The following is a 123,081-nucleotide window of genomic DNA, read 5'->3' as shown; positions in this document are numbered from 1 at the left end:
TTTTTTATTTCAACACTGTTAAATAGACCGCCTGATGGTAAATTGTCACCGCCGCTTGGTGGTAGGGCTTTGTGCAAGCCCGTCTGGGTAGGTACCACCCACTCATCAGATATTCTACCGCCAAATAACAGTACACTGTATTGTTGTGTTCCGGTTAGAAGGGTGAGTAAGCCAGTGTAATCACAGGCACAAGGGACATAACATCTTAGTTCCCGAGGTTGGTGGCGCATAGGTGATGTAAGGAATGGTTAATATTTCTTACAGCGCCTCTGTCTATGGGCGGTGGTGACCACTTACCATCAGGTGGCCCATATGCTCGTCCGCCAACCAATGCCATAAAATAAAAAAAAAATGCTCATATGTTGATACCGTAATAATTATTACCCATCCCTTATATCCGCCATGCGCCACAAAATATTGTGATCTATACATGTGTCTGTGTACGTGTGCCTGTCGTTACACGTAAAATCAAAATATATTTAATTCAAATAGGCTTTTACAAGACACTTTTGAGTCGTCATTTACATATCTATCTACCAAGAAGAACCAACAGGAAACTCAGCTGTAACTCTTTTCCAATTTAAAATAAAAAGTTACTTTTATTTCATGTTTTAAATTATTATTTTTCAATTTATTTTTATATTTTTATTAATAATAAAAGATTATTGACTGTCGGTAATTATATTTTGTGAATGGCAATAAAATGTGTGCGGGGAAGGAGGATACGGCAATTTGATTCATTCGGTTTTGAGCGTTGAAGTAAAAACAAAAGAAATTAAAAAAAAAAGAAAAATGTAAAGTCAAGGGAAACATAAAGAAAGTGATTTTGATATTTACGGAGTTTTATTTTGGACATATATTGTTAAGTTTACACAGGTAAACATTGTATTAAATGCTTTATTTATGTATGTATGTATTTATGTATTTTTTAACAAATGGTTTTAATTTTGTGAATTGTCAAAGTTACAAATATCTGCAGAATTATATCATGGAAACCTTGCCCCAAGAAACTTGGCTTTATAAGCTTATGCCGGTTATCACAAATGCTATCAAAGAGATCAACGTTACTGTGAATATACATAACATTGTTGTAAATATACTGTGACTCCAAGATTGTAATTAGACTCATTTGTATAATAAAAACAGATTTGTTATCTGTAGCGTTACCCTAAAATAATATGCCATTTACACATAATACTATAAAAATAATTAAAATGTACTAGACGACGATATCAATATTAGTTAGTTGTCTAACTATTCTAACCGCGTATTCTGCGGAAGTGAATCTTCCTGTTAAGAACAATAAATGAAGACTCCGCTGAAGATTAGAATCCAATGCTATTCCTAAAACACCGTAGTATCGGGCACATAAAGACAGCTACCGTTTAATGATATATTATAACTTTGCTTTCAAACATTTGGTAGGTTAAAAACTACATATTTTGTTTATTGAACATTCAAAATAAAATTATTTGCCATAAAAAAATCGTCTATCTGTAACAAAGCACTATTTACATCGAATATTTTCCTATCGATGTTAAAAAATTAATGAAGTATCGTCAGCAAACAACACAATATCACAAATACCTTTACCATAGGAAGAAAAAAATCATTTATAAAGACTAGAAATAGAAAAGGACCCAAAATTGATCTTTATGGAACAACCATTTATAAGTTATATCTAGAAGATTTTATTTCATTTATGAAAACTTGTAGGATTCTTTGACATAGGAATGAAGCGACGAGATTAGGAGCTTTACCTTTAACACTAATATTTTAGCTTACATAAAAGAGGTTCATGTTGTACACTATCTAATGCTGTAGAAAAATCACACAATACTTCAATATCTTCTGTGATTTTTCTCAAGCATCGTTACGTTTGAGAAGTTATTCCCGCATCGGTCGTCGAGCTACCTCTCATAAAACCAGTAATTACGTCGTCGACATAATCACATGCTGTGGCGTGTTTACATCCCACGATTTGAAAAATTAACAAAGATAACAAGAAAACAAATTATTTACATTGGCAATGTTTAGATTGATGAGAATATCGTCACAATGAATTAATACCAGCAATTGGTTAGCCGCTTGCAAAGGCTTGATTTGTTTATCGTATACTTTATCTTTTAAAAGCATACTCTACAGACAAAGAATTTTATCAAAATGAATTACACCGTCGTTGGACGCGTTGAGTTTCGCACATTGCTATTAATCTCTCGTGTCTCGCATCTGGGATAAGACTTTTCAGTACTTCTTGTCAGTACAGACAAAGATAGTGCTGATGCGTGAAAAAGCTACTTATTTTATCGTATCTAAACAGTTAAACAGCCTCCTTATTTCACAAATATTTGCAATAGCCAAATTAAGTGAATGAGCATTACAATGCTAGTGGAAATTTTCTTCGTATTCCGGCTTGAGCACTGCAGAAACTTCCACTCATCGCTGACGCGCCATCATAATCTTGACCAGCAACACCTGTTACACCTGTATCTATTTCAATAAAAATGGAAATTAATCCAGCCGGTTGACTATGCATAATCAATGAATAATGGCGAATTGATCCCTTCTTCAGTAAGATCAGAAATAGGGGAAAAATCTAAAAAGTCCTCACACAAAACATTTTTGGCTATTATCTGATCTGGAAGATCTATGTTTGTATCTGAGATATTCGTTCAGTTCTAGAAATGTCTATTATTTCGTCAATCGGTACTGAGAAAACTTACTCTCCCCATTCATTTCCGCGTCGACTCTAAATCTCTAGAGGATACGAAATGTACCATCATCTACCTGTCTTTCGTCCCAAACATTTCCGTGGTCGGATGTGCCGCGCAGTTCGATTGCACGCGAACCAACAAACGTGGAATGCAATTATCTATACTAATATTACAAATGCAAAAGTAACTGTGTCTGTTACCACTTCACGCTTAAACTGCTTAATGCTCAACCGATTTAGAGGAAATTTGTACGGTCATAGTTTGAGGCCTGGGGAAGGACATATGCTACTATTTTTAATTCAACCCTCGTGGAGAGTGAAATTGGGGGAGACAGTTTGTTTACTATAGGTACAGTTTTATAAATTTCGCGAGGGTAAAGATGCAGGTTCAAGTAGTCATAAGATAAATCCGAATTCCGAACCTCCAAAATCTCGCCCCTGCCAACGTCTATGCTGCCGATTGCTATTATTAATAAACATTCGTCACCCGTAGGGAGACTCTGTGCCGATCTCTCATGTTAAGTTTGTATAATATATGTCATAATAAAAATGGTAAAGATGGAAACAAACAATGTGATGGAAAATAATAAAAGGCCGGTTGTCGTTCTAAACTTTATTAAACATCTTTGGTTTAAGAATTTTCACATTCAATAAATATAAAGTTTATCATACAAAGCATACAATTACAAAACAGATTAAATATAAGCTGACAATTGACTTTCGAAAAACCAAAAAATTTGGACAATTTTAAGTTTCTCAGCGATATACCCACATATAAGTATTTTTTGGCTTATGACTTCGTAAACAACTATTTGAATAATTGTTTCAAAGTGAAATTAAAGATGATTTTGATAAAAAAACAAAGAAACGTCGAAATAATTTCGTATTTTCAAGTGATTTTTTGTAATGATATCCTACGAGTGATCCAGTACATTTATACGGGTCCTAGCAACTCAGATAGCAGTACGAGTTTACGAATGTCAAGTTCGAAAGTAAATCATCTGTCAAGCGATTTATTTTTATTGAAAATAATGGTTATTACGACGTTTCTCTTTTATATTGTACATTTGGATTGTTTAACAAAAATATTTACGAATCGGACGATTTTTTTATCAATGCATGTTATCGAACCGATTTTAATGACTTCTTCGATACAATACACGCAATATGACTTCGTCGGCCAGAAGTTAGTCACTAATGGTTGTATAGACATCGTTTGTTGGCAACAAAAGCAGATATTGCTATTAGTTTCGCTAGAAATTCGACCACGTATATACAAACAATACTTTTAAATGATTCACGAGTTATTTTTCATTGTTTTAAGCGCATGTCTATCTGCGAGTCTAGCTTCAGGCTGGATAATTTAGATTACGAGTATTGTAAGTAGCGAGTGTAATATTTACAAGATTCATTTCGATTAAAGTATGTTTTATTAATCAGGAAAAGAATATTCTTGTAGAATTATTATATTAGATACAATTGTGCACGAGACATTGTAAAGCAGATTATAAAAACTATCTACAAGTGTCATTGGAACTTTGAATGAATGAATGAAAATGTAGCTCATGAACTAGAATATATTTAAAGAGATCTTTGATTTTATGGTTGGCAAGATGAGTTATAAAAGCTTTTTACTGTGCCACTGCTTGATAAACCTCTCCTCTTAAGAGGTTTGCTTCAACGCGGCAGATTTTTATTCGATAAAAGCAGGTTCGCGCATTGAATACGTTCAACGTGAAATTTCAATGGACCTCCACCAACCACTGGCTCATACACGACGTGATAAAGAATAGTTTTTATTGTTATAATATATTTTGCTGAAAGTGCTTGATTTCGAGTGCTTTTTTTTTCATTATACAATAAATCTTGTATCGTGTTAGTCATTTATAATTATAAACTAAAATGATTTATTAAGTTCCGATTGAATGATTAACTTCATTCATCCATTCACTGAATGTATTTGACGAAACGCTTTAGTGTCAGAATTCAGAATGCTATCGAAAACAGAGTTTGAGTTAAGCTTTTAAGTTAGCGATACTAAGTTTAATCAATATAACGCCTTACCTGTTAAAAGATTTTGATATTTTAAATATTAATATGTAAATAAATTATATTTGTAAAGTGTAGACTTAATTTATTTCAAAAACTAACTTATTATTAGAAATGCAATTCACAAAACCATAGAATCAAGAGTCAAATTAAAAATAAGAGTTTTAAAGAATTAAAGCAGGCTGGCTGACTGGACGGATTTACGTGCAATAAAATCAAAATGACTGTATATTATATCGAATAACGGTATTATTGCTACCGGCGAGGATGTAAGGGTAGAAACACAACCGAGATATACAATACTGCAAGGGTAGATCACATAGTACAATCGAATAAAGATTTTTAAATCCGTATTAAAGAAATAAACTAAAATTTATTCAAATTTCATTATCGAGTATTGTTTTGTTAACCGTACCTCAAGTTCGTAGATAGAAAGTAGATCAACTTATAATGTCTATCTAATCTAGTCTCAATTACCGAGACTCTACTGCAGATGCAAGTGTAGTGCTCACAAATGGATACTATAAGGGATATTTAGCTTAAGCTTATGTAATTAGAGGTTCAAAACCGGATACATTACAAGACGCCTTCATTAGAGTTTTTGTCTCTAAGGTTATTTAACTCAGAGCATATATTTTTAACATAAAAACAACACAAAGAACACATAAGATTCATCCACAAAACGACAGACACTATTAGACACTGAGATCCAAATTTATTGAACTGGTTAAATACTTGAAGCTCATTGGTCGCAAATGTTGACGTCAGCTGCCGTCGACCAATCACCGTTCAATAAAAGCAAATTACATAATTTCAAGTTCAAATCGTACATTAATATATTTTACTAAAATGGGGAGTAGTACATTATTTACGTAACTATCTCTTATTCCGAGTAACGAAAAATATATAAATATGTCATAATTTCAACATCACAGATATAAAAATATTTAAGTGTAGTACAGTAAACATAGAGACAAATTATTTATATGAAAATTATAATTAGAACAAATGAAATTGTTTTTAGATAACTTTGGAGATGTGTCCAAACAGAATGCTTGATAATTTTGTCGGTTTAATCTTGAACACGTTCATACCTGATGATAAGTATGATACAGACCCGCAGTCTGAGACGGAGCGCGTGTGTCTGGAACATGCCTAATGACTTTGACAATCCAGTTCCGTAGAATGATCTAGAACTATAACCAAACAACACAAAACGCTTCGCACTCGTTTAGACGGCTCGTGTATCGTATGCAGCTGTAACGGTTTTTTTGTAATTACTATATTTATAATAGTTAAATAAATTAGTCTTTTGGCTAAACAGTCCATTCAAACTCATCACAATACTTAAATTGAAAATCAGACTTATGTTTTAAAATTTAACAAAAAGTATACAAATATATCCAGCCCCCATCCAAACATGGATTACAGGGGACTGCAGGGGACCGCAGGGGGCCTGTAGACCCTACGTCGCCGTAAGCTTCGCTTCGCTTCCTGACGTTTCTTTTTTTTTACAATTTCGAGTACAAAGGTATAATTATCGCCTCACTACTAGGTGTCGGTTAGTATATCGCCTACCTAGACCCGCTCACCTAGGAGAGGTATGACCGAGTCCAACGGCAGGACGGGTAAGACAAACAAACAACTTTAACCTTGAATCGACAAGACATTGGTCGAGATCTAAATAACCTCTCATTATGGAGTCGTGGAAAATGTCGCGAAAGTCGTCGCTTGTGTTATTTTGGAAGTCAAACGAAAGTGCATATAACATGGCTGAGCTGTAATCGCATAGAACATGTAACTCTAAGGTTCGTTCTTACTCCTCCTGCCATTGGAACGTACAAAATGTATTCCTGCGCCATTCATCCGCCATTACAGATGGCAACCTTCTATAAAACGCAAACCGCAAAACGTTCACACGTTTTAGACCTTACCTGAAAGCAAATATATATATGTTTTGGCCGTTTTTTATTACAAATATAATAAATTCGAAAAAACGACGCTCCAAACATCCGCATTCGTGACATCGTCCCAGACTTCGCAGCCCTGCGCGAGCCGACCCGCGACGCGCGAGGCGGCTAGTCCGGCAGCCAGTGCTGTGCGTTCCAGAGCAAGCAGTAGAAGCCGGAGTAAGTCGTCGTGTTGTTCGACTGGAAGGAAAATTACGACATATTGAGACTTGCTCGACTGCCTCGTTGGCTGGTGGTTGTTGGTCGGGCCGATAATGATGGGGAGGGGGTTAGGTATGTTCATGCTAGGCGGTATGTACGGCTATGTACCTGCGCTGGTGCGTATCTCTGCAGCAGCGGGCGGTACCCGGCGCCGAAGGTGACGAGCTGCGTCTGCCGGCGGTCGCCGCACGGCGGCAGCGGGACGATCGCGCGCACCTGACGCCGCACGCATTGTTACAGATTAGGCATCCGAATCGAGAGGCATATCACCCTAACGCCACGATCGAGGTCATCCGCCCGGGCGCGGACAGAGAATATCTCAATTGTTGTTGATACACAATACACGTGATGCGCAAGGGGGTGTCACTCGCCTCCTCCTCGTAGGGGCGGAACACGGTGAGCGGCCGCAGCGAGGCGGCGTGCGCGACCACCACGCAGCCCCACGCCGTGCCCACCAGCGCCTGCTCGCCCAGCGCCGCCAGCGCCGTCACCTGCGGCACATCGCTGTGAGTAGCCGGCTCCCCCGGGCGCCCCCAGTGCGTCTGTGCGTGTGACTGCTCACCATGCAGCGCTCCGCTCCGAGGTGCTCGTCGATGGCGATGGACTGCAGGCTCTCGGAGCAGGGCACCAGCTTGCTGCAGTCGAGGCGCGCCGTGGGGCTCCGCGTGCGCGCGCACCACGCGTACACGAACACGTCTGCGGTCGCGTACACATCGTTAGCGACGCAATAACTTTCTCATAGATAATTAATTATTCCAAGTACAAGGATACGCCTCACCAACGACGTCCCGATAAGAGTCGTAAAGGACAAAAAAATATGCCTTAAAAAAATTATGTATTAATTACTATACTCGCTGTTCGGTGCTGATATTTTGCGGTCAATTGACCAGAACTCGTTTAGTCGAAAGCGAGTCGAGACCGAGAGGAGCTGTCATTTGTGGAAAGCAGCAATTTATTTGTTTTTTTTAATGTTTTTCTCTCATAACGTACGATACGCGTACTACGCATGAGCGGACGGTACAAGACGAGAGGGAGATAAGGCGGAGGCTACCGGCGCGCGCGGCGGCGAGCACGGTGCGCGCGAGCGGCGCGGCGCAGAGCAGCGCCAGGCGCGCCGGCGCGCGCAGCTGCTCGGCCGCGCTCACGCCCTCCGCGCGCACGGCGTACGCGTGCAGCTCGGGGCCCCCCGCCCACACCTCCACGCTGCGGGCAATCGCACGCTTCACAGACATATCGTTCCTACATATCGACCGTGGCCAGGCGTCGGTACCCGGAAGGAGGGTGCGCTGCCTTACCCGTCCTCGGCCGGCACCGCGGCCAGGCAGCTCAGCTCGGTGGCCGCGCCGAGCTCTGTCAGCACGAAGCTGCCCTCTTCCTCCGGCCGCTCCGACGTCACCAGAAACAGTCTGTGGAGAGGACGACACACGAAATGGAGTTCACAAAACAATCTTTCAGACGAAAACAAAACAGTCGTGCACGGCGAAAAGTACTTATGGTAGTATGGACAACGAAATAATTCTGAATTTAATAAATTTTTGATCAAACTGGATATTTGAAGCGATGGGCGGTACCTGCCACACGCGAGCGCGACGGCGACCTTAGGTAGCGGTGCGAGCAGCTGCAAGTCCGCGACGGCACTGGGCGCTCCGCCCACCACGTCCTGCAGGCGGACGCTCCACGACAGCGCGCACGTCGATATGCTGCGGGCGGACGGTTAGTTACTCACGACGGCCACCGCAATCTCGTTCATCGATTTTAACTTCACTCGGACGACAGAATCCTCCTCGCTTAATCTTATCGAATTAAAGATTAACTTGGAAACCTACCCCTTAAAACGAGGGGCGGATTTCGATGGTGGAGTGATTTCTTGTTGTTTCGATTTTAACTCCGGGGAGAGTCGGGCATTACAAGTACTTACGTGTAGACGAATATTCTGCCGACGGAGTCTCCGAGCCACATGTCGGCGCCCACGCGACACATGGCCGTCACCAGCACCGGCTCCGCATTGTCTGACGGTGACAGAACTTAGTATTGGTCGATAGGCAGAGTCAGACTTAAATCAGGAGTACTGGTTTTTTTTTATTTGTTTTAAATCAAAATGAAAATTACGAGGAAGCGTTTTTATGTTCGCGGAATCCTTTTCAATATTTAATAATTATAATTTCAGATCTTTAAATTAATTCATTTATACCCTCGTAAAAAAAATACTTCAAAATACGCCGAAACTGTATCCTTGACTTCATCTACGGTGGCAAATTTCTTACCCGGTAGCTCCTTTTTCATTTTTGGAAATAGGCAGTCGTCACTCGGGGCCAGGTCTGGCCTGTGGGGAGGGTGATTCAAAATATCGAAGCACACCTTATGCAGGGCAGCCAAAGCAACGCGGCTCTTATAGACGAGCGCGTTGTCGTGCAGGAGCAGCACACCTATTGTCAATTTTCCCCGTCTTTTCTCTTTAATGGCTTTTTTAAATCGCTCTAATATTGGAGCGTAGTATGCCCCGGTTATAGCAACACCTTTATCTTTATAATCGATAATATTCCTTCAGAGTCCCAAAAAACCGTTGCCATGAGTTTCCCAGGTGACTGTGACACCTTAAGCTTCTTGGGAGGTGCTGTGCCCTTTTAATGCCACTGCATGAAGTCTTGATTCGACTCGGGTTTAAAATGATGAACCCAATTTTGGTCTCCAGTAACAATTCGCCTCAATACACCGTCCTTGTCTTCGTTGCAGAGGTCTAATAATGCAATTGAACACTCTATGCACTGTTGTTTTTGCGGCGGCGTAAGCATTTTCGGCACCCATCTTGCGCTGACCTAGTCATGCCAAGATGATCAGATGATGATTCAGGATTTGAAAAAGGGTTGTATCGAATACTCCAAGTATTTCTACGAGATCGGCGAGTACAATTTTCTTAACTTTTTGGATAAATTCTGGCGCGGTCACCTCGATGCTTCGGCCCGGCCTCGATTCGTCTTCAAGTGATTTCCTTCCTTTTGTACACCTGGTTTTTCGTGGGCAAGAGTCGCCGTAAACCGATGACATCTCATTTAGTATGGTCGAAACAGATTTTCCTTGTTCGGTAAGGAACTTTATAACGGCACGATATTCGATACTTTCCTTATTTCACTTTTCACTCCCGATGATGTTGCTTGGTTGCCTTTCAAAGAATAATTGCCTCATAACACTGAAACCTCGTATTTATACAAAATATGAGTCACCGAAGAACACGTCACAATCAACAAGAGCTTAATCAGCAACAACAACGAAACAAAAACGCTCCCTTGTACGTTTCGGAATGTTTTTCGTCTTATGTAACTCAGTTAACTGAACTTCAATCTTCGTTCGGATGATTATAGATTATAAAATATATAGGTTTAATAGCAGACCCGAGGAGCAATCATACGGAGGGGGGGGGCGCTCACCGGGCGGCACGCGCAGCGTGTGGTGGTGCGCGAAGGCGGCGGCGGTGGCGGTGAGCGAGTGCGCGCGCTCGGGCTCGGCGCCGGCGTACCACACGTCGGCGGCGGCGGCGGCGGGCGCGCCGGGCAGGCGCAGCGCGGCGGCGGCGGCGGCGCGCGCGGGCCTGGCGGCGGCGGCGTCCTGCAGCGCGCGCCACTCGGGCGCCGCGCACACGGCCGTGAGCGCCGCCGCCGACGGCCGCAGCTCGGGCGCGCCGCTCCAGCAGCGCCGCATGGTCTCCAGCATGCTGCACGGGTACTCCAGGTCCTGCGGGCGGGCGAGCCGTCGGGTCAGCGCGTCGCGACGCCGCGAATACCTCGCGAGTTGAGTTGGCACACTGCGCTCACCCTGGGCGACAGCGGCGGCCGGGCTCCTTCGAGCACGGCCTCCTTGACCGCCTCGTGGCCCTCGAACGGCTGTCGCAGCGTGAAGATCTCGTAGAGCAGCATCCCGTACGAGAAGCAGTCGACCTTCGGGGTTAGTAAAGTATTCGTATTATCATTATACTGTTTCAAAATCATTCAAAATATGTACGATTGAAAATGTAAAAACATTGTACACGTAACTCAGAGGTTATTTCTCTCATAAATAAAATATTAATCAAAAATCTAAAATTATTTATCAAAGTTTCGTAAACAATAATAACACAGACACAAAGTGAGAGTACTTCGACAACTCCTTATTTATATGATCCCTTTGGAAATTCGCGAGAGATAAAGCAGCACCTTCTCGTGTATGCCGAGGCCCTCCTAACTCAACAGCCCGGAGCTTCAAAATGTATTGATAGAACACGCGGCACCGGATGACCCGAGAGGAGCGGACTGATAAAATTTGTTATGAACCTTCTCGGTATATTCCTCCTCTCCGTTGTACCTCATGATCTCGGGCGCCATGAAGCCCTCCGTACCGCCGAAGCCCTTAGTCCCAGACGGTGGGGCGAGACGGGATATACCTGGTATGGAATTACGCTTTAAATAAACTGTTAAAAGCAATTACTCTTTAAAAGTTCGCCGCAGCGACTCACCGTAGTCTCCCAGCTTGACGTGCACGTCGATGGGGTCGGGCCCGAACTCCGCCTCCTCGGCCTCCTGCGGCGACGGCAGCGACCACACCAGCACGTTCTCCGACTGAACAGACGTTCGTTTCGTGAATGGACCGTCGGCGGTGCCGGCAGACGCGCAGCCGTCGGGCGTCGGGCGTCGGGCGTACCTTGAGGTCGCGGTAGAGCACCCGCTGCGCGTGCAGGTACTCCAGCGCGCGCGCCACCTGCAGCGCCAGCGCGCCGGCCGCCCGCACGCCCACGCGCGCGCCGCAGCCGCGGTAGCGCCGCAGCGCGCCCTCCAGCGAGCCCCGCGGCGCCTCGGCCAGCAGCAGCGCCAGCGGCGCGGCGCACGCGGCCAGCAGCGGCAGCACGTGCGGGTGGCGCAGGCGCGACAGGATGCCCAGCTCCTGGCGCAGCCCGCAGTACGCGCGGCACGCGCCGCCCTGCGCGTCGCGCTCCCAGCGGGACACGGCCGCCTGCGCGCACGATTACTTTGGTACCTGGTTTTAATACCTGACACGTTTTCTGACGCCGTGCTCGGTGACGGACGATACATTATAACGTCACCTTATACGCCTGCATAGCCGCCAAGTCGTGAGCGGAGGGCGGGGCCACGGGCTGGAGCGCCTTCACTGCGACGGGGCAGGGCTTCGCCCCGGGACGCCGCCACGTCCCAGTGAGGACGGTACCGAAGGCTCCGCGACCGGCGACGGCCGTGCGAGTGATGTGCTCCCAGCGGGCACGTTTTTCCTCCTCCACGTCCAGAAGGAGCTGAACGAAATAATTTTAGATTGAATCCCATTATATTCGTATGCGGAAGTTTCGGCGATCGTCTCTCACCGTGTCGGGTGCCACGTCGGCCAGCTGCACGTCGGGGTGATGCGGACAGCGCAGGGGGGCGGACGTGCAGGCGGCCAGCACGCACTCCTCCAGCGTCCAGCACGTGGCCACGAGCGCCGGACTGCTGCAGACGCCCTCGGACGAGCCCATGCGAGACGACGCTGAAGTCACAGTATGATATTATAGCTTTTTATATTACATTACACCACACATGTGAAAGACTTGCCTCGGAAGATCAGATGGAATTTAACATGTTCGGCTTGTTGTACTTTAGAGCTTTGAGCGAATTATAAATATTGACAACGTTCTCACTGTTGGACTCTGCTCCTACTCCACTGTCGCCATCCGACGCTCGCGACTCTTCGGAGAGCCGCAGACGCCGCGGCTCGACGCTACCGAGCTCTAACCTTTTGAAAACCTAGAACGACACATACGATTTGGTTTAACTTACCGATACGAGCTGGTAGCAGCGACGGGAACCGACACGATACAGCCTTTGGGCCAACTAACCTGTGCGAAGTGTTTGTCGTGCTCGTGTTGGTGCGCGTGGTGCGAGTCGTGCGCCTCGTTCTGTGCGTCGGTGAGGCACGCGGGGCAGGGCGCCACGCGGGTGATCAGGCAGCGCCCCTCCGACGTGTGCACAAAGCGGGTACCTGCAGGTTATGGGAGCCGCTCGGCGCTATTAGAGGGGGACGATTGCCTTGAGTTTAATAAGTGTGGTTTGAATTCTCACGCACCAAGGGATGGGTACCAATCTTCGAGCAACAAGTCCACATGGTCGGACACCAAAGCTAGCACCTTCGTCAACACTTCGGGGTTCGGTTCCAGACTGAGACTCTGTTGGATAAAAAGGGGCCGTCGAATTGATCCAGATACTAAAATATTACTAGAATATTGATGTAGTCATCGTCAAGTGACCTGACAGCCGGCGAGCGGCAGGCCGTCGTCCCGTCGCACCACGCAAACCTGCGCGGGCAGCAGCAGCTCCACGCACGCCGAGGACTGCACGTCCAGCTCGCTCCACGTGCCCTCCGCGCGCACGCGGAACCTGATCGAGTGGTAGAGCTCGTCGGGCTCGTCCTCGTCCCCGACGGCCCCCAGGAGGGGGTCGTACCGCGGCGGCAGCTCGCGCAGCGCCAGCAGCACCAGCTCCCCGCACACCAGCTTGAGGCCGGTCTTCCAGAGCTTCCACGACCAGTTGAAATCGAGAGCCTTCGCCACGCTCTCGTCGATATCCATCTGAGCGCGTAAGGTAAATACGTCATGTCACACAAGCCGGATGAGGACTTAAGTCGAGCCAAGGCGGGGCGCCTCACCTCGCGGGGCGCGCAGTACAGCGCGGGGGCGTGCTGCGCCAGCGCGGGGTCGGCCAGCACGCGCGCACACAGGCGCGCCCAGAAGCCGCGCGGCACGTAGGACAGCAGCAGCAGGCGCCGCACGCCGCGCCCCCCCGCGCGCGCCGACACCGCCACGCCGCCGCCGTCCTCTGCGAAGGGGCTCGTCAGTACGGGAGGCACTCACGTATGAGTCACCCGGGAGGCACTCACGTATGAGCAGCGGCGAGTCGGTCCCGCGGGGCGCGGAGAGGGCGGCGGGGGGCGCGGCGCGGCGCGGCGTGCCGGGCCAGGCGCGCGACTTGAGCGCCAGCTGCGGGCAGCGCGGCTCCCGCTCGGGCAGCAGCGGCGGCACGAGCAGCGAGCGCGCGTCCCAGCAGAGCGCCAGCTCGAACTTGTTGAGCAGCGAGGCGCCCAGCGAGCGCGCCTCCTCGCCCGCCCCCAGCGCCGGCGACGCCTTGAACACGTGGCACAGGTCCTCGACGCGCATGATGCCGTTGCTGGCGAAGGGGTTGACCTCCCGCACGGTCACCACGTGCGCCAGCACGTCGCACAGCCACTGCGGCCGCACGAAGTACAGCTCCTTGAGCGTGGCGTCGTCGTAGTGCAGCAGCACGCCTGGCATCCACGAGCAGGAGGACCATCCGGTCAAAATATAATTTGAACCTTCTCAACGCCCTTTGGATCGTCCTAGACTACGGCTTACCGTTTTCATGGAGGAACATGGTCGCCTGGTGCAGCTCGGCCGCGTCGCGGAACATTCGGAGGTTCTTCTGCTGCATGTACTGAGTCACCTGCAGCACGGAAGTTGGATCGGTCACCGTCAGCACCCGCACACACGCGCGCGCACGGTGCACACGTGACATGTAACAGTTATCGTTAGTCGTGTCCCGTGCGAGCCGATTGACGTATAGAGGCCGGCACTGACCAGGCGCTTGTACTGCTCGTGGCGCAGCACGGGCTCCTTGAGGTCGGCAGCCAGCGCGTGCACGCACTCCTCCAGCGCGAGGTACGTGGCCGGCACGCGCTGCTCCAGCAGCGGCTCCTTGCTGCCTGCAACGCCACAGGGGACACTCACATAGCACTCGAGTAGAGTTCGGTGACTCGATTATCGACTAGCGTGTCTGCTCACCGGGAGGTTTGACGCTGAAGGCCACGGAGTAGATGATGTCAGCGAGGAGTTTGATATTGTGGCGCGTGCTGCACGACACCTGCGACAAGTGAACTCGTTAGTGCCTAGACGAGGACACACCGGCCGGAACACCCCCCGCCCGCAGGCCGCACCTCGACGGAGTCGAGCACGCGCGGCAGGCCCAGCTTGTCGGCGTCGGGCGCCGCCATGACCGCCCCGCGGATGAGGCGCTGCAGCGCCATCGGACTCTCGCTCTCGCTCATCTTGCTCTGCGGAACATCGGCATCGTTACAAGTCACGTTCACGTGGGCTCTTAGATCGCGGACAAAATGTAATAGAAAAGATTATGACGTATGCCTAAGGATGGTTCAAAAACACGGAAATACAGAGTGAGGAGGCAGAAAGACAGCCAGGTGGATCACATATTCCTCCGCATAGCAGTGGGGGAAAGGGAAATTTATGACGTGCAAGTCCAAAAAGAACCAAGGTTATACGCGATATAGACGCCATCGACAGAGAAGTACAAATACGACTACGATAATACGACACAGGATATAAGCGAATGCCCGCGATGCCGATACAACACAAGACTCACATTGTTGACCTGGTCGTAGTGCGTGCCCACCATGATGACGGGCGAGCCCGGCGCGCGCGCCTGGATCGACCTGCGCGAGAACCACTCATCAGACGGTGACGCTAAGGCCCCATATAAGTAATATTAAATGTGTGTGTTTGTGAATTTATGAATTTATTGGTCGCTAAGCGTGCGGTACCTCAGCCATTGCAAGGCGCTTGCGAGTCCTTTCCTCCCGTCGGTGACCTTCCATACGACCAGGTAGAGGGAGCGCTTCGATAGGAAGTACTGGTGGGTTGCGTAATACCTGCTCAGAAATCTTTTGTTAAAACAGCTTTTTTTTAATTATTACTATACGAATTATTTTTCCAATTCTAGTGACCACCTTAAGATCTGCACAGAGCTGTCGAAAGTTAACGAATGCTTCACGGTTAAACGATTGTGATCACGTTGATAGAAACTGCCAGCAAAGAATAGTGATCGACTCACTCCTGCTGCCCCCCGAAGTCCCAGGTGCGGAAGGTGAGCGGGCCGCGCTGCGAGCGCTGCGATTCGTACACCCACGCGCCGATGTCCACGCCCACGGTCGACATGCCGCGACGGGATGACTTGTTGCCCATGCGCTTCGCCCAGTGCTGGGAGCAGTTGGAAAAGTTACAGTGACATTTATTTTAATACAAAATAACATTTATTGTGTTATATCCAGTTATCTGAGATTACTCACTTCCGTCGGTTTTCTCCGGTGATGAATGGCGGACTCCTGCCTCAAGCACTCCAGCAGACTAGTTTTGCCGATCCCCTGCAATGTAGAAGAGTGTATGGGGTCGAAGGGATCTAGGTTCGGGACACGAAAATATATGCGTAATATATGTACTAGCGTGTATACCTGCACTCCGACCACCATAAGCTTCATGCGCGCGTAGGGCTTGGCCTCCTGCAGCACGGAGCGCAGGTAGCCCACCACGTCCACACTGCGACACCGTCCGCCGCGCACGACGGAGCGCAGCGGCTCCTGCAGCGAGCAGCCCACCGTGTTCAGGTTCCAAAGGCGGGTCAGCAGGCCCATCTGGGGCGGCAAGTCGGTGATGTCTGTCAGGGAGAAAACTTCGTAAGTTACAACCCGGTAGCGATAGATGGCGCTGATTGAAATACCTGAATGCGCTGTCTAGATATTCTCTACTTGGTGTAAATACAGGGTTATTGGTAATTCGATGTATTCCCTAAAATTTCTTACAGAGCCATTGTCTTTGGGTGGTGGTGACCACTTTACCTTCAGGACATTCGCTCGTTACCTATATCATATAAAATACCTTCCATATGTACAATAATGCTCTCAAAAATGAATAAATCATTAAAACAAATGCAATTGAGCCGACCTTTATTCCCGCTGAGGTTGAGCACGGCGAGGTTGGTCAGCAGGTGCAGCGCGGGCGGCACGGCGCGCAGCAGGTTGCTCGACACGTCCAGCATCGACAGCAGCGGGAACAGCAGCCGCGCCTTCAGGGAGCCGCGACTGCTCTGCTCACACGACACGGGTTAGTGAAATACCGATTTTTTTAAACAGAAACCCCAAATCCCAGTATTTAGAGCCAGATCCTCAGTCTTATGGACAAACTAGTCTACCCAGGGTAAATAGACAGTAATTTCCAATAACACATTAGCAAGGCTCACCCATTCGTCGTCGTTTTCGTCACTGCTGGGTTCCGCCGCCGGCACGAGTCCGTCGTCGTCCGTCGTCAGCTGGATACGTGTTAGCATGTTGTTGGCTAAAATCTGAATACAAAAGAGTGTTTCATAAATATCTAGAAGTGTGTGGCAAAGTTGTATCCTACGCGTTAATTTGTTATCTTATACCGGCAAAGATTTTCATGGAGGTATAGAGAAGAAGCCGTAGCTTTAATACGTTCTTTCAACCCCGACGCGAGAACGCCCACGCATCGAAATATATTATTAAATATGCAGATGTCCTTATGGTGTTTGTAGGTAGTCGTCGGCTTCGTTAAGCAGAACGGTGGATTATTCTCATGGTCTTATCAGATCCATTTTTAAAAACGTTCTAAATATATTTTTATTTATATTTTAACAACACACAACAAACACAGTTCCCCTGTAATGTTCGACACAATGTTTGCAACGCACCAGCGTGCGCAGCCCCTCGAGGCGCAGGTGGCGGCGCGCGGCGCAGGCGGCGCTGAGCAGCTGCGCGCGCACGGAGCCCGACGAGCGCGGGCGCGCGCGGGCGGCGCGGCGCGCGCAGTAGCAGCGCAGCGGGTCCGCGCCGCCCGAGCCGAAGCTCTCCACCTGAGGCAGGCTCGGCCAGCACGTGATCTCGTTGTGGCTCAGGTCCAGCTGGCGCAGGCTGGTCGGGTACGACGTCACGTACGACATGGATCTGCGGGAGCGGGCGGACGCTTTCTACACTCGGACTCGGAGAGAGCTGCCGTGTTGAACGTGTGTAAACATGCATAATGTTCAAATACAGTCTGTCCACTTGCGATTTACAAAACAATTTCAGTTACGAATGAAACATTGTTCATTACGCGTGTCCCATTCGAAGACAATTCAACCTTATCGCTCAAAGTGTGGGATGCAGGTTATTGTGATCAAAATATTGGGCATGTTTGCAAATAGTAGGAGGAGGAGGCTGGTACGGAACGCCTCACCTGAGATTATTGTAGGCCATGTTGAGCCTCGTCAGCGCCGGCGCTCGACATGCGAGGGAGGCCGGCACACACGAGAACTGGTTGTGAGCCAAGTTGAGGGACGTGAGGCAGCTGCCCTCGGAGGGGGGCTCCGCACTGCGGGCGGGGGACGCCGCCCGAGCCCCGCGCCACGCGTGCGCGCGCCGCGCCTCCGACCATCTAGAGACATGGACGGAATAGAGCCGGTCCCTCAGGATTCGTTAACTGAACATGCAAGATCAAGGCATCACCAAAGTAGAGGATAGAATCATTGACGAAAGAAGAATAACGATGGCATTGTATTAATTTAAGAAATGATTTAGCTAAGCAATGCAACGGTATACTAACGATGTAAGTCTCATAAAACATCACTTTGTCTTGTTCTTCTTTTAAGAAGTCCAAATATCACTTCTGGATCGTTATTTTACAAGATTTTATTGAATTTGCGTTCCCGCCGTTTCTATAAAGTTTCCAATGTTGATGGCCAACTATGCTCACACGTCATATTCGTACTCACACGGCATTTCCGGCGCGGTTACCGAGCACGGGGATGTCGTCTTCGTCGGGAGAGGACTCGCTCACGTCCAGAGATGGACTTCGGGAAGATGAATTCTGCGAGACCAGTCGTTAGTTTTGTTGAACATTATTATTGAAAAATATTTCCTAACACTGAACTGTATCATTGGATGAAGTAAATTAGCAATAGTTAGTGAGGCTCGGTGGTACAACTCACTGATTGGTCGAAAGCGAACGGTGCGGAGTGGACGGAGGGGGAGGCGCTGGGCGACGAGGACTCCGAGGGGGAGGCTTGCTGCTGCGCCTCCGGTACGCCCTGGACACGTCACAACTACTCCTCAAGCTGGGGCTTTCGATAGTACTACTGCGGTACTATACATTCGGATTAAGTCATTCTACTCTATGGTTATTATACAGATAACAATTATTATTGGTTGCGGGTTGAGAAGGATCTATAGAGTTAATTGTATTGTTTTGTAAATTTACATTCGAAACAAAGATTCCACTGAGATGAAACAGTAGTTAGCAAAAAATAAATCACAAAGAAATATTTATTGCGCACTTTTTCTTGTCTATGTTTTTAGTTAAATATTTAAGCCTTTTCGTGTAGAATCAGACAAATATGTTGATCTATTTTGGATAAACCAACTGAGCTTACAATAAAGTCATTCAACACTGTGTATCCGTTCAAATGCTAATAGCATGCGACCTTCCTATGACGTCAATTGAAGCTTATATTATAGGTACCATTGGCAAAACCATAGTGAAAATTAACTGGTGTACCATTTGAAAAAACAAAAAGAGACAAATGATTTTCTTCTGATTGTGTCTGATAAAGTAAAACCGATTACTTTAACAGGTACTTCAATTTACTATTACTTTTATTAACTAAAGCAATTATTTTTCTATCAATATATATGCAACGTAGTATTAAAGGTATTCTAACAGTATTTTGAACAGTTAGTTATCTGTTAAGCCACAATTTAACTGGAGAATCATTATTGCTACTTTTGTTAATTAAATCCCATTCTAAGTAAATCGTTTCTAGATAAGACCTGGAGGTGACCATTTCCGTGTGTTACCTCATCTCCTGTGGGCAGGTCTTTGAGGTGGTTGAGGGCGGCATTGAGGTCTCTCAGCGCTGGGGCTTGCCACATCTGTGGTGGTAACGCGCGTAGCTTGTTGTTGGAAACGTCCAGGCTTGTTAGCGAGGGGAGGGAAAAGAGTTCCGGCGGAAGTTCTTCCAGACGATTGTCCTGGAAAATTTTAAATATACCAAATGTATATAAGATTTAATCATGAGCTAGAAATTCCAATACACTTATGCACACTACACTACACCACCTACCACCACACCACACATATGAAACTAAAGTTAAAAAAAATGTATTGCATTGTTGTCATTTCCTTATGTAAATTATAACACTCTAGTTTAGCCGCAAGTGTGTGTACAAAAATCATCGGCTCTACCATGATCGGTTGAGTAGTTAAGTCACTATCGTGTTTACATTATCAGTAAAGATCACAGGGAACGTCCGTCACTCCCCAGTACCGGTACCTGCAAGTACAGCTCCTGCAGCACGGGCGCGGTGTACACGTCGCTGCTGCGCTTCGGCTGCTTCTTCCCGCGCCGCCGGCCCTCCACCTCGTCCTCGAACGGGTCCTCCGCCGTCGGCAGACGTTCCAGCTTGTTCTGCGCCACGTTGAGATATCTGCGCATTATGTGCGGTTAGGTGTTCAGTAATCAACGGTTAGATACATTAGCTCACGACTACTCGGACCGTGCGGCCTCACCTCAGACTGAGCAGCGAGAACAGCTCGCGGGGCAGCAGGCGCAGCTCGTTGTTGGCCAGCTCGAGGCGGGTGACGGCCAGCGCGGCGCTGCCGGCGGCGCCCAGGCGCGGGTTGACGCGCAGCGCGGCGCTCGCCAGCCAGCTCATGCTGCAACGACACTCGGGTCACGCTCGCGCCTAAAGACGCACCAGCCCCGCCCCCGCCCCCCCGCCGCACTCACCGCAGGCGCGCCAGCTGGCAGCGCAGCTCCCGCCAGTTGACCATGACGGGCGTGGTGGGGCAGCGCGCGCTGTACGACAGCGCGGGGTCCGCGTCCCGCGCGCTCAGCACGCTCTGCGACACGCGCGACTTGTCCAGCTTGTAGTCGGGGTCGGGGTAGGCCTGCGGACGGCGCTCGGTCAGTCTCGTGGCTCGGGATCCCGGGGACGTGGGGGCGTGCGGGGCGGCGACCCACCTTGGTGGCGAGCAGCGCGGCCAGCAGCTCCGACAGGCCGTGGCGGGCGCACTCGCGCAGCGCCCTGCCGCCGGGGTCGGTGGCGCCGGCCGCCAGCAGCATCTCCACCACCTGCACGTGCTTCGCTCGCGCCGCTACCGCCAGGGCGGTCCACGGGCCGTCTCCTGCGGGAGGTTAGTGATTATTAAGATGAGTTAGAGTGAGATGAGTAATTTTTGGATACGGACAAGGGGGCATATATAAGTAGCGAACCATCGTTAAGTATGAAAATAAAGTTTATGCATACAGCTATCTCGTTCGTACACCAAGGTGTTCGTTAAATAAAGTACCCGCTCAGACAGTCACATGGCAAAGAAGACCTCAGAAGACTAGTGGGCTGTTTATCACAAATTAATAGTTAGTTTTTAATCATTATTGTTAATTAATTATTTTATCTGTCGTGTTATATCAAAACAAAGTTACATGGACCGAATAAGAGCAAACTTGCAAAACTGTTTAATAATTATTATTGTAAGGCGGTCGGGGCCACTCACGGTCGTCGCTGTAGGCGGAGCGGGCGGGGGAGGGCGAGGGCGAGGGGGAGGCGCGCGAGCGCGTGACGGACGCGCTGCGCGAGCGCCGCCGCGCCTCGCGACCCTCCGACTCCTGCGCACGCACTCTCTGCGTCAGTTATAACAATAACAAGGTTCCCTACGACTGACAATGGTCAGGTGGTCAACCTGAACACTTGTATTCACACGGAGATGTTTTTTTATTTCTTTATTTTTATCGAGTTGGCAATCCGAAACGACCAGAGTGGCGAGTGTCGACGATTTAGCGTGGCACGGAAACGACATAGTTTTTGGACAGATTCAAACGATAAATTTTCATTGGCTGACTCGGAGTTAAAATCCAGGATCTCGAGACCAATGTTACAAGCTAGTCACCAGATCGGGAGATTCGAATGAGCTACCACCAGAAAGATATTTACACTGGGAACAAGTATTCGTTTGTAGCTGCTCCTCCCCGATCACACGGGGTTAGCAACTCTTTCAAAAACATTAAATCGTAAAAGTTAAACGAATCCTTAGAATGTTTGTGACTTGCGTGCGTACCGGCGGCGGCGGCGCGGCGGCGGCGTCGGGGCGCGCGCCGGCGGCCAGCAGGCGGCGCAGCACGCGCGCGTGGTTGAGGCGCGCCGCGCACGCCACGCAGCTGTCGGCGCCGCGCGCCGCCTCCACGCGCACGGCGCGCACGCGCTGCGCGTCCGGCCCCGCCCCCGCGCCCGCGCCCCCTCCCGGCGCCGCGCTCGCCTTGTTCGCGGCGCCGGTGAGCTTGCTGACGATGGCGTGTATCCCGAGCGAGATGCCCGCTCGTTGCGGACTCTGCACCGCCGGCGCCTGCACCGGGACCGGGACCGGGATCGGGACCGGTTCTGCGCTCGTCGTTTGAGGCTACGCAAACGATTATACAAATAAATTCATAACTGAGTAAAAAATATCATTTATTTTTTGGGTAATTCAAAATACAACTTCACAAAAAATCGGTTGAGTTTCAAAGGTGATAAAAAATGTAAAGTGAAAGTATAGATCTTTAATCATTCTTTAAGTGGGTGCTTATAATCGCTAAAAGCAGTTTTCAACACAGGGCAAGGTAGGGCACCTGGTGCACGGGCACGGTGTGCGCCAGCAGCGCGTCGACGACGGCGGCGTTGCCGAGCGTGCACGCCACGTACAGCGCCGTCTGGCCGCTCGCGTCGCGCGCGTTCACGTCGAACGCGAACCGGTACTGCCACTTGCCGCTCGCGTCTCTGCGAACGTATACATTTAAGTCTACATTTGTACACAACCAGCCCCGTTTTAATCCAGAGTAAACGCGGGCATCATGCTTTGGAGGTCTCTCCGATAATGATCAAGACGAAAATTTCTTAAAAATGTTTGGGGGGAGGGGGTGTAAGTTCATCAGAACCTTACTTGCTCGTGACGGTGCTGTACACCATTAAAATTATAAGCGTCAAAATTGAAGATGGCTAAGGAACTCAAATCTTAACCTCTTCATAACAGTGACTAACTATAGTATAAGTTTTTCAGCTCTGGATACGAGCACTTCAGGACCAGTTATTGGACTTTTAATATCGATTAATAAATATTGCACAAATATTATGAAACACTACGAGGCGTTTTTTACACTCATATTGTCACGTTTGCTTAACTCAAAAAAAAAATCATCTTTAATACGAATTGCAGTTGATATGTTATCTATAATTTTTCTAGTCGTTTTAGGTCGCAGATATTCGCTTGTCAGTAATTTTGTATATATTTTAAAGTGCCCGTGAAAGCGAGCGTGTAACCAATTTTGTAAAGCTTGTTCTCTCAATTCTCTAATACCGCTGTTGTTTATATTTCATGTCGTACGAAAGTGCTGCCACTGTATTAAGTATTGTTGCTTGGCGGTAGAATATATGATGTATGGGTGGTCCCTACCCAGCCGGACTTGCACTAAGACCAAGTAAAATATTTAAGTTATAGTACATTTTTAGACTAAAAATATAGTTATAAGTTACGCTTCTATCAAGAAATAGACAATATTTAAAAAGTTAAAAAACAGCTGATAAATCTTAATCCCATTAATTCGTTATGAAATAATTGAAAGTGCGTATTATTGCGACAGGGGAGCTGGTTTATTCTTCGCCCAGAGCATCGAATTTGCGATCCAACGGACAACCGCCGCCGGCATTCTTGCGACCACTCAACGCAGTCATGATTTATACAATCTTTTTTCAATTTGATTTGTATATCTAAGTGTTTACTAGCACGCAGCGATCCACGCGTGCTGTTTAGGGAAGTGAGGAATATTTTATGTCGTGATAAAGTAATTTTTGAGATAAAGGCCCCTGTGACTGCGACGCGACCCGCGCGGGAGGGTCAGCGCGGTGCTCTTACATCACCGATATTAAATATCACAACGAACTATTAAAACACATTCCAAACTTGAAACCATTTTTTTTTCAGTTAGCGAGAAATAATAAAAAGTCACACAACATTTTTTTTTCTCTAGAAAACCAGCTCCTGAACACGATACGTGCAGGTTGGTCAAAAAATTGTACAAAATAGATTTTGCCAAGAGGGGGGGAACGGTCACGGCTAGAGGTTAACGGCAAAAGCATAAATTCCATCGTCACTCACGTATATGTGTTGAGCAAGTGCTCGGGATAGGGATACTCCAGCAGCAGCGTGACGAGCGAGGGGTGACCGCCGATACAGGCTGCGTGGAGCGGCAGCCACTTCTCCACGGTCTCTTGCTGAGGACAATACAAGCACCACTTAAATCACACATTAGACATACGCGATGCACATACTTATGGATAGATCGTGTCTTTCTGACTGATTTCTGCCGTCTCGGAGACCAGCACGGAATCATATGATGATAGTAAAATTATGTACTGCAAACACGTATATACCGACAAGACCGAAAATTATTCAGGAGCGAGAACTGCAGCTTAAGATGCTTTTCGAGACACTGGAGTGTAAACGGAGCTAATTTTCCAACTTCGGGTTTATACTGAGAAGTCATCTACAGGTAAAACCTATAACAGCTTTTCATTGGCTCGACTCTGAATTCAAATCACGTGGGCTTAAATGCTACCTACTAGAGCAAGAAGTATTGGTATTTGTAGGATACCTGTATCGCTTCTGGGAAGTGATGGAGCAACAGCTGCGCGATGTCCAGATGTCCATGGTAACAGGCGATGTAGAGAGGTCCGTAGCGTGTGACGGGGTGCGCGCGGCCGTCGGCGCCGGCCTCCACCAGCGCCGCAGCGGCCGCGGTCGCTCCCAGCTCGGAAGCGCTACAAACAAACGCCGTAAGCTTTATAATGTCCTGATACTTTGGCTTAAAAATAAATAATACTAATAAGACGGCTGGCAAGAGCTGGATGCGAGTTGCCGAAGAAAGACCACAGTGGCGTGCATTTGGAGAGGCCTGTGTCCAGCAGTGGACGAATGTGGCCTGATGATGATGATGACGATGATGGAGCATGAATACTTTGTTTTAGTTATGTATATTTCGCGCAACAGTCCTTAAAATATATCGAATGTCAAGATAATCCGAGTACGGATATCGGTCTTACCTACCCTGGTACCCGTCTGCTTGCATTTGACCTAAAATCACGACGTTATATCGGCCCCGTGGTTGTCTTTTGTTAGTAACTGAAATTTGTTCCAATTCCGACCACAGAGGCCACGAGCTGATGCTCGTTCATTTATTATATATTGTTAAATCTCCACCGACTAAGCGTACGCGCCTTTGTTTGTCTTAATAAACAATGGCAATTGAAATTTGAAAACATTGAAAATATAAATAAACTACATTATACTCGTATCGCTTGCAATTAAGTTCTCAAGGCTCATTATCGATGTGGTGCTGATCGCTGTGGATGCGACAGCGTTACTTAGGGAACTTCGTGGTTTATTTCTCGCAGCTCCAGGAATTCTTCCAGCAAGGTCATGTTCTGGTACAAATTGCCATTGACACCAATTATTTTAAAAATATATCTAGAATCCAATCGCCGTGGACACTGGCACTAGATATGTACCAAATCCTCTATGTGATCTAAGATGTTTCGCCCCTTTGCATTTAATAACACTCGCGCTTACTATCCAAACTCAAACATAACAATAGAAAGTCTTTGAAGAACAAAATTTAACTCACACATATAAGAGCGTATTCGCGCCCCCGGGAGTGAGGTTGGCCACAATGCCCGCGGCTGATCCAAGTTCCGTCAGTCTGGTCTGGAGCGCCGTCGCATCCCCATGCACCACCAGCTCACGCAGCTGAGCGTGCTGCGACACGCGCTCCCTTTCCAATGCATCTGTGGATCAGAAGTTTCAATTTTAAAAATAAACCCAAAATCATAATCATCTTTATTCAAGTAGGCTCATAAAAGTACTTTTGAATTGTATTATTACAGTGTTGAAATTAATGCAACGTTACCACCGGCTCGGAAAGTAGATTCTACCGAGAAGAACCGGCAAGAAACTCAGTAGTTACACTTCTCGACAATTGTAATTACAGGGTATGTCAGTAAAGTACAATTAAATTTATATATATTTTTTTTTTTTTTAGCATTAGCAGCCCGTAAATGTCCCACTGCTGGGATAAAGGCCTCCTCTCCCTTGAGGAGAAGGTTTGGAGCATATTCCACCACGCTGCTCCAATGCGGGTTGGCAGAATACACATGTGGCAGAATTTCGTTGAAATTAGACACATACAGGTTTCCTCACGATGTTTTCCTTCACCGCCGAGCACGAGATGAATTATAAACACAAATTAAGCACATGAAATTTCAGTGGTGCCTGCCTGGGTTTGAACCCGAAATCATCGGTTAAGATGCACGCGTTCTAACCACTGGGCCATCTCGGCTCAATTTATATATATCCTGCCTGGTAATCAACAAAAACTCCACCCTTTTTTATCTTAATGTATTTTGTATTGAGTAAAATGCCTTATTTATCAATGTTTTTTAAACATGTCTTTTAAATTCTTTTAATAAAGTCATAACCTCAACTAAGCTAGCTCAATAATATGAGTATAACAATCAAAGTACATCCCTTATTCTTGAATTATTTATCTCTCCGCATACGAACCATTTTCGGGCTTTGTGCAAGTTCGTCTGGGTACCAGCCATTCATCATTAATTATTAGCCAGTAATTAGTATTATTGCGTTCCACAGGCACAAGGGACACAACATCTTAGCTCCCAAGGTTGGTGGCGCATCGGAAGGATTGGTTAATATTTCAGACCTCTAACCATCAGGTGGCCCATTTGCCTGTCCTACCTATGACATAAAGAAATAGTAAGATTTTCTTTCATTGCGAAACCAAAACCACCAGTAAGGAATATAATTACGATAGTTATAACTTAAAACATGATGATGTTTTAAGTTACGGCCGCTACCGAACTCAGTCAAGCTTTACTTTCTTTAAATTACAGACTTTCACTTAAATGTTTTATAGTGAATACAATACTCGCTATTTGTTTCACCGAATCTACTTTTACCACCTGTGGGGGGGGGGGCGATCTGCAAGCTCGTCTGGGTTCCCACCCATTAAATATTCAAACGCTATTGTTCTGGTTTGAATAGTGATTAATTCAGTTTAAATACAGTCATTTGCTTTTTACTTCCCATTGTTGGTACTGCATTGGCGATGTATGGAATGGTTCAAATCAAATCAAAATATACTTTATCCAAATAGACTATGGTAGGTAAAGCTACCGGTTCGAAATAAAATTAATTAAACTGTTTTTTAACATTTGAAATACATGGGTATGTTAATTAAATACAATTATATATATCCTGTCTAAAAGTAATTAGCTCCACGCTTTTTTGTCATCTACATAATCTTGTGTTGAATAATATGCTTGTCTTATTCGTGTTCTTTTCATAAATTATTTGAATATATGAATCAACAAAATTAAAATATCTGCGAAATATTTTATAACAGTTTCAATGTCAACAGTCAATGGTGACAACCTACCATCTGATGACCAGTTTAACAGTCCGCCTGTCAATCCAAATGTAAGTAAAAAATACGAAAAAGACCTTTAACTTCTTATGTACCAATCGTTAAATAATAAGGTCTTGAATGTATCGAATGTCTTCCAATGTTAAATGTAGTTAGATAATTCTGCACAGACTTCCGTCGATTCGCATTATCAAGGAGTTAAATGGACTGAAGGTCAGTCTTGGACCAACACGGAAACGTGACTTGGGCGATTGTCAACTGACACACTGACACACATCATAAAAAGGAGTTTGTTCACATAAGGGTTTATACATTTACTTTAAAGTTAATAATTAAAAAAGACGTTTTACCGATTCATAAATTCGAATCATTTGTATTTTTTAATGTTGAATAAGAGTAACTACTGAGTTTCTCACTGGTTCTTCTCGGTAAAATCTATATTCAACCGGTGATAGCTTCACTTAATATATTTTGTTAAATGACGATTCAAAAGATCTTTTGCTTTATCCGTATGCATAACTAGCATGCTAGCTGTGCTGTATTGTCGTGCTAGCTATAAGCATGCTAGTTTAAGGCGATCAATTGGAATATACTCGTAATGAGCATGCGATATACCAATTGTCGTGATCAGTTGAATGCTTTACTACACAGCAGTGAATATGGTCTAGCAGCTGATCTTACACGGGTCAACGAGTATAAAATAATATTAAACAACCAAAGTTCGAAAACAAAATGGTTCAATTTTTGCAGGCACGAATAAAGTTTGTCATTTTGTAAAACATATTTAAGTTACCTTAAATGTGAAAATAGTAAATTTTTCGTCACTTTTCAGTTTTGTGTGATAATTTAAGCGTTTTAAAGATTTATTTTTATCTTCCACTCGGAGATCGTTAAAGGTCAATCCGACTGATAAAATCTTTACGACACCAAATATCAATATGAGTAATGCAAAATTTTAACGTATAGATTTCGGCAGGCCCGTCTGCGTGGTATTTCACCAACCCTCGCTATTTATTCTACTGCTAGAGAGCAAAAATTTCTTTGCTGTATTTTAGCCCTTTGAGTACCCCAAAACAGGTCAGGAGTCAGGGTCAGACATTTCAGGAAAAAGGGGCATAACTCTTTGGATATCATAGGTAAACGATTTGAAGGTGTAAGGAATAGATTATATTCCTTCAAACATATCTATGGACGTAGGAGAGCATTTACCATCTAACTTCCTACAATACATTAAAAAGACCCTTTCTACAAAACTGGTCAATACTTTCACCAAGCTCATTGACCTAGCAATTAAGGGACGTAATAACTCCAGCACCTTTGTGCCACTACCCACCTGCTTGCCACGGATCCTTGACGTCATCTATGAAGTACTGCGCAGCATCGTAAGCATCGTCCATTTTATCGCAGTTGTCTTGAGGCTTGCTCCGGGTCGGCGAATTTGTTGGCGGAACTATGATGTGATTGGATGAGCGTAACCGACGTAACATTTTGAATGACCAATAGAAATTTGCGATCCACACTTATGATTGGTTATTTTAAACTTTTGATATTATTACTGATTATATTTTGAACACTTTTTTTTAAGCCATTTTTTAGTTTCACTTAGTTATTTTGAACTCTAATTAAAATTTTTTTTTTTATTTATTTTATGTTATTGAGTATAAACTCTGTTAACTTTTGTATTTTTGCAACTGGAAAAATAAATCGATGTTTGTTTTTTATGTACTTTAAGTTGGGAATATTTACATCATTAAGTTTAAGTAAATAGTTAATTAATAGTTCGTGTTACTTTCAATTTTATTAAAGTTTTACGAGTAATTGTAAGTACGACGAATTAAAATCAATCATAATTTAATTCTAGAATCGTCTCCAACGGCAGGAGGAGCAAAGGTTAATGAAGGAGGACAAATAAACAATTTAGACCTTGAACCAATATGACATCATCGGACGATTTTTAGATAATCTGTCGCATTTGTTATGGATTCTTGAAAAATTCTTATCAGAACATTGGAATTATATTTAAAGTGGATATAGTTGAGATAAACATTGTTTTCAAATCGCATAAATGTAAATTTATGGTTTGGTAATTTGTACTACCCCTGCCATTGGATATTATAATTCAATCGACCATTTACTGAACCTTTAAAATGAATACCGAGTACCGACGGACACACATTAATCAAAAATTAAGTTATATGCCTGAAAAACATTATGAAACTCTTCAAGGACGCAACCGACAGTTCAATTTATAGGTATGCCACCGTGGCCACCTAAGCTGCCCTTTTCTGTTACTACACCACTAAGGTGACGTCACTTCCTCGACCACGTCACTCAGCTTCGGCTATATTATAAAAAAGTGTATGTTCGCTGATTACTAGAGCTGTTTTATACAAAACCTGGCTTTCATAGATAGGGGATAAGTATCGATGGTCTCATACAGCTATCTCATTTAAACTTATTTAGTACCGATATCATTGATTTATTTCTTATTGCTATATTTTCTAACTTATAACATTCTAAGTTACAACGTCCTGCGTTTAATACGTTATTGGTTTTTTTTTAAATCACGTTTGGTGGTAGGGTTTTTGCAGGCGTATCTGGGTAAGTACCTTCCATCACATCACAAGTTTAGTTTGATGTAAGGGATGGTTAATATTTCTGGATTCGGCATCTAAAATTCAGTTACTTAATTTCCATGTAAAGCGGTGAGGCTACCGTCAGATCATCTCAGAGTCTTAACGATGATGCTTCCAGATTGTTCGTAGTTCAATCGTGGACGGTGTCACGTCACCAGCAGCTAAATATACTCCAGATATAAATCCGTGCTAGTATTAGACTGATACACTTACGCCTTGTCTTGTAAGGAAGACCTACAACACGTGTCCAATTAGCCTTTTAAAATAAAAATATTCCTTTATTGTCTTTGTGTATAATATAACATAAAAGTTTAACTATACATGTTTCGTTTTAGGATTCCGTACCCAAAGGGTAAAACGAGACCCTATAACTAAGACTTCGCGTGTTCGTCTGTCCGTCACCAGGCTATATCTCATGAACCGTGATAGTTAGACACTTGAAAATTTTCCGGATGATATATTTCTGTTGCCGCTACAACAAATACTAAAAACAAAGTAAAATAAATATATAAGTGGGGCTCCTATACAACAGAAATGATCTTTTTGTCGTTTTTTAACTTTATTATAAAGCCAGCAGAGTCGAGATGACTTAAAGGGAAGACCATGCAAGTTTTAGCGCTACCACACGTAGCACGTTTCGATACCGTGTCGCCGTGACGTGTCACGGTGCGCAATGCGACGCCGTTTGTACTATGCGGTATGCCGCGTCAATTGCCGCAGTCACGTCTCGTGACACGTCAAGACTAAGAGCAAACTCAGTGATAATTATCTGAGTTTAGTACCAAACGAGACAACTATCACCTATTTTTCAAGTAATAAGTAATCTTTATAATAAATCCCGTACTTGTAAAAAGGAACCATGGTGGAATTAACTTCGAACTGTATGAGGAGAGGAAGCCGTTCGGGATGCTCAACATCGTTGCCGATTGTGAGATGATTCATTTACTTGGAATGAGTCTCGCATTGAATTTGCAACTCAGTGAGGCTTACCGGGAAATAGAACTCATAAATTTCGGCTAATACTCAAAATACTCGTGGACCTGGTGAATTTTTATCAGACCTGGTGATAAAAATTCGCATCAGAAGCAAATATAATTACGAAATATTTATAAAACATTCTTTAAGATTTTTTCCCACGCGTAATAATAAGCTGAGATCCCGTTTGACAAAGCATCCGTCACTTCCGGTCTATCGTTCTGTATTACCATTCAAATGTAGTCACAATGACCTCTACAGACATACTGAATTACAATTCTTTAAATCAAGATCGAAATTCAAACTAAATATTGATACACTAGCGTCTCACCCCGGCTTCGCTATTAATTTTCTATTATTAATAAATAAACTGTTATGATATAAATATTCTGCATATAGCATATCATTTAGAAATAGATAGCACTTAAAAATGTAGTTTTTTACATACAAACACACAAATTTGATCTATTTATAATATTAGTATAGATAATGTCTTCCTCACCGATCACAGGAGAGACCAGCCGACTGCGAAGGACATATTTGAGTGCACCAGAATATACACAAACACAGGTGCGCTCTCTTTTTTTATGATATCGGTAGCCGAACGAGCAAATGGTAAGTGGTCACCACTGCCCATAGACAATAGCGTTGCAAGAAATATTAACCATTCCTTACATCACCAATGCGCCACCGACCTCAGGAACTAAGATGCTACGTCCCTTGTGCCTGTAGTTACACTGGCTCACTCACCCTTCAAAAAAAAAACACAACAATACTGAGTACTGCTATTTGGCGGTAGAATATCTGATGAGTGGGTGGTACCTACTCAGACGGGCTTTCACAAAGCCCTACCCTACCAAGTAAATCTCTATTCCCTCACCCTCATAATCTGATGGGCTGGCAAATCCGACACGACCAAAAGGAGTTTTATACTTAGGACCAATGACTTTCCGTGTATTCCGAGGGAAGGGAGTGCGCACTTCGAACTTCCAGACTCCGAGCTGTTACTGAATAATTTTCGCCAAAAACCCCAATATTTCCATTTCGGACTCACCTGGATTTGAACCCAGGACCTGACGATCTGTGGCCTTATATCTAGTCACTAGACCAACGAAAATATATCTATAAAAGAAAAGCTTAACCGAATACGATTACAAAATCAAATAAGAATAATCTACTATATAAAGTACTTATATGATCAAAAGCGCTCAGTTACGTAATATGTGACATGTCGCAGCGCATAACCGATATACCGAGGTGTTACCTAATTGCGTAATGATAAGCTTAACCTGAAGACAGTTTTCACGAGGACAATGGCAGGTGTTAGGTACCCTATATTCCCCAGGCCCAATGTAATCATGAATCAAATCAAATTAAATCAAAATCAATTTATTCAAGTAAACTTCACAATGAAGCGTTCTTGAATCGTCGATATTTAAATACTACTACCGTTTGGGAAAGCAGCCTCCAGCGAGAAGAAACGGCAAGAAACTCGCATAGTTGCTCTTTTCAAATAAACAGATTTACAATGATGTTTTTTACAATAATTACTGTCCTGTGATGGAGCCCGAACCTAAATCCTGGCTTTTTTTTCTAAAAAATATTATTTTAATGAATAATAAGATTCATTTATTAATTTAGTCTTAATAAACTTTTTATATTTACTGCATGGTAAACTAGGTAGGTATTACATTTCCCGGTATCTTATTATATATGCGTATACCATTGCCCAAAAACGGAAAGTAGGGGTTTCAAGTTTATTCTTATTCCCTGAGAGTGTGTATGGTAAAGTTCACGATGATCGGTTGAGAAATGAAGAGTCGTAAGCATAACGAATAGACACAGCGAGTATTTTATTAGTAAGGATTCCACGACGCGTCGAGGTAATTAGGGAAACCACAACGCGCTCGGAAGCCTCGTCGCGACCGCAATACGGTGACCACTACTGGGGCTGTAGCTTGGCAACGACGCACTGCTACCGTAATCAACAACCAACAAGTACCTTATTCATAAATACTATTGCAAACATTTTTGAATCGTTATTTCGAAAATGAAATCAAAGCTTTCTTTATTCAAGTAGACTCATAAAAGCACCTTTGACCAGCTACCACCCGTTCGGAATGTAGATTCTACCGAGAATGACCGGCAAGAAACTCAATAGTTACTCGTTTCAATCATTCAAAGTACAGAGTATGTCAGTAAAGTACATACAATTAAATGTATTTATATAATTACAAGTTAAATTTATTTTAAATCTGTCACCGATTCGAAAAGTACATTCTAGCGAGTTTAACCGACAAGCAACTCAGTAGATATTCTCTTTGAGAAAAAGAACCGAAATGGCCCAGTGGATAGAACGCGTTCATTTTAACCGATGATCGCGGGTTCACCCACGCAAACGACACTGATTTTTCATGTGCTTAATTTGTGTTTATAATTCATCAACATCATCGTGAGAAAACCTGCATGCGTCTAAATTCAATTAAACTCTGACACGTGTGTATCCATCAACCCGCATCGGAGCAGCGTGGTGTTTCCTTAAAGGGAGAGGAGGCTATAGCCCAGTGGGACAATTACAGGCTAGAAAATACTGATTAAATTTACAAAACAGCAAACAGGTATTATTGTAGAAGCGAATACCTTTCCCGCAAAGGTGTCTACGAGTGGCGTATGTATTTCTTTATGTACACGCTATTGCACAACAAATTGAAATTGCACGACAGGTGAACTTCACGTCGTTATCGGGCAGCCGACCTCAAAGCATACGAGACTCGCGCTGTGGAAAATCTTTTACTGCGGTACTATTTATGAAATGTTGTTTTTTACGATTACTGAACAGTTTCGATATTTTCATTTAGTTTAATTCCAAAAGTTTGCATAGTTATCAAAAATATTAAATCGAATGTAATCATGAACTTTGATGCAGTTTAAGAGTCTGTCAGTGTATTTGATACATTTATATATATACTAAACCAATAAAGTAAAACCTAAGATTTACCGACATGAGTTGGTAAATGTATGTATTTATTATAAAGGGACGACTATTTCGGACTTTTTTAAAATTTTATTTTCTTTCCAACCTAACCTAACCTAACATGTAAATCCTAAGATCTACCAAGTGAATGATGGTAAAAGTTCGAATCCCAAAGTTTTATGGACATTTACCATTCATAATCGGTAAATCTTAGGTTTTACGGGAAAATCTTAAGATTTACCGCAGTTCGAGCTTTTACAGTAACATATATATAACTTATACCAGGAGATGCGACGCGTTTCGTATGGCAGCTGCACTTTGCAGTTGCACTCGTTTTCAAGTCGTTTACGTGATAAGCGTTAGAGAATTTATAATTTAATTAAAAATCAAATGTTATATTCTACAGTATTATACGGTTCACAATATTTCGAAAGATTACAATCTCACGAGATAAATTAAAACCTAACAGTAAGTTAGGTATGTGTCAATATACACCACGCATTTACCTTCACGCCTTTAATTGAACTTACCACCGTAAAGAGACCATTTATAAAATACAGCATTCCTAATGAAGGCATTTTCTTGTCCAAACGTTAACGCGGTGATATAATCTCGAGCAACTAATTCGTGTCACTCCCGGCCGACGCAACGCGAAACTCGTTTGTACTGCGTTGGCTATAAATACCTACGAATCTTATAACGAAACGCAAAACACTATTATCCAGAACGTCGGTGAATCTCTTAAGGCATCGCGTACTTTTTGTTAACGCGCTTTATAAAAACGTTAAAAGGTCGCACCGGATTATACTTTTTCTATCCGTCAATGCGACCTCGTCTGGTAATTATACCGTAATCAAACGTGGCTCAGTGATGAGCACCGAGTCTGAACCGAATACGAACGAAAATTCCACCGATATTTTTTTTTTCCCAATTCATAAATTCAAATCATTTTATAACAAAATACAAGATTATATACGTCAAAAATACTAAAACTAATATGTTAACTTTCAGGCAGGATATATCACATATAATATGCTGTTTGACTGGTTTTTTTTCATTTTATATTATTTAGTAGAGGTTACGGAACCCAGTAAAAGTTGTTTTCAATTCTAGTATATATTTGCTGAAAAATATCTAATTAAAAATTCCATATTTAAATAGCGCGCGAAAACGCTACTCTGACAATATGTCGCTGCAATGGGGTCGGTGACGTCACTTGCCTGTATTGTAATCTGTGGCACATATAATCCATATACAGTAGGCAAACGAGGTCAACAAGCAAGTGATGTCATCATAAGCCCGACCAATCAGGATCGTTTTGTCTCACGTAACAAAACTTTTAAAATAATACATTTTGATTTATGGATTTTTTCAACATTCATTAATAAGTAACCATTTTTAAGCTTATAATATATACTGATTACAATAATTGACACTTTATTTTTCGCATTGTCAAATAGCCTATTGTACTAACATAACTTTTTATTTTAAATTTTGGAAAAGAGTAACAACAGAGTTTCTTGCCGGTTCTTATCAGCTGGATCTAAACTCCGAACCGGCGGTAGCTTCACTTAATATAGTTCTGTTAAATGACGATTCAAAAGTGCTCGTAAAAGCCTACTCGAATAAAGTACATTTTGATTTCGATTTAGACGGATAGCGAGTAATATCAAATGAATCTGGATCATCTCGATTTCCACGATACAAATTAATGATTTTATAAAAGACGATCGAGCAATTCAACCACAAAATCTGATATATATTACAATGTTACAGATGAGATCGTTTCGCGTAACGCGATCGCGAGGGCACGTGCCCTATATGTATAGTCATGAGAAATTACTGACTAAAAGCCGCTGAGCTATTGAACTCGCTCGAAACTCACTGCGGAACTCGGAAATGCATGCTTGTAAATCGGGAGGAGCGTGAACAGTGAATCTTCTCAAGTGACCATGGAATATTCACGTAAGCAATCTCCAAGCGATGTGTACTTGAAGTTATGTTGCAATATATGATATAATATGTAATTGTATACAATAATATATCTATATTAATTGTTCCTTATTTTTAAATAGCTGGCAGCGATTAATCAAATATTTTTTAGCATTAGCATTAGCAGCCCGTAAATGTCCCACTGCTGGGATAAAGGCCTCCTCTCCCTTTGAGGAGTAGGTTTGGAACATATTCCACCACGCTGTTCCAATGCGGGTTGGCGGAATACACATGTGGCAGAATATCGTTGAAATTAGACACATGCAGGTTTCCTCACGATGTTTTCCTTCACCGCCGAGCACGAGATGAATTATAAACACAAGTTAAGCACATGAAATTTCAGTGGTGCCTGCCTGGGTTTGAACCCGAAATCATCGGTTAAGATGCACGCGTTCTAGCCACTGGGCCATCTCGGCTCAATCAAATATGACAATGTATAAATAGTAATTAATTGTCAACCGTTAAACGTTGATATTCTCCTGAGCGATTTCAGACACGGCGATCATTCTTAACAGATACGGGACAATTACGAGGGCATTTTATAGAACATAAGTGTGTCCGCAAAAACAAGAACCCTCTCTACTCCCTCACACTCATTACAAAGACGGTAAAGACCTCCGGCTTTATGTGCTCTCCGAGGCACGAGATTGTAAGCAATACCGACTTCATACTCCGGACTTCTTGACAGAAAAATTCAAGGAACACATCATTCCTCGCCTTAACAATAGATGGTAAACAATGAGTGCGCGAGTAGACTGAGCTCTTAGAATTAGATTGTTGACCGATGCGTATGACCTCTACAGCGTAATGTCCTACGGCACTCTGCCCTGGGGGGTGATGCAGCCGTAACATGAGCTTTGAAGTATCGCTGAGTAGTTTACACATTTAAATATGACTATTGCTTCTCAGTACATATTTGTGGTGATGGTTTTCCTAGTTTTAGGGGTGAATCGTCAGTCGTTCGAAAGCAGCCAATGTCCATCCTTGAAGTTTAAACTTCCTTCATATCGAATTTCGTCAAATTCGGTTCAGTGACTCGACCGAAAAAGATTGACAGGCAGACAGACAGAGTTACTTTCGCATTTATAATATTGATAAAAAGTAAATTACCTTATTAAGATTTACTTTCATCAATCGAGACACGGATTACATATATAATTATACAAGTTTAACGCAACCGGAAATGTTATTTAATATACGAGTGTAACGCTAAAAAAACATTGCGCTGGGAGTCGCCTCAAGGAAACAATCGTCGCGTTGTTTCGGCAACATTCTCTTCCGGTGGAAGAGATTCGCCATCGATGGAGTCGAAAACAAACTTACAAATGGTTATTTCACGAGTAAATGGCTCGGGATGTGACAGCGACGTCACGGTACAACGCCTCGTCGATGTTGTTGAAGTGTATATTTCCTTGTGTTGTCGCCACTGTGACGTCGTAGCTGTCAATATCTACCGGTTTGGTGTGGCGAACAGAACAGACGTTGAAAAAGAAATATATTTTCTTGGAAAATTATATACATAGAAACCTATAAGATAGTGTAGGTAAAGTAATATCCTATCAACGTCACACAGCTGAGCGGAGACCTCCCTTTTGAGCAGAAGGAAGTTTATCCCACCATACTGCTAGATTCTCATCCATCACACAGAGGTTTCTTCACGACTTTTTTCGTTCACCTCTGAGCGCGAGATGAATTATAAGCACAAATTACGCACATTAAGATTCAGTAGTGCACACGTTCTAACCACTAGGCTCCTATTCTACTGCAATGTACCCTTCGATGACCACTCTCACCAAAGATAACAATCGCAACGCGTCTGTGTTCAACGTCCAAAGAGAAAACCTGTACCGAGAGGTTTTTTCAAAAATCATTTTTATAATTAATAAATCTCGTTAAACGAGTTTCGGTGATTAATTAAATTCTCAGCGTAAGAACATACAACATAACGCTACGTCCATATCGGACTTAAGTTCGACTTTGTGAAAGTTCCGCGTCTATCGGACCGGCGCGGCGTCCTATTCGATATCCACCCAAAAAACACGGACTAATTTGTACCACGAGTCTAATTACGATTTATGTGATGAAGTATTGCCAATTTACTGTCCCGAAATCGGAGATTAACGACGAACAAGGATTAATTCATTTATTAATACTAGATGGTAAGGCTCTGTGCAAACCTGTCCGTGTAGTTACCACACATCAAACATTCTACCAGCCATAACCATGCCAATAAGCAGCATTAGACTATTTCTGCATACATTTTTATTTTTATCATATTCCATTATTCATTTTGCACTGCGTAAAGTACCCTATTGGTTCCCAAGGTTGGTGGGATGACTTTCCATCAGCCCCATTTGCCAGGCTACCTACCTATTATTATTTATATATTAAATATATATTGGACAACATCACATACATTACTCTGATCCCAAAGTAAGTAGCTAAAGAACTTGTGATATGGAAAATAGAAGTAACGACGGCACCATAAACACCCAGACCCAAGACAACATAAAAAATTAATGAACTTTATCTACACCGACTCGGCCGGGAATCGAACCCGAGAGCTCAGAGTAGCGTGCCCCTGAAAACCGGTGTACACACTACTCGACCACGGAGGTCGTCAAAATTAAAAAAAACCTTTTATAAATGTAAAAAAGATCATTATTATATCGGAACTGCGACACTGCTTGAGTTTGATATTGTCCAAAAACGTATCTCTAAAATAAAATTCGCAATGAGGAGCAGCTCGCTACTTTTATGTCAATTTAGAGCATTCTTCAAACATTTATATATTTTGCATAATTACTATTCTCTAAATTACATGAATTTGAAAGTATATGTTCAGGACTGCTGAGATTATTGGTTACAAGACGAGCGTCTTAACCTGGACAGCACAGGAATGCACTGAGGCATGGTGGAACCTTATTCACGTATAGAGGCCTTCGACCGGTAATAGACTGTTACTTGATATAACTCGAGGAAACTTTAAACACAAAAAAAACAAAGCAGACTAGAGTTGTCGCACGGGACGAGAGGACGTTCAAGTTAGGACGACTGATAACGCCACGTCGTAAACAAAACGTCAAACCGGTATAAAGCCGAGTGCACACTATACACATATTGAGAAAGATAGAGAGTAGTTTACACAGATCTATAATGACACAATCTGTGTACTTATGCATCTGTCACCTTGAGTGAGTGAGTGAGTGTCAATTGTGAAGTGTGTGTGGATAGAGAGCTGATATTTAAATATAATATCGATTTAACGTAGTTTGTAAATCGACCTTATATCGGAACATTATATGGACAATTATTTAATTAAGACGCAGAAATTCGAAGTATAAATGGTCGACGGATTTTTTCATGAGGACATGGATCCTGCACTGTATAATCTTTATAAGACATTAACAGCCGGTCGTTTTTGAGTTACGACTAACGACCCGTTAAAGTCGTTCTTGTAAGTCTTTACGAGATAGACATGCGACTTAAATAAATACGCGCGTTTTATTTACCGGGACGATTCTGATATTGTACGCATTGCAAATAATAATACATCACACTGTACGATCGTAGTATTGTTCAATTGTTTTAATTCATTTGTCAATATACCGACGAATATATTTAATCAATAAATAAACGAAGTCCTCAATGTGCATACAGACTTACACTTCGAGTCAAGTTCAAGGTTCTGGCAACGCTAACCGGCACTCAAAGGTCTCGAAGATTCTTACTAAATTGCATAAATTATACAAAACTATTTATATCCGCGCGACAACTCCCCGTGAACAGAGAATGCCTAGACGTACTTCAACGTCAAAATCTTCATACAACGCCGAAGCGTTACTTACTTACTGTAAAAAATCTATCGCCGATAAGACGAACCACTCGAGAAGAACTGGCGAACAGAATACGGCAGGTTTTCTTTGCTATGCGATTTCTGATGACCAGATCAGATTTAAATGGTAAATAATTAATCAGTAGTTCCATAAACAATAGCTCCAGTAGAATCCGCCTACAGTGACCAACCGTTTATAATGACGTAATTACACTATGAATTTTGGTTTTCTGAGCCGAGATGGCCCAGTGGTTAGAACGCGTGCATCTTAACCGATGATTTCGGGTTCAAACCCAGGCAGGCAGCGCTGAATTTTCACGTGCTTAATTTGTGTTTATAATTCATCTCGTGCTCGGCGGTGAAAGAAAACATCGTGAGGAAACCTGCATGTGTCTAATTTCACCGAAATTCTGCCACATGTATATTCTACCGACCCGCATTGGAGCAGCGTGGTGGAATATGCTCAAAACCTTCTCCTAAAAGGGAGAGGAGGCCTTAGCCCAGTAGTGGGAAATTTACAGGCTGCTAATAGTAGTAGTAGTTTGGTTTTCATATAAAATTCTTTGTAAAAACGTCGGATATAATGACATCCCTTATAGTGGCAGTTCGCTTATTATGACCCATTTTTAATAAATGATATCCGGTTATAATGACCGACATGATACTTTACACCTTCGGCAATGTTCGTTGGTTCCCGGCGACGTTCGGCACCCGGCTCGTTTTTGTTTTTAATCTGAGTAAGTTATTGACACTCGAAGGCCACGCATCACATACGGGGAAAAGAAATCGAGGAAGAACCATTACCTACCGCAAAAGAGGCATTAAAGGCTGCAGATTTGCTTATAGCAATATTGAAAATGATAATTTGACCACGGCTGTATCTTCTGTCCGTCTGTCTCCCTGCAAAATCGACTTTCAGAACAGGTGGTAGCTTTAAATTTAATTATACTGTGATATGATGATTCAAAAGCCAAAGCAAAGCTTTTATGAGCCTACTCGAATAAAGAATATTTTTATTTTGATTTGATAAAAAACAATCAATCAAAAGTGTTAATTTTGACGGGTTCTCAGACTTTTTGATAAATATTTCAATTGTAACAGCTGTTCCTCAGTGGTAGAGCATGCACTGACCTATCTGGGTACCAACTCCTCCCTGGTTTTCTTACTAGCAAACTACAATATTATATTAAATTCTAGTTTGAATGGTGAGTTAAGCTTGTTTAAATACAGTCACAAGGGACGTCACAACTCAGATCACGGGATCTATCCATAACTAGATGGCAGGCGCATTGATGGTAAGTGATACAGCATCAGAACATTCTAAATTAATAATTCCTTACATCTCCAATGCGCCACCAACCTTGGGAACTAAGATGTTATCCTTGTGCCTGTACACTGGCATTCAGCCTTCAAACCGGCACACAACAGCACTGCTGATTGGCGGTTGAATATCTGATGAGTGGGTGGTACCTACCCAGACAGGCTAGCACAAAGCTCTATCACTAAGTAAAAATTAGAGCAGTGTGACAAATTTGTCACTAATCAAGCACATTTTTTAAAACCTGCGTGGGAGTCACGCCCACCTGTCGGCCCTTAAACCGTGTAAATGTGAAGGCAACAACCTTCAAAGTTTCAAGGAAAACGATATGTTAAGATAGAGAATATAAAGTTACAACTAAATTACTTTTGACAACGATTTCGATCTAAGACAATGCAACGCTTTGTCGGCCAAAGCACTCCCTTTTTTTATCTCGCTGGAAAAACAAGTCAGACGTTACCCCCAAGTGGAAGTAGGGAAGTTTGTGGGACTCGCCGATGCCCTGGACGCCGAGTGCGCCTCGGTACACCGGAATACCCACTAAAAAACCAGCGGTAGCCTCTCCGTCTCTCCGACGGGCGCTACAAGATCGCTTATATCGCCCACGACACATGTTTCTCTGAAGCGTACGTTCAGGCAAATTGAATCAGTTTTTATGATTAAAGGCTCTTTCCAATTATCTTTTGGTTGATAGTGTTTCGTTAAACATATGCTTCGTGTAATTTCATATAAAACCGTTACGCACAAATCCGATTACCGACACGCGACACGCGTACGGCTTTACCGAGCCGGGACCGACACATGGGGCACGGCGTGACAGTTACCTCACCTTGAGACGTCTTCGCATACGCACAAACTGACAGTTCAAACGTAAAGTGCGCCCCGCGGGTTTATACGAGTTTTTGAACATTAAGTTACTATTTTTCAAATTAACTGAAAACTCTTTTTCAGTCGACTGATTTTATTATTAAAATAAATCTTAACACTTGTCGGAATTGAGATGATTTTTTGTTTAAGAATTATCTATTGTGAGGGAGGATCTCTAGAGCGGAGACCGGCCCAGGTCACGTGGTAGACCAATGTGGTACAAAGCTCCTCTCCGAGAGTCCTTGGCTTCTCAGACATTTAGAATAGTATGTTGCCGAGTTGACCCAGTGGTTAGAACACGTACGCCTTAACCGATGATTGCGGATTCACCCTGGCAAGCACCAACGAAATGTGCTTAAATTTTCATGTGCTTAATTTGTGTTTATAATTCATGTCGCGTTCGGTGAAGGAATATATCGTTAGGAAGTCTCCACCTCTAATTTCAATGAACTTCTGTCACACGTGTGTCGACCGATCCGCACTAGAGCAGCGTGGTGGATTTAGCCGAGCCTACTCAAAGGGAGAGTAGACCCAGCCCAGCAAATGTCAAATGCCTCACACGTTTACTGTTATTGTACAGCAGTTATACATAGACACGAGTATTCATACAAACATATATCGGCTTTTCGCTGCAAAGGACGTGTGAAGGAGAAAAAATATCGAGTGCTTACAAATCAATACGCTGACGACGTAATTACTAGAACATGTCTAAAGCCGCTTTCGCTTTTCATATCTGATCGCCCGTTTGAGATGTGAACGCGGAATTATGTATATGGTCCGATTGTTTATTCGATGTCAGAGACTACCGGTTGAATCTCAAAAACCTTTTCATCGCTCACTTAGGTTATAGAGACACATTACAAACATTTACAACAACCTCTGTGGTCGAGTAGTGAGTACATCGGTTTTCATGGGTACGCCACTCCGAGGTCCCCGGTTCGATTGCCGGCAAAATCGATATAGAAAAAGTTCATTAGTTTTCTATGTTGTCTCGGGTCTGGGTGTTTGTGGTACCGTCGTTACTTCTGATTTTCCATAACACAAGTGCTTTAGCTACTTACATTGGGATCAGAGTTATGTATGTGATGTTGTCCAATATTTATTTTATTTATTTATTTAGTTCTGTCTTAACCTTAATCTGCGGAACCAGCTTTCGCCGGCGGTTTTTCCGAACCGAAACGACTTCAAGAAAAGATCGTACTCCTTCCTTAAAGGCCGGCAACGCACCTGCAAGCTTCCCGGTGTTGCAGATTTCCATGGGCGGTGGTAGTCACTTTCCATCAGGTGAGCGTCCTGCTCGTTTGCCAACTATGACATAAAAAACCCAGTGCGCAGTGCGAAACCTAGGTGCCAAAACTTGCTCATGATGGTCAAGTCTGTACTCTATTCCAACAAAAGCCAAATAAACAACATTTGATGTCGAATTAACGCGATGTTATTCATGTCATGTCATTGATATTCACTGTGGATTTGAAAAAAACATGGCGTTTTGAACGTCGACGAAACTGTTATCGGTATTTTGGAAATAAAATTAAAGTGGATGGTAATGGATGCGTAAATCTAAAGTTTGTTTATCTTTATTCCTTCTTCGATTGGAATACATTATACCATTACAATATTTTTGGAAGGGAGGTCAAGTCGCCTGATCCCTGCTTGCACTATTTGCATTCGTGAATGACGCGCGGATCGATAGTTTTTCCATTGGCAACGTGAACAATAAAATATGCAACACGACGTGTAGACTATGTCATTGATAGGACTGGCAAATGGGGCACCTGATGGTAAGTGGCCACTGGTACCATAAGGAATATTAACCATTCCTCATAACCAATCACCAATCTTGAGAATTAAGATTGAAAAACGACGACCTCCGTGGTCGAGTAGTGTGTACACCGGTTTTCATGGGTACGCCACTCCGAGGTCCCGGGTTCGATTCCCGGCCGAGTCGATGTAGAAAAAGTTCATTAGTTTTCTATGTTGCCTTGGGTCTGGCTGTTTGTGGTACCGACGTTACTTCTGATTTTCCATAACACAAGTGCTTTAGCTACTTACATTGGGATCAGAGTAATGTATGTGATGTTGTCCAATATTTATAAAAAAAGATTATAAATGCCTTGTACCTATAGTTATTTGAATATCTCGTAATAATTCTAAAAATACATCCGATTGCAAAGTTTAAATGCATATATTAATAAAGGTGACACGTTCAAAATTAACAATTTATTTATTCCGACTCCGCAAAGTCAATAATCTTTCTTGGAGCAAGGTATTCGATTCTATAATAAAATTCCGAAGATATTTTTAGCTTTGTCGATTCATAAATTCAATTTTTTTGTTAAAAAACATTAATAGCATATCATTAAATACATGATTTTATAGATGATAAAAAAGCGCGGCGCTAATACCTGTCGACGTTCGGGCAGGACGTGTTACATATAATTGTATGACATAACTTTGTATTTTAAATATTGGAAGAGAATAACTAAATTCCTCAGACATTTTTAACTTTGCTGTTTCATAGATTCAAGTCATTTGTAAAAAATACATCGGTAAAGAAGGCATATTATTCGATATAAGGTTATATAGATGTAAAAAAGCGTGGAGTTAATGCTTGTCAACTTCCAGGCAGGAGACACAACATATTTACATATATAATTGTATTTTGCCGGTTCTTCTCGGTAGAATCTACATTCCGAACGGGTGGTAGCTTTACTTTAAACAGTTTGTTAAATGACGATTCAAAAGTGCTTGTAAAAGTCTACTGGAATAAAGTATATTTTGATTTTGATTTTACAGAGTTTCTCGACGGTTCTTCTCGGTAGAATCTACATTGCAAACCTGTGGTAGCTTAACGTTTATTTGTATTTTGATTTTTGACTTATTTTGATAAGGATGAATATTTTGTGTCAATTTATTTATGGTCGTCGTTAGTTTTTTACAATCAATCATGAACTAGCTAACGATTAAGACACGTCTCTTCACCATTACTACTCGACGCGTACTTCGTTTCTTTGGCCATGTGGCTAGGCAGGAGGACAGCCTGGAAAAACTTATAATGGTTGGCCACGTGGAGGGGAAGAGAGGTAGAGGAAGAGCGCCGTCCCGGTGGATAGACACAGTAAAGGCGTCTACAGGATCCAGTACCCAGGCTTGCCTACGAATGGCACAGAATAGGAATGCCTGGAGGAAGGTGGTGCGAAGTGTACAGGAGGGCCACACACATGGTGGTCACGACCCTCAGTAATGAGGAAACGACTAGGAAGAAGAAGAAGAAATATTAACGTAGTAATACTTATTGTGGGTTCTCTAATAAGCTGTTGCCCAAATGCTTGTAGACATATTGGTAACAGTCTACCTGCCTGGGTTAGATCTATCTGCTTTTTACTGAACCGAATTTAATTAAGCTTGGTACAAAGCAAGCTTGAACTCCATGGAAGGACATAGGCTACTTTTTACCCCAAACATCTGAAGACCAACTCCTAAGACGCGAGCGAAGCGGCGCTCAACAACTTGTATAAACTATAGAAAGTAAGTTTAATATCAACGGGATCAGTAGTTTTTACGTGTCGCGAAAACACACGCGAAACTGGCTTCTTAATGATACGAATAAAATGATTAACTATAGTGCGAATCGTGTAATAATGAAAGTACGTAACACGATGGAGGTCACGTTACATAGGATGGACACAAGGTGGAGTCGTTTCCTGTGGACACGGCTAGCGATTCCTGACGTACAAACAAAAGATTTTCGTTACCAATTAAATTAATCTTAATTTATACAGTACATAAAAGCGAAATACCACTCACTGGTTAATCACGAAATCTCAGAAACGATATCACCTACAAACTTGAAAGTTGGCAGGTAACTTCTTTATAGGCGGTTGACATTCGCTAAGAATTTTACGAAACTCTACCCCTAAGGGGTTAAAAGGGGTATGGAAGTTTGTGTTTTATAAATGTCGCGCGGTTAAAGCCGCATGTTCAGCCAGTAATATTATAAATGCGAAAGCTTGGGTACTTACGATCTGATAGAATCTGTCACAGAGATAGATTAGAAGTAGTAAGGAACAACACATAGGTCACTAATAATGAATGTTTAATACTGTTCTGTTATCCTAACTTCTGAATCGTATCGTTAGAAGCGTCTGGAACATCCACTGGTTATAATGTGTTTCCATCATTGGCTTGTATGTGTGGAAAGGGGAAAAAAAGCGGAAGGGGAAGTCAGAGAAGTTCAGAGATTAATCCGAAACGATCGCGCGGATGTTGCGCAACAGTTTTTATATTTTTCTGTAGCTTAGGCCTACAATCATCGGTTGAGATGGACGCGTTCTAACCACCGGCCCATCTCGGCTCTTTCTCGGGTGTTCACTTCGCGCATTCTAAATTACCCGTAACGAGGCTCGTAATTAGCGTTTGGTCGTTTCATTGACTCTCGCTGGTTGGTCGAACTACAATCGCAATTCTGTCATCGGGTATAATCATCCCAAATTTAAGACAAGTAAACTACTACTAAACTAGTATTAATGCAAAAGTAACTCCTGTCTGCTACGCTTTCAGGGCTGAATGATTGAACCGATTTTGATGAAATTCAGGAAATAGGCTACTTTTTTTAAGCAAGGGTGTACAATTAGGGGTAAGGTTTGGTTGCAATTAAGTTGTATTCATTTCAGCCGTAAATCCCCGGTTTCAGCTAGTATTTTATTCATAATAAATCATTTTTTTTATATAGAAACAGTAACACTAAGTCTATCTCTATGTTGCGGGTGTGTAATTTCGGAACCGGATACGGATACATGGATAATATTTAACCGCTTTCAGATCTGGTTACCGATACGAAATTAATTCGGATTATCCGATTGTTTCGGATAATTTCAGCTGTTAAATCGTTCACCCAAGAGTGTGAAATAGGGGATGAAAGTTTGTATAGGTTCGTCATTTTTCGGAAATAATAAAATTCATTGTATGAAATATTGGAATCGGTGATTAAGGTTGTGTTTAAAAGTAGAAGACTAATATTACAGTATTTCAAACGGGACGAGACGAGTCTCGTGAACAAGACATTCGTAGATAATGTCGAAATATCGAGCTCTACCAAATAAAAATATTAATCATGGTAAATATTCCGTTTTAAATACTGTTAGTAATAAAAATAACCATGTTAATTTAAAATCGTATATAACATTACAGTGTTTTCCGATAGGGATATGGGATACCGATCAGAAAACAGGTACACAGATAGTAAAGTATACCATCGTTTTACAGTAGAAACTAAAACTTTAGCTTATTGTCGACAGATTGTCGTACTTGGTGGTGGGGATTTAAGCAAAACCGTCTGAATAGGTACCATCCACTCATCAGATATTCTACCGCCAAGCAACAGTACTCAGTAATGCTGTGTTCCGGTTTCGACGGTCAGTGAGCCAGTGTAGGTAAAGACAAGGTTGGTGGCGCATTGGCGATGCAAGTAATGGTTAATATTTCTTACAGCGTCCACCATCAGGTGGCCTATTTGCTCGTCCATACCTACATATATTATAATGATATGCAACATTTACTGTAATAAATATTAAATGGATAGGATATAATATCAAAATGGCGCATCACCGTACGTCGATCGTAAATGATTCACGAGTGAGGTACGAAGTTAGTTCTTACAGAATCGCACTGCGGAACTCAATCGGTCGGCTCTTTATAGGGTTTCAGTTAACATCGTTACATGTGTTTATTCCTGCAGCGGTGTTTGAACCGAACTCTGAACCATTACGAGGTTAGCAATAGAATTATTATAGATTGTCAAGTAATGATGTCGGTGTTGCTGACCATTCTTTATTCACTTTTCACATTACATTACCAGCCTGTAAATTTCCCACTGCTGGGCTAAGGCCTCTCCCTTTGAGGAGAAGGTTTGGAGCACATTCCACCATGCTGCTCCAATGCGGTTGGTGGAATACACATGTGGCAGAATTTCGTTGAAATTAGACACATGCAGGTTTCCGCACGATGTTCTCCTTCACCGCCGAGCACGAGATGAATTATAAACACAAGTTAAGCACATGAAAATTCAGTGGTACCTGCCTGGGTTTGAACCCGAAATCATCGGTTAAGATGCACGCGTTCTAACCACTGGGCCATCTCGGCTGTCTTCTTTATTCAATCTATTCCAAGAGGACAAAAGTCAAATAATCAACATTTGACATCGGATTGACGCGATGTCATTGGTCGAGAGCTTGGATAATCTATGATATTCACTATGGATTTGCGAAAAAGTTGCGTTTTGAACGTCGACGAATAGTGTTGTGATACAAATAAAGATATCTTAGTCAAGAACTGCTGAGTGTACAACATAGCTGAGCTGTTGGAAACTCTCAACCATTGAAACCAGCACCCCGGCCCGGCTTTATGAAATAGCCACTACACTTGTGACTAGGTCATTGTGCAAGTACGTGCGAGTACTATTGAACCGACTTAGAAAGTTTTTTACGCGTTTGTTTCAATTATGTACGATCACCGAATACTCTGTTATTGCTGGTTCTCGAAATGATTATGGAAGTCGGTGTCAGTGATAATGAACCCAATTCGAGTGATGATAACAAGTGATAACCGAAATTAAACGAATCCTACATCATTTTGACCTTTCTCATAGTATGCCATTTAATTGGTGGTAGAGTTTTGTGGTAACCCGTCTGGCTATGTACCACCCACTCATCAGATATTCTACACCCAAGCAGTAGTACTTAGTATTACTGTGTTCCGGTTTGAAGGGTGAATGAGCAAGTGGAACTACAGGTACAAGGGACATAGCACCTTAGCTCCCAAGGTTACTGGCGCTGTGGGGAATGTTTTTAATATTTCTTACAGCGCTAATGTCTACGCACGGTGGTGACCACTTGGCATCGGGTGTTCCATATACAGACTATAGAAATATCACTCAACGAAAAATATATACGGAATCAACACGAGTGCGACTCGTTCTTAACCACGATTTAAACTTTAGTTATCACGAACGAATCTACGAAACCACCTCGATACAGACAGAACCACGTGTTCTACACATAAATTATTTATCAAAACAAAAATCTTTGAATAATTCAGACTTTAAATGTATTTTGAAGTCTGTATATAATCGTCCATTAATAAACCCCATATTAAAATAAACACCTTCTCACGGAGAGTAAATTATTCTGAATGATTTAACTTACGGTTTTATTATTTACATATTATTATCATTAACAAATTTTTACACAATATTTTTAACCGGACACGTTCAGGAATTCATTCGTTTTTGCACAGACACTAATAGCTACACGACACTCTACGCGAAACATTTTAATAGAGGTTTTGTTCATTGTATGTTATTGTTGTATCGTATTGCGTTTACTGTTTGGAGACGGTAACACGACCGTTCCGTATCGAGAACGCGTTGTCACTGGTGGTCCAGCGTGAGCCGGTGTCGCGGTGTCGGCCGCGACCGACACGCGGTGATTAACGACCGAGTATATGACAAAATTATTTAAATTATATATTTATGTAAGACTGCTTCGGTTTGGTGACTTGCTTATAGGAATAACACTGGTTTGGTGAGGTGACTGTCCTCGTGGTTGTTATGCGATGTTTTTGACGTGTATTCATTAGATTTTTCAAAGTTACTGACGTGAAAAAAAAAAACAAAAGTACATCGCAGTACGATCCCGTGATTGAATGCATGTAAAGCCACCGGCGCCGGCGGTTAATCTCTCTCCGGTCGAATGATATTTTGTAAATTGGTGGAAATATTAACTACAGAATCTTGGCGGTCGTTATGTGTACGTCGCGCTTACGAGTCGATGGTAGTTTCACATTAAATTTAATACTATAACATGATTTAAAAGTGCTTATAAGACCCTACAGGAATAAGATGTCTTTTGAGTTTTGAAAGTGAGAGGTTTGACAGTAAATATTGATTTTTGGCTGGAATAGTAAGATTTTCTATTTTAGCTACATTTCGTCTCAGGGCTCGCATACATTACGCGACAGTCGACATGTCGATGTTTAAAAAATTGTGCGTGAAAATATTGAGGCATATACGTGGTTGTCCTACTTAGTTCTATGAGTTCGTAACACTCTCGACCTTGAAGGCCCTCGATTCATAAGCCCATTATTAGATAAAACTGTCAACCCTCACCGCGTGACCCACCTGTCAACTTAACGGGATGTAATATACTTGGAAAAGTAAACTTGTATTAAAAAATAAATTAAAATTTTTTATTTTTTATTTTTTTTGTCTTCAGTAGAGCAAAAGGGGGTAACGAACGACTAAAGATGTCTCCTGTGAATTCTCGCATCTGGCCTAGTACGTTATGAAAATGGAGGCTCTAAGCCAGTGATTCCCAAAGTGGTCCAGGAGGACCCCCAGGGGTCCACAGGTGAATAAAAAATGGGGGTCCATAAGATGTTAATGGGGGTCCACGAAAATTTATCTGCTTTTGATAGTAAAGAGCAAAAATGTAAGCATAGTTTTTATAAGAGCCTGCCTACATTGTTTTAAGTACCTAACTAAGCAGATAATATTTTAATAAGGCAAGCGACTGTTACTTGTCCAAACTTGCGTATTCGATATTACGTACAATTCCGTGTACAGACTTGCAAAGCGCTATCCGCCCATGACACATCCGACAATGCTTAATGCTCGTTCAGACATGAGCTTGATCACCACTATAAATACTTGATGCCAACGTATCTACCTTTTTTTTCTTCATCGGTTTGAGAGAATCACTAACAAATTCAGAGATTTTAATTGCTGAAATACTCGTCGGGTTACTAAGGATAGAATTAAAAGCACCAAGATTAAACAAATTTAAATTTAGTTCATATTTTAGTGTTTCTCCCAAACTGTGGTTACGGACACATGCCAATAGGTGGTCCACGACAAAAATAAGTTTGGGAACTACTGCTCAAGCGAAGCGCGTGCAATAATTTCAAGCTATAGGTACAGCCCGCGGGCGTCGACGCCACATACACATGTGTGGAGTTTGTATAATCTCGTCCTTGCAAAGGGAGCATTGCCTATTTTAATACTGTCAAAGTATTGGCCGATGCAACCAGTGAGTGAGTGAGAGTGAGTGAGAGAGTGAGTTAAGATAAATATTAAATCACATTTTATTAAAATTAATTATAGACCCAACTTTTTTTTTTTAGCTAACACTTAGTTTAACTTAAAGCTATTCGCTGGGGGTTGGTACAGATGTATTTAAAGTAACCTACAGCTTTCTTTTCGATGTTTCCATAAAGCACATGAAAGTGCTTGAATATATTCGAGTCTACATACAACACTAGGCCGTATTGATAATTAAAAAAGTATTTCCGCTTTTACATTTTTATGAAGGCCACACATAAGATTAAATACAGATAGTATATTTAAAAATACGGCGACGTAACTGGGCTCATGAATTGGAAAGGTGTAGAGCGTCCTTGAAACGCCAGGCGCGCGGCGGGCGGGGGTGTCGACGCCGTGGAAAGATCGCACGTTTAATACACTAACATAAGCCACAAGCAGATCAGTTGGAAATGAGTCACGAGTGGTTGCAGCAGAGGTGGATTCGGGGGAGGGGGATACCAAGGTGCTCAAGCCGAGGCACTACCACTATAGTGGTGGTATACTGTTCGATTCAAAATTTAGTATCCTGACTTCTTGTTTGTCTTCTGACAAAGTTGACTGGCATCTAACTTCTAATCATCTTAGAGCAGAACTGTCGTTTTTGCGCTAATTTAAATCGTCTTAAGTAATGGTCTACATTCGTATTTTTTTTAAATAAACTTTTATTGGAAAAAAGAGGCGTGTTTCGTAACGTCCGTTATGCTACGGGTAAGAAGGCCCCACATCCGAAGGCTGTAGATAGACAGGGCTGACCCGCATCGAAACAGCGACGGGATGAGGGGTGCCCTAACGAACTCTTCTATTCGTCCATGACGTCACTTGCCACAAGAGCTCGGGATCGTAATCCAAGCGCGTTCTATGAATAAACTGGAAGCTCGTAAGCAGTAGCTTAAACGCCGCGCCATCCCCGCCTCCATAATAGCACACAGAGAACATTTAAAGTACGTTAATATTTAGTAGCTTTAGTTAGCACCTGGAGGCTGACGCAGGAGCTCGATCTATCGGAGCCAGGACAGTCCTCGGGGCTGGTGGCTTCTGAGGCAAGTTGCATGTTTTTATACAGGGGCATCTCAAGCTAACGTTTACTCACCCTTCGCCTCTCTCAGCGCCAACGCGGCGTGTCGATGTCTCCCCCGTTCGGCGAGTGCGAGCGCTGTGTCCCCGCTGGCCGTCACCGCGCTGAGATCAGCGCCAGCGCTCAGCAGCGCTTTGACGTTTTCGACGTGTCCGCGCTCGGCGGCCGTGTGGAGCGCTGTCTGGAACAATCATTCCACTGTCAATATAAGAGCTCCAGTCGAGTCGATATATATCGCAGTTTTTATCATAATTTAATCCTAGTAAAGTTTACCTTGCGGAACCACCAGGCAGACTTGCAGACATAAAATTAAAGTACTTTTTGCACTTGTTCTTTAAAAAAATTAAAGCTCATGTCAAAAAAACGTTGATAAATAAGGCGTATCGCTCAATACAAGATTGTATTAAATGTAAAAAGCCTGAACTTTTGTTGATTTCAAGGCAGAATATATTATATACATTTAATCGTACTTTACTGATATACTCTGTAATTAAAATGGTGGTAGAGGAACCACTAAGATTCTTTCCGGTTCTTCCTGTGATAGCTTTAAATTCAACATGCTTTTATGAGCCTAATTTTGAGGATTTTGTAACACTATGTTTTTGTCTTAAGTTGAGGATACATTTTTATAAAATAGTATAGTCTATCACACGACGCTGAAAATGGATCGATTTATAAAATCTCCAGATTTAGACGGACTACATGTGCCACAAAGCATTAATAAATTCGGCTTTTTTGGAAGTTCTAGCAACTCGTAAGTTGACCCTAAGCAATGAGGTAGTCTCATTTCTAATTTAGATCACGAACCATGCCCCCCGTCTCGTGGTCGGAGCGAGCGTCGACGTCAGCACCGGCCGCACACAGCGCGGGCAGGCAGCGGCTCCGCTCCGCGAGCGCGGCCGCGTGCAGCGCGCTGCGCATGTGGGCGTCACGCGCGTTCACCTCCGCGCCGCCCGCCAGCAGCTCCTCCAGTAGCTCCAGGTTGTCCCATAACGCCGCCTTGAGGAGTTCAATGACAAAATAAACTAACACAACACGAGTTTCCCGCCTGCATACAGTACAGAGAATATTTTTGGGCAATGTTAAACACATATATAATAAGATACTGGAATATATATTCCTTTTAACATTTCACAAATTCGAAAGTTTATAATGACTAAATTAATAAATAAATCTAATTATTCATTAAAAGAATACTTTTTGAAAACAAGTGCCTGGATTTAGGATCGAGTTCCACCACATGATTGATTGAACAATAATTGTGAAGAACATCATTGTAAATCTGTTTTTTTTTTATTATTAAGATTCAAATCCACAACATTCAGTTTTGTCCAAGATTTGACAGAGTTTTATAAAAACAATACATAATTGTAAATTAAAAAAGAAATAAAACATCATATGTTTTATACAATCTTGTAAAATTATTTAGTAGTCCTTTTAGAATCAAGTTTACACAGCTAGGGATAAGCATGGCTCAATGCAGTCTTAAGAGTTATGAGTCTGACATAAATAATTATTTTTGCAGTAGGTCCTTTATCGATTTTATATACCATATAATATCACTCTATGAACAAAAACTGGAGCTATCACATACATAAAAGATAAGTGTCAGTGTATTACACTGTATGAAACTGGAAAGTAAATTTCAACTCAGCTACAGAGCCCCACTAATATAATAAATAATTAAATATTATTAACATTAAAGCCTTAATTAAATACAAATTGAGTTATTGCCCAGAGGATTGGAATTGCGATGCAATAAGGAATTGCTGCTAGCATTTTTGTCACCATTCTACACAGTCATGATTTGTTCAGTGACTATTTTCCATTTCAATGTGTGCTATCAAGTATTTGATTGTTTAGTTCAATTAATCAGAAAAAAAAACATAAAAATCACAAATAGGTCTCAACATGTTTTAAGAAAAATGATGAAGGAATAAAATTTTGAAAAGTATTAAAGATCCATGTATATTAAAAGATAAGAAGGATATTACGTTAATCCATATCATAAGATAATAACAAAATGACTTATCAATGAATACAATATATAGGACACATACAAAATTCTAATTAGACTATCACTATAGTCCCAATTATATTTATAAATAATATGTAATCAAGCAATTTGTCAACTATTCCGTGTTATTGCAAAACCTACACGGCCTCACACGTAAATGTGTTATAATTGCGACATTCTATCATGATGAAAAATTTTATCTCAAGTCGCGAAAACAAGTGCCTACCTGATGCAGGAGCCGGCCTTGGAAGTGTTCCTCGTCTGGCGACAGATCCATTGTAATACTTTAACACAATTTCACTCAATTCACTTGCATTTCCGCATCAAACAATCGCTCAAGCGTTACAAATTCATTGCGGTTAGCCAAATTCATTTTATCTTTGAAAAATTCAATGAAGCCAACATTCAAATGGAAGATAGTCTAACACTTGTGTGTTTCAACTAAATAGAAACTTTTAGAATGGTCTTTAAACGTAGAAATGGTAGAAAATTTCACATATTTTGGATATATTGATTTTAAATGATCGTCATTTAGAAATGACAGCTTACAGATGATTTTGTTTGGATACTTGCACTTGCAAAACAGATTATGAATGACAGTTATATTAATGATATAATTCAATGTTATGAGCTGATTTCACTGTTATCAGATATATTTAAAATTATTATTTTATTTGGCCCTTTGTATATACTGAAAGTAACCATTTATACGAAATTAAATTTAATTTAATTTAATAATATATTGTGTCACCCACAAATAAAAACTACCTTCAATATAACTTTAATATTACATAATGTGTTGTAAAGAAGTTTGTTTATACATAGTAAAGAAAAGCAAGTACAGTGGCCAAAATGTGGCGAAGTTCGAAAGAAGAATGGGAGAGGCGAAAAACTTACTTGATACGAAGTTTATTTGAGGATTTACCTAGTAAGCTGTAATATAATAATTCCTGTACAAAATTTAGACATAATCAGTTAAAGCTTTTTTCTTTTAATTTTAGCATTGTCCCCTATAAATGAAAGCCAAGAGCCAACATCACTATCGCAAAGCGATGAGATTTATAGACCAGAGAGTCCTTTGCCAGAACTTATAATAGAAAAAGAGCCTCGAAAATGTATACAAGATGAAACTGAAGAATTCTATAACAAATTAGCGAAAGAAATGAGAAGGCTTTATAAAAAAGACTTCCTAAACATCGACTACGATACAAGCAGTTGTGGTAGTAGATATTTTGAAAGCGGAGAAGATAATCTAATACAACAAGGTACTTTTGTTAGCGAAAACAGAACTTTAGTGCTCGATAAATCAATTCGAGAAGCTAAACTGTGTGAAGGGGAATATTCTCAAATAACCAGCGATGAAACCAACCAAGAGGTGGCTAGATCGACGAGCTCTTACACGGTGAGTACTGAATCAGAAGAGAGTATAGGACATGAAGAAATAGTAACAAAAGCTGATGTCCATACAGCTGTTGTCAAAATGTCGAAACGATTGTTGCATGAAAGGTATTCAAGCAAGGAATGGGATAACAGCAGCCGAAGTTACTTGACAAAACAATCGGATGTATCCTCTACAACGACAAGCCAACAAAGTTACGACACAGAAGTAAATGAAACGGAAGCTGGACAAGAAGTTATGAAGGAACTTGCAAAAACTACAGGTCAATATTATATAATAATACCGAATTAAATCGAAAAATTGAGATCGTAGTGTTAACACTCCAGTGTCTCGAAGAACACAAAAAGCCATGGTGCTGGTGGTGTTTCCTTCTATGGTTGATATATATTTAATAAAATAATTCTAATAAACTTATACTTACATATTTATTAATACAAGGTTCAAAAGGAAAAATTAGTAAAACTACAAAATATATTATTTTAATTTTGAACACAATAGCTAAAACGATATAATATTATAAAATGACTAATGATGTTATATAAAATGTTACAGAAGCAAGTCCAGGGAGTAGCAGTCCGAGACAAGATAAAAATGATCAGTGCACACCAGAAATTATAAGACGGCGTCAAACAATACGCTCTGAATATTCTTTATCGCATGAACTGCCCATTTGGGAAAGTAACGATAAAGACATTGACGAGAGTTTTGGAATCGACATTGCACACACGATAGCTTCAGGCAGTGAAATGGAAATAGCCGATTCTTCTCCCTCTGATTTCAATATGTATTGTACGGTAACATCTACACCGAAGTCATTAAAGAAAGTCAGTAGTCCTCGGGCGAGGATAATTAAAAGATACAGAAAACGTTTGGTTTCGTACTCGACCTCGTCAAGCGGAAGTACAAATGGAAAGCGCCAGGCAGCACTCCAAACATCATTCTCTGATGATGAGTTGACTTGGAAAGATCTTTGGAAAACCTTTTTTGTAGGCGTACCCGCCGTTTATAATATTTGCTCTTGTAGCAATCATGTTTGTTCGTAAAGTATGATATTTTGATTGACTGATTTATTACTAATTTACATTTTCTACTCAATGTAGACCTTTTTCGTTTTGTTAATGTTTTAATAAAAATGTACTATTTCGTATTCGCATTTTTTTTATTTTTCTCTTAATATATTTTAAAATACCCAAAGAAAGTTTTTTAAAGAAATATTGGTGAATTTTCTCACCATAAACTACTGTAAATTAAAAATGTAATGTATACATAACTTCTTCTATTAGACTTAAATTCTTTAAAAATTAATATTTTAATTAAATATTAACCAATCTTAATACACAATAGAATATTATACTTTGATTAAAACGACGAATTTATAAACTAACATTATACATATAAAGCATATTGTTATAATTTATTATCGTAACGCAAAGTGTAAACGACAACATGTCAGGTAGCTGACAAAAGCAAAACGTCATAACATGAGCACTGGAGGTTAGAACTGTAACAATTCTCAGTTATTATTCGTAAATACTAATATAACATTAATAAAATAAACAATGGCACCTTCTGAAGGTAATCTAAAGGATTTAGATGAGAAAACTTCAGACATTATTGTAAAATTCGTCTCTGATGTAAGAAATGGGTAAGTGAAGTCAATTTTAACTTATAATCCGATTGTACTTGTTGCTCGCATAAGAATAATTACAGAAATTATTTTTAACTTGCTATTTTAAATTAAAAATTTAACAAAATACTAATCACTAATAAACAAGCCATTGCCTGCTTCTGTCTATAATAGATTATATTTTGACACTGTTATAGCAATGACAGTCTCGTTAATTTTAAGTTTACTTGTTATGTTAAATTCTTATTGAGTTTTTCTATCAAGAAACTTTTAGTAGCAGCCTGCAGAGGGCTGTGTAAACACTCCCAAAGCTTGGTAAACATGTAAAGCCCATTAGTTTTGCACTTGAACCATCTATTCGAGTCATATTGCTGCCCTATGGGGTTATAGAAGTGATGAAATATAGACTGCACTTGTTTTATTCTACACACTCAAGCACTATATTAGCTCGTGGGTAGTTGACTGTTTTCCTCTGATGGCCGACAAGTGAAAACAATCAAGACAACATCATCAGCTGAGCTCTATTTGCGTCATTTTTAAGTCACATAACCTTTTCTTTTTTACAGAAAAATTCAGGGATCTAAGAACATTGCCGTGGCAACAGTTGACATACTCGAACAGATCATCAGTGAGTCTGAAAGCACTAATGCACTGTAAGAATTCATTTATTAATCATTTACTATTGATAGTAGAAAGATAATTCTGAGTCATCTGACTTAATCTCAATCTCTGAGAGTCAATGTATCTAAATGCCACTTTCCGAGATTGTCTCTTATGAAGGTGCCATTGAATGTCAGAGTGACTACAGGCACGAGGGACTCAACATCTCAGTTCACAAGGCTGATGATGCATTGGTTATGTAAGGGTTGTTTAAAATCGCATACAGCACTAATGTCTATGAATGGTATGGTACACTAAATTATAATGTATCTTTAAGAAGTACCAACAAGTAAGTCAGTAGATGCTCTTTACCACACTTTACAATATAGAGGCATGCTTATAGAAAAAAAATTAATCTACAAATTCTTTATTTATAAGGTTTTTTTAATATGAATGTAAGTATGTATGTTTATATTAGAGAAATCTTGCCACAGAAAAGATCTATTGACCTCTGTATTCAATAAGTGTGTTTTTTTGACGAGTTTATAATATAATGGACAGTAATTTATCTGCATTAGAAATTGTAATGCCCGTGTCTATTTTTCAAAGTGAATACTCAGTATCAGAATACCTAAGCATAATTTCTAAGCTAAAAATGTTTATCTTTTCCAGGTCACTATGCAATTTAGTTCGTGCAGTAGGACGTAACATAGTGCAGGCGCTGCCCACGGAGCTGGCGGCCGGCAACATGGTGCGGCGCGTGCTGCGAGCGATACGAGACGAACAGAGAGCTCATGCGAACCAGGTGAAACTATACTACACATCAGCTCATGTTTTATCTAAGCAAATCTGGGATCCTACTGTGGAATATATCTGAGCTCCAAACTTACTGGTGTTGTATTCCAGAGTGTTGAAGGAGCTGGTGACTCTCTGCAACGCTTGGTGCTGGCTGCTCCGAGCCGACGCGCGACGCTCGGGCCCGCCGCCAGGGACTTGAAGGAGCCCATTAGGGATCACATTGCTGAGGTTTGTATAAAACAAGACTTCAGGTTATGAATAATATGCTATTTTTTATGTCTGTTACATATATGTGTGTGATTACAGCTGCGCGCCGAGCTGGACGCCAGCGCTTCGTCGCTGAGTGCGCAGGCGCGCGAGCACGTGCACGCGGACGAGCTGCTGCTCACGTACGGCGCCAGCGCGCTCGTGGAGCGCTTCCTGCGCGCCTCCACCACCAAGCGCTTCCGCCTGCTGCTCGCCGAGGGGCCGGACGTCGCCGAGGTGCCCGGTCCACTGTACCCATTGCGACCCTGCTCCTTCACACACAGAGCTTTGGGTTTTAACCAAAACACTTACAGATTGTGCAAAAACGATGTCTACAACTATTATGTTTTTCTCTCGCTCTCAATGCGAAAAAAACTGTTTCTAAAATAAGCTTTTGTGGATAACCTTAACTGACAATGTCCACCTACAGAGCCACGCGATGGCGGCGCGGCTGTCGGCGGCGGGCGTGTCGGTGACGGTGGTGGGGGGGGCGGCCGTCGGCGCGCTCATGCCCCGGGTCAACAAGGTGAGTCCGTCAATCTCACAAATATTATGCACCGCTTCGCCAGACGACATATTCGTTCATTATTTACATATTATAATTATATTATGCTATTCGCAGGTGGTGGTAGGCGCTGCGGGCGCGCTGGCAGGTGGTGCGGCGTTGGTAGCAGCCGGCACACTCGCCGTCACCGCCGCCGCCGCGCACCACTCCGTCACCGTCAGTACACTACGCACTCGCGTTACTAACATCGTTGCACATTTACAACAATGTTATATTTTTTTTATATATATAAATATGTAAAAGACCGCAAATGGGCCACTCGATACTGAGCGGTCAACATCTCCGGTAAACGTGGACCCCTTAAGAAATATTAATTATTCCTTAAAAAACGAATGCGCCTCCAACCGTGAGAGCTGAGATGTGACGTCTCCCCCCACAACCCGGAACACAACAGTACCGAGTAATGCTGTTCGATAAGTATGGTGACAACTAATTGGTACAATATTAGAGTTAAATTAATTTAATGTAACTCTAATCATGTAACATTTTGGTGACTTAACACCTGGGATGTTATGGAGATCCGCAACTGTATGTGACCATCCATCCGTCCATTCGCACGGTGTAGTGGTGTCTCCTCGCCGCAGGTGATCGTGCTGTCGCCGCTGTACCTGCTGTCGGCGCTGCACGCGTGCGGCGGCCAGCTGTTCGAGGCGCTGGCGCCGGCGCACCGCGCGCTGCCCTACTCGTCAGTACCGGCCGCGCCTTACTTCTAGAAGCTTCACTTGCTGCTTATTCCTTGTCAAATAATCCGTAAACGACATTTAAGAGGTTGAAAGATTTTGCATGATGGCTCACGAGACTGGAGTATTGTAACCAGTATATACTATGAGTTTAAAAATGGTTATTTATTAACGAAAGTTGAAAATAATAATTAATTTATTCAAAAATCCATAAATAAAAATGCATTTTTTTAAACGTTCATCACGTGCAACAAAACGCTCCCGATTGGTCGGGATTATGATGACGTCACTTGCTTGTTAACTTTGCCTAATGTATGTGGATATATTGTAAAAGTATATATGTGGATATATTGTAAAAGTATAGAGCCGAGATGGCCCAGTATAGAGCCGAGATGGCCCAGTGGTTGGAACGCGTGCATCTTAACCGATGATTTCGGGTTCAAACCCAGGCAGGCACCACTGAAATTTCAAGTGCTTAATTTGTGTTTATAATTCATCTCGTGCTCGGCGGTGAAGGAAAACATCGTGAGGAAACCTGCATGTGTCTAATTTCAACGAAATTCAGCCACATGTGTATTCCGCCAACCCGCATTGGAGCAGCGTGGTGGAATATGCTCCAAACCTTCTCCTCAAAGGGAGAGGAGGCCTTTATCCCAGCAGTGGGACATTTACGGGCTGCTTATGTTATGTTATGTATGTATATTGTAAAAGTAGCGTTTTCGCGCGCTTTTTAAATACGGAATTTTTAAATTGATATTTTTCAGCAAATATGTATGTAGAATATTAAAAAAAAACAACGTTTACTGGGTTCATTAACCTCTACTAAATAATATAAGATGACTTTAAAAATAAGTCAAATAGCCTATTGTTATAAAGAGTTCGACCAGCGAAAAATTAAATACCTTTAATTTGAGTACAGACAGAACCAATAAGTTTCAAGTATTTATAAGTGTTTCAAGTTTGTGCACACATATATTTACTTGAAGTAGAGCTACAAGTAGAGCTTATTTCACTTATGTTATATCGTTTGCTTCAGAGGCTTGGAGAGCGCGTACGTGCGCGTGGAAGCGCCGCTATACGATGTGGTACCACCTGACCACATCACACTGTTCATTACCAATCTGTAAGTTTATTAACATTCCGTCATGTCGTATTAATTGCATTACGTACATTTTTAATATATCGTATAGATTTATCTCTAACCTATATATTTAATTTTAACAAAGAGCGATTACTGCCTTCTATGGCGGTCATTCTCGGTAGCATCTTCTGTAACGTATTTTTAGTTAAATCTCATCTTTAACATAACAATTCAAACTTCCTTTAAGACCGAACTTGAGTAAAGTTTATTTTGATTAAACAATTGACATGTAAAATTATTTTCCGACGTTTCGAGACCCGCCGCCATTTGTTATTTTTTTATATTAATTACCACGTGTAAATGTACAAACAGTGTTTCATGATGTTTCCAGCGGAGGCAGCTCTCCTTCCTACATCTACCGTCTGCTGTCGGAACTCTACGATCCAAACGATCATCAACTGTAAAACTGTTCAATAAATGTATATATTCGTCTCTAATAAAATGTTCATGAAAATGTATTTATTTTACTGATGTGATCGGAACATTTAATTTGATAAATTCTGTTGTAAAAGTTGTTTTATTTTCAAAATTCGAATGTTTGTTTTTAAATTAAAATGGAAACCATACGAAAGTCTGTTTATGCTGAGATCCCCTTAACGTTGAAGTCAAGCTGTTTACAGATCCTCAATTTTTAGGTCAAAATGACAAAATTCAAACTACCAATGTTTTGGTAACAGAAAATGATAAAACGGAGTATAATATCATTTTAAGGTACTGTAAGTGAGTCGTCGCCATACGTACAACAGCCGCCGGTGAAATGTTTATGATCGCAATTCGCAGTACGTTTATTTATTTCTAGTTAATAGTTAAGTTTGCGAGTCTTAAGTTGCAATAATTCAAGTCATGTCATGAATTCAACTTCTAAATTCGGAACTAAATCATCTTCTACGTGTAATAGTTTTTACTATTTACGTCACATTGTCACTGACAATTTTAGACAAACGAAAGCAAAAACACCATAACGAAAAAAATAAATATTTTGGAATCGAGTCCAACATTTTCTTAATTCTTTTACCAGATTTTTCTTTTTTACCTAGAGTAAACTTATGAGAAAATTATAGAAATGATCATATTTTAACAATAATAAATGAAAAATATATCACTTACTAAAATAAATATTTTTAAGTACATATTGAATATTTTAAAATAAAATCAAGTCATATTTTATTTTGTGCATTGTACCTAAATTGTAAGATAATTTCTTGTTATATTATACGCCAAACACCAGTTGCGACACAAAAAGGAATACCATTAGTTTGCTATTTCGAGGCTATATCAATAAATTTAGATTAGGACATAAGGCTTGTTTAGTGTGGTAATTTTGTTTTTATATCATATCAACTGATTCGACCAACTTGATAATTAATATGTTATTGTAGAAATTAGAATCAGTTAAAATATTAGCCGAATAAGTAACTGTAACGAGCATATTATTATTATACTAGAATTAACTTTGATTGAACTAAGAAAGTTTCTTAAAATTAGGACCACTGGCAACCCTATGCCAGTATAAAAAAAAAACACATAAAATATTAGGTGAAGTAAAAATAATACACTAGTGAGTTTAATTATATTGCCGATCAATGATAGTTCTTATTTTATAAATAAAACGGATTAGACAGCGTTCTCACACTTGAACGACCATTTTACTCAAAATATTGATGCTGCAGCCAATGCACATAACTAGTATTGATCAATAATGCCTGATATTTAAATGACAATGTCATACTCAATCTAAAAATTTGAACCTCTTTAATTTAATATTCTGTATTTGTACGGATTATTAATGTTTTAATAATTTTTAATTTTTTTTTTTAATATGAGGAAATATTTTTTTTTAATATAAGAAAATAATAGGGGAGAAGTGTTCAATGTTTGACGTCATATTATATATGACTTGCATAATAGTATAAATACATTTTATTTGTGTAAATTGATGACACAATTAGACTTATTGAACCTGGTATTTGTTTGACATGTTATTCACGATATATATTGTAATCAAAATGAGCCCTACAAGGATAATTCAAAATAAATAAGTTACATAACATTTGTTAAAAAACGTGTTTTTCTAGCTATATTATTATAATCACGTTTTTTAATGAACTGCCTGCAACTATAATGCTTTACATCTATTGCTGTCTTTTTCATATCCACTACTGAGAGTGAGAAAACAACAATATGACATTTTTAGTATAGCTATCTTCACACTAAACTTTGTGCGTCATGTTGGCTGCATTATAATAACAATGGGTGGGGCATTGGACATATAAAGCGCTTAAGCGCTACAGGATAAAATAGGTCTACGATTATTACAATTTTATCAAATAATTTAAGCGCTGACAGAGCTAGAAGAGTATAGGAAGACTAGTTGTGTAAAGTTTTTTATAAAGCTTACGTATTGTGTAGTCCAAATGAGGCACAGCGTTTCTTTTTATTATATAAAATTTAAGTGTTTCCTACGTTTTGGGTACTGTAAGAATAAACCTGGTGATGTTTCAAAAGTTCAGATAAATAGATCAAGTGAAATTAAAGAAAAGTAAAAATGCTCGGTAGTGCGTAACAGTCGCAGCATGATAATCGCTGATTCACATTAATTATGTGAACATTTGAAGTGCGCGATAACACGCCCAGCCTTTGTACCGTGTAACCTTTGGCTAATTCGTGTCGAGCTGTGAAATATAAATGAGAACGTACTTGTGTCTAATATAAAATCAATACTCGGAGCGACTGAAGCCTAAAACGGATTATTTTGTGTTGGTTGTCGTTGTCCTGATTTTCCGAACATTATTTTATCGCCAGAAGCTCATTACTTTAAATAGCTGTGAGGTAATCGTAAAATGATTTTCATTAGTAATTTAACTAAGTTTGGCGGTCGTTTTTGAAATCGACTCTTGAAGGTTCCGCTAGGGCGCGCTTCCTCTATCCGTGACGTTGGCGCGCTTGCGTGTGCTCGCTCAGTCTGCGCGAGCTTCGCGCTGTTGCAGTCGTCTCCAAAACAATAACGTAGGGGCTCCGTAGGAGTCCTTAAATATTTTTTTGAGTATTTATCGCGAAGTGACAGTGACGCAGTGCAGTGTGTTTGTGGTTTTGTGGTGCAGTAAAGGTGTAAAGAAGCGGGCGATACAGCCCGCAGCGGCGGCGCGGATCGATACGGTGTGGTATGGCGCAGCAGGTATGAGCCAAGGGGGCTCGAGACGGCCCTATTCGCGCGGGGGCCCGCGCTGGCACCCGCGTTACAAGGACTACTGGGATTACGAACAAAACTACAGGTTCGTGCGTCAGTCAGATTTTTAAATATTTTCCAGATGACGTGCATAAACGTGACTTACTGGCTTTTGAAGTCAGTCATCATTATACAAGTTATTTTCCGACAACATCGCTTGCAGCATCGTTAATCCGTTCCATCGCGTATAGAAAACTGTCCATCGTGCATACGTGATCGTACATATCATCGTCAAAGTCGCCCATATGTATTCTACCTCTATAGTCAAGTAATTTCCGCCCGTCGGATGGTCGACGTGTTTTATCTATCTTTTCACGCCTACCGACACTATCTCGAGAGCCAGCGAATAACACAATAGATGTGTAGAAATGTTTACATGCCGTGTGTCATACATATCGTTATTATAGCAGTCATTTAGCATTTTCACATAATGTGCTATTAATTATGATAATAAATTACATGGCATTATATGTCTTTGAAGTGTAATAATGCTGCGTTACTTGTCGTCTTGACATCAAATTAGTTATTTAAATTATTAATCCTGCCTGAGTAACGTACTTGGTGAAGAAGAGCAACTTCTGAGTTTTTTATCGGCCTAGGAACTGCAGGTAGTTTTACAGTTAGTAAATTTTAGTGATATGTTAAACAAAAGTACTTGTTTGTGCCTATTCGAATTAAGTAAATTTTGATTAACTTAGTAAAGTAGTTTGTGTATAAATAAAGCATTCATGACAAACGTCTCGTAACACCCGTTAAATACTCATTACCGTACATCAACTAGTTCCGTAGCTGCGTTAGCACATAGCTCAATCATAAATGTGATGTTTCTGTAACTATTAAATTAGTTTTAGTAAAGCAACACTTGTGTAGAAACAGCAGTCACTAAATTAGTACCAGTATATATGTAACTCTATTCTATGCTTAAAATTCCTATGAGTAACGCATGCAATTTTCATGTTGTAGTTTCCTATATCAATATTTTACTCGCACTCGACGGTGGCTGGGGGAGATATCTTATGTGTAACACAATTTTGTAAAAAAACCAGATATTGTATTTATTTGAGAAATAAAACAGATCATAAAGAAAATACAGTTCTTTAAAGTAAACAAGACAAGACCTGATTCCTTCAACATTTCTCATAAACATAATATTGATGAAGTAATTAAATTCTGCTAATAGGTGCCGACCATAAAAAGCAATGTGTAGATGTCATGCACAAAAAACACAAAACTATTCATTACATAGCAAATATGAAAGTATGTCTTTTAATGGTCAGAACTGCTAGTGGAAGTTTTTTTTCTTTTGATTTATTTGTAGATAAATTTTTTTATATATCTATGGTATGTTGTCTTTTAAAAAGTAATATCAAATGTGTTGATGTTACAAAATATTAACAAATGTTTTTACAGTTGATATAAGTATTATGTAATATAATTTCTTACACATTTTAGCAATTTAATGAATGTCCAAAATTATAGTTAAGGAATATTTGTATTTTTTATTGTTTTTCAACAATGGATACTTTGAAATATTGACTAGGTCTGTAGTTGGAAGGGGATTGATTCATTGTTAAATATAGATTACCTAACTTTCTTATTTTATTGCTTTGCTTACTTAATATAGACACATTTAAAAAAACTTCTTGTGTTCAAGGATCCCTTACTGTAATTAATATATTTCTGCTTATTCAACGAGCTATATAGCAGTTTTGTTTGAGTGACACTTTGTAACATGACCCATAGCCAAAGAAGCCTAAAGGTGCTTCTCAACCTAGCTGATTGGCCTCAATAGTCTAAGCCAATGTTTCTGTAAGGCATATCAATCAGCATTGTAAGCCATGACTTCTAACCTGATACACCAAACATAAATATTGGTTATATTTAAAAGCAGAACAGTATCTGTCTGGTTTTCCTAGTGAAACATATATTACAGTATTATGTCTATTGTGTGAGGTAGCAAATGCATTCATGTTGGATTATTATTTATAACTACCCACTAAATTGTTATTTATCTAAAAGTATACAATAGTGGCAATTCTGTATAACATTAAATAGCAGATTTAATAATAATGTTTTAATCCATCTTGTGGTTATATATGTATTCATTGTTGTACACAATAAGTCATTACTTGTGTCTGTTACAGGAAAAAGTAATTCAGTGACTAAATATTAATAATTGTGTTAGTTAGGATTTACAATGTAACTCAATTATGTACTGGACGGGTTTTTAATAATTTCCATAGAGTTGACAAACAATGATCACTGCAATGAGTTATGTATTTGTTTGTGTGTTCGTTTGTTCCCGCGTTGTTCCCTGATTACTCATACTTTAGCAATGAAGTGCACGTTTCGCCTGTAACAGTCTATGTGACGTCATATTAAATCCAACATGGCGGATACCACATGCGATACGCTGAACTGTCCGTTAGAGTGTAATTTTTATGTAAAAATGATTTGAATTCGTATAAGTTAATGTGTAGCGTTTTCCCGGCTTTAGTTTATTCTATGTATGTCTATTGTGTTGTTGATATGCACTAAAATGCATAATGAGCGAATATCAAGCAGCTAATTCTATCAGGCATATCATGACGCTAGGGCCGTCGGCGGTCGCTCCGTCGTCCACACATCCGCGTGCCACTATATTTAGGACGGGCCGTTGAACCCAAAGGTCGGCGTTACCTGCGCCCGCGCAGACCAGAACGTTACTCGACTTGGAAAAAATGTATACCTGAGTCACCGCGTCCAATACACTTTTGTACTGTACACGGTTATAAGGGTTTTTTTTATTTTTACAAATGTAACTTGACGCTCTCTCGGAGTATGATAAAAAATGACGAGGTGGTTTGCGCCCGGTACGTAGATATTCAGTCGGAATATTTATATACATTAAGGATCAATACGACCTATCTATCAATTCAAAAATAAGGAGTATTTGAAACATCTATGTATAATTTTTTTACTGTATAAATTCATTTTAAATAAATTAATTTTTATTTTGGCAAGACTATGATAGATTCGTTCTGTGGTACGAATAATATTAACGAAATAGTCTGTTCTCAGTTGGCACAGCTACAAGCTAAACAAATGATTGAAATATTATTAACAATTAAGTACACGTGCATGCTCTAAGTTCTGTACCCTTGGTGTGTGCGGGTCTGAATCACAAACAGGTACAGGCAAGAGGTTCCCTTTGTCTGTATGTATATATGAAAGTATCAGCTTCGTCTGTAGTATTTTATTGCCAGGGTATTCAATTTAGAACAATTGATAAGTATTGTCCACGAAATCCAATATGCGGAACAAAAGATTAGATGTTTACGAATATAGAAAAGCTGTAAAATAATTTTTATTCGTTGAAACCATTTGTCAGAAAGAGATGGCACATTCTTTAGCCCTTAAACTCAGTTTGATTATGATGACGATTTAAATTGACTGATCCTAAGGTGGGCATGGCGTTCAAGCACATGAAACGAGAAGATTAACGATAATCTACTATTTACTCGTATGTGTAATTGCGTCCCGCGAAACCGTCTGTAGTTTAACTGCCTTTTTTAGAAACGATGTTCAAAGTCAGGTTAAGTAATTCGAATTCGATGTGAACGCGCGTCGGTCGCCTATGACGTCATCAGCTGCCACCGAGCAATGCCTCTTCAGATCAAAACTAAATTCTTTACTTGACTTTGATACGCGTTTCGGACACGGGAAGTAAGTTACTGCATGTATACCGCAAAAGCGGGTCGTCTATCTAAATAATTCAAATGTTTATTTGTTTGACCTCTTGGCGTTCCTTAAACATTAATCCGATTGCGAAGAAAAATTGATAGGTTTCTGTACACTGTCAAGAAGGTACCTGGTCCTAATGAACAAGAAATATTCTCTGTATGTTAGTCACGTATAAACGTTTTATGTAGTCCGGTCTGTGCGTGCAAAGCAAGGACGGGTAGCTAGTATATTTCTAAATATTATGTCTGCGCCCCGCCTAGCCACATCGCACTGTACAAAATCGTTCTCTATTCAAGTAGGCTCACAAAAACTTTTGAATCTTCATGTGTTGTTTCACTGTGTTGAATTAAATGTAAAGTTACCACCGGCTCGGAAAGTAGATTCTACCGAGAAGAACCGGCACGAAACTCAATAGTTACACTTTTCCACCACTATGCTATGTATGTTAAACAGTATGTTAGTACAGTACAATTAAATTTTTATATATCCTTTGAAAAATATAAGCATTACAGTATTTACACCAAGTCGCTTATATCTATACTAATTACTTAACAATTTTAAGGTGAACAAAATAAGCTTAAATCCTATTTAGGATTTACAAAATTAATCTTTAAAATTCTGAAATATATAGTTTTGTTTGAATCTAGTATAAAAGGGATCACAAAAAATGTCTACATATCGACAACAAAGTTGGAAGCTATTTAAAAGTTTAACAGCCCTAGCAGTGGGGTTGTTGCTAGCTTGGGGAGAATGCCACATAAGTGGGTAACCAAACAATCTATGTTGCCGTCTCCAACAAACAAATATATCAAAAATAATAAAACATATCTTCAATATAATCTTGTACTGAGCGATACGTCTTATTTAGCACACGAAGAGTAATCTTAGTATATGTAATTAAACTAGACTTACGAGTACTTTAAGATAATTGTTCCTTAGTTGAGTCAACTCGAATAAAACTTTGACTTTAGTCAAAAAAAGTAATCCATATTCATGTGACGTGGGAACCGTTGAACAATATACCCGGTATGGTAATGCGTTTATAATGTCGAGGTATAATGGCCACGCTCAATCTGCCAGGTGCGTCGCCTCGCCAGCCGCCCGGGGTGAAGACACGCAGCCCTGGTTCATCGACCAGCTCTAAGTTTTTTATAATTGACCAGATGTCCTCATACGACGAGTCGGCTCGGGTTATTTCTGCAGTATCGTGTTTACTATGATTCATAAGTTTCGCGTTTTGTTTGTAAACTTGTTTTTGTGTTTGTTTTATGTTTCTATGCGAACGTTAATAGCCTGACGATACTCGGGCTGCCGAGTGATGTGATGTCACCCCTGGAGCCGTGGTCGCAGTTTATAAAGCAACTTTTTTGTTTATCTCTTAATTTTTAATAAAGAATATAAAAAAGTCTCTTGTTAAGAAATTCCTGCTAATATCATTACTCGTTTTATCCGTTCAAAGTTATTAAAAAAATGCAAAGCATAAATCAATACGAAAATAATCTTCATTACAGTAGACACTTTTCGTTATCTCCCACAATTGATAGTAATTAAGATTTGGGTGTATTCCTGTAAATATACCACTGGTCGGACGCGACTCTTTCCTCTTGGGAAGGTGAGATGGTAATTCCACCACGCGTCTCTATTGGGGGTCGATAGACACTTGTGACGGATTTTCAACCATCAACAGGGTTACCTTACGATGCCTTTTGTCCTTCACCACCGAATACGAGGTGAATGTGTTGCTACCCAGATTCGATCTTGCATCCTTCTGTAGTGCCAGATTCATGCGTTTTATCATCCTCGACGAGCTTTATAATATAATGAATACTAAGGACTAATTTTATTAACAGGCAGGCGACCTCTCCGCCGGAGGTTAATTTGTAATTCATAGGGGTTTGACAAATGACAACTAGTGACCGGTCTAGCGGTAACGGCGCGCTTGCACCGGCTACGTGCCCCTTCCGGCTGTGTCCGCGATCGCATTAATATCTGATGTATTTTTATCTATTTCGGAACTAAGATTCATACACCATAAGTAGACTATAGAGTAACATGGCTAATACAATCGTGACTTAACTAAATTTAGACAGTTATGCGGAGGGTAACGTCGTTTTTCTCCCGTTAAATTCTCTGTAGCACCAAGTCTGGAAGTCAGCAGAGCTCCGTGCTTCGGAAAATACGTAGTCGTTGGTCCTGTGCTTAAACGTTTCCGGTTGTGTTGGATTTGCTGTCTCTTTTTTATGTCATATAGGAAGGCGGACTGACAAATAGGCTACCTGATGGTAGGTGGTCGGCACTGTCCATAAACATTAGTATTGTTAGATATTTTAATAGATTCTCATATTACCAATGCGTCACCTTGGCAACTAAGATGTTATGACTCTTGTGCCTGTAATTACACTGGCTCACTTACCTTTCAAACTGGAACACAACAGTACCTACCTACATACGTCCCGTGCAGTCTGCCTAGAAAATGGTCGTCGTGGTCGCAGTCGACAGGCGGACATATTTGTATTTATGACATTTTTAATAACCATAGAACATGTACATTAAAATAAGATAGCTTTACAATTACTCATGTACAGCTCGGCGTTTCAGTGCCTCTTCGCTCACCATTTATCCGTACAGTTAATCTATTCAATTGTATAATTGGACGGAGAATGTCACTTCATAATTATAGTGACGGTAATATCAGGCGAAAGCTAATAAATGAATCGTACACAGGGGTGGCAATAGCTGACCACCTGTGTCGGACAGCTGGTGCGCTAGGCCGACGATTCGTTTATATAACTCGTCGACTTGGAAGGTATCCTATCCTTGTATAGGTAGGTATATCCTATAATACAATACCACGAGCGGTTTCCTACAGTAATGAACGTCGTGTCGTGTTCGTTGTTAAGTTTTAATGAAACTTGAATCTCAGGGTGTTCTTTCTCCTCCATCGGAGCTGAAGTTCGAGGTGGGTTAGGGTTGCTCCCTCTCGTTTAAATGTAAATTTCCAAAAATCCTTTCCGTTTGTGCCTCTACGTTACGAGGGTCTCATCCGAATTCTAAGCTCGTATGCGTACATTACTCTATAACCACTCAAGGCTCGGGATATTGCCTTTTATATAACAATTACATACTGCTCGGCATGCGTTGCGTTGTAAGTCTGTTTGTAAACTAGTTTGGCAGTATTTAGTTGATGTGGTGCATGATCTAGCTGCGATTTACAACAAAGCAGATGGCATAAAATGTTCATAACACAAATGAAGTCGTCCTGATCGATTTCGGTCACGGCGGCCAATCTCAGGGGAGACCAGCCAACTAAGCAGGACATGACAAGACAGGTGCACAAATTTGTGCACCAACATACATAGATGCACTCTAACCGAGTAATCCGATGGGACTACCAATCCAACACAACCAGAATGAGTTCAGACGCAGGAACAACGGTTTTACGTATTTACCGTGCGTATTTTAAATGGCTTTTACTGAGAAATTCTTTAGAAAAACCCAATAACTTATTATCGGCCCGACTTGAAGTCCGAACTCGGGACTTTCGGATTTGCGATCTAGGTCCACTAGACCAACGACGCAAGAACAATATATATGTGTTTCAACATTTATGTTGGTTGGTCAAACGACGTCGAAGTCTATTAATCGCATACGAACATACCTTCATTTTTATATATATATATGTTAGACAGACACGAGCAAATGGCCGCCCAATAGTCGGTTGTCACGTCTGCTCGAAGTAAGTGGCGACGCGGCAAAATCTATTATCCGATTCGTGTTAATAAAAGGTACGGAATTGTGAAAACTCGGACGAATTCAGTCGCATTTTGAATTTACACCATTCAGACATTTTTTGTGAGACAGATGTGTTTCCGCTGTAATGTCCCTTGCGCAATTATTGGTCCTTAAGGTGAGGCGCCTAGGTCGAAATTTGATCAACAGGGCTTTTCCTTGTACTTTCTCACAGGTTTCATTTTCAAAACTGACGTGATACGCTCTTTTGATGCGAGTATCCTTTAAATGTTATGATTTTATTACAGTCCATGTCGCAGACAATTCCTGACATTTCACGATCGTGTTGTGCTTCGAGTTCTGTTCTTATAGCGAAGTTCTACTAAAGCGGCGATAAGTGACTCAACGACAATATAATTAAACGCTATTAATAATACATCGTGTAGCCGATGAGGTACCCTATAGGCAAAGCTATGCATAATCCCACCGAGTTTTCTCGGTTTTAGAGTATTTTATTAGCCTTTATGGCATATAGATCAATTTTCATATTTGGAATTTCAAATATTAAAAACATTCTTACAAAGTTTAAACCCCTATTAGCCGCGTGTGGGATGTATTATCATAAACGATGAATGTATTTTAATCATAAGCAAAAGGCTACAAACAGAATTCCAAATTTCTAACTTTCAAGAATGCTATTACAGATATTAAAACACAAAATTACTATGTAAACTGGCATCCTGAATTTTACCCACCTAGGCGATGACTCATCTACGCTGCACAAGGAATATCTGTGCAAAGTTTATCCAGTATTTTCCCCCATTTCAAATTGGATGAAGGATATTCACGATACCAACGTAAAGATTAAAAAACATCACGATTAGTTCAATGAATACTTTGTTTACAAGATATTGTTTGGCGTGCCATAGTTGCAATGCAAGAAACAGAGCCGAGGCGGCCCAGTGAGCACCGCTGAGCTCTTAAGTGCTTAATTGTGTGTTTATTCATCCAGTTCTCTGTGTTAAAGGAAAACACCTTCTCAAAAACAATTTCCTTACGTCTGACGGCTTTGTCCAGCAGTGCCAACGTAAAATATTCATTATTCAAGTAGGATTAAATTGAATGTTAAACTACTACGGTTTCGTAACATTATAATTCTACTTAGAAGAACCGTCTATAGACGTAGTTTGTACTCTGTTCTCAAATTAAATAGACATCAACTACTGCACCATAGAGCTATTATTTATGTCTTCACCCCATAATTAGTACTGAGTTTACTGAACATAGTGTTCCATGCATTACCTAATCAAATAACGCGGACGCCACTAATATCGTCGTTAGGCGAGCTTCGTCAAAGTAATGTTCGTCTCAGATGCGTTGAACAGTTTAGTGGTATTTATAGAGGCAAGGGATTTTTTTAGACCCCCTGCATCTGTGTCGTCTTGATTCTTGACACCCTATTTGAATTATTCGTGACTCCCACGGAAATACTGAAATATTTTCAAAATATACAAGTAATTTTAATCCTTATGTGACGAGCCATAGGGGCGATATTATCATAAAAACACATTAACGCCGCAATACGACAAAAACTTAAAGAAACGGTGCAAAAACCCGATCTCATGCTGTGGACCGTGCTACCTTCACCGTCTAACCTGCCCTCGTATCATTTTAAACTCGAACACGTTGGAATAGAGTCGTTTTTTCTTTGAAGTAGTTGTATCTGTGAAGCGTCGGTAGCTGCATCTCGCTCGCACAGCAGGTAACGCAAGCTTCACACGTCCCGACGTGGAGTGGGCTGTGATTGTTGTGCTCGAGACAGAATCCACACTTCGGGGCCAAGTTTGCCATTTAGAACTCGGATCGGCGAGATTTCATTTCGGACTTGTTTGAGATAAGACCTATACGAAGAAATGAAATCAATAAACATCGCCATATAATATTTAATCTCTATAAAATGCTAATTGACAATCTGCTTTACATTTCATTTAGTTAATAAATTAAAAAAAAAAAAACAGTCAACAGATCTACAAATAGCTTTTAATAACACTATTTTATTCTTGGACTAATTTAAATTTAAAATAATGTTGTGTAAGGCTTTGATACTTGTGTCATATTGAATTCATCAGAATATTTAACACGATATACTTAAAAGATGATACTTGGTTCAAACCTCTCAAGTACTTCTGGGTTTATATGTAATAAATCTATGTTTACGAGTTATCTCCGTGGTGGAGGAAAGCATCGCGGGGAATCTGATGAAATTGTGCCACACTAACTCGATTTCGAACAACGTGGTGGAAATAGCTGGGACTTTGTACAGAAGGGCATGCAGGTTACTTTTAAGATTAAATATCACAAGTATCTGTTTCACCAGATTCAATTGGTGAAGGTCAAGTGGTCAAGTTCTTTATAGTGATAATCACTGAAAATGACTAAACAACGTACTTTCCCGTGCCTGTCATACTGAGGGTTTTAAGAGTAGTTAACATATCTCAGTCGTGTAATTATACTAACAATGCCACGCGATATTTAAAAACCGGCTATATTATCCAATTTCATCAGTGTGCGTCAACGAGATTATTATTTCAAAGTCAAATTTTACGTTAAATATTTGGGGTTGGATTTAAAGGAACGAAGAACTCGCTACGGCTGACCGTTACCTGCGTCCGAAATTCTGAGAAGTGCATTAACTCAGTCAGCGTTTCGTACTGGTTTTTCGAAACTGGCTCCGTTCGCCTCCCGAAAAAGTTCGCTCCAAATGCAATATTATAACCGTAGCGAAGAATCGGATAAACATTTGTCGACATCGTTAAAGCAGAACGACTCGCACGAATATTTCGCCATGTGGATGTAAATCTTTGTCTTATATACTGCGACGTGTAATTGAGCGATTGAACAAAGATTTAACGGGTTAAACTAATATTGGAAGTAAGCTATTGTTCGATTGGTGCAGATGTGTGTCTGATGTTAGCACTTTATTTCCTCACACTCTTAATGCCGATGGATGATGTGTAAGCAATTCCGTACGAACGGAAAAATAGTCAGACGTAGAACTTTCCGTGCTTCTTGTTATTCGAGATTGTGGTACTGTCAACTTCTTAACTCCTGGCTATTGCTGACCTGGAGTAGGTATTGTGACCAAAATATTGTCGTTTCGGTAGAATCCACTTTCCGAACCGGTCGTAACGTAACGGTTGACGATACAAAAGTACTTTTAAAGTCCATTTGAATAAAAATATCATGATTGTGAAATGTTTTCGTATTTCGTCAAACGGTTCCGTCGTAACATTATTTTTAATTTGTCGTTTATTTTCTTAATTACACAATAATGATTGTATGAGAATTTTTATGTGAAACAGCGGGCACGTGGGTTGTTGTGCGTGAAATTCCAGATACAGATAAAAACTTGTATTGTTTATTGTTCCTCGGTTACATTGTGATCGGCTTTTTACCGCGCAATTTATTACTGGCCCCAGTCTATAAGAGCTACTGAGTTCCTCGTTGTTTCTTGTCAACAAAATTCACATTCCCTATCGATAGGAGTTTAAGAAAGATATATTAAACTAGCGACCCGCCCCGGCCTCGCGCGGGTGTAATGCTAACACTAAATGTCCCACAGAATGTCTTTGTATACAACGCTAAAGCCGTACTGCTTAAAATAGCTTCGTAAAAAATACATTATTTCTTGTCAAAAGTAAAGGATAAAAAATGGTTATTATAGGTTATCCCTAAGAGATAGACATATACCGTCACGGACTTTTTGGTAGACCTTTTTAAGTCGTACAATATTGTAGTACATTATTTTGATCTATCTCGTAAGGTTCAGCGAGCGTTTGCGATGTAAGCCCAAAATAATGTGTTTATTTACGACATCGCATTAGCAACCTCTAAAGTTATCAGTGTTTCTCTACTATATTATGCATGTATTATACATATAAACCTTCCTCTTGGTTTCATTAAAAAAACGCATCAGAATCCGTTGCGTAATTTTAAAAACCTAAGCATACACAGGGAAAAACAGACAGCGGGAAGCGACTTTGTTTTATACTATGTAGTTGTATTAAAAATAAAAATTAAAAAAAATGTGTTTGTAATTTCCGCATTCGATGATTTTCTATCGTGTTAGTTATTGATTTTTAAGTGGTCACCACTGCCTAATCACATTGGTGCTGTGTAAGGTTAATCATTCCTTACAGCGCCGATGCACTACCAACCTTGGGTACTAAGATGTTATGTCCCTTGTGATTGTAGTTACACTGGCTCACTCAATTGTTCAACCGCAACCGGAACACAATAATACTAATCACTGCTATTTAGCCGTAGAATTTATCACGAGTGGTTGGGACGTACCCAGACAAGTAAACGTATCATCAATACCAGCTACGTATTGCGACTTCAAGTAATGTGCTTATAAATCAATGAGCTGCATTTTTTCCTATCCGCCGTTATTCGTACACGTCACGCGTTCTCATTTTTTATATCGACTGAAACAACCTTTCCCCTTTCAAACGATTTCAAGAGAGCCGCAAATTTGAAAGTTACGACCTATAGTGAAAGTATCAATACGCGATGTCGTCATGGGTGTGACGGTGAGCTAACACCGGTACGGTTGGCGCTGATATATATTCTAAGGAAATACGTTTAAGTTATTCACGTTTCAAATAAATATACTGAAGTGCTTGGATTAGAAAAACGATCTCAATTGCTTTCGAGTGCAAAGGGTAGGCTTCACCAGTGATGAAGACAAATTGGTATTTTCAATTTCAAAGTTACTTCTAATTGGATTTACTCAGCGTGGTTTCACAGACATTAAGTCAATAAATCCAACGCATAATGTTATGTCTTTCAAATCCCATCGGTAAATCTTGTGATTAGCGATTCATTTTTACTTGGTAGTAGGGCAGTGCAGGACACGTCTCGGCACGTACCAACCGATCGTCATATATACTACCGCCAAACAAGAATACTTAATATCGTTTTCTTAAAATTGTTGTTTGAAGGTCGAGTCAGCCCGCGTCACAAGGGACATAACATCTTAGCTCCCAAGGTTGGTGGCGCATTGGTACAGCGCGTCTTGTCTATGATGGCCAATTACCAACTGTTGGGCCACAAGCCGGTCCGCTTATAAATATATATTTTTTTAAATAAATAATTGCGGCACATTTAAATAGTTGAATTCTGCCAACGCTTTTTATTTATACTTAAGTTTATTTGTTTGTATGGTTTTATATACAACTAAGACCCGATCGTTTTCTAGACGTTGCTTATACTCCTTTCCCAATCCCAGGGCTAAGCAGTCGGTTCAGCTATTACGGCCACTAACACTGCCATTGCGTTGCCAAACATGGGTACTAAACGGCCGTTCATGTCAGACCGGTAATTACAGTAAATACTCACTATTTATACCGAAACACGGAGTAGGGTCGTCGCTGTTGGTCGGTGGATTCAATAAACAAAATAATCGACGTTATACAAGATTAGAAAAACTAGGTACGAGGTTAAGTGTTCAATTGTGTGAGTCAAACACACGTGTGTGAGTCAATTGCGTGTGTAAACACACTCTAAACAAGGAGACAAAGTACTAAAGACATTCGTGCAGAGAGGAGTTTTCTTTAGCACTGCCCATTTCCAAACATCTCCCAAGAACTTGTAGGTCCGAGCCTGTTCCAGATCTGCAGCTATGTATGACTACAAATAGTTATATATATTTTTACAATATGAAATAGTAACTCTGAATGTCATATCAGCTGGGCCGGTATAATTTGATGATTAATCTTCGAGTTTGTAATTATAACGCGGAAGCGACAATGCCGCGACCGCGAATGTAATTCCGCGAATATAAAACAATTAAATTACGTTTAAAGTTCTTATGTATTAGTTTTATCTTATCGAGATTAAAGCAATCGTTCTTTGAATTAAATTTCTTTATTTGATAAAGTAGTAGCGTTGTACTTGGTGATCGTTTGATTAGAAAACTAGCACAGGTTCGGAACCGAATGTTATATTAACCTGAGAGGAATCGGCGAAGTTCAGCTGTTTTTTTGGGATATTTGACGACGTTTTCTATCCTCGTTAGTAAATCCACTTGTAAGCCGATAAATTATTTTACTCAACAGATATGTAAATAATCACTAGAGGTTGTTACTGTAAGCTATTGAGTTAAATTCAATCATAGAGTATAAATGCAGTGCAGGCTTTTTGGTTCAAAAGACTTATAAATAAAAATAAAAAAGGATATTTTGAATTCGATATTGGAGGAGAGATTTTGGTTGTTGAACGAGAAGGTATGTTGTGATTTCTGATGGAAAATGTGCAAAATTTAAACACTAGTCACCCTAGGCATTAGAATAAATGATATTGCCTAGTAACGACGCGTTACGTACGTGTATTATTAAAGTTGCAATGATAACTTTGTTATCAATATCAGTGCCAGCAACATTGTCTATCTGTGACCGGAGTATGCGTCAAACTTGATTTATTCAAATGAGACTTGGCTGGGTCGATGTGTATCCTGGATCAACTATACCGAGAGATTAATGAATGGATTCCTCGGCTGCAGCCAAAACTCTCCGAGTTCAATGTCCCGTTCGGTGCACGCAGTGCGTCGTGGACCGAGTACCCAGTAGGTAGATAAGGGAATAATTCGTTAGTAAGGATTTCGAGTGATGTCGTGAATACTCGTAAAGTTTTCTATATCTTCTTAGCCGTAGGACGCGTTGGAACATTCACCATGACACATTGCGTGTTGGTGGGTGACACGCTTCTGCAGACAAAGCGCCGGCCTTGTAACACTTGCGGCTTCAACTGCCTGCGCCCGTCGACACGGTTAACCGCAGACCACCATCGCCCAAACGCCGATCTTAACCAATACTAATACAATACAATACGAAGTTATTACAAACTACTACATGAATTGTTTGATCTACATCGTATGAGGAAATACGTCGCGGACGTCACGATCGTCGTCGCTGAAGCAAATGTTCGTCAGTTGACTTATATAATTAACTTTGATGCCAACCTTAGTCATTTTCGCTGGAATTGCAGAATCGTGATCTGTTTCCGTACAATAAATGTGTCGCATTTGCTATTTACACGCCGATATAGCTACGCTATTGTTGCTTCGAACGTAATTAAAACAAATATTTCTCAAGCACGGAAACGTCTATCTGGTACTGCAGTCGAATACGTCAGTACTTTTGTAACGTGGACGGAGCTTCCTGCTGGGCCAATGCTAACGATTCAAAGGTTCCTCGGTAGCGTTTCGCGAGCAAAAACTATAATTGTTGCGCAGAGGCCGATTGTGAAACCAACCTTCACCGACTTGTACACCCTTGACCGTGCCGTTTCTTCATTGTGACGCGCAACTCGGTGCCGATTCTGATAACTCTGTGTGTCGACCTCAATCGTTCCATTGTGCCCAAATAATCTTTATTGTATTAAGGGCAACGCGTGTAACTACTTCTCAACGAGAATCAAAAATTTGTTTTAAGAATAGAAGCGTTACCTATTCTCAAATACGAACAAAGAAGCTCAACTGTTTTTGTATCCATTTCAGTGTGTTTTCAAAATTTCCATTATTTTTATACGGTCTAATTGTCTCTAAAAACCCTGGGTCGGTGTTCCACGTGTTATTTCTCTATAAATGTGTAAGTGTTCGTCAGGGCACGGCGGCCTAATTGTGTGTCATTATAATTTCCTCATTCTTCACATCAGAAGCGAACAATGGCCGCCATTGTTGCTCAACGTAGGACATACGATTGAATGGATTCGCTTGTCGAGTTGTCTCTACAAGGTCCTGCTGGCGTTCGGTGTATCTCCGCTCGTTTTATACCTTCGCCAGTTGCTAACCCCGATACGATCACGTTTCGAACAAAATCTCGTCAGTAGGTCAGCTGCGATTGCTATATTTTTTGTCGTATTTAAATTTCTAGACCAAATTTGTTGAAATAGATTTTTGATCATATATCTAATTTGATTTGACCACTTGGATATTATTTTTTTAATTGACTTTTATATATTTTTTGTAACTATAATCTCTCAAAACACGAGTGATCAAGTAATAACTTACATAGAATTAAAAAACATTACGTAAAAGTTGCTTTTGAGGTTTAGCCTTCGATGGTTATTTATGGACTTTTGTTAAACTAAACGTATTACTGATAATACTTACTTGTATCTGTCGCAGACGTTCGTTTTTCTGATTTTTCGCAGTGACTTAAAGGCGAATATCCGGCTCCTATGCTTATTTAACGAACCGCGTTTGTACCGTAACTTCTAACGCGTCGTAGACAACTTTGCCACCGTAACGATCGCTTCTTGAATCCTGATCGAAAATATATAAAACACGGCGAACGTGTTGCGTGTAGCCGATCCATTATGTGAAACATTAAGTTAGTACATTATAATTAGTGCGCACTTTAAATATATTAGAAACTACAATATTTTCTTATAATTTCGATAATTCGTGAAAGACTGGACGAAATAACTTTGAAAATTGAGCTTTTTATAAACAAAACGTACTTATTGTCTGTAAAATGCATGTTCGAAAAATCGGCTTTGGAAATTCTTAAAAACTTGCCAAATATTTTAATTCATCTGTTGATCGGATGCCAGATATTTTTGTTCGAGCTGATTGGAAGACCGATTTAGCTGCAGATAAGCAACGAATAGTAGCTACGGTGCATATCGATGGAGAATTAAACCTGGAGGCTCGCAATGGAAATTGCTTTTGTAGTATACAAAGCATGGTTTTTGGATGACTCTGGTATATTTTGGTTCAACCAGAAAAACACCAAAACAAATTCCGTTTTGTATTCAAAATGGTTTTGGAGAGGATTTTTTTCAAAATAATTGGGTATAGGTTCTAGAAAACTTAGTAATTGGAAAGAAAGTTGTATAAGTCAGTACAGCCAACAGCCAAAAACCGATTATTTTTTAGTTCAATCGAAGTGGCCCTCGTCATCAGTAACTGTGATGCTACCTGTGAATAAAATCCTACAGGCATTACGAATACAGTAACTCAAAATGATAGAATAGATACAACAAAGGCGCGCACGACGCGTTTGTCGAGGTATTTGTTTATTTATTCAATCAATCAAAATATGAATATGAATGAAAAAATATATTCTAGTAGGCTCATAAAAGCACTTTTGAATCCATATGTCACAGTGTACAATTAAATATAAAACTACCAGCGGTTGGAAAAGTTTCTATCGAGAAGAACCGGCAAGAAATACTGTAGTTACAGTTACGTTTAGATCACTATTGTTGGAAGTCGGCTTTAAATTTTGCTTTCTTACTTTGGCATTCGGGAATGAAATAATTACAAGGTAACAATTTAAAACAAACAACTTTCCACGAATACTGATATGAATCAGATTATATATTACCATTAATCGTCAGCGGCTTCGCTCGCATTCACCTAAAGCCAACCCATAAGGGTTTTATGCCCAAAATTATACTTTTGGGTATAAAAAGTACCCTATATCCTTTCTTGGAGTACAAGCTTGCTTAATTCCAAACATTATCAAATTCAACCGACAGACAGAGTTACTGACGACTTAATATTAGTACAGATTAAAAAAACATAATCCAGTTACTGGAGATGACGAGGATGACGAGGGTAGTTTCTACAAGTCACACCATAGGTTAGAATATAGTCGGGGAAATAGTGTTACGTAATAATGTTATCATTTCCTTTAGATAGAGCGTTTTATGCATCTATTCATACAAATAAAATCTTATTATTTGAGATTTTTCCATTATTTATAGATAACTTTCCAATGCTCGCTGCACAGTGATAAATTATGTCAAAAATGCTGCACGGAATGACTTCGCATGAATAAACAAAGCCTTCATGATATAACATCACATCGTGACTCGTGTTGATGTCATAAATAAATAAAAACAGCTGACCCATTTTGGGCATCGTCCGTGAAGCTTTTATGATTAAATTCCTCGGGAGTTTATGACAGCCGGCTCTCGCGTACTTCGCATCAATAACTATGTGTTCGACGAGGGATATCGTTATAACTTTAATGGCATAGAAAAGAAAAAATACACGAGGTCACTGCAATTGTAATAAATTTTCATAGATTTTGGTTATGAAAAGCTGCAGGGCAGTTGTCGAACAACTCGGTCACGATAGTGTGCATCGTGCCGACCCTTTACAAAATATTAATCTGATATTAAAGTAAGGTAAATGGAAAGGGATTATTTATCACATACACTCACATTTCCCAAAATCAAAGGATACAGATATATAATTGTATTTAACTAATATGACTGTATTTTTAGATGTTGAAAAAGAGCAACTACTGAGTGTCTTGCTGCTTCTTCTCGGTAGAATCTACACTTCGAACCGGGAGTAGCTTTACTTAATATAGTTTGTTAAATGACGATTCAAGAGTGCTTGGAAAAGCCTACTTGAATAAAGTATGATTTGATATGATTTGCCATTTGATTTAGGTAAAATGTCCATTTTTGGTAGCATTTCCCACTTTTATGGCCAAACTAAGATGATCGCCAAAGAGTTGCCAGGTATTTCGTCTCCAGCCGACTTGATGGATATTTTTCTTACCTTAACTTGAACGATTAAATAGTTTCCTCGGTCTCAGTATGTGGTGGGGCCAAAACCGACACGAACAGAAAAAGTTCCGGCGCAGGATCAACGACTTAGCAGCTTGCGTGCTCAACGACGCGCGGGCGTCTATGCTGACAACTTCGAAACTTAGAATTGCATTTGAATGATGATTAAAATTTAATGGCTAGCTGAGGTTAGTTGTAATGGTGACCAACGGAGCAGACCTTTTATTTTTGATTTATTTCGACTCGGAACCAAACCCCGATAACAACCGCCACGTACACAGGTTAAGGTTGATTGTTTCCTTCCATTTATCAATTCATCGTTTAATTGCTCGTCGTACTGCAGTCAGTGTCACGTGGGCGGGGCCTACGCGGTCACATCTCGCCTCGAGAGCGCTTGATGTGTTCTATTGTTTAATGTTTCCCAATGAAATGATTCACCTAATGATTAACTATTTGGTTAACCTACGATTTAGTTTGAGTATTTGTATCTGCGATCATCGCATTGTTCGAAATCAGCGCAGTTTTTTGCACGGAATTCAATCTTATTTTTGCGACCTAACAGTTTTAGTTTTTCTAAGTCAACTGATGACATAAAAGAGTACGGTTAGTTTCTAGACAGGTAGGCTAAATTTACTCCTATTTCATTAACGTTTCTGTGCAATTTAAGAAGCTAACATACATTACATTTACATTAGCAGCCTGTAAATTTCCCACTGCTGGGCTAAGGCCTCCTCTCCCTTTGAGGAGAAGGTTTGGAGCATATTCCACCACGCTGCTCCAATGCGCTTTGGTGGAATACATGTGGCAGAATTTGTTGAAATTAGACACATGCAGGTTTCATCACGATGTTTTCCTTCACCGCCGAGCGCGAGATAGCACATGTAAATTCAGTGGTGCCTGCCTGGGTTTGAACCCGAAATTATCGGTTAAGATTCACGCGTTCTAACCACTGGGCCATCTCGGCTCATTTAAGAAGCTATAGTAGATCTTATTCTGAGTCAGTGATAGTTTTACATTTAAATAATGAGGCTACATTGCTTTTAAAAGCTATTCTGGAAAAAACCGCAGGTATTGATCGATTTTCGCAACATATAAGTAAATGTCCTTAAAGACTATTACTATTAAAGTTTGCTCACACCATATCAGCGCTCTTTGTCTGTTGTAACGTCTAGTAGGTACGAGCGTTTCGTTTTATTTAAGGATTAGGTCTTATCTTTTGTTTTGCGGTGCTCGCCGTGGACGAGTTATCTCTGTAGCGATGAATCTAACACAAAGCGTCCACACAACGGACAAAGCTAATCTTATAAATTCTAAAGCATTTGTCATTTATGACAGAAGTTTAATTTTTCGTTTATAAACAAACAGTAAGGAAAATAATACGTTTCGCTTCATACTGATGCCTGGTTACTATTTAATTTGTAAAATTTGTAGTAAGACTAGCAAAAGGAGGCCACTACGGGTAAGTGATTTATTATATTTATTATATGATTTATTATATATATATTGATATATATTCACTAGCGTTACTAAATATTAGCACTAAGAGATATTAGTCGTCCCATTCGTCGCCTGTGCGCCACCAGTGGGCCTTCTTCATGTAGTTACACTGATCTTCAAGAACCGACTAGTACATCTAGAATATTCTGAATGACAGACGCCTTCTATAATAAGTAAAGGATGACAAGATGACAGGTTCTCGTGTTTTTATTATAATGTTAATGTCAATTAGATAATACTTAGAACATTCTAAGCAAAACGAATTGTTTCTTGAATATCAGTACAGCTACACGCATAAGGCGCACTGCATTGGCGACGTTTTCTCACTGAGAGAGCCCAGTTACTTTATTGTAACAGAGAGCCTAGGTACTTTACAGTAACAGGACTCTTTTAGTGTTACTTTATAGTAACTGAGCTCTTTTTTTTATTTCGTTCGAAAAACGCATTAACAAGTTACCGTCACACGAAGGGGGCTTACGTAGGATGTGCTGATGCTAAATGTGCCGGATTACCCGCTAAAAAACCAGCGGTACCCACTCCGTTGGTTCGGGGGCCTTACGGTATCGCTCACGCATGCTACCGTGACGCCCCGACACATAAATCATTCTATAAAGCAAAACTGAAGCTAAAGTAACTTTTGCAAGCATCTCAAACAGTATGTTTTTGTGCCAACATTCGAGAAAAAAATCGTAATTTGGTGTGGTTTCATATGATAGACGATAAGATTTCCAAATTTCTATTTATAAATCAGTTCACTATCGATTCAAAAGTGAAACGAGCAGCCGTGGTCGAACGCGAGTCGAGCTACGCATTCTTCACACATAAATACAGGTTTAGTTTCGTGTAAAAGCCTTGAATATTAAAATTTCGTGTCTAAAAATAATGGCGAAAAGCGGAGAAACAATCGCCTTACAATTCCGTGAGAGGAGGTAGAGACAAAGGCTCTTATTTGAATGTCTGCGGCTGCCTCCGCCGCGGCTATTGTCTGCTGCGAAAGGAGATATTAAAAGTAACGTTTCTTGCTAGACTAAAGCCCGCGACTTCGCTGTTTTACACTGATATTACTTAAAGTGAAATTTGTATAATAAATTCAATTTTGGTTGTCACCATACACCAGACTATCTGGAGACAATAGACATCAAGATATTGCCAGTACGTTTTTTCCTTAATCAACTATTTGACTTAGAGAAGAACCCACCGCTTTGTCATAAACAACATCAGTAGGTAAACATCTTTCCTCTCGCTTTCCTGTAACTTGGGGAAAGGGACGGAAATGTGTAACAGAACATTTTATTTGACCAATGAGCGCACGTCAGGTGGTAGCAACCAACGTTACGAGAGGATATAATATTTATGTCGTTTGTTACCGACGCGAGATATCAGATGCTACACATCATATGCGACTACTGTGTGTCGTTTTCCGTCCTTCGTTTTTTCATGTTTCTAATTTTTTTTAAAGTAATAGCTACTTAAATGTTGATAAAAAATATAATTTTAGCTTAAATCTAGTGATCTTTCGTGATAGAAAAAAATATAAAAATCAAAAGTAGTTTAGTTTTATCTCGATTATATTGTCCTCTGTTTTCGTAACACTTTGAGGAAGTAACGTAACGGTAAACAACGATATATTACGTTATAAAAATAAACTGGTCGTTAATTATTGGGACCTTAAAATGTTTAGTGTCCGTGAAAAGTGAAGTAGAAAATCAACAACGATGACTTTAAATGGTCTATTTTAAGAGAACATTTCTAAAAATATCTAACGGTTTTCGGTTGTTATAGAAAGCCTAGCTCATCCCTCCGTCCCTATTGTGCTCTAAACCTCGCCGTGCTAGTCCCCATGGCGCCGTAAATATATGTTAAAATATCCCAGAGATAGGGGATCGGAATCAATAGGAATATACTGTTACACTCCATGTTAACACATACAGGAAAATTACAACGTTATGTGTTACGATATTCAAAAGTAAAGTTCGTTTTTAAAACCGACCAAGACAACGAAGGAACTTTATAAGATCTAAGTTGGACCTAAGTTGTCTCTTTGAAAGTTTTCTATTGGACGAATTACGAGCATCTAAAATAAGATCCAGCGAACACGATATCCGTCTATATTTGCGAGGAGATTGTGAAACAGCAAGCACTAAGTATCGTGCCGGTGCTCCTCGGTAGGATACGCATTCCGAACCACTAATAGCATCACGTAGTACGGAATGTATGGGAAGTGGTTATTGAAAGGAGCTGCGCATTGCTCGAGTTTGTGTGTGCCGCCAGCGAGTCGCTGTGCAAACCCGCCTGTACAATAATTCCACCGCCAAACATCAATATATGTTTTGGTTGGAAGGGCGAATGAACCGGTGTATATAGGCTAATCCTTCAGTCGCAGTAAAGCCTACTGAGTTAAGTGTTTGATCATGTATCATTTTCAATATTATTCATTTTTAATTCGAATTTCTTCATTCCATATAAAAGTATTGCACTGAGTGATTTTTCAAAGCCAAAACTTCCGCTGAGGAAACGGCGAATCTGTTAATATAAGACCAAGAAGGTCTTCCGTTTGAATGAGAAATGTTTGAAGGTAATCTCGACGTGTCCGCCGCCGCCGCCTGTCTCTAGAGGCGCAGCCCGTGTACTATCGGAACTATTATTGTTTACGCTTTGTATTCACATATTCTTTACTACGTCATCAAACAATGAATAAATTACACAGCTCTTATACGCATCGACATAAAAGCTACAATCGTTTGTCACAAATAAAATACCTCCCGTGAGTCATGATACAAAATGTTTCAAGCGTTCGTACAGGATATTGCTCTTTATTCGTTACCCGATAAGAGCTAATTCACCCTGCCATTGTTTACAGGGATAAAGTCACGACGTATTTCGAGAGCAGCCATAGAAATGTCAACTTTATTGCCCAAGTGTTTTGGTGTATTTCGCAATGTAGCTGAGTTATTTCGCAGCGTGGAAGTTCGGTTTACAAACAACGTGACGTCACGCACACACACGTGCCGCCGCGCACACGTGCGCGCGTAATCACGTTACGTAGACTAGCGAGCGTACAGAGGGCTAGGTTTTGTCTCGGGACAAATTGCACTCTGATAAACACATAAAATTTATTGATAAAGAATCTGTACGATTATTTGTTATCTCTTTCTGTAGTAGTTATATATCTTAAGCGAAAAAGTGACGAGGCTGATTTCAGTTTGGTATCCCCTTCCAATCGCAGAAATAGTAGACAGACAAACCATAGATTTTCATGTTCTATGCGAATATAAAAGTTGTGCCGTCTTATCCACTGCAAACAGTCCTTCATTAATATATCCTTATTTATAATACAACGATATCTTTTATTTTTTCTTACAAAGATCTGATAATAATTTCGCATGCTTTCAAAATTCTGAGAGACTATTCAAAGTCTCGACCAATGAATGACATCATGTCAATTCAATATCAAAGATGGGGAAAGACTGCAGGTTCTGTGAAACTATAACGTGGTGGACACCGCCCGGTGAACAGGTAATACCGCGCTGCCGTGCGTACGATGTTTTTTGTTGTTGGGTGGCGGCGCGAAGAATCAGAAAGCCAGCGTAGCAGAACGAGATTTTTTTGTTGCATACTTTGATGTTTTTGTAAGAGCTGCTCGTGTCGTTGCTCGCGTGTGACTCTTGGAGCAATCGCAGCAGTTGGTGTGGCACAAGGAGTGATCTGACACGGTATGAAGTATTTGACGTCCTCTGCGACAACGCAATCTCCGCGGTGACGCAAACTACGCATATAGAATGTGCGAGCTCTCCCCCGCGCTGTACGCGCTGCACGCACACAGCTACGCGAACGAAATACACTTAAATTGCGTATATATGGGTTGACATTACTGCCTGCCTTCCGCCTCGCTAGTGAATTCAATTTCATAAATGATTTTGAGATGATTAATTAATTATTATTTATAAAAAGTACCATATAACATTTTTATCGTACTATACTTATGACTCCGACCAGTCTTGTGCGGTTCTGAAATAAACTTCTAAACACGCGAACGAACAATTTTTTTTAAATTAGTTTAACTATATCTAACAGCGAAGTTAAATTAATACCCCATTTTTGTCACTGGAAAATGCATTTATGCCTCCTCCCCGAAAGGGAGGGGCCCTGGCTGATTGCCATACGACCCACTAAATACCGGCGGCTCCCTCTCTGCCATGGGCGACACCACCAGATCGCTTACGCAAGCTACCGTGAAACATATTTGACACATACTTATGATTAACTTAAATCAATTATAAGTCTATACAAGTACCACATACATAAATAACAATAAAATATTAATTAATGTGTTTGTCTGTAGACGACGACGACGAAGTCTGTAGACGAGACAAAAACTGTATTGTTCGTTACCTGTGACTGTAACGTAAATTAGTTTTACCGAGGGTGAAACTAAGAGTATGAGTGTCTCACACTTCCCCCAAAGCCTGAGGTATATTGTTCGCTAGACCAAACGGTAATACAGTAAATCAATTCTGTCAAATAGTGAAGTCTCTGAACGCGATAGCAATAAATTTGAATATTTATTAACTAGGAGTCGCTCCGCGCGTTCGCCGTCACGCGTCAAACGTGACCGCTCCCAATCGGCGGCAGTGGTATATAAGGCAGCCCGTAATCTCTCTCTAAATAATTTCTCAATAAATAAAGCTATCTAATCCAAAAGTTAGTACGTCACGATGATGATTTCGTCCTGACAATCCTCAAGGGAGACCAGCAAACTACGTCGGACATATTATTACTCAAATATAGGTGCACTCTGTTTCCTCAATGGGATGATACATCTGACACGAGCGGAAAGTGTTCTCCGAGACACAGGAATATGCCCACTTCCAACTCCCAGAGTCCGGGCTTTTTAGACGCACCTAAAAACTTTTTATCAGCCCGACCAGGACCGACCCAGGACCTCGAGATCTGCGGCCATACATCCAGCCACTAGACCAACGACACAGTCGACGTTAATACGGTCAAACAAACTCTTCAACTTACTAATATTAGTGTGATAATATTTTATATAAAAGGAATACACTGAGCCTGAAATCGTCGAGAAACTTAATGAACAGAGTCCCTTCTTTGCTGTTCCGATGACGTCAATGCAGACAAATGAGAAGATGAAGGGAGCTCTATGGTCTATTATTAGAATCAATCGACGCCATAGACTGACTAGAAGAAGACCAAGTCTGTTATTATTTTGTCAATTTTGTAACTACTGTCGTCCAGTGGAAGGTGCTTGACTCAAGCCCGGTGGAGTTTTGGAGTCGTGTTTTAGTTTGTTGTAAGTGTGATTTTTATAACTACCTCGTGCCCGTGGTCTCAACCGCTTGAGAGTGGTAGCTCGGTTTTATTGTGCACTTCTGTTTCGTTAAATAAAGACAACTATTTACGGTCACTCGAAATCAATAACTGACTAAATGTCTCCAAGCTGAGCTTTGTCTAAGTTAACATTTGAAAACCGCAAGAAAATCTGTTCAGTAATTTTGGAGATTAGAGTGTTAGTAAAGAAAATGTTAATGGTTCTGTTAGATACTTTTTATCCCCATATTTTTTATAAATAAAATTCAATGTACACACACACGGCTTGTACTGATTCATTATATATATATGTTTGCAGATACGGACACATATGGTTCATTTATGAGTAAAAACTACATTAGTTGTATGTTGAGTGTGTTGTACAAATATTCCATGGCAGTACGGTGGCGACGGGTTGCGCGGCCGGCGTGTTATGTAAGTACGAAGTGCAGCCGTAACACATTATCAAACTTACAATTCTATGAAAGTTACGAATTAAGCCACTCGACACCTTTGGAATTATTTCACCTATAATTGCGTTTCGTAAATGAAATAGTGTGTGGTTTAATTTTAACTGATTTTGTTTAAATGTTTCACGTCGTGTTCCTGGGGTTACGGATCGGGTTACGTGATATTTTCATCAGTTCATTTGAAATATAACGCAACTGCGGCACGTGTTGGGTCTCCACTAGAGGCTCGTTAGAGCTTCTCTGGGGACGTACAGTATCGTACTCGAGGCTATCGTCGCAAGTTCTTCTCAGAGTCTTTGCGTCCTCCTCTGTGCGTGCGTCCAACCTCAAATATTACGTCATGAGATGTTACACTTTTGTTGAGGCGGCTCTTAACTTGGCTCAGTTTGTTCGCGATATAATTTGACCAAATATTTAATGTGAACTTGTCCTCACATGAACTGTACCTGCTTATGGGCAGGCTGTTTGCCTAAATATTGTCGTCTTACCATTTCACTACCGTCCAACAGTATCAGTAGGAACTGCAAACAACACACCACACGAGACTGCAAATAATGTTAACAAATAACACTTTTAGTTTGTGACTTGACGTAACGACGTCACAACTTGCGATCAAGTTTTACTGCAGCCACCGAGACCAGTGTAATGAGACCTTCGTTGTAGTTGAAACAACTCCAGTTACTACATTCAAGATACGTGTCCGAAAATCCACAATAACAACGGTACTACTTTTGAGGTTTTTTCTGCCTCGTGAAACCAGCTTTCGCCTGCGGTTTTTCCGAACCGATGCGACTTGAGAATCTAGAAACAGCGTACCTGCAAGCCCCCCGGTGTTGCAGATGTTCATGAGCGCTGCTCGTTTGTCACCTGTATCATAAAAAAACCAATGGCAGTATGAGTATCAACAAAAACTTCTCTTAAGTGGCTAACAATCCGCTAAATATAGAAAGTCAGCATAAGTACCTTAAAGAAACAAAAGACAATTAGTCTTTTAATAAGCAAACGATGGGAAGCCGTGCCAACTGCAATGGTGACGAGCTGCGTGACGCTCCGTCCGCTGTGACGTCACGCGCCCGTACACGTGCTGCCCGTCTATACAATGAAGCAATATCGGATTCATTGTAGAACTTGTTATGTAACACTAATTTACTACATCTGTAACATTAATTACACTCGACAGATTTTATTTAAATCTCTGTACCAAGGTTTTATATTCTAATGATGGCGCCACACTGCTTTAAGCTCACTGGGAAGTCTATTTACTTGGTGATAACCTGTCTGGGTAGGTATCGCCCATACATCAAATACTCTACCGCCAAACAGCAGTACTCAATATAGTTGTATTCCATTTTGAAGGGTGAGTGAGCCAGTATAACTACAGGCATAAGCGACAAGGTTTCCAAGGTTGGTGGTGCATTGCCGATGTAAGGAATTGTCATTATTTCTTACAGCGCCATTGTCTATGAGCGGTGGTGACCACTGTCCATCGGGTAGCCCATTTGTACGCCTACCTATACCACAAAATTAAAAAAATATGTATTATCAGATGTATATAAATAATATTTTTTATTTATAGTCTGAATGTGTTTGTTGTCAAGAAATGTTTAATAACGCGCTCTTTTATGATGATGATGGGTGCGACTTGCCAACTGCGTCAGAGATAAGAATTCTCCTATTCCCTTTGACCTGTCTTTTTATAGAAATAAATGCTCAAGATTCAGACTCAAAACATTTGGATGTATTCAGAAGTGTTGAACGAGTCGTTTACAATTTTAAGTAACCGGTTCACAACAATTAAATTAGCTAAAGAAAAAATTATCACAATGCCCCAAAAAATACAAGAATTTCGTGTTTTAGATGACCTGTGCTCCTTTAGATCTCTGCAGTCGCAGTATAAAACATACTATTTTTTAAGATTTGTTGCAATTAATAATAATTGTCGGGTACGACGCACCATCTACCGCGAGGCTGTTATACCGTGCTGCCTTTAACGAATCTTGACTGTAACTCTGCTTTGAAACCGTCAAAAATTATGTGAGATATGCTAACCATATCAATGCGATGCCAACCGTGAGAGCTAAGGTGATACGTCTATTGTTCTGTAATTACACTGGCCTCTCATCCTCTAAACGGATCGCAGCAATACAAAAAATAATGGTAGAATGTATAGTATAGTTATAAAACCCTACCAGCAAGCTAAGACTCCAATTCCAAGCGAGCGAGTGTGCGGGTCAAGCGACACCTTTAACTTAAATCATGGCCAAAATACACGGTGAAGTTGTTCGTAGGTAAACAGTTCGCCTTTCTCGATGTTTTGCCACTCGGCCCGAGCAGGAAACGCGAACAGCCTTCCTACACCAGATAAGCTCGGGTTACTCGTGTCGAACGGTAAATAACTCTCCCGCTCGGGCATAAGATCCATAATGCGACGGCTCGGCTATAGAATCAGCTTTGATGGGATTATATCCCGTCTCCTTTCCGCGAGTGCCTGTGAGCGTTCGCGTGAAAGAGAGCGCTACACAAATTGGTTGTGGTCGGTCCATTTGGCGTTATCACGTTTCAACAGCCAAGTGAATGTGATCCGGTAAATTGGCTCTTATTCAAACGAAAAAATGGTCTATTTTTGTTTGTCTCTTCTGTGTAATGAATTCACAGCTCGACTTGTGTTTTGTAATTATGGACTTTATGTATTAAACCTTAATGTTCATAAAGGAATGTCAAGATTTTTTTACCCGCTTCGAATTCCGTAAATTTTTCAAATAACGATGATTTTTTTACGATGCCTAATAGTTTTCTACCTAATTGCTTACGAGGTAAGGCTCATTGTCGCCTGCGTTTTTTTTCGCAGAGCTATTAAAGTAAATTTTAAACCCTCGCTCCTTGCAATAGGGGTCAGTTCGGCTTGCAGCTGATTAGAATTGTACCCCAAATCGCGGGTTCGTCGACCTCATCTCCCCATCGTGTTGATGCAAGCAAGCGAGGGATGGTTATAGAAGCTGATAGAAGTATGGGCTATTTGAAAATTTTGTGAGAAGCTCGAAAAAAATAACAAAATATAAGTTAAAATGGTGGCAACCACCGAACTGTCTTTGTAATTGCATGTAATTACAATAGAAACATTAATGAGAAGCCATCTCGGAGTGGTGGAGCACGACAAGATTGCGGAAAATTGTAAATATTTTCGAAACGAGACGTGACCAAAAAATAATAAGCTACTAAAATACATGACTTCGTGGGTATGTAATAGTGGGTTTTGACTACGAAACACGTTTTTGGTGCTCGTAGGGCTTGTGCTAGCTCGAGTGGGCGCCACCCACTAATCAGCTATGCTACCCCCAAATATGTACAACTACCTAAATACAGATTTAGGTTTGAAGGGCGAGTCAGCAACTTTAGCAAAAGAGCCGGCAGCTAGCGCTGGAACGCATTTGCAATCACCGCACTATTTGCTAACAGTTGGAGCTCATAGTGTCGGTTAGCGTTAGCGCACGACGCCGAAACGCTGCGCAGTCAATTGTTTCATGAATTAACTACATCGCCTCCAACCTCGGGCACTAAGATGTTGTGTCCCTCGTGCCTGTGGTTACCCTGGCTCACCTTTCAATCCGAAACACAACAATACTAGGCATTTTTAACTTTGCCGTTTCATAAATTGAAATCATTTTTAAAAAATACAAATTATTTTCCATGCAGAATATATTACATACATATATAATTCTATTTAACTAACATGACTGCATTTTTAAATGTTGAAAAAGAGTAACTGCTGATTTTCTTGCCGGTTCTTCTCGGTAAAATCTACATTCCGAACCGGTGGTAGCTTAACTTAATATAGTTTGTTAAATGACGATTCAAAAGTGCTTGTGAAAGCCTAATTGAATAAAGTATATTTTGATTTTATTGCTGTTTGGTGACACAATGTATGACGAGTGGGTGGTATTTACCCAAATGGGCTTGGACAAAGCCACCACCAAGAAAAGAAAGCGTTTATTTGACTTGTAATGTTATTTTGTCTAGATCTAAATTTGAAAGCTTTATCAAAACCTCTTCAGAACACATTTCTTCATTTTTCTCTGAGAACACATTTTCGGGATAAGGATGACCTGAATCTACATTCAGGATTCGCTCCAGACGAAGGAACAGCTCTACGGTCAACAGCATTTATAAGAATTATTGTAAATACAAGCATTAAAAAATGATTGTTGACTTTGTTGAAATGAAATAATACGCAGCTCCCTAAATACTGCGTATTCAACAATAAATTTGCATACGAAACTTTAGACGAAAACAATCGCGGCGAGGAGCTACCACCGTACGGTCGACCTTGTGGCCATCCGCACAAGGTCGACAGTCGCACGAGGTCGCGCCAGCAGTTTCCGCGATCGCCTCGCCAACAAAGTAAATATCATGCGGGCTCGCAGATACAACGTGAATTAACTTATCTACAAGTTAATACGCTGAGCTGTGATCTTGAATTGGGAAAGTATTCAGTTCTACGAGCCAAGATGGCCCCGTGATTACAGCTTCGAACCCCACAGGCACCCCTGAATGTGCTAATTCTGTGTTTATAAATTAGAGCTTTCACGAGAACCTAAGCCCCATCTCTGGACGAAGCGGTACAGGCTTTTAAGAAAGTATAATTTTATTTGTGTAACGAAAGCGAAACTCGTACTTGTAATAATAATGTTATCGTTCAGAATATTACGGCTCGTGAAATATAAAAGGTGCGAGAGGATAAAGCGGCTCATTACAGGATGACCGAATTAAAATTGAAAAGTCGGCTCAGTGCTTTCACCGCGCGGCGACGTTGCGACACCGCGGGTCACGCTCCACTCTCTCTGAACAGGATACGAGTGTGATGAGACCGGCGACCGGTGTAATTGAACACTTACGAATCTCTAACCTCTATTGTAAAGGTTCATACAATTATATTTTTGTTCTTGTTTTTCAAATATATTTACGACTATTCGAATACTTAACTTTTCCTGGTAAAGTCAATTTTCCAAAACATTAACGTCTATATAAATAATGATCATTTGGACCGTATGTGTGTAAATGTTTTAAGTGTACATTAATATTTAGTCTACTGTAGAGCTATCGTTGACTGCATCGTTTGTCCACTGGCTATCGGAAGCCGGCTTCGCTCGCCCTTCCGTAGGTACATCCCTCCGAGGAGTGCGCAGAGCTCCAGATCATTCTCCCGCTTTCTTCTCTCTGGTAGTGCTTACTCGGTAGTCGCGTAAATTTTAATGTCCCGAATTCTCCGGTTGGGTCAGATTGCCCCGCAGTGATTATCTGTGTTAGCGTTAGCACTTGTACAACAAATATCTCGTGCGCAGTCAGTCTCCCTTAAGAATAATCAAGAGGAGGTCATCATCAGTGTTAATAAAAATAATCTAGATTTACTCGAAACGTCCTCGGCTCTGCCCAGTGTCGGAAAAAACGTAAGTTTGGTACGAGTCAAAGGAAAATTGTGCTTTATTTATTGATGACCTCATAATTTCAGAAAATGCATTATGAGTCTAAACGATTTTGTAGATCTGTGGTGAAACGGTTTGTCAGAAAAAGCACCGAGAAGCCTCGTTAGTTTTAAAGTTTATACCGTAGACCCGTGAATTATGTGGGCTCTGAGCTAGGACTTCAAGTCATTAAGAGGGCGCATTTTTTAAATTATTAACTGTGTAGAGATATGCCTCGTCACGACCTCTGAACTTTACACCCTAGATCAGCGAATCCTAGTGGGTTCAGAAATACATTGGGTTTCATTAGAAAGTCGATATTTTTACTATCGACCAAATATATTTATTGATGTGAAATTACCAAATGAAATGCAAATATCTTCACATCTGCACTAATATTATAAATGCGAAAGTAATTCTGTCTGTCTAACTTAAACCGTTTAATCGATTCAGATGGAATTTGGTATGGTTTTTTTAGTCACCCCTCGAAGGGTATAAATGTTTTGTATGGTACAGCTCAAGTTTTATTAACTTTGCGCGGGTAAAGCCGCAGGTTCAGCTAGTACTAATATATTAAAATATTCACGAGAATCTTTGTTTTGATTCAAGTCGATCAAAACGTTTTATTTCAATATGCAGAACCATGGCGCTCACTTAATGGCTGAGGAATTGATGCCGTAGATGGTTTTGAATTAAAGTTATCGTAGCCTTGATCTCCGGCATTAGTTTACTTTGTTTTAAGGTCGGTAAAGTATAAGCTGGGCGCCGACATATCACCAGTAGTAGTAGTACTGAGGGCGAACCCACTTAGCAATTATTATATTCAGTGGCTCTGGTTGCCGTATTGGCACAGAAGAGGTTGATATATCCTGAAGTGCCACTGGTGGTTATCACTTATCATAATTCACTTTCCCAAATTATTTAATAATAATAGAAAAAATAGTTACTCCATTGTTTGGAAACATCGACGTAAAACGATTCGCCAGTTTCGTATTCCGAATTCGACCCCGATTCAACGTTCTCTAACTTATCACTAGGATAATATTCAATACGTTAAGTTTACTTGGTCGAATGCCAACAGCCATAAAGAAACGACGACAACCTTACCCAACCACACCAATCGGCTCGCCGAAAGCCGTCGGCGGTGACGCAACGCGTGACGTCACCACCGACCGACTCTGCGCCTTTGTCTTTTGACTGTACGAGATTAGGGCCGCTCTTTGTGAACTTATGATATTATTATGCTTCGGACGTTGACGAGCTGACTTGAGATTTCTCAAAAGTTTTAAATCTTGTAGAATATTTGCCTTTCGGGGACAGCGATACCTATTGGAATGTACAATGGCTATTATGTAATGATTGCAAATGTTGGGAAGGCAAGATCACCGCCATTGTCACGGCAATAATATTCTTAATGCGCCACTTAACATAGGAGCTAAAATGCTGTGTTCCTTACGAGTTCACATTTAAAACCGTCAGTGAAAGTGTTGCTGTTACCTGGTAGAACACATAGAGATGAACGAGTTGGTTACCCCGGCGGACTTGCACAGCCTAACACCAACTTGCAGTGATTCGATACGAAGTGACGTCTTTAAATCGGATTTAGACCCACCCTGACACTCAGTGGTCCCCATTACTATAAATTAGGACAAATTAAGGCGAACGGGGGGCAGCCCTGTGCGGTTACACGTGGAGGTGACTTGTTAGGTTTCTGGTTACCATGAGACTGTATTAGCCGTGATCATAATTTATAATATTCTTCTATTTCATTGTCTTATACTGGATGTCTTCGACGAATGTACGAGACCGTAATCAACAATTAGTTTATCTGGCAGCGTGCTTATCCCTCTGAGGTTATTATTTATTTATTTATTTATTTGAATACTAGTCATCGCCTTTGGTTTCCATTCGTTTAGGGGTTGGTTGTCAGGAGCTAGGTATAAAAAGTAGACTATGTCCTTCCTTGAAGTTCAAGTTTGCTTCATATCAAATGTCAACTACGCTAACTTTCATATTTATAATATTAATAAAGACTATATCGCATACACACATATATATTATATAACTATCCCATCGGTACGTGAAATATATTAATTTACTCGACTTATTGTCAAGGTAAAACATCCACAGACCACACCTCACCACCACGACTATATAAGAGTATTTTACTATAGGTCACAATGTAAACGTCCCTGCGTAAGCAAGATACAGCAATGTATTATGTTTAGTAAGTGACTTACATTGAACAGTTTCACATTGAGGAAATTAGACTTGTCTCCGAAGCGGCTAATTTCCCCGAATGACGAGCTGGCATTTTGTCAAGAGGCATGTCTTTGGCAGCGCCCGGGAGGCTGCAGCGCGAACATCTGCATCGCCAGCTAATGGATTGTTTGTCTCCGTATAAAGCTAACGGCGATTTCTTGTGTGTTTCGTTGGAGTCGGGGCAACTTCGGTAATGGATAGTATATTGATTATCGTGTACAGTTCAGTCTGTGGTAGTTTGGTACTTTTGCATACGAAACAAAGAAACGATCATTTCGATATCGATTTAGACATGTCCACACGAGATGCGATTTGCAGATGTTAATGTCGATTCGAAGAGTTTCGATGAGCCTTACGCAATCAGCCGTATGAAGGTTGTACGTCGAAGGTTACGAAAGTGAACTGCCATGTCGGCAAATTGCTAAAGTTAATGTTTGATACGATGACCGGTGAGTGGTTGGCCGGGACACTTCACCTCTTGTAAATGATGTTAATAATGTTTATTCGTGATCGCGTCCCCCTAACTTGCTATCTTTTTCTTTCGTCTATCTTGAGCCTTAAGGCCTGGAAGAGAGCGCTATTCGAGCCATGAGTCCGCCTCTTGTGTTTTTCTGTTTCTTACTGTGTCATCTGTATAGTATTTATATTCTATTGGAATGACAGTGTATATAAACTACACCATATATCCACATATTCCATATTTTAACATGTTTATCGCAATGTAAGCTTATTTAGAGGGGTAAATAAGACTATTAGCAATTCCTTAAAAACTCTAGCGTGTTACTATATTATTTTTAGAAAAAGGAAAAAAAATAACTATTTACAAATCCATAATAAATATAATTTCGTTACTATAAGAATTATTGTATAACAGAAAAGTAGATACATTTTTCACCTTGTGAATGTAGTTCAATGGTTAAGCCACGTGTTTTGATTGAGGTGTAGAGTTTGTGAAGTTAGGCCTTGTAGAGTTAAAGCGTGTAGAGTTGGACACTTGGCTCTACATGAGATCCGATAACTTGTTGACAGTGCGAGTCATATGGTCTTATTTTGGCACCATTTTACATGACCAGAACCCGGCAGAAACATTTTCTGGACTGGGCGACTGTTTAAGATTTCACCCGACGATATGTGTATTCAGTGTCACGTAAATCGGTGTACAATAAAGAGTATCTGTATGTCGGCCTGTACCGAATATCTTACAATGTTTTATCGACTGGTATGTCTTTATAATGTTTCTGTCGTTTGTTACAGTGATGGCAGCAGCGCTGGTAGCCCGAAGGAGGCGTGCGTGGCGCAGTCGCCGCCGCCCGCACCAGCCAAGCGCCATCCGCACCACCACCACGAGCAGAGACGGTTGAGCGTCGGTTAGTAACGATTGTTTTTGGTATATGTGTTAGTTTAGTGTCTTAACTGAGAGTCATATAAAAGGAGCCGCCGGGTCGAAATATAAAATGAAATTACTCGTTTAATTAATGAACAAATGGCCCCTGAAGTATAGCAATCAATGTAAGAATATGTAAATGTTTAAATCAAGACTTAGAAAGAGTACCTACTGAGTACTTCGCCGGTTTTTCCTTTCGGTAGAATCTAAACCATGAACCGGCGTACCCCGTGTTAATAGCATCTTGTAGTATTATACAATTGCCCTTGAATGAAGCGTATTTTGATTTTCTGTACCAAGTACCTACTCGGTCGTGAGCATGGACAGCATACAGGCGTGTGTGATTTTAATTTAAAGCCGGAAAACCGCGTGGCTCGGCTGATATGTATGTATGCCACAGTGTAATTGTAAAAGTCGTGTTTCACTTGTGACGTACAGTGAAATGGAGTTTTGTATGTCCGTATATAACGAGCTAGTCCCCGCGACTAGCTAGCCCCATAATTTATATGTCCATGTCACACCCTGGTCTCAATTTACGTCTATGTGATGTTCATTACGAGAGGTTCAGATATCTATGGCGTATTCAAAAAACTGTGTTCGATTCGCTTACATTAATTTTAAATGTTGATAAAGAGTAATTACTGCTTTGTTGCCGGTTTCTTTTCGGCAGAATCCACATTCCGAACCGAAAGCTTTACTTGATATGCATACATAGTTTTGTTAAATGACGATTTAAGAGTGCTTGTAAAAGCCTACTTGAATAAAGTAGATTTTGATTTTGATGTTGACTCGACTTCGACGGTCGCATTTTATCGAAAAACTGATAGCATCTTCGTAGTCTTCAGAAGTCCTCGTAGACTTTATTCTTTATTTTAGATACGTTTTCTATCACCCAGTTATTACGTCAACCTCATCGGAAAACATAGTATAACAAAACATATTTAAGATAAAAATAACACAATAATAGTAAAATATATTTCCAACTATAATATATATAGTGGGGAATAATTGGACAGCGCGATTCGGGAAGGTGACATTTTCAATCAGCGCCATCTATCGCTACCGGGTTGCTACATACGCGACTATACCAACGTCTATTTATATATGTACTTTAATATTAGGATATTTTAGTAGTAAAGGGTTCTTGCTAACTGGTCTGAGCCAGTCCTAATAAGGACTTCGAGGTTACCCCTTTACCCGGGCAGTTCACCAGTCAGGTCAAGGCCTTGTAGATCTAGTGGTGGTTTTCTAATATTGGATACGTAGTCTGCTTCTCCACTATAAGCCTGAAACCTGGTTAAATTTAATAACTATTAGTTTATTAAAGTTTTGGATTATTAAGATTTCGAGTTTTATCTGAAACGCGGAAACGATGAAGGCTGTCCAGTGTTAATGGACCGGTATGGCACAGAATCGGATTCAACTCCGTGTGACGTTAGATCCTCTGTTAATAACTTATGTTGATATTGAGTCGAGGTAATGTTTTGAATGATTAAATTAAGAAAACCAGTTGGACATCATCTTGTTCTATAATGTCTATGTTTTATTTTTATTTCAATAAAATAATTAATAAAAATATAATTGCTGTTTGGTAGCCTTTAGGTTTCCTAGTCAGATACAGTTTATTATAAGTGGTATTTCTGTTATGACTCTGAGTGTGCTGTATGTTTTAATGTGCGTGTTTTGTGTGTGTCTGGTAGCTTTACTTTACTTTTGATTCATTTCTGTAAAATAGCGATGGTGAGGCAGAATGTCGAAAAAGTGCTCGTTAAAGCCTACTTGAATTAAGTGTATTTAGATTTTTGATTTTGTTACATGAACAGTGGATAGCGCCTCAGTCTCGTCGTGGCTGAAATTAAGATATAGTTATGTATTAAACAGGCGTTTGAGCAATTATAATACAAATGTTCGTGTAAAAGCTACAAACTAATATCAAACATTAATTCGCCTTCCCTAAGTCGCTGGCCCACGTGCCTGCAATTACACCGGCTCACTTAACATTCGAACCGGAACCCAGCAATAGTCTCCTCCAGTTTATCGCTCGTTGCTCGCCTGTCGCGTCACCGGCTGCCGCTGACGAGTGCTCGTTTAGATAAAAGACAAATTAGTTCATTTGAGGTTCTGCGTTCACGTTACATAAATGTGAACGATGTTTTCCTTTACCGACGTATCGCTGCCTAAACCTACCCATCATAATATATTCTACTGCCAGACAGCAATACTAGTAGTAGTAGTATTCCGCATTGAAGGGTGAGTGAGCCAGTGTAACTACAGGCACAAGGAACATAACATCATAGTGGCGCATTGGTGATGTAAGGAATTGTTAATATTTCGTTTGTTCGGCGCTATTGTCTACGGGCGATGGTGACCGCTTACCATCAGATGGCCCATATGCTCGTACGCCCACGTATATCATCAGAAAAGAGACTACGATTCTTGTAAATTCGTCAACGTGGTGACGCCGTATCTCTGAGTGGGGTGAAAGTCAACATAAACTGTGAGTAATGCCGTCGATACAATGTGTGTGCGGTAACACGGACGGACAGAAATAGGCCGTTATCAGTCCGCGGGCGGCGCTGTGACATCGTTTAGTGCTATCGTAGGTACGAAGGAAACACGACGTCCTTTGTGTACTTTTATATTGTCACACTCGCCGTTTTAAATATGCCACTAAGGTATTTGAAATATTTCGAAAATAAATGTTAATTGTTTTAGTAATTTAATAAAGTAGACTCCAACCATCGCTTTTAAACGCATAAGCGCTTCAGAATGCTTAAGAACCGGCAAGAAACATTAGTTAATCGTATGTTCAAAGATAATAACATATAATTACATTTATATATCTTGTACGGTAGTGTACGAATACAACCTCTGCACCCCTAGGGCGTCTCACGCCGTGACCGTACCAGGTGAATAAAGCGAGGTGTGGGGCGCCCAGTCCCCTATCGATAATATGTGTTAAAACATAAAATTGATATTAAATGTTCCCTTTGAATTAAACGGTGTTCATATCTCAACACACACAAAATCCCCCCCCCCCATCCCCGACTACAAAATTAACTGCTTTGGTATTGTAAATATGAATATCCTTTTTAAGTATTCAATTTAAGTGTACGCGTAGAAGAAATATAGTTTTTTTTCTATAAGTCGTTTGTATACGAGTATAATATATTTTTAATTTCTTTCATTACTAGCGCTCACAGTAAACAGTTAAATAAATAAATGATAGATACATTTAGTATACTATGATTGTATAATTGAGGTTCTCGTGTTTCACCCAGGCGGAGGAGCGGGAGGCTCGCGTCGCGCCGAGCGTCGCACCGCGGGCCCCTCCGAGCGCCGCCGAACAGGTACCCGCTGTGAATCAATCGTAGCGTCCCAGTCGAGACATTCGGGGAGAACTTACTCGATACCCGATGTAGAACTCGATCGAGAAATGTAGGGAATTTTCATAAGGATTCCAGTGAAACAAATATCAAATCGGAAAAATATATTTCTAAGAACAACGAATGCCTTATTTTAAAATCTTGTCTCGACTGATCTATACTCTGTACACTAATATTATAAATGCGACGGTAACTCGTCTGTCTGTCTGTTACGCTTTCTCTTATAACCCGATGAACCGATTTTGATGTACATAGTTTGTTATGAAGCAATTTCAAAGATTGGTGTCAGAAAAAAGTTACAAAATCCTAAGTAATGTTAGTAATACCGATCCAAACTTATGTTATTAATGCCTCAACTGATCTGAATTAATTTGCACAAAGTTATCAAGGGTTCAAAAAAGGGTGAAGGGCACCTTATGTCCAACCCGCCTCATTCTCGAGTGAAGTCGCGGGCGTTAAACTAGTCGTTTATACATTTAACGAGCTAATTATTATATTTAACCGAATCGAAACTGGAGCAAGAACCAGTGAGTTGGTCATGCTCAGCAGAGAAGGAGAGCACGCGAGTAACAACGACCGGAGTTCTAACCCGGTAACCTCGGGATCTGCAGCCGTATAACGCACCGCAAGACCGACGGGGCAGTCAAAATGATCATCACATTACGACCCAGTAGTTCGTCGCTGTCTATTAATCTCGTAATGTAAATCACGACTCAAAGACGCTTTTGCGGCTGAGGTCACGTTGCGAAATCGCATCGCGCGGTCGCTCTTAACGCGCCTTAAGTGATGTACCCAGTATGAAACTACATTTTCATATTCGCTAAGTCCACATCGCGCAGACACACGGCGACTGTTCTCATCACTAGTCGTGGGCAATGAGAATTTCTAATTTGCTAAATGTAAGAAGTCCACAGTCCACGTGACAGACGTCTTCGTATGTTTTTTCAGTATATATAAATTGGCGCGACGCTCTCGCGCCGAACGCTCGGCATGCGATGCCTCGCGCCGCAGATATAATCTGTGCAGAAACGATCGCACGTCATATTTCAATAATTGATGTAAAATTTATTAAAATCAACTTGAGTATTTAATGGGTCACTTAATCGTAACGTCACCATAGGCATTTGCACCGTAGGAACTGTTTACTTGGTGGGAGGGCTTTGAGCACACCCGTCTGGGTATGTTTGCACCAAACCCTATCCTTTATGTATAAGAAGAACATTAATTGCCATCAACCTCAAATGTTTTCTCGCTCTGTAAAGAGAAGGCTTTGGTGTGCAAGTTTTAAGTGCCCAGCGACCTTGTCTGTACTCCTGACAACGCATTTGCAAAACTTCATAATAATTGATCGAGTTGTTAACACGTGACAACGTAACAAACATACGAACACATTTCGTATTTATGATACTAGTTTGGATAAGTATTTCATCCAACCACCAAGCGCAAAGTAACAGACAGATTCACCATGAGCACGGACGAGACGCGTGTGGAGAATACGAAGATATATTGAAAAATTTGGGTGCGATTACGTGTCCTCGTGAGAAACTCTAACACTTCGGCATTATTGAAAATTGTTTTTAATTGCACGCAGATAATTAATCATAATAAAACGATGATCATTATTTATTATTTTCTCATCGCTGCTGTGCACTCGTTCACAATTTTTATTTGTTTAAAGTAAACATTGGGGGCACAGCGAGGAACTTCACTGAGAAGTTTTTATGTCCTGTGCGCGCGCATCATATAGATGCACTCATCATTTTTTCTTAGCGCGCCAAAAGTAGTATAACTTCAAAAAGCAGTTTATTTAAAAAGAGATATAGTCAGCAAAACAGCGAGTCGTCGCATTGTAAGAGGAGCCATTCCATGCGAAAACGTCACACAGCAGCCCAGCTCAGCGTGCGGAGCGTCACGTTACGCAAGAGGGGAAAGCTGCTCCCACAGCGCACCATGGACGCGCGATAAACGCGATAAACGAGTCGATTTTGAACCACGGCCGAATGGATGAACTTGATCTATCATTGAGGCATACAATCCGACATTTTGATGTTCCATTTTATTTTCTCCTTACAATTATAAATTATTTATACAAATTCTAATCGGTTAGTTTTGGAGTCGGTTTTTAGATTTTCTTTTATTTTAGAATCCTTCTTTTTTTGTTTTTGAAATTAATTTTAGTCTAGAGGATGATGAATGAGGTTGTAAAAAAATAATTAGATTATATAAATATGCGAACTGATGATAGATTTTTAGATACACTAGTTTTCGCCCGCGGCTCTGGTCGATTGTCGCCAGGGGCGGGGGAGGTTCAAGAGTTGGGGATGAAAAGTAACCAATGACCTATTCGAGACTATAATCTATTTTTTTGCCAAATTTTAATTCAGACTCGTTCCGCCGTTCTGACGTGATTGACTAACGAATAATTATCTAAGAAAATTTTCGCATTTATAATATTAGTTATAAGAACTACTTCATACAACCTGAATTTTGTAAAAAGTATACAAAAAGTATACTGACTTTATATGTCAGGCAGGAGACAGTGTCTGTAACACACTGTGGTCGCTAATGACCATTTGATTCGGTTTATTCGTCAGCTAATTGCTAACTTGTCGCGGCAATTAATTTTTAATAAATTAATTGTCACGACATATAAACTTAATTTTAATCAATCTTTATCAAAATACTCTTTTTCCAAGTAAATCTTTGTGTCATGATGTACAGAATTCAATTGAATGTAAATTTCCATCGGGTCTTCGACCGGGGAAGATTAATTCTAGCGAGAAGAGACGCCAACAAGACTCAGTAGTTACTTTTTTTTTCTAAAAAAAAATATATCATAATATATATATATATATATATATATATATATATATATATATCTCTGGTAGTTTTATATGGCGATTGGTAATAATTTATTCGATTAAAATTTACTTCGTATCATAAAATAAAATGTGTTCTGATTTTTTTCTTCACAAAATGTTCTCGTTTCCCAGAAATGCGTGTGAGTCCGGGCGCGGGCGCGGGGCCCTCCGCCGAGTCGCCTCACCTGCATCACGCGACGCCTCATCACCATATGGTACGTTGGGCATTTTTATGATTCACTTTTTTGTTCAACACTGGATGAAAACTCGGCTTCGCTCGGGTAAAATAAATGAAACTAAACAAATATACTAATTACCATTCTGAACGCACCATAAATGTCAAACATGGCCCGTTGAACAGTCATGTCATTGAATTTTATGGATTTAATATCAGCATCTGGTGAGATGAGAAAGGTCTTTATTAAAATCATGTCTAAATTATTCAGTCGGAATGATGTACTCATTAGTGTAACTAATTAGAGTAAATTAAAATTAATATTTAATTAATGTTGTCTCCTAATTAGCCGTAACCCGATCCTACTCTACGATATACACGAACACGCTACACATATGTTTAGAAATACCGTGAAATGACATTGTTTAGGAGTTGAATCTATGTTATTGCTCGACGGGGTCCATAAAGTCCTCAAATATTATGAAATGCAATATATAATTGAGTATTAACTCGAACTCTGATGTTAATTGTCAAATGACAGAAAAAAGGCGTTTAGACACGGCAAGTGGCGGCAGGCGGCCACCACATAATGAAACCACACACACCACATAATTTAATTCCTGCTTCCATTTTCCTTCATAAATCTATGCGCTCAGGCTCTCGGTGTCAATCGCACACGAAGAAATTTAACAACTCTATTCTTTATTACGCCAATAAATATAATTCTCTGCTTGCTTACGTGTTCCACTCCTGAGTTCCTTCAAAGGAGACGTAAAGGCCGCGACGAGGGCGGCTAGTGCAGTTCATTCTTCCTGACTGTACTGGTCGGCTTTGGTTTTGGACTCTAAAGCCACTTACCATTGGGCGGAGTGGATGCGTTTGCCTTCCCAGAACATATAAAAAAAATATTGTTGTCTCTTTGATATAGACAAGGCTCCGCACATTTCTGGACTTGGTTAAATCTAATGTGTTTATTTCACGTCGATACTGTTACTCGCATCTGTTATATTTGCAAAACATTGAGGTATCATCCTCCACATCGAGCTGAGCGTCATCAATTGTGTTTGCATCACAAATGACCGCAATATTAAATGATAGTTGGAAATAATTATTATTTCAAATATTATCTTGTATTAACTCTCGTTCGTTTAATTTATTTATTTTTATCTTTCTTTATTATTTTTATTACAGCTGTATCCTTCAGTGGAGAGTATGACGTTCCGCAGATAAATATTTTTAATATTTTAAGTAATTACATTAAAAAAATATATTGTGCGTGTTGCCAGTGACGAACACTTAATCTAAACAGTGAAAATGAAGGAGATGTTAGTATCAGCGACGTGACGTTATTGTGTAACGCTGCACGAATCGGAATTAATTGTATTCTGTTTAGTTTAGAGAGAAATGTGTGCTAATGTATGCAACACGACCGGTAATAATAGAATGTTGTGCAATAATTGTGTTATGGCCTCGTAGGATGTTATATACATATATACTCGCAATAGAATTATGTTTATTCATACTTGAAATAAATTAATATGTGTGTTTGAAAAAAAATGGGAGTTCCACATGGGTCTATACCGGGTCAACAATTGTTCCTGATACACATTGTTGACGATTTCTTTCAGCACGTTGGAAGAAATAATTGTTGATTTAAATGTTGTTTTTGTGTTATTCTGTTCATGGTGTGTGAACCAATAAAATTGAATTTAATCGTTGCTTCCTGCAGCCTACGTTAGTCCGCCTGTAAAACAAAACATATGTATAAATTTCATAACAGCGTTACTTGTGTAATATATTGCAGGACACAAACCCCCTAGAAGGTACCGCCCCAATCGTGGAGTCGGTGGTCAGTGGCGCCGGCTCCTCGGACGGTGAGCTATCCAGCAAGCCCGGCGACAGTCCCACGAGGAAGAGGAGGAGGATCTCCAGGCATTTGTCTTCCGGTACGTGCACCTTTTTTTATCCTAATTTGAAACATAAGGTTTTGCAGTCTAGTTAATTCATTGCACCATGCCTAGATTTGTATGAGTGTGCAGTAATACCAACGCTTGAGAGTTTTAATTACTAATTAATGTTTATTTTGTCTTTTCAGAGGTCTTAAGTGTCCTAGGTTAGGTTCAACCTTGTTAATAAGTATAAAAAGTTGATACTTGCCAAGAATAGTATTTGATCGTTTCGATATATTAATATACGTTGTAATAATGTTCCGCCCGTCCATTGTAAGCAGGTCATTATCGTTATCAGAATATTATACATCGGCAGTAGTTGTTCGCGCGTTGAATTTTAATATCGCCATTAACATCTCGACGCGTGCTGACGAATATATCAATACGTCAATAAGAGCCAGCCAGTGCACTAGTTACTAAACTAGGCTTTTATGAGCACTTGAAATCATCGTGTAGCAGGACAGGCAGATGGGTAGTGACGACGGTAGTGGTCACCACCGCCCATAGACATAATTGAATGTAAAACAAAGAACCGGTAACAGTCCCAGCAATGACTGGTTGCCTCAAACGAATAACACAGTAAACTATATGTATGTAAAGTAAATGTTGTATGTCTTGTATGGATGTCGACGAATTCGAACTCGACGCGTTTCTATCAGCTGGCTATTCCCGTATCGTGTGATACGCGTCACCTGTTAAATCTTTTAACATAACATTTAAATTTAATAGTCAAAGTTAAAAATAACCGCGGAATATTTCCTCGCGATGTTATCGTTCAGCGTTCGACGCTGACGTGATGATGGACCACTTGTTCTGCTCACTGGGCTGTCACGACTCACTGCGGCAAATCTGCTGGTGTACATTATACTTATCAATTGTAATGTAGTTGTGATCGGTTGTACTTTATAAAAGTTGATGAACTGCGGTGTATCGAGCGGCGGGGTGGGACGACTATTGGTGTCAAAGAGTTGTTATTATTAGATATTATAGAACCTCTACTAGATCTACAAGGCCTTGACCCCTGATTGCTGATCTGCCCGGGTAACCTCGAAGCCCGTATCTGAACTGACTCAGACCACTTAGCAATGTTACGACCCGGTAGCGGTACGTGGCGCTGATTGAAAAATGTGCCATTCCTGATTCGCGCTGTTCATATATCCGCTGCTGGGGATATATTGTGTTTAATTTAAACTGCAGCTGTGAGCACTGGAAAGCAATTCTCTAGATATATTCATCGTTTGGTGCCCCGATGTTACTTCGGCGTGAACATATTTAAATATATAATTATATGTGAGTCAAGTGAGCCATTGATGACCTGTTGGTGTTACCCTTGCAGGCGAGAGCAACGTGTCGGTGGCGGCGCCGCCCGTCGAGAGGCGGACGCCCCGGCACCACTACCAGCCCCCGTGAGTATTCCATATTAGAATTCTCGTTTTTTACAAGTATACAAGTATTGCGGTTAATATTTAGTCATCTCTCAATATTGCTTCTAATTCGAGGGATAGCTAAGCGGCAGACACGACTTTCCCTCGTTCGATTTAATGTCAACTCTGGGATAACAGGACGTGGTGCTCGTTCGGCTTGAAAAGATAAAGCGCCTAGTTTATTTATAATATGAAAATAATTATGATCGGTGAGTAAGAAATACTTTTAAACATAAAAGTGGTTGCAATGTATTTTTTGTTTTCGTTTGAATCGCTCGCGTTGAATATTCATGAAGGAATCTCAATCGCGGGCGCCGAGCGGCTCTTTCGCTTTCGTACGGCCGCTTGACTGTGACGCGTGACGGACACGACCCGACTTGCCGCAGCCGAGACACTCGCTGTTCGAGCTCTCACTAACAGACTAACTGCGCCGAACTGTCCGTCTGTACGCTTGGATCTTTTCAATCTCTAATATAGTAGAGGAAAGCCGAGAATTTCAACTTTCCTAGCTTGAAAAAACAAGAGTGTTTCTTCTTAAGTTAGTTTCTCAGTCTCAAAATTGTCAATACTCGTGTGAAGCCAGCGCGTGTAGCCAGTACTGTTTGGGTAACGAAATATTGGTTCTGATTGTGGTTCCTACCGAGAGGAACCGGCAATCTCAGTGTGTCTATATCTATGTCGGAATGTTAATACGTGAACATAAAACTTAGTACACCTTTTCACGACAATAACGCGGACGGAGGAATATGAAATTTGGTACCGTTAAAGTTTACATAATTTGGTCGAAAGGTGACCACTTACTATCAGGTGGGTCGTCATATTACCACTACCTAGAGGCTTTGTCTCACAAGCGTGGTGGTGTCGTCAGCTTACCACTGCGTGTGATTCCAGCCGTCGCGTCCGCTACTTGAGCGGCAACGGCGCGGGCGTGTGGCACGAGCGCCTGCTGGACCAGCACCCGGCGCACCCGACGCACCCGGCGCACCCTCACCCCGCGCACCCCGCGCACCCGGCGCACCCCGCGCACCTGCCGCACGCGCACGCGCACCACACGCCGCTGCTGCTGGATATCAATCAGGTCAGTCCACGTCACTCTTGCGAGCACATAACGCCCTGGTACTCGTTCGACATCTCCACTACGTATAATTTCACTGAGAGACATTTATTTTAAAAGCATTAAAGACCTTCTCGGTTATGTGATCCTGATATTTATTATCTGTACGGACTTCCTTTTTCAGTACGGTTATATGATTTTGGAAAACACAAATGTGTCGAGCAAAACTGCGACTCGTATGGATCTATCCACTCGCGAAGACGCGCCCCTCCACGATTAATTTTTGAATTAATATATCTTTGCTCCTTGTACTCTCAGCCGTCTCACGCACACTAAGACGTATTTTAAGCACGAGCCTCATTCGCTCGTACCAATACAGTCGATAATAGTTGAACGTGAGGGGCGCGGCTTCGTGCCTGAAGACGTATATTCCTTCAGGGGATCATAGTCTTCTTCATGATCTGCGTATGAAATAGAAGTCTAATCGGTAAAATCTCTTTCGCTGTACTGGCGTCCTGCTACACGAGTAAATGTCAGTCTACGAGTCCCACTGCTGAGCAAATGTTAGACAAGTGTCCTTCGGTTATTCAAGACTCGAGTTCCAATCTCGAAGTAGGTCGATGAGTTCACAATGCCCCGCAGATGTCGCTCCGCGGCGCCCGGCTCAGCGCGCTGGGCGGCGGCGTGGGCTGGCCGCACCACGCGCACGCGCACCACGCGCACCACGCGCACCACGCGCACCACCCGCCGCCGCACGCGCACCGCGACCACCCCACGCGGACGCAGGTACGTCGTCGCTCGCGCGACCTCCGTCGCCGCGCCGAAATAAACCGCGATATTTAACTGTAGAGACAAAGTATTGAGAGTCCTCTGAAGTAAGCCTTCGGCAGTTCCGCGTTCGTGCTTGTGATACATGTGATAAAACCTTTGAACTATTGCAGGAAATTACGACTTTTCATTTTTATTTGCGATTATTGGAAACACACACATCTTATGTTACTTTAACGCCCTACTGCCGGCGACCGCCGGCGCCGCTGTAAATGTTAATTTTATATACAACGACGTATGATATAAGTCCACGATCTATTCAAACATTACATCACACTTGAACTGTAGTAAGATTAAATCCGTCATATGAAAATAGTTGACACTAAAGACGTCCTCGGAGCGAGGCGCTCCGAGGCGCGGCCAGTTTGGTTTCAATTATTTTGTTGATATGGATTCTCTGTTTAGTCTGTAAGTTCGATGTGGTTATGTTAATTAAGGAAACCAAAATTTAATATTTACACCACTATGTATAATTTTATCTTGTAATTTCGATATGCTGAGAAAATACATCCTGTACACGTCCTGTCGCCGCTATAGTTTGTTATCAAAATTTTATCGTAATCGTTCGATTCAGCGATCGCGTCGAGTCCGGTGACGCTACAGATGTAAGTTTCCGAACATATCATGTCTGATTTTGGTCTACAAGTGTGCGACTAATGTTTCCGTGTCAATCTGGGCATAGCATAAACCGACGAAGAATTGTTCTCTGGAATCAAAACTTCGGGATTGTGTTGTAGGGCTGTCGGTGATGTCGATAAAGCATTAAACAGGACCTGGGCATCGGAGAACATTGCGCGACTCGCATTTTTTATATTTGTCGAGGAACGAAACGACGTTCCTGTTCGGTAAATAACGCTCGGAACGGACTGAGCGCAGTGTGCTCGTGCTATGTTCTTCGATACGAAGTCGCGCGAAACGTAGAACGCAATCGAAAACGCATACTCCTCGTCTAATTTCGTGCGAGCCGATCACGGCGACGCTCCATCCGAAATTATCTCGCGATCAAATGGCGTCGACTCCCGCGCGAGTTGCGTTTTACGGTTCGCGCGTCGCGCGTCGCGCGTCGCGAGTCGATCGCCGAGGTACAAGCGTGGCGCTGCAGGTGGCGGGCGTGGCTGCGGGCGAGCTGTGGCCGGCCGTGCTGCCCGCGCTGCCGCACGCTCACTTACGCTATCAGGTACAGACAACGCGCCCCCCTTCCCTCACCACACACACACACACACATATCACAGCATAGGACACCCCTCGATGACCTCGCGCTTATCTCGTTCCGTCGTTAGTGACTTACGCTTACCGATTTCACCAACTTCGATGGGCATAGGATTCCACTTTCCGATCTCACTCTAGCTTACGTTTCTTACGTTGCCAAATTTGATCAATTCTCAACTCTTCAGCAGTAATATTCCTCTTAACTTTTTAAAATTTTTTTAAAAGTGATCGATCAATAAGTTTTCTTTGGTTCCGAATGCTTCCCAAATAGTTTACGATGAATACCCGAACACTCTACTTCTTGCGCAATTTCTAACAACATCCGGGGGTCACACCGAGCTAGTGACGCGTGCATGCAAGAACGTTGATTTGGAATCTCTAGAACCTTCCATGGCCCGATGTAGCTTGGTAGCCCATTCCTCACCTCACACTCGCGCCCGTCGCCCGACGCGCCGACCGGCGCCTCCCGCTCGGTCGGCGCGTCGGCGTTCGACGCCGAAGCGTGTTTTTGACTTTTTCTAAGTAAGAGATTTTAGATCAATGCACCGACTCACATCTGCACCGCTAATTCCTTACAATAGTCGTGGTTGGTCCGCTACGCTTCCCTGGCCTGTCGGGTTTCAGTTTTAGCGTCTGACGTTTAGATAGTGTCTAAAACTTTTTAACTTAGTGTATTGAGGTCTTTTGTAATTAATTTGTGCGCGGCTGGACCTGTGGCTTGTTGGACGTCTCGATGCTCGATTCCGTTCGCTCGACCATTTCGTGAGTTTCGACGCTTAATAAAGACCTTTCGATTGCTGCTTCTAACACGCTACGAGCTCACGACCTGGTCCCGCTCGCGATTTGGTTCCACCGTCGTCCCGGTTACAGCTTCAGGTGTCTGGTGCGTTGTGTTGCTTAGTTGACTGTCCAGGACGCCTGCCCCGGGAGGCCACTTTAGTGTTCCGGTGGCCGGTCCGGGTTTATGTTTGGGAGTCAATGCGCCTCGTGAGTTTACTGTACGCTTCTTTTTATAATCACTAATAATATTTCATCAACTCCGCATAACACAGGCGCTTTGAACGATATGGTTTTAAGTGCATTGAAATTTTGTGGCTAATGACTGACTTCCTTCTGTTATAGTTGTAATGTACAATACTTTATTCACGTATTCATGTAATCCACTCTCCACGCTGCGCTTGGCCGCGCGGTGGAGGCTGGATGGGCCGAGTCTCTGTAGTTGAGTAATGTCTAGACGTATGTTTCCTTGAGCTGCAATGTCCACGGCACGCGATGTAACGTTCTGCTGCCGAGGAGGGCGCCCCACACCCGAGCTTCCATTTGTACTTTAGTTTGTCAACTCGATGTCTCGACCTAGCCGAGTAATGTATCTGTACACACGTCTACTCTAGCACGGACTGATATGCATGCCCAGATTATATATACCGATACTGTGATCGATATTGGTGACTTGCGGTGAGGAGGGTACTCGTGTTAATCTTATGTGATAAATATGTAAATGTCGCTTGTATAATGTAAGCTTGCGGTTACAGCCGCGGTAGTCGTACGGCTCGCGACGAACGTCTGCCTCCGTTCGATTCACTTCCCATCCGCTACGAACGCGCGAACTTCGTCGCCGGCCGTACCTCGCATTCTAAGCTCGTTTTCTGTAAGAACTCTTTACAACTATTATGTACCGGACGCCGCACGAACGGCCGCTCGGTCCGCGCCGTGCGGCGTCCGACCTCTCGGAAGGTGAGATGGCGTGCGGGAGCGGGCTCACTAATGTAACCGGTAACCGGTAACCGGTAACCGGTACTCAGCGGCCACGTGCGCCGCGGTCCGAGACCTCGCTTCCCGCGTATCTATCTGCCGCCCACGGGGCTGCTGTACGGAACGTCCGATACGCTCGCTCGATGTCGTCTGCTCGGTTCCGCGACCTCGGAGTTGCCAAATATTTGGCGGTTCTGCCATTTCCTTTATGGAGCTGCTCGAGTTTTTATTTTCAACCGACACGAGCTTTCGGATCGACCTTGCCGCTTGCCGCTGGCGTTGCCACCTGGCGATTAGTGTGTAGATAGATACGCGGGCGAGCCTGCCGCGGACGGTTCGCGCTCGACTTCCTTCTCGGCGTCCGCTACTCTGAGCACCTGTCATGTTAGACATTTTTATATAAGCTTGGCTCGTGTGATTGTGGCCCGCGCATTGCAAACTAAACTCTATCGTGTTAGTGATTAAATACATTTTTATATATCCTTAATATGTAATTAGTTTTCAGTGCGAACGGTATTTTTTTATATATATATCTTTAAAGCAGGCAAATGGATTGTGTTTAACAGAGCGGCTGCTAGACGCAGTGTGACTTAGCGAGGTGGCGGTAGGCTGCATAGAGACGTGTGCATCACAGTTACCTTATATACCTTACTTTATGTAATACATAGACTCAGTGCACAATGCTTGGTGACATATAGGTACCACGCGCTTACTCGGAGCGTCATAGGCCGATGCGGACTAGATTCGACCAATCAGAGGCCATGATTCCGGGTGCCTCGATCCGATTGGTCGCCTCGGCCGATGACCTTTCGAGTCGGCGACGCCATTCTGTTGTCGATGTTTTATTCTGTTACACTTCCGAACTGACTCGTATTTTTTTCGTTTATTTTAAAATTAACACATTTTTTAAGAACTGTGCCAAAATCTGGCGCCAGTCACAGTAATGAATGCCATGGCGCCGGAGTTGGGTCACACAGCATGCTTCACTGAGCCCATTCCGTTCCGTTCTGTACATATCGTCTCGGCGAGTCACCACAAGCTACGAACGTTTTGATCTTTCACAACGAACGGACGATATGGCGACGAGATCGTGCTGTATTTTTCATTCGCTTTGTACAACTTCAAAATGTCTTTAGTGTTATGTGACATCGACCCTGAGCGCCGGGACGAGTTAGGAGTGGCGCTACTCGCTAACACAGATCGCGCATCTTCGCCAGTGTCGGTGCTGTGGCCGACGTGAATTCACTTAGTCCCGGTCGATTGCGACCTCCCAAATATTTTTTCCGTCGACTAACCCTCACGTTTGAATATTATGTATATTTTTATTATCCGTGTGTCGCATGCATCGGTTTCCCACTCGATTCCCTGTGAATGTGCTCCGTGTTCTTCGTGTACGGTAATTTTATTGGTCGTTGGAAGTTTTCGACCCGTGTGAATCGACGCCGATCGCGCCCGTCGGCCTCCCATTGGTCGACGGGCGCGGAATGGCGCGGTCTCACACGGGTCGACTCTTACGACGCCCTCGCCACACTTTATTTACCATTTTTGCCGCTAGCAACTCAAGCTTTGGTATTTTTGTAGATTGGTTAAAATTAAAATATGAAAATATTTGGCTGGTCGCTTTCATTATTAGACTTGGCTGTTTCCTACGATTCGCTCTTTTAATGTGAAAATTAATAACATATATTTATGGTTGTAACTCTACGACGTGTTGAGGGTGCGGTTATTAACACGGGCGCTAATTAATTCGTTATGTTAAGCTTAGCTGGGAGATTTTACCTCGTTCCGTTTCATTCACTTTCGCTTCCATTTATGTTTCTTTAATTTTATCAGCAGAGGTCGTTTTATTATTGTTATATTTAGTTTTTGTTTACTTTAAGTTCCATGATTATCAGTTTAAAGAAACATCTGTTATTATTTTCTTAACTTTCAACGTTTTGTCTCTGTTCATCGATTTGCTATGTATTCCCACTTGCTTGACAGTTTGTTTATTTAAATGAACGAGATGAATATCTTTGAAGCTTCGGTTAATCAACAAGCGCCCGCGGCTACTCTGTGTTCTGGTTTACGGTTTTTTGTCGACGGAATCGATTACATCACTCTCGTTACAATGTCTCAGACGTCTGTTGGCGTTCAGATCTCTTATAATATATTTAAAGTTGTAATTGACATCAAACGATACGAGCACGTGATGGAGTCGCTTCGATGCATACGGGCGGTCGTTGCAAAGATGCGATTTTTAAATGAATCATATATTTTTTTAACCGGCGGTGTTTTATTGCGACTTTAATTTAGATAACGTTGAAATTAATTTTCATAAAAAACATAACTCTTTGACCGTGACGGCGATCCTCGCCTGTATAACGAGTACATTTGAAATGACCAGTTTCTGAATGGTCGTCCTCTGTCGCGTTTGTCGTCCGCCGCTGTATAAGTCGCTATCGCGTCGTCGCAATGAACACCTTCGGTTCCGTCGCATCGCCCGCCGCGCCCGTGGGGGCCCGCGCGCGAGGCGACGTAACGCTCGTGGTTGCGGCAGATGGGAGGCGTGTACGCGCACGGGCTGCAGTACCACGGCAGCTTCGCGCCACCGCCACCCCCCCGGGGCCCCTTCGCGTCCCCGCCCCACCCGCACACCCACTACATTGCCAATTCTCAGGTAAGTCCTACGTCTAAACCTTACTACTTCTAATCTACCACATAAAATAATAATACCTACTTCATATTACTTTCATTGAGAAACGTCGAGAACTGTAAATAAAGTATAACCAAACGAAAACACACTCACCGAGTCCAATCCAAGCCCATTCAACACACACGTCCGCAGCGCGCGGAGGGCGGGCGGCTGGAGATGCTGAGCGGCGACGGCGCGCTGTCCCCGCTGCAGGCCGCGCCCGACCTGCACCACGCGCCGCTGCTGCTCGCCACCGAGGCGAGTACTGCTCCGCGCTGGGGCCGTCTTCACTTTTTAAGACGTTTAACTGATGAAAACGCATCAGGAATAAAAGCGGATCGAACGTCGATCCCCGCGGGGCCCCCGCGGTAGTGCTAAATGCTTCGAATCGTTTGCAGGCTCGCGGCGCGCCACTGGAGCTGATGGCGCCGCATCACGCTCGACATGCGCTGTCCCACCATCATCACGTAAGCCTTTACTCACCTTAGTGATTCATTTCACAGACATTTTAGGTACATTACATGAAATCATACATCTTTTACCCCATCAGCAGCGCCGCAGCGGCACCGGGGTCGGCGTGGGTGGCGGAGTGGGAGTGGGCGTGGGAGTGGGCGTGGTGGGCGCGGGCTCCCGTGCGGCGCGGCCGTACGTGCGCGCGGCGCCGCGCTGGGCCGCGCACCCGCACCCGCACACCGTGCACCACATACATGCGCAGGTGCGTTCGCTGCAAGCTGGCCTCTCCCGACGACGGCGATGCCGGTTAATGACTAATGGATACCATTTCCATGCGCGCAGGGCGGCGGCGGGCTGGTGTCGGCGGCGCTGCCGGCGCAGCTGCACGTGGCGTCGCCGCTGTCGCTTCCGCCGCCACCGCCGACTTACCAGGTGACCACTTCAAACAATCTGCGATGCAATCTGCGATTGTTTTGTCGCACTCAGGAGAAGAATTCGGGTCATCCCGCTCTTCTTACCGAACACAGAACTTTTTCAAAGATGCGCTAGCGATTATCTCTGATTCGTTTATTTTTTTAATTTACCGGAACGCAAACGGCGGCCGCGTTCCTCTGTCCGATTGTTTGCTTCTAGATAAACAAAGTGGAATTTAGATTTCATAAAAAGTGTTCCTTTTCGCAGGTGTTCCTCAACCTGCTGGCCATGTTCCCGCTGTCGCCGTACGCGGAGGCGCGCGACGAGGCCGGAGACTCGCCCGAGACGGAGAACTACGAGGCGCTGCTGTCGCTGGCGGAGCGCCTCGGCGAGGCCAAGCCGAGGGGCCTCGCGAGGCACGAGATCGACCTGCTGCCCTCCTACAAGTACTCCGAGCAAACGCACCAGGGTAAGGGCGCTGCGGCGTCGGGGCGGCCGGGCCGGGCCCGCGGGTGGCGCTGACGCTGACGCTGTGTGTCGGTCGCGTTGCAGGCGAGCAGACGTCGTGCGTGGTGTGCATGTGCGAGTTCGAGGCGCGCCAGACGCTGCGCGTGCTGCCGTGCGCGCACGAGTTCCACGCCAAGTGCGTCGACAAGTGGCTGCGGGTACGGCTGTGCTGACTATTATCTAGCTTACACTTGACCCCTGGGTCACCTGATGTTCTATGGATTTGGTGATTGCATTTATGAGCCGACTGGAGCGACGTCCCGCTCCAAGAATGTGCCAAAAGTGTAAAATATAGTGTCACCGTTCACACTACAAACATTGTCAGTTCACCTCGGAATACGTGTTCTGCTCTCCGTTTCAGTCAAACCGGACGTGTCCGATATGCAGAGGGAACGCGTCGGAGTACTTCAACAACTCGGAGTGACTCGGGCGCGACCGTCGCCCCCCCGGCGTCGGCGGGAAGCGCGCCGCCTCCCCCTGAGCGCCCCCCCCCCAGCCCGGCGGGGCGCCCCCCCTGACGGTCTCCACTTCGCCGACGGTCTCCCGAGCCGGCCACGGAGGCGACGATCCGATTGTACGATGTCCGTCAGCCGTGCGGTGTGCGTGAGCCGTTTCAGTCCGTATCGGCATCGACCTTACGAGCGCAAATTCCATAATTTAGTTTTTAGGGCGAAATAGACAATCGTCGAGAGCGTTGATAGTTTTAGTTTCTTGTGTAATGTCAAAGTTACCCGATGGCGCCCGAGGTGGGCTCCCGAGCGCGGAGGTCGGGCCGAACCTTCCCTCGTGCCTCGTTTCTGGTTGTCGTGTCGAGCGTCGCCGGTCGTCGTTTGCCAATCCGTGTTGTAATAGTTTTGTATAAAATGTTTACGTAAGAGATGGCCGACGGCGCGGTCACCGTGAACGGCATGCATTTTTATTGTTTCGCTTTTAAACTTCGGAGTGATTGAGTATTTTCTTAGCGGTACCTCGTTTAGTTCACCCGGAGCGTGTCCTGGGTGTGCAACGTAACCGATGAACTGCGGGAGAACCTGGCCCCCCCCGATCTTGATCCTTAAGGCGTAGAATTAAATCAAAAACTCTTTAGAATGGTTCAATCGCCTCCTCCAGGGCGGCCGAGGGGGTTCTCCCGCGACTATAAGCAATAATTGTCGCCGTGCAATAAGTGTTCGTATGTGCGTCTGTATATCTTAAATGCATAGGAACTTGTAAATAGTTAATGGTTTTCGCGATTGAGCTGAAGTTTGCTGTGTGCTTGAAGGGACCGCTCTCACTTGACCAAAATGTTGGATTGAATATTTTTGAGTCAGCGGTCACGCTGTGTGTGTGCGTGCGTGCGTGCGTGCGTGCGCGCGTGCGTGCGCGCGTGCGTGCGTTAGCGTTAGACGGTGTCGGGTCGCGCTCTTTAGTCGTAATATCATCACACGTTTTTTTTTATATTTTACTGAAATAAACTGTTTGATCAAAGGAATCTATCAATATGTTCGGTCGCTGAGGCGCGGCGTCCGCTCACAACGAATGTGCGTCTCGTTTCTCGTGTTGTTGCGTTTTATTACTAACTGTTTTAACTTGCACTATGTTACAGCTTCAGTTTAAATATATTTCATTCAGTCGCTCGGGTCGCACTGGACGCACGTGCCAAGTTTACCGTATCGGTAATATATGTGTGGTATAGATGGAAACAATTTTAAATCTACAGCAGTACAGGATTTGAATTCTACAAAAAAGTACCGATCACTTGTTAAATTGCAAATATCAATTTAATACTTTCGCGACCTCGACTACACTGACCTATACACGGACAGAAAAAAATATAAATCGTCATGGAAACGTCGGTCAAACTAATTCTATCGTGATCGCGGCTTAAGTCCGGTAGGTCTCGTTCGAGTGTGCTAGTTCGCCGTAAACAAGTAATTCGTATTATTGACCGGAACTGCAACATAGTGCGAGTCAGTCGCGGTGTCGGTGTGTGGCTTCCATTACTTAGGGTTTACGTTAGTTCTAGACTAACTGTTATGTTTAGTTAACGCTACTTATATTTGGGCGAGGAGAGGCGCGCCGCACGGAGCCTCGCAGTGCGGGCCGGCCGGCCTGAACTGACTCACTCCGGGACATACGTTTGACCATTATACACTATTTCCATAAATGTAACCGCGCAGTATTCGTGTTCGCATATTCTGAACAAGGTTACTAATAACATCAAATAAAGCCGCGTAACCATTCGTGACTAATGACAGACCGGCAAACTTAGATTGCGCGTATTGTAAATAATAGTTTTTTCCAAATTCCCAAACATCATAATCATTATCGATTCAACAACAAAACTAGCTCGCCTTCGTGTTGTTATCGTATTAATTCCAAAAGCACAACAATAGTTTGATCATCCATTATCCTTCAATGTGTCGTGAAGCTCTCGTGCGACGCGCCGCCTCGTGTCGCAGTGCCATTATGCGTGTACCGCTCGCAGCGCGCCTGGTGGCCTCGCTATGAACTCCAATGTGGTGCGTGTCAGTGTATCGGTCGCCGTCACCCGAGCTCCGATACGAAGTTGTTTAAACAAATGTTTCATTGATACCCTGCTCGGTACGGAGACCGGCTCCCCGAACACGCTCGTCGCGTTTATCGCCGCGGCCACCGGGTCGCGCTCACGGTGACGTCGTTGTTACGTGTTCGAGGGCTCTTCTGGTTCTGTGAAATAGTAATTGTTCGTCTAACTATCTAATAACGTATGTAATAGACTTACTCGTAATCCGGAAATTATATTTTCAAAATACTAGTTTTTTTTTAGTAAACATTAATTGCTGCAATAAGCGAATAAGCCGAGGTTTGGCATCGTCTTAATATTATTGAATTATTAAAGACATCGTTTCGAAGCTGATCTTGGTATGTCCACCTCAGAGATAGTTAATAACAAATATCCAACGTCGAGTGAAGTCGCCCTCACCCCCCATTCCCCGGTTAACTATTAGTCTATTACAGTTAGGTTCGTTTTAATTTTATCTTGCATTTGACAACTCTTGAGGCAATTTTAGTTACTTGAATATCTATTAAATATTATTGAGTTTAGTTATTGTTTTCGCATCATTTATCTACTTTACAATAAACAGCACTCGCGTCGGGGTAACAGTAACGTCAGCAAATAAACTCGGATCAGTTAAACTGTATATTTTAATTAAGTTCTATTAGACGGAAAGATTTGAACCGAATTGCCTGAAATCGACGATATAACTGCATATGTTTCTTCGGGAAAGCATAACGATGAAACGAAAGTTCAATTATAATCAGGAGACTTTGAAGTTTTCGTGTTTCTGTCAACAGTACAAACAGACAAAATGTTTCCAAAAAGCACCAACACGCGGCCTCGTGGCAGTGATACCTTGTTCATACTCCGTGGTCTTGCGTGCACCTCGATGGATCGTTTGTCAGGCCGTAGTCCGACGTGAGGGTGTTTTTGTCGAGTCCACGTCTAGCGCTGCTTTAAAAGAATGCAAATCGATTAACCCTAGTTTTATATTTTCTCATAACAACGTTTTATTTTATTATTCTTTTGTATCGTTACTATGTTAGTCCAATTTGTATACTTTACTTAAAATTGTGCCTTATTGCAAACATGTTAAGTTTAATTTCATTTCACTTATTTTAAGTTTTAGTTAATTAGAGGCGAAATTATGTATAATTATGGCTTTTTTTGTTTACGTATATGTATCTTGTCCGCTACGGAGACGGCCGCCTCCGGTCGTCCCGTCCGATCGTCACTTGTAACAGTACAGATAATGACCGTATGTCTACGTTTGAAATCGACTGTGATTCGTTTGGAGCTGTCGCCCTCGCTCCCTGTCCCCGAAGCGGGCGGCAGTAGCCTCCACCAGCCATTTACCAAAGTACTGCGTATCGCGTCCACGGAGCGCCCGCGAGGCTCGGCGCGAGGCGCGAGTCTGGTCGGGCGCGCTGCATCCGCCTCATTGTGCTCAGTCGTTTTTATTTTTATTAAATGCACTGCTAATTTTTTTTATTTTTTTATTTATTTTTTCCTCCCCCTACCCACCTACCTCCCGTCACCCGCAATGATGCTCATTTTTAATATTCAAATAAAGTATCATAATAATGACGAGAACCGGACCGTACAGAACGCTAGTGGCCGCACTGGCTGATATTGCGGTCGTTCAAGTATAACATGAGCGAGCTTGGGGCGGCGTCCATACACTGCTGATGTCGCTGGGATGTCTGAATCTAGCGCAGGCTCTTTAATGCAACATTAAATTATTAATTATCACAATATAACCAAATATCCCCCCACCAACATATCAGAACTGTACTTGACGAGTCGGTGTGACGTGACCTTCCTTATGTTGCCAGTATGAATAAAAACATATTTTTTCATCAGAACCTTTAATGTATAGTTATTTTTTTATATTTTAATTATTTTATGGCGCGACTACCAACATCATTAACGAAATGTCTCATAAATTACGGATTGTCAATTTAACTTAACCTCTTATGCCGGTCATATAATTACACACCGTCGCCTAAATATAAAATATTTGAGTGTCTCCAAATATTGACAGTTATCTAGACGATTCTCTAGGCATAAGAACTGTGTTTTATCATTTTACAGCATTAATATTTTCAAAAAGCATATTGCAATGTACATCACATCCAAATCCATACAATGACATATAATAGCATCAGTGTAGCTTTGCCATCGGTAGAGTACAACCCGCTCTCCAAAGTGGAGACAGGAAAGTGACGTTCCAGTTATTCCCACATTTTCCAGCTCCAATGGAGACTGCTGTATTAATCCCCACTTCCCTGGTTTTATGGGCTTGTAGGACATGGTTTGCCATCAGAGATAGACTCATTTAACACCGGTAATGGCGACGATTGGATTTCACACAAACTCAAGCTAAACAAATTTGATAGGACTAAATGTGTTGCTATATTAATTTGACAGAATTTGTGATATAGCCATCTCTTTCTCCTGTAGTTTTGATTGGGTAAGATAGGTTTTGCATCAATATAAATCAGAGGTATAATATAATAATAACGAATATGTCGTTGTACAATATTCACAAACTACAGTAACATGTCACCTCACGATTAAAGAGATAAATTTAATATAATGCGCGGGAAACACCGAACACGTGATGGAAGTGAAACTATTTAAAATGTAACAACAACGTATCGTACCTCAGCTGTCTGTGTGTAGCGTCTCAGGCGTTTGGCTTTATATTGTTATGTATACGTCCTTCTCTTATTCTCGCTGTCGTAGCGTCAGAGTACATACAGCCTATTCCAATGGAAGTAGAAAAAAAGATAAACAAACCTTAGATTTACGTATTTCATACGATTCGCTAATAACTCGGCTATATTGTGCACTATTAAAAGTTTATGATTAATATATCTTTATTTATAAAACAAGTCTATTACACTTAACTACTTATTTCTACTTTACTTTTACACCCAAAATTCCGATAACAGGTACGTCGACGATGAAAACGCTATTTTTCCGCAAATCTATAGTAAATATCATAGAATAATCAAGATCTCGACCAATGATATCGCGTCAATTTGCTGTCAACT

The 123,081-nt window shown here is 41.4% G+C and overlaps 3 protein-coding genes across 3 annotated transcripts; 2 read left to right on the top strand and 1 right to left on the bottom strand.

Annotated features, from left to right (window-relative positions):
• Nucleotides 1-6,575: 6,575 nt before the first annotated feature.
• Nucleotides 6,576-54,605, bottom strand: LOC125074893 (leucine-rich repeat serine/threonine-protein kinase 1). Its single transcript, XM_047686379.1, has 50 exons — nt 54,318-54,605; nt 52,882-53,073; nt 52,090-52,255; nt 25,452-25,611; nt 24,423-24,588; nt 23,927-24,042; nt 22,404-22,551; nt 21,857-22,195; nt 21,296-21,407; nt 20,763-20,926; nt 20,529-20,689; nt 20,309-20,455; nt 20,073-20,226; nt 19,597-19,770; nt 18,732-18,830; nt 18,516-18,610; nt 17,981-18,178; nt 17,457-17,709; nt 16,989-17,090; nt 16,694-16,835; nt 16,204-16,406; nt 16,042-16,116; nt 15,807-15,952; nt 15,517-15,624; nt 15,339-15,408; nt 14,896-15,012; nt 14,744-14,822; nt 14,540-14,664; nt 14,318-14,405; nt 13,825-14,229; nt 13,594-13,763; nt 13,196-13,516; nt 13,015-13,114; nt 12,788-12,930; nt 12,590-12,695; nt 12,278-12,438; nt 12,005-12,208; nt 11,605-11,913; nt 11,420-11,522; nt 11,238-11,347; nt 10,743-10,865; nt 10,359-10,662; nt 8,852-8,942; nt 8,505-8,633; nt 8,229-8,339; nt 7,985-8,136; nt 7,496-7,629; nt 7,305-7,424; nt 7,042-7,149; nt 6,576-6,912 (listed from the first exon to the last, which is right to left on the bottom strand). The coding sequence occupies exons 1-50, from the start codon at nt 54,366-54,368 to the stop codon at nt 6,841-6,843; spliced, it is 7,626 nt and encodes a 2,541-aa protein (XP_047542335.1). The 5' UTR covers nt 54,369-54,605; the 3' UTR covers nt 6,576-6,840.
• Nucleotides 54,606-54,894: 289 nt separating this feature from the next.
• LOC125074866 lies at nt 54,895-56,629 on the top strand. Its single transcript, XM_047686324.1, has 3 exons — nt 54,895-55,019; nt 55,093-55,752; nt 56,043-56,629. Exons 1-3 carry the CDS (start codon nt 54,944-54,946, stop codon nt 56,531-56,533), a joined length of 1,227 nt encoding a protein of 408 aa, XP_047542280.1. The 5' UTR covers nt 54,895-54,943; the 3' UTR covers nt 56,534-56,629.
• Nucleotides 56,630-56,943: 314 nt separating this feature from the next.
• On the top strand, nt 56,944-118,024 carry LOC125074853. The gene is made up of 26 exons (XM_047686309.1): nt 56,944-57,135; nt 57,684-57,770; nt 58,390-58,522; nt 58,624-58,743; nt 58,822-58,998; nt 59,192-59,287; nt 59,384-59,482; nt 59,911-60,011; nt 61,043-61,129; nt 61,479-61,547; nt 64,249-64,419; nt 98,686-98,798; nt 102,097-102,165; nt 105,195-105,277; nt 107,042-107,183; nt 108,523-108,592; nt 109,502-109,688; nt 110,307-110,450; nt 115,993-116,112; nt 116,281-116,385; nt 116,526-116,594; nt 116,681-116,842; nt 116,923-117,012; nt 117,262-117,463; nt 117,547-117,659; nt 117,863-118,024. Exons 1-26 carry the CDS (start codon nt 57,050-57,052, stop codon nt 117,923-117,925), a joined length of 2,958 nt encoding a protein of 985 aa, XP_047542265.1. The 5' UTR covers nt 56,944-57,049; the 3' UTR covers nt 117,926-118,024.
• Nucleotides 118,025-123,081: the final 5,057 nt, after the last annotated feature.

Source organism: Vanessa atalanta, chromosome 28 (genome assembly GCF_905147765.1).
Source record: "Vanessa atalanta chromosome 28, ilVanAtal1.2, whole genome shotgun sequence".
NCBI classification, from domain to species: Eukaryota; Metazoa; Arthropoda; class Insecta; order Lepidoptera; family Nymphalidae; genus Vanessa; species Vanessa atalanta.
Note: the sequence above shows the minus strand (reverse complement) of the source record. Positions and strands in the feature narration are given on the sequence as shown.

What these genes read in the sequence shown, in the direction of transcription:
- LOC125074893 (XM_047686379.1), bottom strand. Translation starts at nt 54,368, where the DNA reads ATGGATCTGTCGCCAGACGAGGAACACTTCCAAGGCCGGCTCCTGCAT. An exon ending in AGATTGGTACCCATCCCTTG is followed by an intron (nt 12,931 to 13,014) that starts GTGCGTGAGAAT and finishes CATAACCTGCAG; the next exon opens with GTACCCGCTTTGTGCACACG. An exon ending in TCCGCCCCTACGAGGAGGAG is followed by an intron (nt 7,150 to 7,304) that starts GCGAGTGACACC and finishes GTGCGGCGTCAG; the next exon opens with GTGCGCGCGATCGTCCCGCT.
- LOC125074866 (XM_047686324.1), top strand. Translation starts at nt 54,944, where the DNA reads ATGTGGCGAAGTTCGAAAGAAGAATGGGAGAGGCGAAAAACTTACTTG. An exon ending in TTTATTTGAGGATTTACCTA is followed by an intron (nt 55,020 to 55,092) that starts GTAAGCTGTAAT and finishes TTTTAATTTTAG; the next exon opens with CATTGTCCCCTATAAATGAA. An exon ending in GGAACTTGCAAAAACTACAG is followed by an intron (nt 55,753 to 56,042) that starts GTCAATATTATA and finishes AAAATGTTACAG; the next exon opens with AAGCAAGTCCAGGGAGTAGC.
- LOC125074853 (XM_047686309.1), top strand. Translation starts at nt 57,050, where the DNA reads ATGGCACCTTCTGAAGGTAATCTAAAGGATTTAGATGAGAAAACTTCA. An exon ending in TTAGGGATCACATTGCTGAG is followed by an intron (nt 58,744 to 58,821) that starts GTTTGTATAAAA and finishes GTGTGATTACAG; the next exon opens with CTGCGCGCCGAGCTGGACGC. An exon ending in CCGCGCACCACTCCGTCACC is followed by an intron (nt 59,483 to 59,910) that starts GTCAGTACACTA and finishes TCCTCGCCGCAG; the next exon opens with GTGATCGTGCTGTCGCCGCT.